Genomic DNA, 144,179 nt, shown 5'->3' with positions numbered 1-144,179 from the left:
GTGCATGTGCAGCAATTCCTGGTGCTACTCACATTTCAACTGTTTTTCCAGAAGAACTTGTCCTCACTATTAAGCCACACCAATTGTGGGGTGTATGTTATAATACTGTTGATACTGGGCTGATTTCACCGATTCAGTACACACGTACTATCTTTCCTGACAGAGGTTTGTGGTTAGAAGTGTACAGGGAGGGTACAAATGAGCAACATACTTTCAACTACATCAAGGTGGAGATTCATGAGCATTGATTAACTATAGCTGCCAGCCTTGGTGTTATGCAACTTTGTAATACAGTTTTGATATTAGCTATACATAAATGTATGTTTTTAGTAACCTGAGAATGTTTGCCTAAGGTAGTAAATATACATTTATATAAGAAAAATCTTGAAAATTGTGCATGGGAAATGAAATTACAATTACGTATACATTACATCAACATGCATCCTAATCTGAATACTACATGTGCACTTATTAGGAACTGATAGCACCACCATAATTGTGATCATAATACAATTATTTTTTTAATATACAAGTAGTCATATAGTGGCACTTAAAACACACTGTCCAGGATTGCAAATAAACTTTCATAGGTTTGTAGAATGGATATTATCAAGATGGCTGTAATTAGTAAGGAAGTAGCACAGTACGTAGTTTCCAATGTAAACTGTTCTGCTGGAAATTGCATTATTTGCCAGGATGGAAACCATAGCCCAGTGGAGGATCCAAGGGGGGCACAAGGGCATGTGACCCTCCCCAAAAATTTAAACATTCTAATAGAGCAGTCAGTCTAAAGTCAAGTACTTGAATGGAACCACTGCAAAATGGAATCTGTGGCAACATATTCCATGGGTACATTTAGCCACTAATAGCCTGCTGTAGATAAATGCACATGGTCCTTTGTATGACATTCTATATGACAATTGGCTCATAACTAAACTACTTGTGACTGTCGTCACTGATCCCTACAGGTACTAATCCAGAAATAAATCAAGGTGGGTGACTGGCCTGGATTTTAAGGTGAGAGACCTGACATCAGGGAAAGAGCTGACAATGTTATTGTCTGGTACAGTGAAGCACACAGTAACATGATATAGTCCTTCAGGTATTTTGTAATCCCAGTACAGCTAAGTTGATTATGAGTTGTCACCAGTGGTAAAAACAAATAAATCACATGTACACCTGTGTACATACTGCTCATTTATTTCTGCAGTATGTGATAGGAAGGAGTTGATAGTTTATATTAGGTTTGTTCTATTGGGTAAGTAAATGTGAACCACATACTCCACAAGAAGAAAGTTAAGAAACATTACCTTATAGGTTATAACTATACGTATAACATTTCCTGTATGTTTTCACTGAATAGCCAAATTTAAAATTCAACTTATCTTAATGCAGTATAACAATATGCCAAGGGCGACTTGCTGGCAAATAATGCACGGTATATGAAAGTAAACTTGATTCAGCCCTAAAGCAGACCCATATTTTCCTTCAAGAACTATACCGCCCATTATCTTAGATAATCCATTAATGCATAGTGCTACCAGCTACTGTTCTAAAGACCTGTTCAATGAATAAAGAATATTGATGTTTATTGACAGTAATACCAGTAATTTAACAGTAACAAAAAATAGTCAATTTAGTCCAATTTGTCTGTCTGTGAATGCTATCTCACTAGCTTATAGGGACCTGTGAGAAGGCTAAAGCCTGTGAATACAGGGAGTCAGAAACATGTTACTAAAACGTTGAAGAATGCAGAAAAAAATATCAGACCCATATCTTCAGCCTGGCTGTACTGAGTCCTATCCTTATAATCTCTATTCTGCAACAACAACAAAAGCCTTTTACTCAAAGTACTATTCAAACTACACTCTTACCACTGACTATTAGACTGACTGAATTCCTTTCCGAAAGGTTCTTTTATTCTATCTGTTGACCTGTCACATGACATCACTTTTGTAGATTCCAGGTTATTTTATAAGGTTTCAGCTGACTCAGTACCTATAAACAACTTTTAAATGATTAGCATGCAATGCAGCTACTTACATAGTTTGCTTTTGAGTGATGCAATTAAGATTTTCTTTTATTAAATTGAAATGTTGTATTGTGAAAATATGCAGCTACTTAGTTCATATATGCAAATAATTTGGTAACATTACGGTACTAACAAAAGAGATTTATGGTGGGTGGCCATCTATAAATTTTCAAATAGTGGTTCATGCATATAAACAAAAAGGAATCAAATGAATCTTCAAACCATACTCCCAGCTGCCCTAAACAGATTTTGTAACCATTTTGGCAACAGTTTGGTTTATATGTTTTGTCTAGTTAAGTGCAACCAAGTAATGATACTTTACTTAATAAAAAATGTACATAAAATGCTCTGTCTGCATGTACAATAACATTATGGTGAACACACTCTAACAAAAATACAGTCATCCTTAAGGAACTGACAAGTGGCAGTAATCTTACTGAGGTCTTGGTGGGAAACAAAACTACTGTGGCCAAGACAAGCTTCAGCCATGTCATTATGAAATACTCTATGAGTTACATTTCTGTCATGAACATAATCAATGAAGGGAAATCTTTGTGAATGGTGTTGATCATCACTAATCTGATTTAACAAGGTTACCTGAAGCTCAATTTTTAATGGCCAACTCAGGTCATTATCATGTCGACCTCGCATCAAACGTAAAAACATTGAACAATGAGTGCCTCCATGATTACCATGACCGCCAACATCAACACATAGCCGTATCCTGTATCCCGTGATGTCAGTATAAAAAGGGTTACTATACCAGTCTCTCTGAGTTTTCAACTTCTTTGCAACGCCCGTCATCTTAAAAGTCACTGGAATAATTTGGTTTCCACGCAATGATGCTTGGGTGGCTGAATGTAATTGCCTAGACCATGTCATTGGAGCAGGTTTAGCTGGCACCAAATTACTTGCACTAGCATCACTTGCAAAATTACTTGCACTAACATTACTTTGATGCAGGAGCAGTTCAAGAGTAGTGATTCTATTAGCAAACTGGCTCTTGACATCAGACAGTTCCCCTTTAGTCCTTGTTAGTTCTTTCAGTGCTTCATTCAGCTTGACATTAGTCGCATCCAACTCTAGTTTGGTTTCGTGTTTAGTTTTGCTCAACTCACCCCTGGTTTCATCCAGCTTATACTTGGTTAACTGTAAGTGATACTCCATCTTCTCCCTGTTGTGTTCCTTTTGTGCTTGACGTGTCATTCTCACCTCACATCCCATAGTATGATACTCACAATTGATCACTTCCAGTGGACATCCGCTCCTATGCTTGCTCATGTCTTTACGAGGAATACATATAGCCTCCTCACACTTATTAGGACAAGCCAGTGGATATTCATCACACTCTTCCTTATGTTTCCCCTCTATAAACTGATGTTCTCCTCTAAGTTGACAGTATGGGCAGTCCACCTTACGACATGGACACTCAGTCTCAACATGTTTGGTTAAATCTCGTCGTTGTATTATTCCACCACACCCACTAATACATAGCAAATCTTCATACTCACAACCTCCATCCTTCATAAGATGATTGTCAATGTAGTTAACTTCACCTTGCCACTCACAACCTTTCCCTCCGTTTGTACAGTACACGTGAAGACTTTTAACTTCTCTGTCTATTTGCTTGTTGGGAAATGTAACGAAGTCTTCACCACGACACACCGGACAGATGTTATTGACAATGCTTTTAGCTTCCTTCATACCGTCAAGACAAGACTTACAAAACACATGTCCACAACACATTGTGAGGTAAGGGTCTCTACTGGGAAGGTGACATATTTTGCACACGACTCTGTCTGGAGGTGAGCTGACAAACTGGTACTCGAAACCACCAGTACAAAGAACAATTGCCATGTTTGTGCCTCGGTAACTATGAATTTACGCGCCGTTCAATTCTGCAGTCCTCTCCCTCTTCTCGCCTAGATAAGCGCCCCATGGTCAACTAAAATTATTTATTTATGATGTGCACTTACCGTACGACAGGAAATTTTGACGAAAGGAAAATTTGACGAATTTGACGAATTTTTGGTGTCGTCAATATTAAATTCGTCAAACTTTTACTGAATAAGCGCCCCTATTTGTATAAATTTTTGTGTTGTGTGCGGGTTATGCGGCTGTGATCGAAGTGTGAAAGGACTCACTGACTTTCAAGCTAAGAATGTCAATTTTGCAGTACTATAAAGTCATCAAGAAGTCGAGAAGTAATGATCAAGTAGATTTTTTTTTTTTTTTTAAATTTATTTAAACAGGGAAGGTAGCATCAGCAAAGCTGTTTTTCAGCTACGCCCTGTATACAGCATACATGTATAAAACTACATACATTTACAAATTAATATTAACTACAATTATATTGTTCTAAATAGCTACTCCTGAATTGAAATAAAGTTGATGCGTGATACAAAGCAGCTGGCAGAGCGTTCCACAATATAGTACCTCTGTAATATAGGCTTCTTTTCCCATAATTAGTCCGTAGCTGTGGAACAAACAAGCGATGAGCATTTCTGCTGATACGTCCCGTAACATTAACAGCTTCATTGTCTGCGGCGATTTTACCAGATCCACGTGGTCCACTATCGGATGAAGTGCCAACAGATGCTATTACAGCTGCCAACGCTGCTGTCGCAAAGGCCATCACTAAGTGTGAAGCGTCACGAAATGAAAAGGGGCCGTATTTATACTTAACAGACGCGCAACGTTGTGAAAAAAGCTGCTGTCATTGGAACAACTGACACGTTGCGATACTACGCTCATCGATTTCCTGCACTTCGGTTGACAGAACCCACAGTTAGGCGACTGAAGAATGATTACAATGATTTTGTAAAAGATCTCCCTCAAGACAAGAGAAAGGAACTTAAAGAGTTGCCTCGCAAAAATAAGCAGGGCAGACCACTTCTGCTAGGCAACGAGTTGGACAAGCAGGTCCGAGACTACATTAAGTACCTTCGTATGCGTGGAACTGCTGTTAATACTGCAGTGGTAATGGCATCAGCAGAAGGTATTGTTAAAAGCAAGGATGCCAATTTACTCAAAGAGGATGGTGGATTTGGAGGGATTGAAATAACCAAAGGCTGGGCCCAAAGTTTGTTGAGCCGCATGGGGATGGTGAAACGTAAGGCTTGCAGTAAGAACAAGGTTGCACCTGAACAGTCAAAGAACAGTTTTTATTGGACATCAAACAACTTGTTGATTTAGAAGACATTCCACCTGCACTGATCATTAACTGGGACCAGACAGCTATAAACTATGTTCCGCCAGCATCATGGACGATGGAAGTTGAAGGGAGTAAAAGAGTAGACTTGGCCGGTAAAGACGACAAAAGGCAGATCACTGCTTGTTTTGCTGGCACGATGGAAGGCGATTTTTTACCACCCCAGTTAGTGTATGAAGGTAAAACGCCTCGTTGTCTTCCACAAGTCAATTTTCCCGATGACTGGCATGTAACTTATTCAAGTACTCACTGGTGCAATGAGACCACTATGCAAGACTACATTGATGAAATCATTTTACCTTACATTAGTATGAAGAGGAAGGAGATGAAGCTACCATCAAATCATCCTGCACTGCTGCTGTTCGATAATTTTAAAGCACAGTGTACAGAGGCACTGCTGACACACATTGATGCACATAACGTGTATGTGGTACTTATTCCTGCTAACTGCACAGATAGGTTACAGCCGTTGGACATAAGTGTCAATAAGCCAGCAAAAGACTTCTTGCATAAGCAATTTCAAGAGTGGTATTCAACCAAAATTTGTTGTCAATTCCAAGGAGTGGATCCTAAAGAGCCAGTTGATCTCAGATTAACTATTATGAAACCATTAGGAGCAAAGTGGATGATTTCTTTGCACAAGCATTTCAAAAGTAATCCTACGATTATTCAAAATGGATTCAACTTTATTATAAAGTACTTAAAGCAGTCTACCTAGTTTAATTCATTGCAATTTTGGTTTAATGGACTAAACATTTTGTTATATTATGCAGCACTGATCATAATAACTATAAATCAAACACACTAAAGAGCACCTGTACACATAGCTACATGCAGTATAACATTATAACTGCATGCACCTATACGTGTCATCTATACCACAGGAAACAGCAAAAACGATTCACTGGTGAAACATTTTACTAAGTGGACTCTCATTCCTTCCTGTCGGAAGTGAAGTTTACTTGGATTTAATCCAAAAGCAACTGCAACAGCAATGCCAATAGCAAAAACTCCACAGTCATTTGAGCCTTTCTGCTTCTGTGAAGGACTTAACCTTACCCTTGGCTTAGTGTTTCCAGAAGAAAACAGTTTCATAACAGTGCGCAGTGATTCCTTATCTAGGGAGCTAAAAATAGAGTCATAAACCTTTACTTCACCACTCTCACATCCAATGGTTGTGGCAAGTATCCAGTGGCTTCGATCTTTGCAGAAGACTATTTGAAGTTTATTATCGTTTATCTGGTCATCTGCAGTGCATGGCTTGCATTGAAATAATGTTGAATGAAGTCCATTGAGATTTGAAAATTGTAACTTCAGAATCCTTTGTGCTAAATTTATCTCAACATCTGTTAGCTTCTCTCCCATAATAATAGCTTCTTCATTGAATTTCTTCAGTCGCTTTTTAGGTGGAGAACAAACAACTTCTTCTACCACAATGTTATTATGAACCACAGATTGGGTTGAGGCTATGTTGGTCTGGCTTTCCTCATCACGAACAATACAACGTTTCTCATCATCATTGATAGTTGAGCAGGGTATTGGAGACTCAGATCCACTGTTACAGTAGCCCTTACAACTTTCTTCCATCTTAATTTCTACAGCCATAGCCTATTCTTTTTCAACCATAGATGATGTTGACTTCTCTAAAGAAAACATGGTAGATGTGGATAGTGCGGCACAAACCGAAATTTCAGTCTTTTTACAAATTCCTGGGATGAACTGATCATGAATCGCAACTTACAAGGCACTTCAAGTCCACCTTGGATCAAATCAATGTTGTACCTTCTACTACCAGTAACGGTGCATTGAATAATACCACGTCGCCGGATAAAAGCATTGCAAGAGGCAGATATTCTTCGGGAAACGTGTCCAACAATTGTGTCGAGCCCATCCATTTGTTTCACGACAGCCACAGCGAGAGGGTCATGTGAATTTCCTATTTCGCGCTGACATTTTTTATGATTTATGATTATGATTATATACTGGGTCGAGACAGCACAGCTGATAAAAAAACATTTAACATATACATGCATACATAAAATTATTTATTGTGTGATGACAAGGTGGTTGGTAAAAATTTCTGTGGATTGCTCTTCAATAAAGTTGTTAGGTAAAGTGTTCCATTCTCTCAAAGTATTCGGAAAGAAGCTTTTCTGATACGATACAGTGGAACTGACTATTTTAACTCTTCTCCAATGATTGGATTCTCCCAAATAACTTTATACACATGGTGTCCTTGAATAGCAGAACAGACGGTAAATTCGAACATCACCATAACCACGGGTACACACGTGCATAGATCGTATATTCTTCGTACCCGGGATTGGAATCTACCAGCTTTTCACACTTTACTCCGCACCCCGACCACAACTCGGACCACGAAGCAGCCTTACTAGTTTCTTACCACAATCGATTGTATCTTAGTGCACGTGTGGAGGTAAGACTCGAGTTTCTATGGCACGTTCTGTGGCTTTTGGCCCCTTTACCAGTTCGTGTGTACAGGAGCCGACACAGTACGTCCACATTTGTGTTTTGCACTGTATCTAGAGCTGTGTGTAATTGTTATTTTTTTGTTATTATTATTTTAGTAACCCCTTGATTGCTGCCAGTCACAGTGAAGTGCACAATGCTATTTCCAATATTATGAAAGACCCATTATTTTCCATACCAACTGCTGAAGCACGGGAATGTCTTGAAGCTGCGAGGTGTCTGGTGGTGTTTTTTGTTCAGCCAATTGAGCCTGCCAAAGGCTTTTGTCGGTGGTTAGTCACTTCCTTGATGGCAATTGTGGACAAGAGCAAGCATGCTACTACCAGAGTAGACAAAGAAAAGTTGTGGATTGGATATCATCAGCTTACAAGCTCACTCCCATTCAATGACAAATGGAAGCGTTTTTTAATGCAAGTTAAGGTGCAGGCCACACCTCTTTTGTACCAACATATTACGGATCAAGTTTTTGAATCTATCATAAAGAGATCTTTCACCGTACCAGTCACAGAGCCGACTGATGATGATAATGCAAGTGAGCTCACTCACCAAGATGAAAATGTTATACGTTATGTTGGTGGATACGTCATACATCACCTGAAGAAGGACCGCAATAATGCCACCCTTGTTCCCATACTTGAGAAGTTAGTTGACAAGCAGGGGCAATCTGGATTTGACCCTACACGAATGTGGATCAATGTTCTTAACCGAGGTGGGCTTACAAGGATTACTGATCTAGCATATCAATGTTTTCGTGACATAGAAATGGCTACTAGAAAATACCTTCGAGCTGACAAAACTAGAGATATGAATGAAACATTTAAGAAGAAGATCGCAACTTCTATTTTAAGTGATGAGGACCTACTGTTTGACTGGCAATTGGCTGTGGGATTGGTTGACCAAAGTAAATCTGACAAATGCCTAACTAAGATCATTGACAAATGGATCGTGATCCGCGGATTCTCTTTCGCTAAGTCAATGATGGAGATGTACAAACAGTCATCAAAAAAGGGAACAGACAAATCTAAACCTTTGCGAAGTAAACTTTTTACAGATGAGATGTAAATTTTAATGTAATTCAATAATGAGATGTAAATTTTAATGTAATTCAATAATGTGTTGAAAATGAAAGCAACCATGAAATATTTACAACAATAATAATTTTTTAAAGTAAAGTGTTCTGCATGTACAGTGTATTTAATCAGAATAATGACGGCGTCTTTTATTTAATCAGAATAATGACGACCTCCACCTGTGCTTTCAATAATGTCAACAGGTTCTGTTTGAGTTGAAGCTTCAGCTGTGAACACACCACTGGTAGATGACTCAAGTTCAGTTGCACAAATGTCTACAAGATCTGTCTGAGTGGATACTTCAGTTGTCAATGTACCACCATTCACAGTATGTTCAGCATCACTCAATAAAGCTGTGCAGGTGGCTTTTTCATTAAGATTACCAAAAGACATCTCCACCCTACTTGTACTAGTATTCTGTTTTGTTCTGCTGCCATCATCAAGATCATCCGTGGCCAAAGGTATTTCAACATCATCGGCACTCCCTGTTTGATCATTTGGGGGCAAATCAACAGTGCTTGTGGCTGTGTTCCGGTCTATACTGCTTTCAGCAATAACATCGTCATTCACCAAAGGTGCCGGAACGCTACTTCCAATGGAAGGCTGTATAGAACTTACAGACTCATAAGTGGTACCTGCAGGTATAGCAACTGGACTTTCTACTAGTTTAGCTTTCTTCCTGGGAGGCAACTCAACAGTGCTTGTGGCTGTATTCCAGTCTCTGCTGGTTTCATCGACATTGTCATCCAAAGGTGTCAGAACGCTACTTCCAGTTTCATCAATACAGCCAGCAGAAGGCTGTGTAGCTAATACGGACTCCTTAGTAGTACCTGCAGGTATAGCAGCTGGATTCTTTGATGGCTTAGTTGATGGTTTAGCCTTCTTCCTGGAATAATTCTTCCGCTGCACAAGATGAAACCTACGACCCATCTTCTTGAGCTCCAGGAATAAACATTTCTGTTTAAAAGCAAAAAAAAAGCATTAAAGTATATAAATCAGGCTGTGCACTAAAATACTGTTTATAAAAATCTTTGTAAAGCACAACACAATTGCAGTAAAGGGTACACAAACCACATGCTGTAAAACTACAAAATAGAGACCTAAAACAAGAATTCGGCATGTTTCGGTCTTTTTAATGGTACAGGGACGCACAACAATGTAAGATACACTAGCGGATATATTTTCATGATTCTACATGCCTCTAATGGCGAGCATTGGGTACACACTCTATTCCAAAAAAAGAAGCACTCATGACTCTTTCGCCACGGCGAAAATCCGACTTTTAAAGTATAGTAATATCATTATGAACACATTTCAACTCGATAACAACGACATATTACCGTAAAGATCACTGTAAGACAGCTCAAACTCCATGAAGAAATGGCATGGTTCCGCGACTAAATGGCGCCATACGTATATTCACGGATATTAATCGTGACACTTTGGTTAGCACGTTAAGGTGTTAAACACAACCGGGGTGAGGATTGTGCTACGCAAGCTATTGAAGTTTCCAATCCCGGGTACGAAGAATATACGATCTATGGTACGGTAGTGTTAGGCGCAATTTGTGAATTTGCGCAGTTTATAAATTGCGCTGCGCATTTTGTGAATTCATAAAATGCGCAACAATTTATAAATTGTTGCGCAGTTTGTGAACTACCGTAAGAGCTGCGCATTTTATGAACATCAACTGGATTCTGGTCCATTCAGCGTACCGCCGCTATGATTCAAGTGCATATCATAGCTGCTTTCAGGGAGGAATAACAGGCTTCTTTTACCCCCTTGCTATGTGATGTTACTGTATAAATTTTATAAGGCCTTCTGGTATACAGGCTCTGCCTTTACAAAGTACTTTAATCATAATAATAATAATATATTTACTAGCTGAAGGGACATGGATAAAGACACATTCTAGCTACATTGCAGATCTCTCCTGTAAGGTTCCTTTGCGTGTTTGCAGCGTGCCCAAGTTGCAGCTCAGGGGCGGATCTAGGATTTATAAAAGGGGGGGGCTAAGTCAAGGTACTAATCTCTTGGGTAGAGGTGTGTGAAGCACACTTCCCAGCATGCGAAGCATGCTGGAACTAGGGGGGTCTGGGGGCATGCCCCCCCAGGAAAATTTTGAAAAATTGATGCTAAAATACTGCAATTTGGAGACATTTCCACATAAAATCCCTAATATTTTCTGCCTGTAGATATTTTATATACTGCCTTTAGATTATAGGTATGGCTCTCTGAAGCATTTTGCTAATGGAAAAGTTTGGGTAGGTACGGACAACCAAGAATAGATGCATGTTAGAATAATAATGTTGAAAGTAGAAAATTTTGAAATTTGAACAATACAAGATTGAATTTGAGAGCATTTTCAATGGTAATTGTGTACCTGAATTAAGTATTGCCATACATATTAACTACACAAGTAGATGAATGAAGCCCTTTAAACATGCAGACCAATGCACTTCATTGTATGTAGCTATAGGTGCAGGCAGATTTGGAAAAATTCCATAACAGAACCAACTACATGTTTCCAGTGAATGTTCTATTAGAGTAGTTAGCTGACTGCTCTATTAGAGTATCTCGATCTTGTACGCCTCCAATGCTGATCCGGGTCCTTGTTGCATAAACTTTAGCATAAATCCACTGATAATACCTTGGAAAATGTTTATAAGGTGGTTTTATGAGTATTTGTATTATTAGTGATCATATAATTATGCTAAGACAAAATTTCATTATAATACTCAGCATATTGATCAAGTAAAGCCTAAATATGAAGGGGGGGGGGGGGGGCTTCAGCCCCCAAAGCCTCCCCCCCTGGATCCGCCCCTGCAGCTGGCCTGGATAAGGTGTATACTGTCTTTCTCAGTTTTGCCCTCTGCATACTACAGCATTTGTAGTAGCTAGCAGGTTCATCTCGTTTCGTTCAGCTGATATTGATGGGCGCATGTACAGTCCAGCCTGCATGTATGTTTTTCTATAGCATTTGTCCAGCACAAACACTGTATATGCATGTTCCACCAGCTATGAAATGTTTATCAGCACATAAGGTTTGGTGCATTGTAACTCGTGTCCCAACATTATATCTTTAATGTCCAGTTTACATGGTACACATACTTATAGTTTCACTCTCACATTATATATCCCATGCATGCAGATGTAACATGCAGTTACATATTATGTCACCTCATACAGCTATTAGTGCAAACATATAGTGTTTGGAATCAGGTATGCTGTGTTACACATGTAGCTAAGTATACTCCAATACATAAGTTACAAAGGCACAGCTCTATTTGATCAATTTTGATGAACAGCAAGACCTAGAAAAGTTATATCCACTTTCATCTTGCCTGGTGTAACCACATGTCTTCGTAGACACCATTCATGGTACCATACCCCTGATGAGCAACTATTGCACCTGACCTATGGAATCCACACACAAATACAAATTTGTTTGCATAACTAGACCTCACCATGTCAGTCATATCATCATCCAAACTAATCATTCCACAAGAATGACAATAGTAATCAAGTGATTCTAAATAAACAAACGTTATCTGTTAATAATCCATGTGCATGACACATCTTAACTCATCAGAATATACAACAGACTATGAAAAAATTCACTGATTCACTAAGAAATCCAACTATTCACCAAGAAGGTTAGAACAATATAGATATATACAAACGTGTATATGTTTACTTAATGGTACAATTGAGTACACAGAATGTGATGATGTATATTGAACTGTTTGCTGAAGCAATTTAATAGGTGAATAATTATAATAATTTTTGTGGCATAGTCTAACTTATTTCAATGCATTTCATTTTAAACAAAGGATAGTTGAGTTTCACTCAGTGGGTAGTCTGCACAAACAGAGTAAGTCAAATAGTCACAGTTAACTGAAACAGGTGCCATACTTCATGTATTCATCTGAACGTACCCCCAACAATAATTAGGCCACTACACTTTGTTTTCAGCCATGTTCAGCCAGTTACACAGCATTGCATGGGAATTAAGCTCCTCTGGAACCATTCCAGTCACTACAGTAACAGAAAATACAGATAACTTCTGTTACACGTGTAGGGAAGCCATTACGTGAAGCTATAGCTACCACAAATCAACATCTTCCACTGTCAGCAAAGATACATAAAAGAAGACTCAAGTAGGACCATGATGTTCGCATTATAAGTACTGCGGTATGCCAAATTAAGATACCAAGCAACGTTGAACAGTGAAGAAATCAGGGGGTCTGTTCCAGGTAGTTGTAAAGCGAAGTACCGTGTGAAAATACACACATAGCTAGGGGGTCTGGAGGCATGCCCCTACAGATTTCTTCTAAGATCACTTACTGACTGCTCTATTAGAACAAATGACTGTTCTATAAATCTTTTTCCCAAACTAATATATCAGAAAATTGATAGGCGGGCTCCATAAATTGATAGCACAAAGGTTTGGTCTCTTGCAAAAATATCAGCTAAAATCCAGCCTGATTTGTCCTTCACTACAGCTTGGCATTATTACAAACTTGGGAACTTGATTACCTGTTCAGTATTATATAATATTGCTATATAATTAACCACCCATCTCCACAATGTCCAGGTCTTATGACTAATGGCTATAAATTTTTGTGATGCTTGAGAATATGATAGCATACGTAATTCACTATACTTCCATACCTCTGTAAGTATTTTCTTGTAGTCTACATGTCCATTTTCAGTTGAATGCACATGCTCTATTACGCCATAAAAATTCTCAACTGTTGCAACTAAACGATGGTGGCCTAAGACAGTTTTGTCATTCTCATTCTGTAATTACAGAATTTTGTGAAGGGCAGGCACAAACAAAGCAGGTTTAGTTTCTTACCCTTTGCTTGGCAAGGCAAATATAGAACATCTTCCTGAAATTCACTGCATGAGCTCTGGGTTAACAAAACAAACCGGCTTCCAGTTTGTTTCAGCAATGAATATCACTTCTTTCCACTCCATTCAAAATGTCTGTTATCTTCTGCACCTTCTCCCGCTCCATTAAGTTACTGTAAATAATACCAAGGAAGATGCAGAATGGACATGATAATGGTGTATAAGATAGTTCAAGGCATAAGTGGATGTCCCTTTGAGAATTTCTTTGTCATCAATGTTATATCTACAAGAAACAATGGATGTAAACAGTATATAGTCATCTCAACACCAGGAAATGTTACAGTAGCTTTTCTCAAAGAGTGGTCAATGATTGGCCAGCCTCCCAAGACATGTATACAGTCATCCAATGTTTTTCTATTTAGAAAAAAAATTGGCAACGGTTTCGTCTTGACTTTTGGTAATAGGTTTATATTAGGAGTTGGTATATAAGACAATTGTCTTAACCATTAATATACAATGTACCAAAAATTATACCTATCACTGTTGAATATACTATACGCATTTAGATCAGAGTTGCTATCCAGTCAGAACTTATAATATATAGTGCTGACAATGGTTGACAATATGAAAGGTTATACCATATACAGTACATGCAAACATTACCTGCATGGCAAATAATCATGATGACTCAATATACTGTGTGTCAAAAACATATTTGTGAATATTATATAATAATAATATATATATGTGTACACTAGGCTGTTTTGTATGACAATTAGTTGATAGCTGCACAAGTGGTTGAGTCACCATAACTCAACCCATAACAACAAGTCACATGTTTCCTTTGTGTGGCTACATGGGAAGATTAAATTTTCAAGTTGGGGTTGCTCTTACGTACAGGTTTCAGTTAATCTGTTTCTGTAGTTCCTAATCCATAAAAGTATAATAACTGGATGTACTAGGACACAGTAGCATACAAACATTAATACTTAATGATAAGTTGCATACTGCATTCACAATGCCCTACTGCTTTATAAGTATAGCATATATATACCTATCATGCAAATTATATAATATAACCGCACTAGTTGTGGATGCATAATGAGCACATTATTAACAGTAACTACCTATAACACTTAAAACATGTACAATGTGAGTAGGTAATATTACACCAGATCTAATGTACTACATTTAGCAGCTTACAATTACTACTAGCTATATGAAATATGGTAGCTGTAACAGCTACTACCTACATATTATAATCAGTGGAATTTCTACACCTGCCCACAAATGTTGTTCCGGATTCATTGCACTAATATAAAGATGATGCCAAAATGTTTTCCTATCTTTGATGAATGTGCAGTCACATAATTAATTTTGATAGCAAAAAAAGCTGGAATACTTAATTAGCAGCTAGTAATATAAAGTTCCCTTGCTTAACTAGTGGTGCATTAGTGTCTGTCTAAAGTTTGCTATATGAGCTATGGAAAATAGAAAGGGACCAAAATACCTTCCTTATTACATTTTCATAAACATATAAACCTTAAACTTGAAGCCAAGGACAGCCTCTGTTTATGCTTCTATTGTAAATTATTAGTTTATAGCTACCTTATAGAGGAAGACTATGGAATGATGGAAACATGGTAACCTAATAGCCTATACAGTGTACCTGCACACTTGAGTGGTAACAGAAAGTACCCACCAATATTAATATTAAGACTAAATAGATACAAAGACAGGATATACCAGAATTGTGTAAGCAGTATAGTATAGCATCACTATAGTGTGATGATGCAGCAGCTTTGTTCATGCTGAAATGTAACATGCCACTTTACAAATTAAGATAATAGTTATGGTTCCTGACACAATGGGCATGCAGTTTTGCTTGACAGCAGGTTCTGGTGTCACTTGGGGAAGAGCACAATAATCCATGTTTATAAATATTGCCATAGTAACATTATGAGAACATCTTGATACATGCTACATATGTAGCCTTATTCTATAAACTCTAGTACAGTAAGTGAAGGACAATGTCAGTATGTAACTCAAATGTCTCATACAAGCCTCAAGGCCACTTAAAGTGTTAAGTTTATTGGAAACACAATACACATGCATGGATTTTGCATGCAAGCTTTTCTCAATATTGTGACCTTTCCTGTACTTGTTGTTTTTTATGATGAGATGCTTGGATGTGAGGCCTCGTCATTGAGATGTTTATAGCATCTGACTGACAAGCTGCCTTGGAGTTGATCAATATGCAGAATTGCTATCATGTATTTGAATGAAACTCGTCTTTGCAGTCCTTTGTGCCATCATCATTGCTTACCATAGTGAGGAGAAATAGAACTGGTCTTTCTATATACAGTATCACTATAGTTTCAACAATTTGATTCTTTTTATTGTTTTATATTGTAATCTCATTAAGTAAAGTAATTTTACTGATCATTATTATATTACTGAAATGTATTGCAATTGTGTCTTACAGCAAACAAAAAATATAGCCTACCTTGGTGTATGTATAGAATAATGACAAAAAAACTCATTGATCCTAGTCCATGGTTATCAAAACTAGTACTTCTCTAAAAGTTTATCAGTTCTTATGAAGATCCACTTTGATATAGTTGATGGTGTATCATTCACTGCCACCCTCCCTGTGTACTTCAATTGGAGAAATCAAGCCACTATTAATAGCAGTGTAGCATGATCCCCAACATCGATGTGGCTTAATATTTATGACAAATTAAATTCTTCTGGTAGAATGGTCGAAGTGTGGGTAACACCAGGAATTGTTCTGCTTGATGTAAACATACCTCCCATTGTTACGTGTATTCCTTGGCAACAATCTCGAACTCCTTGCTCTCTCATTTCAAATCCTATTCCATCCTCTCCATCGGATAGAAAGAATTTTGGTCACTGTCTACATTTCTCACTGTATTCTCTAATTCTATAGTGATGACTGCCACAATGTCAGCATTATTCTCTGACACATTGGCTGGTACAAGCAGTAACTTGAAAAGATGACCATTTGTACCAGCAGTAGTGTAGGTCAGTGCGGTTGTTGTAATTGAATCAGAAGTGACAGTTAAATTCTGCTCCAGCATGTATATCATTTGGAGTATATAGCCTGAAGAAGGGTATGTATGATGTCTTTGTTTGACCGGTCCTGATCAGCTGGAAAAATGATTTTGTGTAAATAACCTACATGAGTATATATATATTAGAATGATGATGTCAGTCTTACCTCTGACTGCATGAGCTTGAAGCAAAGAGCTAACTAATAGTAGTACAATCAAACATATTATTTTTTTAAATAGTTATAAAATCCATGAAAATGTGTAGATTTTAAAGCTCAAAATTTGACAGCAGCTGGGGGCTGGGACCCCGGACTTCTACATCTACACATGTGACTCACTACACCCCTGAAATCCGGAAAATACCTTAAAGAATCCTTGACATACCCTTCATTATTGAAGTGTAAGCACCCGAAACATTTTAAACTATCCGATACACTTCTGTAATTAGTTAGAAATTACTCTTTTGGATCATTGTACATACTTTTGAAATGTTTAATAGGTGGTTTTACCTTGGGCATTTAAAATCCACCGGTGGTTGGCCCTTGATGATGTATAATTTTACTACTAAAGGCAAAGCCAAATTTATGTTTTACTATTCTTGATGTGCATAATAATGGTAATATCACTGGTACATAAATTGCTTGGTAATAAAAATTATTTATTAATAGAACAGTATCAGCCACAGACTGTTAAGCTGTTCCTTGTTCAAACATTCAACAATATGTCCTGGCTGAACACCTATAGGCTAGGGTATAAAAGTAAAGTTTTCTCTCTAGCTTTAGTGCTTATTTGTGCCTTAGTGACAATCATGTACGTGTTATAGTACATATTACAGGAAAGAAGTCTATGCAGTTAGCTATGCATTCATTGTAGCTGTAGTAGCAAAATGTTGCAGTGAATCTGACAAGTCTTTTCATTCCTTAGTAGGTTTTCAAACACTTACAACATACAAACCCTAACATGAAGGATATTCCGGTAATTTCTGTTGATCCTGCTAGTTTAAATTAGTTAATTATTAAAGCTTATACAGAGAAACACTAGTACTTTAGAATGATGGAAACCCTGTTCACCCTAAAAACCACCTACATAGCTATGTAGCTACTTTAAATGGAGCAGCAACAGAAAAACACCTAGATACAAAGACCAGATAAATTGAAACTTGTGTAAACAGTACAAAATCATTAAAATGCATTGCTAGATGAGTAAATGTTCCCCTGTTTTTTTTGTTGCTGTTTTTTATGCTGTGAAACTGAAACTCATTACAATGTGTACACATGATATGCATATATTCATCAAAGCAAGAAACACAATGAAGACTCAGTGTTGTGGATCCTGCCACTTTCATATATACATGTCTAAAAATTTGTATAGAGCATTGCAAATCACTACAATACACATTATAGAGAATGACTACAGTGAATAGAATTTTGGAATTACACATCAGCAGCAAAGTCCATATATGTTTAATGGTCATCCACGTATACAGATATGCATATTTGTGCTTGCATATATATCATATGCACATGTATGTGATTTCAAGCTGTTTGGGTCTCAAGATGCCACTTGGACTTGTCTGCATTCAATAATCAAGTTCACACTCTCTACCATTTATGCAGGCTTGTGGCCTATACTTGCAGGTTTCTTGTGAGATATATACAGTTTACATTTTTTCTTTAAAACATTTTGTAATGGGAACCTACTCCACACAGGTTAGACAGGCAAGTGTATTAAATGGTTTGTTGAGTTTGTAAGCAAAAAGGAAGGAGTTAAAGTGTTGAAGATTATGTTACTTATGTATTCAATGATTTGTTTAACAATATAAGTCATTTGGTTACCAGAGATAGTAGCATTGCAGTTGAGAGAGTACACTAGTGTACTATACTGACTGCTCTACCTCCCCTCTAAAATAGATTCATACTACAGTATGTATATAGGGCTAAAAGCAATGATACGGTTTGTGTATTGCATATATATATAACATTATAGTATTTATTACATATGTATGTGCTTGATAGTCAATCCAAACTGCCTGGACGAGATGAGTTTCACCATTTGGCACAGTCATCATGTACAGGCTGTATATATGGTTATGTAAGAACACATTAGCATGTAAACTGAAGATGATTGTGGCATGTTTTATATTATAATGTATATATGAGAAGTATTTTAATGTAGTATAGCTTAGCATGTAATTAGCTGTGCACATCTAATGCTAGATCAGTTTATTAGCTTTAATAACTGCATTTGTGGCTTGTTCCTTTGTAATATACAAACTTCATTGCAGGGACATACCCATACAGGTGCTAATGCACAAGACTATTTACAAACTGTTATTAACAGCTATGTGTAATAAGAATCATGCAAACAATGGATCGTGTTGACACTTATGTGTAGTTTCAAAGTATCTCTTGGTACATAAACTGACTTCAAATTCAGGACACAATCAAGGCATGCCATAGCTAGTTCTAAGGTATCCATTCCACAGTACAGTGTACTATAGCATCTGGTAACTGGTGAGTTAATTTGTTATGTTCAACAGCAATACAGTACGTATATTATAGTGTATATTGGGTAAATATACAGCTGAAAAGTTTGTACTAGAATAATCCATACTATACATATGCATGTATGCAATTTGGTCCATGTTGATTTTAACTTGAATGAATAAAATAATCCTTATAATTGACGAACTCAATACAGTAAAATGGCATTTATTTCATGCTACGAGTACAGTATATGTGACATGTTTGTAGGGTTATTCTTATTATGCCATGTAGCACCATGCATTCTAACACCTCTCCAAGCTCCTTTTTCTTGTAATGCATGCGCAATGTTATTCTCCAATTATTGCCAACCCTTCTCATGTGTGTGCCTGCCTAATCTTCCCCCTAGTCTGGCGGAGCTTCGGGTTAGTCACTATCATAATACACTCATGCATGCTTGACTGCAACATTAACCTAGTTTAACTAGTTAAACTCCATGTAACATGTCAATTAATTATATTATTACTCCATGCAAGTGTTGTCATTTTTTCATATTCCCAGCACTCAGATACTCCGGATGATATCATCACACATGTTCATTTAATTGTCAAGTATTACATTGTCATTACCACCCTCAGGTTGGCTGTTTCTGATTAGATAATTTTTACCGGTAACTTTAGCTAATAGTACTATAGCTTCTTATGCAGTACCCCTTGAGTGCAGTGTTTTCATTATTAGCCTTTGTCAAAGCAGTATTTTAAGGATTTGTAACTAAAAGTTCCGCTCTCATTGATAATATGATTTTCTCATATACCATATATTGCAAAGGACACATTTGGCTTGGGAGGTGGCATGACTTGACAACTTGTACAGTTACCAACTAACTGTTAGCTATACTGTCTAAGGGTAAGGGTTTGATGTAGTCCATCGAAGCAACTGATACATAATTCAGTGTCAAACAACATGGAACAAAATGTCATGATTAGTCCTCATACAAAGAATTAGTTTCTGTAATGGAGAAATTGTTAACCCACAACTAAATCATGATCACACGTCCCAATAATTTTTAAGACTTTTGATTGGTTTCATTGTTTGTTATTCCTAGCTCTAGGGCAGATCTAAGGGTATTTCTGAGGTTATGTAAAACAACTGTCTTTTGAATCATGCATCCCACTACTCTAGTAGAGCAATAATTACCAGAACATTTGGTTGCCATTATGGTATACTATTACAATATTCACTACATTCAAGCAATTGAAGTCATTTGAATCTGCAAAAATTGGTTGGTACAACTGGCAGTATTTGCAGGAAACTCACTAAAAATAGCAGCAAACTCAATGCTTTATTCATGATGAAGTATTTCTTCATCCTAACTGTGAGAAGATAAGGATGAGGTTGACATACTTCCACTGATCTACAGTAGATTGCTTGTTGATCACATGTGGACATCTTCACTTTTATTTGCAAAATCGTTTTGGAATTCATCTTCATTCACCAACATGTACATGTTAAATTGTATAGGGATTTGGCTTTTCTTATAGATTGTGGGAATAGCTGCATTATATAGCTAGCTAGTACTATAGGTGACCGAATTTGTGAAAAGGTGTCTTCCACATGCATCCAATTTTATGAACTTGAAGGACCGTAACTTAAATTTCAGTAAACAGTCATGTATACAAGCTTAAAATTTCTCCACCATTTTAAACTATATTTTTGCTCACTGCTGACTAAATTTCATGTTGTTAGCATTTTCCAACCTGAAGTTATGAATCATCAAAGTTAATAAATTGGATGTGTGTGGAAGACCCCCTTTCACAAATTTGGTCACAGTATGATCTTCCATGTCTCTACTGAACATATAATGAGCTGTGATCTAATCTTACAATGTCTTTAGGGTCCACCCCCAGACCTTTCTGAAATACACTCCATATACATATCATTTTGCAGTTCCTCTTACACTTTATATTTGTATTCAGCTTACAATATCACTGTAATTTTTCTACAGTATGTAGAGGTTTGCTATTAGTATGCTTCACGTGATAAAAGTTGCATTCAGGGGAGTTGGAAACCAGTTACTGAAGTGTCTGGAACCACCCATGAGCTTGGGTATAAAGATTCAGGATGTTCATCATCCTGTTTACAACACAATGTGGAGTATAAAAGACAGAGTTACATCTAGTAGACTCACACAGCATTTCTTAGTGATTCAAGAGAAACAATGAAGATGATGATAGTGACCATGCTAATAGTGTGCTCTTTCCTTCAAGCTCAGTCTGAGGTAAGGAGCCAACCTGATGCATAGAGTTATGTAGATAAATATATAATCTTCCTTTCAGCTGATAAGGACTAGTGAAACAAAGATTTCATACATACCCTTCTTCAGGCTGTACACTCCAAATGATATACGTGCCGAAGCAGATTTCACTGTCACTCCTGATTCAGTTACAACAACAGAACTCCGTTACACTACTGCTGGTACAACGAATGGTCGCCTTTTCAAGTTACCACTTGTACCAGCCAATATCCTGCAAAGTAGTGCTGATGTTGTGGCAGTCATTACTATAGGATTAGAAAGTGGAGTGAGGAATCGAGACAGTGACCCAAAGTTCTTTCTATCTGATGGACGTAGAGGAATAGGATTTGAAATGAGAGAGGAAGGAGTTCGAGATCGTTGTCGTGGAATACAGGCAACAATGGGAGACACCTTCACATCAAGCCGCACATTTTCTGGTGTTACTCACACTTCAACCATTCTACCAGAGGAATTTGTCATAAGTATTAAGCCAAGTCGACGTTGGGGATCATGCTTCACTGCTATTGATAGTGGTTTGATTTCTCCAATTGGGTACACCAGCTCTATCTCACCTTGTCAAGGTCTGTGGCTTGAAGTATACAGGGAGAATACCAACGAGCAATACACCATCAACTATATCAAAGTGGATATTCATGAGAGCTTATGAACTTTACCAGTGATAGACTGATAACCATGCACTAGGCTTAAAGATTATTTTGTTTTTGTTATCATTACATGCACACACACTAGGCTATTTTGTTTCTGTACTTTATTTGCAAACAAAAATTGATTGAATTTCATTGGTTTGATTCTTAACTACTGTACGGTAAAACAACAACCACATAATCTACCCATGTACAGTGAAATACTGGAACATCATCAGCTGTACAAATATCCACACACATGGCATTGTATAGTGTATAGAGTACTGTACATTGTCATATGCACACAGACAGCCACACACACACTATACCGTATAGCCAAAATATTTCGAGGAGGAAAATTTTTGCTGATTTCACGGTTTTGGGGGTTATCAGTGAAAATTTTAGCCTAGAAATATTTAGACCTTCATATAGTCTAATACATTGTGGAAGTGTTTGAAAATCCTCAAAAATTTTATTTTTAGCAACATTGCTCACAACCTCGAAATATTTGCCCCTCGAAATATTTAGGCTATATGGTACTACACACAAAATTCATTACATAGTTGCATGCATACACCTACAGGCAGCCTCATACATATCAGCATACACACACTGTATGGGTATTATATATTTGGCTGCAATAATACAGTGTAGATGGCTAAACTAGTAACTTGAAAATATTGCTCTTCACTACTATAAACTCTATGGTTAGCACCTATCAGATAATCCCTGCATGGACGACTTTAAATTCTATAGACTCTTTTTGCACAGCAAAATGCTAGGCTTGAGCCAATTGTGCTCAAAACACTTTCCAAATCACAAAGAGCTGATTGTCTTATTAGGTATATCAGCATGTTCTCACTATATAGTGTTTTAGAATAAGCGAATGCTATTATAGTTACTAAGAGTATCTTATTTCTGTAACACTTGAATGATGTCAACAAACACATTACATCTGTTCAATGTGATATGTGGACAGTTAATAATGTGTCCATTGTTTGCTTATTTTTGGTGCATGTATTGCACACTTTAATTAAAAATCTTAAAATTTGTCCTAAATTATGCTGACATATTTGGTGCAAACCTACACAATGCATACAGTATGTATCTGATCAAACCACAGTAAATCAGTATGCTTCACTTTTTATTCACTAAAATTCCTGAGGGAGCATGCCTCCAGCCCCCCTGCATGCATGGAGTATGCTATATACACAAGCTGAGTGTACATATATACTCCACACAGGCACACACTAGTACATCTGCCTGCCTACTTACTGCACAAGTCCTCTCTTTGTTTGGACTTATTGTTAACTATAATATGCTTCAGATCAGAAAAGTTAACCTAAACCAATGAGGGTAGGCAGCTTGTTATTCATTTTTTTCTGAAGGATAATTTCAGCGTGATATCATTCTGAAGGGGGAGGGGGGGGCTAAATCCCCCCTCAACAGACTGAGGGGGCTTCAGCCCTCTAGCCCCTCCCCCCTTTCCACCACCTATGGGTTCAGCTACAAACAATTCATCCTGTATAGAGTTCAGCTACAAACAAGTCACCTTGTAGAGAATTCAGCTACAAACAAGCCAACCTGTAGGAGAAAGTTCATGTGATAATTTCATACAGTATTAATTTTAAAATAATTGCATATGAATTGAAAAGATAGCAAACAAAAATTCAGCCCTTGATCTCTTTCTCTTTTCTGCAGTAAAGAAAGACAACCAAAAGAAGCTCCAAAGCTGGACACAGGTCAGCTTTGGAGTATGCAATTACAAAAGGAAGTGATATCCATACCATGCAGCGACTGCAGGAGGTTTCCAAGATTTTGGATAACTGAGGTTCCACCGTACTTAGTCGTTTGCATGATAATTTTGAACAGATTGTAAGAGTGTGGTGAAATCCATACTAGACCAGGCCATATTATATGTATGCATAATGACAATCATAGTCATACTCAAATGATGTGCAATCAATTATACCATGCTTCAAACATTGTATTTAATCCGTCCTCACCTATACTATGCCTCAGTGATTTGGAACCCTTACCAGTTGGTTGATATACGTCTGTTAGAGCAGGTACAGAGACGAGCAACACGACCAGTTGTGCAACTCAAGAATGACCCATATAGTGAAAGGTTGAGCACCGTTAATCTACTAAGTTTGTTATATGGAAGACGTAGAATGGACATGATAACGATCCATACAAATTGTTCTCTAACTTGTCTTCAATTCTATCAGCGTAGAAAAGCACGGGGAACAAGCTAAGCGTTGTGTGCAACTTCTTTCTGACAACAATCGCGGACTCTATAGGGAGAAACACGAGAATACGTAAATTCACGAAGTTACCCCCAAGATAATTCGAGGCATAAGTGGATGTCCCTTTGAGAATTTCTTTGCCATCAATAACTGTACATCTACAAGAAATATTGGATATAAACAGTATAGTCATTTCAACACCAGGAAATATAGCTTTTCTCAAAGAGTGGTCAATGATTGGAACAGCCTCCCATGAGACATATACAGTCACCCAATGTTTTCTATTTAAGAAAAACATTGGCAACAGTTCATCTTGACTTTCAGTAATAGGTTTATATTAGGAGTTGGTATATAAGACAATTGTCTTAACTTTTAATGTACAATGTACCAAAATTAATTATATGTACCACTGTTGAATATACTGTATGCATTTAGATTAGAGTTGCTATCCAGTCAGATATAGTGCTGACAATGGTTGACAACATGAAAGGGTATACCATATACAGTACATGCAAACATTACTGTATGGTAAATAATCATGATGACTCAATACTGTGTGTCAAAAGCATATTTGTGAATATTATATATATGCATACACTAGGCTGATTTGTATGACAATTATGTGGTTGATAGCTGCACAAGTGGTCGAGTCACTGTAACTCACCCCATAACAACAAGTCACATGTTTCCTTTGTGTGGCTACATGGGAAAATTAAATTTTCAAGTTGGGGTTGCTCTTACATACAGGTTTCAGTTAATCTGTTTAAGTGAATCTGTAGTTCCTAATCCATAAATTTAAAGTAATAACTTGATGTACGAGGATACAATAGTATGCCTACATTGATACTTAATGATAAGTTGGATACTGCATTCACAATGCCCTACTGCTTTATATGTATAATACTTACCATGCAAATCATATTATATAATATATCTGAACTAGTTGTGGATGCATAATGAGCATATTATTAACAGTAACTACCTATAACACTTAAAACATGTACAATGTGAGTAGGCAATATTACACCAGATCTAATGTACTACATTTAGCAGTTCACAATTACTACTATATGAAATATGGTAGCTGTAACAGCTACTACCTACATATTATAATCAGTGAAATATCTACACCTGTCCATAAATGTTGTTCCAGATTCATTGTACTAATATAAAGATGATGCCAAAATGTTTTCTTATCTTTGATGAATGTGCAGCCACATAATTAAATTTGATTGCAAAAGAGCTGGAATACTTAATTAGTGGCTAGTAATATCAAACCTTCAGTGCTGGACACTGTAAAGTACTAGTAAGAATAAATACTTAGGTTTAAAGGAAGAAAATCCATCCCTCCTGGAGGAGACTGAGTGTGGCGCTCGACTAGACATTGGGTGGCCTGCAGTTCGAATCCTGGGGTAGGAGGGATTTTTTTCCTTTCTTTGGCCCTTTTCTGTTTCACCTTATTGTTAGTTAAGTTAAGTAATCATTACAAAAGGCTCCAGTTCCTGTTAGGTTAGGATAATCCAAAGGCTGCAGTACATGTTGCTGTCAAACCTTCAGTGCTGGACACTGTAAAGTACTAATAAGAATAAGTATGAAGTTCCTTTGTTAACTAGTAGTACTATTAATGCATTAGTGTCTGTCTAAAGTTTGCTATATGAGCTATGGAAAATAGAAAGGGACCTTACCATGAAAATACCTTCCTATTACATTTTCATAAACATATAAACCTTAAACTTGAAGCCAAGGACAGCCTCTGTTTATGTTGCTATTATAAATTATTAGTTTATACCTTAGAGAGGAAGACTATGGAATGATGGAAATATGGTAACCTAGTAACCTATACAGTGTACCTGCATCCTTGGAGTGGTAACAAAAAGTATTCACCAATTAATAGTAAGACTAATATAGATACAAAGACAGGATATACCAGAAGTACATAAGCAGTATAGCATCACTATAGTGTGATGATGCAGCAGCTTTGTTCATGCTGAAATGTAACATGCCATCATTTGATATGTGCCATTATCTGGTGTTCAGTACTTTACAAATTAAGACAACAGTTATGGTTCCTGACTCAATGGGCATGCAGTTTTGCTTGACAGCAGGTTCTAGTGTCACTTGGGGAAGAGCAAAATAATCCCCATGTGTGTTAATATTTCCATAGTAACATTATGAGAGCATTTTGATACATGCTACATATGCAGTCTTATTCTGTAAACTCTAATACAGTAAGTGAAGGACAATGTCAGTTTGTAACTCAAATGTCTCATACAAGCCTCAAGGTCACTTAAAGTGTTAAGTTTATTAGAAACACAATACACATGCATGTACTTCACATGCAAACTTTTTTCTTTATTGTGACCTCTCTTGTACCTGTTGTTTTTGATGATGAGACACTTAAATGTGAGGTCTTGTCATTGAGATGTTTATAACATCTGACAGACAAGCTACCTTGGAGTTGATCGATATGCAGAATTGTTATCATGCATTTGAATGAGACTCGTCTTTGCAGTCCTTTGTGCCATCATCATTGCTTACCATAGTGAGGAGAAATAGAACTGGTCTTTCTACGTATATACAGTATCACTATAGTTTCAACAATTTGATTCTTTTTATAGTTAGCATTTTATATTGTAATCTCATTAAGTAAAGTTATGATAAAGCTGTGACTTGACTGTGTAAAACATACATTTACTGATCATTATAATTATATTGCTGAAATCTATTGCAATTGTGTCTTACAACAAACAAAATATATAAATTATATAGCCTGGTGTGTGCATATACAACAAAGCTCTAGTCCATGGTTTTCAAAACTAGTACTGCTCTAAAAGTTCATCAGTTCTTATGAAGATCCACCTTAATATAGTTGACAGTGTCTATAGTTAGGATAGAGCGGGTGTACCCAATTGGAGAAATCAAGCCACTATTACATAATGGCAGTGAAGCATGATCCCCAATGTCGATGTGGCTTAATAATTATGACGAATTCTTCCGGTAGAATGGTTGAAGTGTTGGTAACACCAGGAATTGTTCTGCTTGATGTAATGTATCTCCCATTATTGCCTGTATTCCATGGCAATGATCTCGAACTCCTTTATTTATTTTAAAAACTATTCTATCCTGTCCATCAGATAGAAAGAACTTTGGATCACTGTCCATATTTCTCACTGCACTCTCTAATCCTATAGTATAATGACTGCCACAATGTCAGCATTATTCTCTAACACATTGGCTGATACAAACGGTAACTTGAAAAGATGATCATTAGTTGTACCAACAGTAGTATAGGTCAGTGCGATTGTTGTAACTGAATCAGGAGTGACTGCTTCAGCACGCATATCATTTGGAGTATACAGCCTGAAGAAGGGTATGTATATGTCTGTCAGCAGTTGGGGACTGGGCCCCCAGACTCCTATATCTATACACGTAACTCACTAGACCCCTGAAATCTGGAAACCACCTTAATAGAATCCTGGATATGTCCATGATTGTTGAAGTGTAATAAGAAGCAAATCTTAGAATGAAAAAAAGACATTATCCTTCAAACTTGTGTAGCACTCTTTCAGAAATGATACTCTATGCATGACCATGATTGAAATATACAAGTAGTTTGCAGAATCCCATGTTACTGAACTGTTATACACATCCAAAACATTTAAAACTATCCAACAGTCATGCACACTGAGTTGCATAAGTTTCCAGCTGTGAAAGGTATGGACATATTTTTGTGATTAACTGATTATTTAAAAATTATCTGTTGGATCATTATATGTGCTTTTAAATGCTTATTAGTTGGTTTCACCTTGGGCACTTAAAATCCACTAGTAATTCCTTAACTTTGTATACTTTTACTACTAAAAGCAAAGCCAAATTTATGTTTCACTATTTTTTATGTTTCACTATTTTTGATGTACATAATATCAATAGTACATAAATTGCTAAAAAAAACCTTTATAAAATTCCTCTAACATTGTCAGGAAAACAACAGCATCAACCAACGGGCTGTTACACTGTATCCTTGTTCAAACATTCAACAATATGTCCTGGTTATACAGCTATAGGCTGGAGCGGTAAAAGTAAAAGCTTTTCACTCAAGCTTTAGTCCTTATTTGTGCCTTAGCAACAGTCATGTACGTATTATAGTACATATAACGGGCATGATTGAAAAGAAGTCTATGAAGTTAGTTATGCATTCATTGCAGCTGTATAGTAGCAAAATGTTGCAGTGAATCTGACAAGTCTTTTCCTTCCTTAATAGGTTTTCACAAACTTGTAACATGCAAACCCTAACATGAAAGACAGTCAAGTAATTTCTGTTTATCCTGCTAGTTTAAATTAGTTACTTTTTATAACTTATATAGAGAAAAACTTTAGAATAATGGAAACCCTGTTCACCCTAAAAACCACTTACATAGCTACTTTATATGAAACAGCACCTAGATACAAAGACCAGATAAATCAAAACTTGTATAAGCAGTACAAAATCATTAAAATGCATTGCTAGATCAGTAAAATATTCCCCTGTTTTTTCTTTCATGCTGTTAACCATATATTATTAAGTCACTGGTTGTCAGAGATAGTAGCATTGCGGCTCAAGAGAGTGCACTAGGGTACTACAGTCACTCAGCCGTGGCTGTGACTACATCCTCTCTAAAATAGATCCATACTACGTACGTATGTATAGCTATATAGGGTTAAAAGTAATGATACAGTTTGTTTATTGTATATCTATACTAATATACAGTATGTAGTACATATGTGCTTGATAGTCAATCTAAACTGGCCAGAAGAGATGAGAGTTTCACCATTTGGCACAGTCATCAGCATGTACAGGCTGTATATATAGTTATGTAAGAACACATTAGCATGTAAACTGAAGATGATTGTGGCATGTTTTATATTATAATGTATATTTGAGAAGTATTTTAATATATTATAGCTTAGCATGTAATTAGCTGTACACATCTAATGCTAGATCAGTTTATTAGTTTAAATAACTGCATTTGTGGTTTGTTCCTTTTGTCATATACAAACTTCATTGCAGGGACATACCCATACAGGTGCTAATGCATAAGGCTTTGAAACATTTACAAACTGTTATTAACAGCTATAATATTATAGTAATAAGAATCATGCAAACAATGATCCTGTTGACACTTACATGAAGTTACATAGTTAGGTACCACAGTGTCTCTTGGTACATAAACTGACTTCAAAATCAGGACACCCTGATACATAATCAAGACATTCCATGGTTGAGACATGCCATGCTAAGGTATCCACTCCACAGTACAGATTTGTATATGTACTATAGCATCTGGTAACTGGTGAATTAATTTGTTATGTTCAACAGCAATACGGTACGTAACTATATTATAGTGTATATTGGGTAAATATACAGCTGAAAAATTTGTACTAGAATAATTCCAATACATATGTATATGCATGTATGCAATTTGGTCCATGTTGATTTTAACTTGAATGAATAAAATAATCCTTATAGTTGATATAGTTGACAAACTCCATGCAGTAAAATGGCAAAAATGCTAATTATTTCATACTTTGAGTACATGTTCTATGTCTGTAAGGTTATTCTTATATTTCTTATATTCGATTATTACTCCATGCAAGTGTTGTTTTTTAAAAACATTCCCAGCATTCAGATACTCCAGATGATGTTATCACACATGTTCACTTAATTGTCAAGTATTACATTATCATTACCACCCTCAGGTTGGCTGTTTCTGATTAGATAAATTTTACCGGTGACTTTAGCTAATAGTACTATAGCTTCTTATGCAGTACCCCTTGAGTGCAGTGTTTTCATTATTAGCCTTTGTTAAGGCAGTATTTTAAGGATTTGGAACTAAAGTTCCGCTCTCAATAGTATAATTTTCTTATATACCATAAATTGCAAACGACACATGTGGCTTGTTTGTGTGGGGAGAGGTGGCATGACTTGACAACTTGTACAGTTACCAACTAACTGTTAGCAATACTGTCTAAGGATTTGATGTAGTCCATCCAAGCAACCGACACATAATTCAGTGTCAAACAACACGAAACAAAATGTCATGATTAGTCCTCATACAAAGAATTAGTTTCTGTAATGGAGAAATCGTTAACCCACAACTAAATCATGATCACACGTCCCAATAAATTTTGAAACTTTTGATTGGTTTATTGCTTGCTATTCGTAACTCTAGGGCAGATCTAAGGGCATTTCTGAGGTTTTGTAAAGCAAGTGTCTTTTGAATCATGCATCCCACTACTCTAGTAGAGCAATAATTACTAGAACATTTGGTTGCCATTATGGTATACTATTACAATATTCACTACATTCAAGCAACTGAAGTCATTTGAATCTACCAAAAATGGTTGGTACGATTGCAGTATTGCAGGAAACTCACTAAAAATAGCAGCAAGCTCAATGCTTCATTCATGATGAAGTATTTCTTCATCCTAACTGTAAGAATACAAGGATGAGGTCGATGTACTTCCACTAATCTACAGTAGATTGCTTGTTGATCACATGTGGACATCTTCACTTTTATTCGCTAAATCATTTTGAATTCATTTTCATTCACCGATATGTACATGTTAAATTGTATAGGGATTTGGCTTTTCTTATAGATTGTGGGAATAGCTGCATTATATAACTATTTAGTACTATAGATGACTGGATTTGCAAAAAAAAAGGTGTCTTCCACACACATCCAATTGTAAGAACTTGAAGGACCATAACTTAAATTTCAGTAAGCATAATATACAAGCTTAAAATTTTCTCCACCTGTTAAGCTACGTATATTGTTGCTCACTGCTGACTAAATTTCATGTCGTTAGCATTTTCCAACCTGAAGTTATGAACCATCAAAGTTAACAAATTGGATGTGTGTGGAAGACCCCTTTTCGCAAATTTGGTCACAGCATGATCTTCCATGTCTCTACTGAACATATAATAAGCTGTTATCAAATCTTACAGAATGTTTAGGGTCCGCCCCCAGACCTCTCTGGAACACAGTCCATATACGTATTACTTTGTGGTTCCTCTTGCACTTTATATTTGTATACAGCTAACAATATCACTGCAACTTTTCTACAGTATGTAGAGGTTTGCTATTAATTATTATGCTTCACATCATAAAATTTGCATTGAGGGGAGTTGGAAACCAGTCACTGAAGTGTCTGGAACCACCCTGAGCTTAGGTATATTCATAAAGATTCAGGATGTTCATCATCCTGTTTACAACACAATGTGGAGTATAAAAGACAGAATTACATCTAGTAGACTCACACAGCATTTCTTAGTGATTCAAGAGAAACAATGAAGATGATGATAGTGACCATGCTAATAGTGTGCTCTTTCCTTCAAGCTCAGTCTGAGGTAAGGAGCCAACCTGATGCATAGAGTTATGTAGATAAATATATAATCTTCCTTTCAGCTGATAAGGACTAGTGAAACAAAGATTTCATACATACCCTTCTTCAGGCTGTATACTCCAAATGATATACGTGCCGAAGCAGATTTTACTGTCACTCCTGATTCAGTTACAACAACAGAACTCCGTTACACTACTGCTGGTACAACGAATGGTCGTCTTTTCAAGTTACCACTTGTACCAGCCAATATCCTGCAAAGTAGTGCTGATGTTGTGGCAGTCATTACTATAGGATTAGAAAGTGGAGTGAGGAATCGAGACAGTGACCCAAAGTTCTTTCTATCTGATGGACGTAGAGGAATAGGATTTGAAATGAGAGAGGAAGGAGTTCGAGATCGTTGTCGTGGAATACAGGCAACAATGGGAGACACCTTCACATCAAGCCGCACATTTTCTGGTGTTACTCATACTTCAACCATTCTACCAGAGGAATTTGTCATAAGTATTAAGCCACGTCGACGTTGGGGATCATGCTTCACTGCTATTGATAGTGGTTTGATTTCTCCAATTGGGTACACCAGCTCTATCTCACCTTGTCAAGGTCTGTGGCTTGAAGTATACAGGGAGAATACCAACGAGCAATACACCATCAACTATATCAAAGTAGATATTCATGAGAGCTTATGAACTTTACCAGTGATAGACTGATAACCATGCACTAGGCTTAAAGATTATTTTGTTTTTGTTATCATTACATGCACACACACTAGGCTATTTTGTTTCTGTACTTTATTTGCAAACAAAAATTGATTGAAGTTCATTGGTTTGATTCTTAACTACTGTACGGTAAAACAACAACCACATAATCTACCCATGTACAGTGAAATACTGGAACATCGACAGCTGTATGATATCCACACACACGTATAGTGTATAGAGTACATTGTCATATGTACACAGACACACTATACTACACACAAAATTCATTACATATAATGTACATATTACATATAATGTAATTCATTATAGTTGCATGCATACATCTACAGGCAGCCTCATACATATCAGCGTACACACACTGTATGGGTATTATATATTTGACTGCAATAATACAGTGTAGATGGCTAAACTAGTAACTTGAAAATATTGCTCTTCACTATAAACTCTATGGTTAGCACCTATCAGATAATCCCTGCATGGACGACTTTAAATTCTATAGACTCTTTTTGCATAGCAAAATGCTAGGCTTGAGCCAATTGTGCTTAAAGCACTTTCCAAATCACAGAGAGCTGATTGTTTTATTAGGTATATCAGCATGTTCACTATATACACAATAAGTGACTGCTCTTAGACTATTAGTTACTAAAAATATCTTATTTCTGTAACATTTGAATGATGTCAACAAACACATTACATGTGTATGTGATATGTGGACAGTTAATAATGTGTTCATTGTTTGCTTATTTTGGTAAGTGCATTACACACTTTAATTAAAAATCTTAATATCTGTCCTAAATTATGCCAGCATATTTGGTAAGCCTACATAATGCATATGTATCTGATCAAACCACAGTAAATCAGTATGCTTCACTTGTTATTCACTAAAAAATTCCTGAGGGAGCATGCCTCCAGCCCCCCTGCATGCATGGAGTATGCTATGTACACAAGCTTAGTATATATATATATATATACTCCACACAGGCACACACCAGTAAGTCAGCCTGCACTGACACTTACCACACAAGTCCTCTCTTTGTTTGGAATTATTGTTAACTTTATACTTCGGATCAGAAACGTTAACCTAAACCAATGAGGGCAGGAAGCTCATTATTCATTTTTTTTCTGTATTCAACAGAGTTTTAGTATCATGTTTCGGTCTCCTTGTTACACAGGCTTTCAGTATCCTTCTTTGCAGGTCCCTACTGGGATAGTGACTGATTAGTATAATTTCACATGCCTGACTATTTTATAGAGCTACGTAGTTGCTATATTAGAATATCTTGTTGTTGTCAGGGTGACTTCTAATGCAGCTGAATTATATATGTATTGCTCTACACTGTCTAAAGTCTCGTGTTTTACGTACAATCACTTATTGTTAATTTCAGTTATATGTGTTTCAGATCCCCTGCCTGCGTCACTATTGTCACAAACAAGTCTTTACCATTATATAGAGAGTTCATGATCAGCTACAAACAATTCATCCTGTATAGAGTTCAGCTACAACAACTCACCTATAGAGAGTTCAGTTACAAACAAGTCAACCTGTAGGAGAGAGTTCATGTAATAATTTGATACAGTATTAATTTTAAAATAATTGCATAATTCTAAGCAAAGTAGGTGAACTGAAAGATAGCAAACAAAAATTCAGCTCTTAATCTCTTCCTGGTTTCTGTAGAGACAAGCAAAGGAAGCTCCAAAGCCAGACACAGGTCAGCTTTGGAGTATACAAATACAAAAGGAAGTGATATCCATACCAAAACGGTCAATTGCAAGCTGAAAAAAGGGTGCTGCCTCCAAAAAAGCTAGGGTGAAAAAGGATGCAAATTCCAAGGTTTCAGCTAAGAAATGGTTGTGATGGTAGGTTAATGGCAAAAATTATTAATTCTAGTGAATTTAGAGCCAGATCCTAGTGAAATCACACAAATTCACCTAAATTGTAATTTTTTTTATTAACCTACCATCACAGCCATTTCTTGACCACCACCTTGGATTTCAGATCTTTGTTCACCCTGTTTTTTTGGGCCACACCCCTTTATACAGCTTGGCTGTTTTGGCATAGTTTCATACATAATAGATATCTCTTTGGTGTAATCATTGCAGATTATAGTAGCAGATGGTAGAATTAAATTAAAGGATGAGCTATTTAATATGTATAGTTCAAATTCATGTAAATATCATAGAACTTACCATGCAACCAAGCAGCCTATGATATCAGCTGTCAATAAGATGATCTTCCATACAGTTGGTGATACTAGTTGATGATACCAATAATTGGAGACACCATATCAAGCCATGCAGCCTTCTGGAAGCTTCACAAACCTCTATATCTTATCCTGACAATGCACTTTTGTGATTTTCAAACTCTCCTATTGAACAACTGTACTGATTTAATCACTTGTTTACTGAGGGACAGAGGGATAGCTATAATATAGTGACAAATCACCTTAATGGATTTTTGTCTCATAGGCATGCATGTAGCTATGCTATGCTAGGCATGCAGCCTATAGGAGTAAACATTATAATGTCAATTGAGATGTTGATACTGTACTTGTTGTTGTATATAGTGCATTTACTGACTACTCTAATAGAGCAGTCACTTCAATTTAAGCCACTGATCCCGCAAGGGTGACCTGCAATATCCACCATCCTGAGGCATCATACAATTACCAGTCACATGCACAGCTTTAAATGAAGTGTACAAAACACTCTAGTAGAGTAGTCAATGCATCTCTGAACGCCGTGCCTGCGGCGATCGATACACTAGTAGGCATTCCAGCCTGATTTTTAAATTTGGGCTTTTTATATGCTCACTAGATAGAGTATTGATTGCTGATCTCAGAAATATATAGTTTGTTGGGTTGGAATTAGCTACTTTGGCATGCACAGTGCTTAAAAACTGAAAAAAGGTACATTTTTTCTCCAGGGCTCTCCATACATTTTAAAGGGGAAAATGGCACAATTGAATCAGGAAGCCATCTAGCAATCTGGACTGTCTTGAAACTGCAGTTGCTTCTAGCTGCAAGTTTGTACATGTAATGAGAGTAACTTCAGATCGTATCAGATCTCAGTGATCTTTGTATGCTTTGTGGTGAGCAAATATGTTTCACCCACTGCACACTTCTCAATACAATGATGTACACCCATAGGCAAGTGGCTAAGTAAAAACGTCAAGTTAACAACTTATAAAGGTAAACAACTAAAGTGGAGGTACCACAATGATGCAACAATACTTAAGGTGGAGTTGTAGTTTCAATTATGGCATTGTTATGCCGACTTTGAAGTAGTTTATACTTTTGAGCTGATGACACAGCCATCAGAAAATTGCTCTGGAGCTGAAAATCGCTAACCAGAGCGAAGTAACTACACACTTTAAAGTAAGTACCAGTGACTACCTTCCACCCGACAGTACGTTTTTAAAAGTTTTAAAGTATTCTACATACATTGCATGGCTTGAAAAGATTACAAAACAACACAAAACTTACTTATATGTAACGCGCACGATAAAACTAAGATTTTCATGATGATCAGCGTGTGGACAAACCCCACAGCGATTTTCATCCTCATTGGAGCTCGTACGACGGAGCAATCCCAAGTTAAACACGAGTTGTTATTTTGTGCCAGGGTTCTATTGGGGAATATACGGAGAATTTTTTTATTAAAAAATCTCGGATACTGGAATGCCTAACACTAGATAGTCCGGCAGGCTGCGCTGTAGTCTGACGCGGGCCGAGATTAGAGATTAATTATAAGGGTCTGCAGTCTGTCTAGCATCATGTATACTTGTGTCAAATCACGATTAAATTTTTAGTAACAATAAAATATAAAGATCAGACAAAATAACGATCAGATGCAATCAATCAGACCGCTTGGTTGCGAATTAAACGCATATTAAGTAGAATTTTTCTCTTCAATTACAAATGTAGGGTGTTCTGCAGCAATGGTTCACCTTTTTCTCTATTTCTCGTCGGTTTTGTTTCCTATTTCCTCTTTCCTGGTTTGTACCAGAGTAACATGGTCTGGCTTAAAACCGCGACTATGACGTCAGGCACATCACGTGTTGAAAAATTCCCTTGTTGCGATCAAGTACTCGTGTGATCTCGTGTAACGGATCAAGACTCTTCGTCAATTACAGTGAGATTTGTATGTTATCTTACCTGCTATTAAAATATTATGTGGATTGTATGCTGTTGCGTGCATACAAAGGTGTTTTCTGTCAGTCTCGTATATACCAGTCATTCTGTGTGGGAGGGAATTCTTCCCCCACACAGGTCGTCTAGAATTCGGGTGTTTTTGCTGCTGCTGCTGCTGCTGCTGTTATTTTAGAAGCCATATATGCTAGCATACATGTGACTAAGCGAAAACCCGAAATTTTCCATTACAATTGAAACAGAAAATATACTATGAGTCTAAACTTGTTTAACTAGTCCCTGCCTGCACCACTCTTCTTATTGCTTGTTATTAACCACGTGTCCACATATTTTGATGCTGACTGGTTATTGTTTTGCACCACGTAAAGTTTATCCAAGCAGGCAGTAAAATGTGGATATAAATATAACTTCAATTTTAGAAGGCTGGAGGATGTAGCTAGTTTCCCATCCTCTTCACCCTCATCATGTCTGAGCACTTGCATAGAATGGTCATTATTCTCATGTATGGTGCTGTGTAAAAGTCTTCTGTTATATAGTGGAACTATGAAAGATTGGCTCCATAATGCCTTTTAACCAGTGGCGTAGCCAGCCCTTCAGGGAAGGGTGGGCACACTCACCCACACATTTCACCCCATGCAACTAACCAGCACAAAATGCAAGTCCATCCTTAGTGGACTCTACATACATTTGGTTTAAAAATTGTTTCAAAAGTGCATAAATGTATCTAGCTAGCTAATAATATGCTACGCTGCTGTTCCTGCAGCTTATTTCACTAGTCTAATGCATAAATGATATAGAAGCTAGAAATGAAAACTAACTTATTACACCTCCTTGTCTTGTTCTCTTTTAGCTCATCTGCACTTGTACACAACTCATTCTACTCCAGCCTGACTCTTAAGATAGTTGTATGGCTTAATTCAGTCACCACTGAATCTTTCAGCTTGACTTGTCTAACACGGAGGAATTTAATTTTTCATTTATCACTCAGGTCACTTATAACCTTGTCAACAACAGAATCCGTGCTGCTCCTCACAACTCAGTATTCCAGATGTGGATTCCCTCCTTCCTTGTGCTTTCCTTCCCCTGCCTAAAGTTTGGATCACGTGATGCTGTGCATTAAATAGAAAACACTGAAGCTACTTGGATCGCAGTGGCTAAAAAACCTTTTTTTTTACAACTAGCCAAACCTGAGACCGAGGGGGAAGTATTCTATATTGAAACAATTGTTGTGTAGCAAAATGTCAGTGAAGGGAATGATTGAAGGCAATTCAGGGGAGTGTGCAAGCATATTTACCTAGTTGAAACACATAATTGTGGCAAGATTGTGACTGAGACCTGGAACTAGGTAATAGCAAACAAACTTACAGTGACGTACAAGCCATTTCTTTAGATCAAACTATTGTTTTATACAATTTTAAGGCAATTATATTATATCAATAGTGGACTGTGAAAATGACCATAACTATAATTTAGAATTTTTAAGTAGTAGACCACAAGTGGAAATTTTTTGAAAATGGCAATCTCAAGATTGGATTTTGAGGTACTTTTAGTCAAATCCCTGTAAACATGCGCAGCACATGTATGTAATTTCTTTTCTGTGGTGCAGCTTGCTATTTAGTCTGACTTTTACAACTAGCCAAAAGTCATTTACAACTAGCTGTTTGGCCACAACTAGCCCCTTTTTTAGCCCCTGTAAATTAAATGGATCATGTGATGTAATCATTGAACTTGATTTACAATGAAACTATGGTACTGCCAAGGTACGCACTACTTGTTTCTGTTCATAATATTATTAGCGAGCAGGCGCTGCTGTCCCAGGGAAATTTGGATGAGCACGTGCCCACCCAGGCCCACCCTTGGCTATGCTACTGCTTTTAACTGATTGATCACTGTGGGAAACTGGTGGAAAGGTAAAGTAAATTTATCAATAGTTGAGGGAATGTCAATTTCTGCATGTATAGCTAGCTATGTATCTCATTAGCTGAGTAGTGAGGTATGCAGTAGCTATTTAAGGCTTATTTTATCTCCATAGATGTAGCTAATTTAAAAGCAAAGCTACGTAACTATTTATGACCAGTTATTATTTTTAATAGCCAAACATGGAGGACTTACCGGTAGTTATATATTAAATTTTGCTAGATGGTTAGACTGTTTACCCATTCAGTTGTTGGTGAAATACAAACAATTAAATCACAGTGTATCATTGTGATTATATAGTCTGCAATCTGTGCAAACTAACTGTCAAGTAGCTATGTAAGTACCTACTACATGAGAACACATCTGACCAGGGACTAGCAAAAGCTCCAGGAAATGCTTTCAAAATCATGGTGGTTGTTTCTAAGAATGCTGCTCAGCAGCCCTTTTAATACATGTTTTAAACAGCAACCATACAATATGTAATAACATATGCTCCATTTATTCAAGGAAGTAACAATAATGTAACTGTTACTTGCAAATGGTGCATGTCTAATGCACAGGAAGCATGCATGTCAGTTAAGGTCAAGAGAGAAAATGGTTTCTCTTCTTTGACTCTTTTTGTATGCTTTTCTTATAGTTTTTTATATAACCCTCTAAGTCAAGACAAACGTCGCTTTTACTCAAGAAAGAAAGTTGTAAAGATTGCATACTTGTATGTATATATATGCCTGGAGTCTACAATGCATGCATTGTAGTTGCTGCAGTTTGCATAGTAGAAACAATAGGGGTGCAAGCCAGCATAGTACACTAGAGAGAATTTGTGTTTAGTTAACACCACGTACTGTGGTTTACATTTTAGAAAGGAATTAATTGATATGCATAAAAAGCTGAAAGGTCACCTGACTATCTACGTACCGTTCCTGTAGTGCATAACAATTTTCTCACCAGCTGATGCACATAGTGAAGCAGTTTTAGCACCAAACAAAGTCAGTACTCATTATTTAAGAATTAACTTGCTACTTTGTTTATTGTATACAGTGCATTGAAAGCAAGGCTGTACAAAACGTGTTGGATTTCATAAAATAGATGTAAGAAACACGGGTGTGTAGTTGCAAGTGTTTATTCTGCAACTCCTTGACTTGTACAACTGAGGCTGGAAGAGTAGCCAGGGTAATGAGACACATATAGCACGATCAATCAAGTTTTCTGTGGTTGCTGCTTTTAGTTCAAACCAATTTCTCGTGCATTTCTCTGGCCAGAAATTAAAATAAAAATCATAGTAATTTTGTGGTCTTAAAGCTTTGGTACACACCAGCAGCCCTCCCATGCAAGGATCAATAATGCCAATCTTGAATTACAAGTGATGCTTTGAGATGGGTGTATCACCTATGCTGATGAAATGTAGAATAAGAATAAAGAATGCATGGATGTTGCTATAGGATCAGGCCAGCGTGTGTATCTCATCTACAAAATTAGAAGTTTCATGTGTGTTGTAGGTAAATAATTTTTCATTATTCATTATTGAAGAAAGTGCATTTGTTACTGTAAAGGTTAGAGGTTAAGCCACTCCAAATGAGAATGTAGTTTCCCATTCAAGCGGTTTAAAAATTCGAGAGAGGCTTATTATCACTATTCACTATAGCATCAATATCACTTTTAAGCCACAAAACTAATCATGAAATCAATGATTAATAATGCACAAACATATATTCACTTTAAAAAGTCCAAACACCCACTCCAACTCATAGTTTTGCATGCACAGTGCTGTTTTCAATCTTGTTTTATTTTCTTCTTTGTACCAGGTTTATCCTTATCTTCAAGTGCCCTAGTTGCACTGAGGACAATGCAGTATCTGCCTATGGGTTTACTAGACCAGAGCAGCTACACATACTGCTTCAAACTTAGCTGCTGAATAGTACAACTTTTCTATACCTTTGCCCTCCTTTGTGTCCTGTTTCCTTCTCTGCTGCCACACAGGTGTTGATTTGCAATTATTACCCACACACAAAAAAACTGCCCAAACAAGGCTTGTTTTGGGCATAAAAAACCCACACAGTGATAGCTAATAAATAGATAAATATTTGGTGCAAATTTTTTGTCACAGCTTTAGGCACTGTGAAATTACTACACAATGATCACTAATGAGGCTTTGTGCATAGAAGCAAGGTTTTGTCAAATTCAGTCACATATATCAGACAACTTGTGATCTAACTAATATAAAGTATGGGAAACTTGTGTGAAGTGTACTTCCTATAATGACCATGAATACGCTACAGTCATGAATACCTTATAGAAATTAAATTTTAATGACTCAATCCATATTGAGCGCCTTGTTATAGTGCCAGGTGTCTAGTAGGTACGTATGTAACTTTATTTCTATAGCTTAACTTTTATAAAGCTAAATCCCACAATTGATCTCATAAAGCATCACTAATAATAGTATAGTCTATACAGAGGAGATAGCAAAGTTTCAGCAGTTAGATAACAGCCTCAGAAGGCTAGCTACTTATGTACGTGTGGCTAGACTAATATTGCTAAGTTTAAATGCATTTTTATGCAGGTCAGCTTGAAACCAGCACTAGTCTACTGCACAATGGGATTGGTAGCAGCAATGTCTTAGCCAGTAATTAAGCTCTCTGTGATAAATAATTCACTTGTTTACATGTATATCTATCAAACAGTACAGTAGTACTGTTTAAGTAGGGATCCCCAAAAAATGATGGGTGCCACCCAGAATGCCATTTTTAAAAATCATTCTAGAAGCATCTTACACAATGAAAATCACCTTTACAGAATAATATAATTGTTCATCTAACATCAAATACAGCATTAAAGCATGAAAACACTTACAGGCAGTTGGATATAGAATTTTTTTTTAAATTGCCCACACTCGAATTTCCATCTGCCCACCTGACCACGATCACAAAGCTGGAGGCCAAATGAAGCAGCATATAGCCACCATTTTATGTCACAATAACAAACCAATGGGATGTGTTCCCTATGCACCTTGTCTTTCCTTTTATATATCTTCAATCAGGCTGGTCGTCTTCTTCATGCAATGAAACCATATCAAGGCATTAATTTTCCCTATCAACAGTTATTTGAAATGCTTACATTTGGTAGATACTTGTAACTTCATGATAGGTTAGAGACCACGTTCTTGGTTGATTAATAATTATGATTATGATGTGATTTGGGTTGAGGCTTACAAGCCTGTACATCCATTCAATTACATACATACACATACATAAATTAGATGCAATAAACAAAAATTAACTATGAATATAATTATTACATTAACATAAATCTAAAGTCATAAAAGTAATTATCTATAGAAGATTTAAAATTATTTAATGAAGAATTTCCTACAACATCACTTGTAAGATTATTCCAGTCATTAATTACTCTAGTACCAAAGTAGTTGACCCGACATGAATGGTGGGCAGGGGGCTTAAGTAATTTATATGCATGACCTCTAGTTTGTGTGTTGTGGGAAAGAGTGAAAAAGTTGGAGTAATCTAGATTGAAGTAACCATTCAACATCTTGAAAAGAAATATTAAGTCACCACATCTATGCCTGTACAAAAGAGATAGTAAATTCATTGATGTCAGTCGATCTATGTAAGACTTGTCTCTTAAAGATGGTACTAGTTTTGTAGCACGTTGTTGCACACCCTCAAGTTTACGTTGACCCAATACATAATGGGGTCCCCGAATTACTTTTCCGTATTCTAATATTGGTTGAACCATTGATTTGTACAATAGTGACAGTACAAATTTGTTCAAATCGATAAAGCTTCTTTTCATACAAGCCAATATCCTGTTCGCCTTCATAGCTACTTCAGAAGTGTGTTGGTGGAACTTTACATTCGCATCAAATATAATGCCCAAGTCCTTATGACAATTAACTGAGTCCAATGAGACACCATTAAGATAGTAGCCTCCAAAGCTATGTGTGGCTTGACCAAAGTGAATCACTTTACATTTAGTAACATTTAGATTCAGTTGCCACGCATCACACCATTTGGTTAGATCAGTTTGAAATTGTACAATGTAGAAATAGTTCGTATAAGCTTGGCATCGTCTGCAAATAAAAACACATGACTAATGATTGAGTACAGAGACCACACCTCTCAACAATCTATTTACTTGGACACGGTGACCACACACCCTTATTATTGGTCTAGCTGTATTCATAACGCTAGCAAAAACACTCCCCCAGTAGGTGAAAGGCTGACTCGAGATACTATCATACAGCAGTCACTCTAATAGAAGTCACATGTGTAGCTGTATGCTATAACATATAACCAAATTAGTATATTAAAATTATTTTTAAAATGAAGTAGGGATCCAAGTGACAAAAAGTAGTGAAACAAGACTGTTTCAAGAGATGAATGATGGTATTACAGTATAGCTCGGTGGGAAAATCCCTACTTTGGGAATTATTGTTATAGCATGCCAATGTAGGGATTTTTCCACCAAGCTGTGTTTCAACTTATCATAAACCATGGTAGGGGTTCATAATAGAGATCACCTATGCTTTTGCCAAAATCCTAATAGAACACTCACCTAAACACTACCTTAGTAAGTTTCCCCAACTGTTACTGGTAGATGTGCCAGTGACTTAGAAAGAGATCTGTTTGCTCTTCCAGCATGGATGGGTGGGCTCAGGTTGTGTAATCCTTTTGCCAATACTAATTTTGACTTTGACTCTTCAGGTTTCTTATCCCTAGTCCAGGAGAGCAGACTGGCTTCAGGGTAACAGTGGTTAGTGTCAGCGTCAAGCTAAGGCTAATGTTATGTCTTTAAAACTCCAGTGGTTGGTTTCTAGGCAATCAGAATTTACACAACTTATGCCAGCCAATTTGCATCATATTGTTTCTGTATCTAGTAAGAAAGGTGCCCCATCTTGGTTATTTGTGCTTCCAATTGAAGAACATGGTTTTGCACTCCATAAAGGTGCTTTGTGTTTACAATATGGATGGTTGCCCAGTGGCTTGCCTGCCAAGTGTGTGTATGTGGACATGGCTTTACTGTAGATCATGAAATGAATTGTACACCCTGGTGGTTCCCTACATTACATCATAATGAACTGTGGGACTTCACCACGGCTGCATTGTCTGGAGTTTGTCATGATGTGGTGATTGAGTCAGTGTTGCAACCCCTATCTGGTTAGTCTTTTCATTATGCCATGGCCTGTAACGAAAATTTTGGTCCGGGGCAAAAATCGGTCCGGCCGGACCATTTTCAGTCAACCAAATTTAGTCCGCCCGGACCATTTTTAGCATCCGAAATTGGTCCGACCTGACCAAAATTGGTCCGGCCCAAACCTAGTTGGCCACATGTACTTCTGGCCACTCAGACCAATATTGGTCGACCAAAGTGGGTCCGGGTGGGCCACTAACGCATGCAGCCAATGATGCATAGCTATAAGTTGTTTGTGACGGAACACTGCAGCCGACTTAGCTATAGCTATTCTCATTTGTCAATCTTGAACGCGAATAATGAGCATTGCAGGCATTATCACTACATGGATTTGTGCTTAAAAGGTTATCCAACAAGGGCACGGATCATTGCATGCATGGGATCAGCTATATAGCTACATTGGAGGTGCTTAAGATCGAGATACTCTAATAGAGCAGTCACCTATAACATTCATCACCAGGCACTGATCCAGAAATAAATAAAGGTGGGTGGCTACCCAGCCTAGCCCAGATTTTAAGTTGAGAGTCCTGAATGTCTTATTATTTACATCAGGGAAGAGCTGATACTGTTATTGTTTGGCTTGTACAGTGAAGCGCATGCACATGCACAGTAGCATGTGCACTGTGCTCTTATGCACATATAATGTCTGATCATGAGTTAACACTAATGGTTAGAACAATACATCTGTAACACCTGCATGTGTACATACTACACATTCCTCTCTTGTATGTGATATGTAGGAGTCACTAGGAGATGATAGCTTAGCTAGGTTTGCTCCATTAAATAGCTTAATGTGAACTATATCATCTCCTACTGATCACATGTTCCTAATGGTATAAACATTTCCTTTAAAGTTATAGCTATAATATTCAATCGATTCAGCTCAGTCACAGCTATGTTACAGCATCTTTCTTGGCCAAGCCTTCAGCTGAGACGTAAAATATCCAGATTACAAGCACTTTTTAAAATTATACATCAAGATTATTCACTGTCAATTCCTCCTCATTTTATTTCAATGACAAGATCCACCAGACTATATTACCCACATCGTTTTATTCTACCAAATTCATCTACCTATTCATACCAACAGAGCTTTTTCCCCAGATCAATTAAGGATTGGAACAACTTACCATCTTCCATCATTGAGAGCAACAATATTGACTCTTTTTCAGCGGAACTGCAAACATTGTATGGAACTCAATAACTGTAATCTTTGTAACTACGTAGCTAAATTCATTTTATGATTGCTTTTTTTCCTGAGCATATCAGCTGTGCTGTCTGCTCAGTAACAATAATAATAATGATAATAATTCCCTGTATGCTTTTCACTACTTAACAAACTTTAAAATTTTATTAATTTTCACCTGTGCACATATACCAGTAGGAGATGCAGACACTGATCCAGAAATAAACCAAGGTATAGGTGGCTGGCCCAGATTTTAAGATGAGAGTATTGAATGTCTTGGTAGTTACATCAGGGAGGAAGGGCTGACAATATTATCATCTATAGCTAGTACAGTGCAGCACATAGCTAATAGCATGCCCTTGTGAACATAATAAGGCCGGGCAAACTTGATTAATTGTTTCTCATCCCCACCCACATCCCTACCCCACTGCCTCTAATTTCATTATTGCTGTTATCAATCACGTGCACACGTATTTTGATGTTAGGAAGGCTGGTTATCATTTTACAGCACAGCAAATGTCACTTGCACCTCAGAAAAGGTGGTAGCTAATACGTAAGTAATAGTTCTTAAAAGGTTTTAGTTATATAACAGACAGCTTGATTTGGAGTATTTTCTTTACTAATGAATAATGAAAAATGATCTCCCACCCACATGGAAATCTGAACTGATTTTTGTGGATGAGAAACTAGTAATCAAGTTTGCCTGGCCTAATGTAATGTATGGTTAAGACAAAGTGTAATACATCTGTAACTCCTGTGCACATACTGCATGCACATTCCTCTGTCATATGTGATATGTAGGAGATGATAGTTTAGATTTACTCCATTGAATAACTAAATGTGAACTATCATCTCCTACTAATGACATGCCCCACAAGAAGAAACATCACCTTAAAGGTTACAGCTATAATATTCTCAGTATGTTTTTCACTATACTTAGCCAACTTAAAAGTTTGGGGCAGTCACATTATTCCACATCTTAGGGTGAATTGCTGCAGACATAAAAGTAAAATTGACTCAATCCTAAAGCAGACCCCATAATATTATTTCCTTCAAGAAGTCCTCTACCTGGTGATAGTTAATACTGCCCATGATCATAGATAAATGCATGTAGCTATACTGCTACCATCTACTGTAAGGTTATAGCCAGCTAGCATTGGAATCTGATGCAATGGAGGGATTTAGTTTATATTGATTATAACGAAAGAGTGTTCATGATCAGTAATATTTGGCATTATTAAATAATGCAAATCTGAGTGGCTGCAAGGCCATGCATGGTGGGTGGCTAGCCACCCCATCCACCCCCTCTGGATCAGTCCCTGAGATGATATGTGTAGCTGTTTATGACAATGTGCGCATGGGTATTCCCAGATTAATAAAGAACTGACCAAGGGTCAGAATTAACAAATTAAATTCTGAGCTATTTGCAGAAGTTGAAGATAAGACATGTTTTAATGACTGATAAATTTTATATATTGTCCACCATCAGTGATTTCCGCCATGTTGCTATAGTTGTTTGTCATAATCAACACTAACAGGCTGGATGAAAGATTCAATCAAACACTGCAGAGCCGATGATGCTTGTGAAGTTTATTGAGCATATAAAAACGTACTTAGGAAGAATGATGTGATTATGATTATGATGTGCTTATGATGTGATTTGGGTTGAGGCTTAGAAGCCTGTACACCCACCCACCCAACCACATACATATATATATATATATATATATATATATATACATAAATTAGATGCAATAAACAAAAATTAGCTATGAATATATAGTCATAAAAGAATATCTTGATACCTGTGTTTTTGCATGCAACATTGCACACCATGAGTCCATGCAGTATTGACCATGCATTTGAGTTGATGTATGCCGGAAGAAAACCTCTACTTCCCACTCGGACAGCTAGCTATTGACATGGAGAAGAAGAATGCAGGACTTTTATCATCTCATGCACACTGCTTTAAATTAAAACAGCATTAATTTTGCGACTGTGTGGTGTGTGTTCATCGCTGCATATATAGCTACGACATATAGCTAGAATAGTTTCTGTACTACTGTAATATGCATTAGTCGGGAAACGAAACTACGCTACTCATTATATAGTTTCCAGGCTAAGTCGGCTGCAGTGATCCGTCACAAAAAAACTTAGCATGGACCGACCTGTAACACTGATAGTACACACAGACTTATGCATGCACTACACATGATCTCCTGTACTTGAATTGACACATATAGGTAATGATTGTGGTTGTAAGGTTTCATGTACTTGTAATGGGAGATTAATAGTGAGATGTAACACGAGTGGTAGTGATTCCTAGAGTAGCCGTTTCACAGACCTGTCCACACAATGCCGGGTACACCCGCGGACTAACCAAAACTATAGTTGGTCCAAGCGGTCGGGGGTCCAGTGCATGTGGCCAACCTAGTTTGGGCCGGACCAATTTTAGTCAGGCCGGATCAATTTTAGATCCCAAAAATGGCCCGGCTGGACTAAACTTGGCTAACCAAATTTGGTCCAGCCTAACCAGTTTTGCATGGTATCCAAAATCGGTCCGGCCGGACCGAATTTACCCGGACCGATATTTCCGTGACAGGCCAATGTGGAGGATGAGGCATTAGTATGCAAGGATTCTGGGGAAATCATCATCAGAGGGCTTTCTTTGATGTAGGAGTCTTTAATCTGACTGCTCCTAGTTAATGCACCACAGCAGATACTTCTGTATAGATCAAAGGTTTGAGCATGACAAACAGTGAATGTATGAACAGCGTATTGAAATAGGCTCCTTCACCCCATTAGTGTTCTCTACTTTTGGGGCAATGGGCAGTGTGGCCACAACTGCTTACAAGCAGTTGACATCCCTGCTTGTTGTTCAGAGAAACCAGAGTTATAGCAATGTTGCCTTGAATTAGATGCTCCACCAGCTTTTCTTTACTCAGGTCAGCTGTGACCTGTTTGTGTGGAGCAAGGTCTCATTATGGCAGCCCAGTGACTATTGGTACACTTGAATATCTGAAGGTCAAGTGCTTCTATCCCACTGATCCTTTTATGATTACATCCTCAGCTTTACCATCTAGACGCATGTTATTTTTACTTGTCACAGTGACTGTTCTATTAGAGTATTTCGATTGTGCTTGTTTCACATGTTTGGTTTTTGCTTTATATCTCCTTAGCTAATACTCTCAGTGCTTTCAAACCACAAAAGGTTTGCACTACGATAATTACTTCATGTATATACTAATTTTCAACAAGCAAATTACCCTGTAGGTGTGACAACAAATTACTTTTGCAATTTTCAGAATCCTGCAACTCCCTTGTTCTTAATTTGTTCTGTACACAAATTGCACTGTAAATGTGCTGCATTATGTTCATGCTGCCTTCTAAATTTGAAGTCAATAAACTAAAGCATGTCTAAGTTATTGCCATTTTTCTAAAGTGTGCTAAAAGAAAAGAATTAAGAATACGCAGGGCCAGAGGAAGCGGTCCAGCCAGTCAGGCCATAGCCTGACCACTTTTTCAGCATTAATTTTAAAAATATATATCCGAGTCACTGATAGGCACTGGCCGATTATGCTAGCATGTTTTTGGGAATGATAGATGCCTAGAACATCATGCAAACATTGTGTGATATAATGTCAGTAGAGTACTTACATCATGCTGTTAAATCCTTCCCTGTGACAATCAATCATGGGAAAGATCGAAACACTCTAGTAGAACAGTCACCCTAATAGAGCACTCACGTATTTACTGATTTATTTGTCAACCGCTTTATGAAGCAAATACGAAATATATATAGCTTTGCATGGAAGTGTACATAATTGGATGAATATATGAGCACTGCAGCATAGCATGATAGGGTAAGATTAAACATATAACTTAGTGCATAGTTAGCTATTCATGCAATGAGTTGTGACTTCATCACATTAAAATTTAGTTATATAGCTATTTTTTCCTGGGCTAGATGTACTGCCCTTGCCTACCACCCCCAGTACCAAGGTGCAAGTGTGCTGGACAACTGAAAGGGGGACAACTAAAAGTCCCTAGGGCCAGCAATATGGCCCATCTCCGGGGAAGCATTGTTGGGACGATGAAGGATGGATAGTGTCCCCCGGATACACATTGTAGCAGAACGAAGCAATGGAAAGGACAATGTGCAGCGAATCCATGCCAGAGTGCCACTATAAGATGTTGAGCTGTGGCGAGAAAGCATGTCGGCCAGACGACGATAGAATGTTAGTGCTTCTCTTCCCATTCCACCGGTTGTGGAAAATACTAAAGGGGTAAAGGAAGCCTGTTCCACCTCCTGGACACGTTTGCCATACTCTTGCTTCTTCTGTAATTCATGACGATGATATACAGATGGTATGCTGGAGTTACGGTAACTTGGTGCATTAGGGTGGAACACCCTTACGTCAAGAAAAGCACTTTGTCTCCATCCCCAAAAACAGCGTGCATGAATATCCGCCCTGGCATCATCTGTTGGTTGGCAGACTTGGGAGTGATTACTTCACCACTGAGAGGCTATAAGGGAGGCTCAGTAGCAACATCTGAACACATCCTTGACAATAAACCTGCCGTGATGTCACGCAAGTCATTGTGTTGCAAAATGGTTAAGCCCCCATGTTGACAGACCATGGCATGGTCGATGGTAAACGGAGCCCCACAGACATAGTGACGTGACTGGGAACATTCAGCAACTTCCATCCATAGCGCAGATGGACAGCATCCCAGAACTCTTGTTCGTTAAGATGGAAGCCCTGCTCCTGTAATGGCAGGGCCAGTAACCAGGAAGATGTACCAGATTCACCATTCAAATCAACCGCCCTTTGAAGTTGGGAAGAAAGACGACCTCTTACATTCATTGCGAGTTCTTTGGAAGTTCTTCACCGATTAAGATATGTAGCTATCAGTTTCAAATGTTAGACTCATGCTGCATTTGTATAGTAGCTATAACAAAAGGGAACAGTACTGTATTTACATGTGTTTTAATGTGGACACATTATGGCAACATGCAGTGAGTTTAACACACACGTGTTATAGTCAATAATTTGCTAGGAAATCTACAGCTGAAAATAGTCCCAGATTTAATCTCAGAGCATGCAATTTTAAAAATTTTCCTAGTGAAGCATACCTCCAGATCCCCTATTGTATTCACACAGCAAAGTGCTCAGTATTTTTTTGTGGGTACATGTTGCCCACAGGCCATTAATGCAGGCTTACCCTGCATTAAAAAGCATTTAAAATAAAATAAAATTTCATACTGCCTACCCCTTGGCCTGACCACTTTAGAAGTGCTTCCTCTGGCCCTGATACATAAGAATAGAAATATGAAGAAAATACAATGAAGTTTGAAGGAACATATCTCCTCCGTGTTGGTTGGGAATATTTGACTCAAATTTGGAATAGGAGATACCCTACTCCAAGGGAGGTTTCATAGCAAACTGGTTGATTTACTTTCAGGCACTATCGAGCTACAGATGCATGAAAACAGCATTTTCTTGGTTTCTGTAAACACACATTTGTCTGTTGGGCATTGTACTTGGCTGCACGACACACACTATCATGTGTCCTGTTACATGTACAATGTACATACTCACTTGACATAAACTGTTGCACTTTTAAAATTGTATGATACATGTATGCAAACCTTCTATGCCTTTTCTCAAAAGGCATGATTGTAATGTACGTAACATTACAGGTTAATTTGAAATGACTATGGAAGACATAAAGTTATTACAGTTGGATAATGTGACTTGCACTGAGAGAGTGATAGGCCAGGGAGCTTATGGTCGTGTACTTGAAGTGTCTGTACTTTGTGCTGCTAAGGAAATACATCATGCACTAGTAGACTTTTCCAGCCCTAAAGGATTTACCACACTCAAGCAAAAATTTCTTCAAGAATGTGCTCAATGTAGCGTGTTGTGCCATCCCAATATAGTACATTTCCAAGGTATTTACCATCCCAGAAAAAGTACCAAACTACCATGGCTTGTGATGGAGAAAATGGATTGTCGCTTAAAGCAGTATTTACAGAGCCATGAACCAACTACTGTTTCGTTTCAGATCAAGATGTCTATATTACATGATGTTTCCCTTGGTTTACAATATCTCCATGCTCAAGATATCATACACCGAGACCTCTCCTCTAATAATGTTTTACTAAACAAACAGCTGGTAGCTAAAATTGCTGATCTTGGTGTAGCTAAGGTAATTGATCCGAACCATGCAAAGTCAGCTACCCAAGCTCCAGGGACAGTAATTTTTATGCCACCTGAAGCACTCTCAGTTAACCCACGTTATGGTAAACCAGTTGATGTGTTCTCCTTTGGGTGTGTAACAATACACACAATGAGCCATATATGGCCTGTTCCTAAAGATGAAACATATCTTGACGAAGTTACAGGGAAAAAGTTGGTACTTACTGAAGTAGAGCGACGAGAACATTATTTAGCAAATATTCAAGTGTCTGTCCAATTAAAAGAGCTTATTTTGCTGTGCTTACAAGATTTACCTAAACGTAGACCATCTGTCAATGATATTTGCAAGGCCATAAGAGAGATGCAACCAGATTTGAAGGTATCCAAAATACAGTCTATCTTGCTTGATTATGAGCCATTACTGGTGAGATAATAGTTACATATATACGTATATATAATGTCCTGTATGTATTTGTGTTACTTAGCAATCATGAGTGATATACGTAGGTGTGCTATGCACAATTGTAAAAGACACGAATACATGTAATTGGAATGACATGTAATTAGAATGACATATTTGTAGCTAAAGGTAAGAACTGCCAGTAGCTGGTTATAATTATTATATAAACTTGATCCCTTTGTCCTGCCAAATTAATTTCTGTTTCACAGTTCTAGTGAAGGTTTCTGAATAATGAATATGTTCTATTACTGGCATTATTTCCGTAGTTATGGCAGTTCCCTGATCAAATTAGTAATGCTCACTAAATCATGTTGCTGTGACTGGAATAGCAAGATGAACCTGGCCAATTTCTAATTCATTTAGAGACCCACTTGTGGATACATATTATTATTATTTATTCATTGGTAGCAAAACTTCAAAGCATACTATGTGTGACATGTAAAGAAATATCACAACAGTTTCTTTGTTGCTAATACCATAGGTGGTGGAGACGGGGGAGCCAGGGGGGCCATGGCCCCCCCACTTTTTTGGGACACTGTTTGCAAGAAAAGATCGAGATACTCTAATAGAACAGTCAGGATCTGGATACTCTAATACAGCAGTCACAGTATTCAGTGTAGCAAATTACTAGCTATACGTATGTGTAGTCATAAATAAGGAGATATAATTGGTGGAGCAGCTATTGTCAGCTAGCAGACTGTGACCTTTGTTTTTGTTTTTTTTGGTCTTCAACTTACATCTAGCCTGGCCCCCTCACTCTTTGACCCGCTCCACCGCCCCTGGCTAATACTGTTATGTAAATCTCAGAACTGTACACAAATAGGGCCTGTGTGTAAAGTGTGGATATATTATTTGCTTGTATGGAATTCATCCCTGTCAAATTTTGTTACTTTAACTTAACATGTTAGGGAGAAAAGGAAAGGCTTACCAAAGAACTTGACAGACTTGATGATAAGCTTGCTGCTGCTAATAAAAGCATTGATCATTATAAACACCTTCATCAAATGGCAAAACAACAAGCTGACAGCTACCAAAGTGACCTGTGCAAGGCAAAAGAAGCACTAAAAAACAAGGAAACTATGGTAAAGTTTTAATTGTAATACTTTCAAAAGAAAATATTAGCTTTTAAAAGTTTCATATGTGACCATCATTTAGTCTATGTGTACTGTTGTTCTATATAGTATCTTGATCAAGCGCTTGTTTGATTTTTCAACTCCATGGCCTTTGCTCAGATCTATTTTAAACTGAAAAAAAGCATTTCTACAATGGTTAATTTATCTACAGGCTAATTTTTAACTGTGCACGTTCCTACAGCTGACTGCAGGCCGGCTGTGGGCACGTTGAACTTGTTTTCCAAAAATGTGCATGTGTGTTGTTTATGCGCAGTATGTTATGTTTGTCTTTCTGCACCCATGTGAGCAAACTTTGTACGCTAAAAGCAACCTGTGTGCAAGAAAAGAAGGCTGCATAGAGCCTGTAATACATTTCCATGCTTTGATTTAAGGTGGTTAATTTGTGCCGATTTGAAATATGGGTGCAGTGAGTTTATTAGGACTGAGGGGTCTTCAGCTACAGGGATTTTGATTGACGTGATTCGGAATCCTACCAATTCTGTGATTCCACACAGGATTCCTGTGATTCTAAGTGATTCCTGGTACAACTATCATTACAATAAGGATACAAGCATAGAAATACAGAGAAACACAACGAATTACTAATGATCTTTTGATTCCTGATTCCAGGATCATGTCCAAATCATTGGTGTGATTCCTAGAGTTTGATGAGAAAGCTTTTATTAGTAAGCTGTGTGGGTGTCAAACAGCTGAAAACTATGTAGCTGGCATCCTAGGCTACCAGGAACAATAAGACTTTTAAAAGTAATGTTCTCAATATTATGTAAAATAAAACCACAGATCTCCAGAAATTTTTGATTTTTGAGGGTTAGAAGCTTTGAGATTGAATTTTAGGCTATTTTTAGTTAAAATTGCAGTAATCCAATGCTTTAAGCTATTTAATAATCAAACTTGAAAACATTGTGACTGTAAGCTATTGCCTCTGTTACAGTAGTTACTTGACTGCTCTATTAGAGTATTTTGATCATTTTTAATGTTTAATGCAGTGGAAGGTGAAAGGTAAAGTGTTGTTGAGAGTTGTAGCTACAGTGGATGTTAATTAAATGCAATTGCATGCCACTGAAATACAGTGGTTTTACTATAAATATCCATATTGCAATAATAAAGACTACCTCTAAGCTAACTGTCGAAACCACAAAATCCCACATAGATCTCCCACTGAGGAAAAAGAAATCCTTCAAGTCAAAGGGGGGTGTGTCCCTTACTAACACAAACAAAAATTAAAAGGCTTTTCCAAGATAATTTGTATAAGAAAATACTATAAACAAAATATAAGAAGATACTTCTGTGTATTATTAGTGGTTTTAAGCGCTTTGTTCCTTTGCAGTGTACTGCAATGTAATTACAGAATTATATGAATTAGTAAATATAAGATTACAATAACTTATTACTTGATAACTCTGAAAGTGTTATACAACAAAACAAAACTGAATAATTATATCATGATGTATTTTCAGCTTGCTGCATGGTACTTGGTTTATTTAGAAGTAGTACAACATCAATTTGTTAACATTCTCCCCAAGTGGTTCACCCCATACGCATGACAACAAATTGATTTTACTATCTTGATCATTCAGTTGTTACATGTGTGTCTTGGTGTTACATTATAACTCCATAGCTGTGTATTCCTTCAATTTCTTTCAGGGTTGCTCCAAAAGGTACTTGAGTCCTCAAAAATCACTATCACTAAAGATATGAATCATTACTTTAAGGTTACGGTATAGTCACAGGCTATCATTCAAAATTTTGAATGCCTATTGATACTTTTTGAGAAGCCCATAAAACCAGTCTAGCAGTGTGAAAAGTTTAAAATGAAGGTGAAGCCCTTCATATTTACTGTTTTTATGCAGCTACAGTGTAGTTAGAGGTAGGTAGAACACTACAAGTTGTTGTAGCAAGACAAGTAAGCCAACCCATACATCACTCAGCTCCAGCTGTCACTACCATGTTTTTCTGCCGCCAAATACAGCAAAAGCTGTAGGCTCTATTGGCATTTCCGGGGCATAGAGATACTGTATATTGAAATTATTACGTCCTGTGGAAGCGTTTTTGGCGTGTTTCTTCCCAGTGACAGAGATACAAGCCTCAAAATGCTTGGTTTACTCGAAAAATCTACTAAAAGTTCAATAAAACATCTATATGACCAGTAACTTAAAAAATCGCTTCCACAGGACCTAGATATTCTAGTTGTTTAGTTACTTGTGTTGAAATTATAAGGATTCAGTAATCTGTTTGTCTGGTTTTTGGTGGCGCGTTTTTATAAAACATCGCTCTATTGTGGACCACACACTCAAGAACAGTCTTTGTTCTACAGTTAAAACAAACAAGCACAATTAGTTGTATTGCTACCACAACACAGCTGTTGAAATTATTTATTTCTGCTTGGTTTAAAGTAGGGATGTCAAACGGATTTTTAAAAGTTTAACAAATGCATGTTTTAGTCACAGCATCTTGTAGAGTTTGAAAAATGTTGCAAATTGATATATAGGTTTGCCACATTTACTTTTGTGGTAGCCAGTAATTGTTAAATAAACAAATAGGTGGTTCTCCAGACTTCTCTATTGAGCACCATTGGTAGCCATGGCACAAAACAAAAACAAGTGACGTATGGGTGATTATGTCACTTTGTATTATCAATTGCGTAGCATTGACAGGAAACTAATACAGGTGTTCAAGTTGCATCTTGCACTGACTGAAAACCAACCTATTGATTAACTGAAACACTGTTGTGCATGGCGATCGACAAAACTAGCCTGCTGTCATCTTCCATACATTTTTTAGGCAGGGATCTAACATTGGGGCTTATACACGCACCTAGCTACTCTAATCACGAGGAAACTCACCAGAAGAGCACTACTTTGACCAGTTCATTACTATGAAACGAAAAAATCTAGTGTCTAAACTGTCTGCAAGACGCACAATTCATTGTGCTACTTTTAAATGAAATTTACGGGAGAAGAAATTCCGTAATTTTGCAGGATTTTGACATCCCTATTTAAAGCAGGTTTTGTAATATGTTCTGCCCATGCATTTTGTAATATTCCGTAACCTTAAGCTTGAACTTATAAACGTCAAGGAGCGTAATACTAGTGGTTCCAACCATTGTCCGATTAACTTTAAACATCAAGTCCATATAGAGCATGCGCATACTCAGTGGTTTGTTGCATCATCATCTTCAAGCTACTCAATATACGATACTGGTTCTTAAAAGCAAGCCATAATGAGTCAAAGTACTTGTGTGCTTAATTAAAGAGTCTGAACAGCTCTTACAATAATACTATTGTAACTGTGAACTCAGTAGCCATTTTGAGATCTCTCTCTACTGTAGGAGACAATTTATATGGCTACTCATAAATTAACTGCTAACATAACCAGGCAATTACGTAAAGGATTGTGCATGCAAAGGAATTTCACAATGGTTAAAACACAGCTATAGTTTGAGTGTTATGTTCCTTTGTGCCTTGTTGCACTTATATATGAGCCCCATAAATTGGGACACACAAAAGTCCAACCACTGTGTTCTTGGACTGTTGTACAATGATTAACCAATCTACAGACTAATTTTCAACTTCTTCTCACATGCAATTTACTCTGCGTTTGCAAGAACAATTTTTTTACATCAATCCATCAATAATATTATTATTCATGTACAGCGGTAACTCTATCAATGTGTATATTATACTGGATTTCAATCACGGTTACTACTAAAATTTGTCTTTAACCCTGTGCCATATTTCAAAGTGAACACTTCACACATTTGAATTTAACTCATACAAAAACTAAAAACTAACACGAACTTTGTGGACTTATATCTCAGGAATTCATGAAATGATATCAATCAAATTTTGTGTGTAACCTTCCAAAGCTGGAGGTAAATTGAAGCACAGCTTTGTGTTTGTATCAAATTCATGTTGATGGTAAAAAGTTTTGTATATAAGAGTATTTTTGTATGATTAACACTGAGTAAAATGTTTATATACATGACCGATCTATTTTTTGCAGTCTACAGTGGTAAAAAAAGCCACATTCTTTGATGCTTGATGTGTGAACCACACAGTTAGCCAATGTCTGGAATCTTTGAACCTCAAATTAAACAAAGTTCTGGCACATGGCTAGTAGCCTAGCTAGTAGCCACCCTATATACTCAAAAATTAAGACTTTTTTGTGTGATTTTTGCTTACCAAATTTATTTTGCAACCATAAAGCAAATTATGGTATGTACACACAGCATAATGGGTGAGTTTAATGGGCTTTTAGTTTGAGGAGTCCCTTTTGATGCAAAAGTAAATTGATTCTGAAATCTGTTAATCTTTAAATATAAATACTTTACTTGTGATCCAGTAAATGCAAAGATTGAGAATGGCTATAATATATTTTCTACTATACCACTAATTGAGATAAGAGTTGCTAGTGATATAACATGCTTATACCTCAACTCCCCTTGCTGGTGACTCTAAAATGGCTTACGTGGTGGATTAAGTTTGTCACATCATGTTCGAGAGATTTACATGTATACCGTAAATTGCTGTATAATAAAGTTCTGCCTTTCAAAATCTTGGAAATGTGTCCTTTTTTTAAGGATTTAACCTTTCAAAATTCATAATTTGGTTTCTGCTATAATGTAAAAATTTACACTATATATATATATATATAAGTATATATATAATAAGGTTGAATAGTACTCTATTAATTTTTTATGTTTATTCATATCATCACACTGATCACTTACTTGTCTTTGCACATATTAAAACAAATTCTCATAATTATATTTGTATTATCTAATATGTGTGTTTTATTGTTAAAGCTTAGTACATGTAAGAAAGAACGTAAAGATTATGAAGGTCAACTCCAAATAATGAGAAATGAAATACGGCAGCTTAAAGAACAATGTCAGGAAAAATTTAATAGTGCTCCTAAAGCAATGGAAAATCAAAATCAGATTGCAATGCAGGTGAATAGACGGTAGCCACACACACACACACACACACACACACACACACACACACACACACACACACACACACACACACACACACACACACACACACACACACACACACACACACACACACACACACACACACACACACACACACACACACACACACACACACACACACACAAACACACACACACACACGCGCGCGCGTACGCACATGCACACGCACATGCACACACACACACACACACACACACACACATGCATGCGCACACATATTACAATAAAAGGTGTGAAGATCATCACTTGAAGTAAAAATTTAAGGATTCCTAATTTGGAAATCTTGAAGTCTCAGTTACTTAGTGTTCCGAAAATGTGAAATCCAGATGAGTTTCCTACCCATGGAAACCTCTCTGGATATGCCCCTGATGAATATATAATCATGCTCCTGCTGTTTATTTGCATTTCATGTTTGTGATAGACACCTGATACTCAAAAGGTCAAGGAAGCTTGTTCTGAGAGGAGGATGCAATCTGATAATCCAGTTATTCAAAGACTTGGAGTATGTACACATTGTTATGTTGAGCTCAATATATAATAGCCACAACTCTATCTTCCTAGTACTACTTGTTTACCTATAGCTATATACAAGTAAAAGTATTGTAGAGGGTATTGTAGAGGGTAATGTTTTCTTCCACACCTACTTCCTTGCCAAATATGTGACCCACTGAGCAAAAACTCAACTAGTCTTTACTTTTAAAGTTTGTAGAGATAATGGCGTAAAGTTGAGTGACTCTAATTTGCCACAGACTTTTTCACCTTGCATAGAGCTATAATATATAATAGTATATACTACCTATCTAACCATACTGTATACAAAATTCTCACCTTGTGTCCCATCATTTGATTGGATTCGCTATACCTCAAAAGGGTGGAGGGCCCAAAGGAGGCATGACAGAGAAGACAATGGCAAGCCAGCAGCCAGCATATATACGGTCTCATAAGAGATCCACAGGTGTGATTAAATTGAGCTAAATACAATGCTACACAATCACAGACTGTTTTGTATCTGTGCCAACCCACTTGACTGATCAATAGCCATGCACAGTCATCAGATCGTCACTGCCATCACCAGTGGCTTGTACAAACTACCAGAAAAGAAGCTACGGTAAATATGGAGAATAAAACTTTAGAAATAAGTAGTGACGATCAAGTAGTGGAAGTAAATAGTGGAAGTAGCTATCGTTTTGTGCCATTATCCTTGTATCAGTTGTGTTGCAAACCAGTCAGTTTTTGCTTAGCCAGTCACATATGTCAGTGTTCACATGTCATGCTTTAGCAAAGTTTAATTATTTAATAGTGTTTAGTTAATAGTTAGATAGATGGTGTTGATGTTCCTTAGATGTATGCAACCTTGCCAAAAAGGAAAAATTACTCTCCATATAATTCAGTTGATAGTGACATATTCATGGAACCACAAGGTATAGCTTATCGTGTTGTGTGGATATGTGTGTGTGGGTTTAATTGTGTGTGTCTGTGATATGTTACATAAGTCCTAGAGCTCTGTGATGACTGCACAGTGTACGGCTAACTGCTATAAAGTTCAAGGCGGTAGTAGTGTGAGTGTATGCAATGTGGTGGTCTATTTGATCATGCCTTGCAATTATGAATTATGCTTTCTTTCCCAACAGTATCAGCCTCACCTTTGCTTTATAACAGCTTGGCAGTATTGGTTAGGCATAGCCAAGCCCATAAATGTCTTCAGAGCAACCCCAAACCCTTCCAACAAATTTCTATGAATTAAAAAAAAATCTATTTTATGCTGATGACAGACCAACTGACTAACTAATGCCTCCAGCTATGCATGACTCAACAATGGATAAGGCCATGGGCTTGAATTGATTGCAGAGACGCTTCTCATACTGTACTTTGTTTGTAACACTGTGTAACAGGTGGAATGTAGCTGAAAACAAAGCATAATGGCCACTTCAATTTTCGGTAGTTAATTGTTGGGGGTGCGTTCAGATGCAAAATACATTTAATGCATGTCTGGAACCATTTTTTGTTTTGGTGTGGTATGCGCAGGTTCAGTGGCAAGAGAATAGCTAAAATGTAGTGCAACAAGAGAGGTTGTCTATACCTGCAGATATACTAATGGACATTTAATCCCTACTAGTATATCTGCAGGTATAGACAATTGCTTCACTACTTTTTAGCTATTCCTTGTTTCACTACTTTGTTTTCTTTCTTTGATCCCTAATCCAGCTTAAAATTTCTAATTTTCATTCTACATACTTGTGTAATTAATCAGGGCTGTCAAAAGAATTTAGGGGTCTGGGGAAAATTATACCCTCTTAGATTGAATATGATAGTGATTTTGATAGTTTATCACAGTATAATTTTTAATGTTCATCTGACTGTTATAATTAAAGTGACTACTTTATTAGGGTATCTCAAGCTTCAATTGTATAGCAAACCTTCTGCCAAATAGCTACAGAGCTACCACTCAGGAAAGTTTTAAACACCATACTCTCCAAAATTAAATGTGAGGCTGAATTTAATAGCTTGTTAGAGTAGCTAATGTAACCGAATATTTTCCTGATTGCTGTATTAGGGTGACTGTTCTATTAGAGTACCTCAATCTATTTGGTGGAAAAAGTCACATTGTTACAGTGTTCATTATAAGCGCCTTATAAGAGCATGTTGCTCCTGGAAATATATGCTACGAATTTGCTGGCTGATAGATGGTATCTCTTACTGAGGTTTCCTGTGTCCTCGAGTCTTGAGGGAATATTTGCACTGCTGTATGTTTATTGTATGTGTGGATATAGCTGTTGTGTAGCTATGAAGCCCCTGGAAGTCCTCTTGGGTCCCCCTACAAAGTAGAACCCAGGGAAAATGCCTGGTCCCCCCCAGCCCTGGTAATTATGCGCATGTAAAGTAATCAATGAGTAGGGTGAGCATTTTATTATGTAAGTAGTAAACAAATCGGTAAAAATCTAACTTATTCCAACAGTTTTTAAAACAATTATTACAGACCTGACAACTACCTCTTCCCTAATACTTGTACTAGCCAGCCTGCTGATAAACATGATTTATTTTATTAGAGTTGCCAAATGCAAGGTTAAGTAAGCATGCAAGTATTATGATCCCTACTCAATATAAGTTTTCTACTTTTTCCTTATATTTAATTGTTCACTTTTTTGTAATATAATTTATTGACTGGTGAACCAACACATACCACATCAAAGGAAAGAATGGTGCTGGCCAGACATATTATAAAAATACTTAACACACGTGCTTGACTACAAGGTACTGGAAAGTGATGTGGCCATTCTGCTTTGTTTTCAGCTTTGTTCCACCCATTACAAAAGAAGAAAAGTATGAGAAATACCTCTGCAATCAATCCAGTCACTCTAGAAATTGTGACTAAACATGTGCCCTGACTATAAATCAGTAATAAGTGAATCAGTTGTTCTGCTTCGTTATATAACTGGTACACAGCATTACAAATGAAGAGCAGCACGAGAAACACCTCTGCAATCAATCCAGCCACTACAGAATTATAGATAAATCTCATGACAGCCAGCTGTACTGAGGCCATCAAATATTACTGCGAATTAATACCTATGTGGTAGTGAAGAAACAGATAGGACACAAAGGAGACAAAAGCACTGTAGCTGCTGCAGTTATTGAAATGGAACGTTTCGGGTCAAAGCAACATCAAACATCAACCTCTTTAATATTAACTTTACACTTGGATGGAGGCATCAGTTACATAATTAGTCAGTCACTTAGCTAGCAGAAAGCTCAGTTATAAAGAGTAATTTTTTACAATTCCATGGAAGCTTGTAGGAAGGGTTGGGAGGTCACGCTGAAGGAATTTTTGGGCTTGTTCATGCCTAACCAATACTGCCAGCTGTACATGTTATGAAGGAAAACTAAGGCTGGTTTTTGGATGGTATTTTTGGGCAGGAATGCCCAAACCCTCCATGGACCCTACTATAGAGTACCACTTACTGTACGATTAGGATTATTGATGCACTACCATGCATCTCTTTCAGCCTCATGCCTAGCATTTGTCCAACCATCATAGTTCTTGACTGACCATCATCAAGTTTTCCCAACTATCAAAAGTAGTTAGCTTGGAGCTTATGCTCTGAAAGTTGAGCATTATGCTTCTTGAGCAGTGCTTAAAAATTATTTTATCTATTATGCTTTTGAGAAATGCCCAGAGTTATGCCACCATCTATGGCCAATAATGCCAGTATTAGACTGTTTACATTGATGTTTTTCAAATGTGACCGGATCTGCGAAAACAGGACATAATCGCATATTTTTGAATTCCTGGTTATTAAATATTTATAATCTACTTAGCCAAGTGTATCCACTGGCACAGTTTCAGCTTCATACGCCAATAACATTGGGAATTACAGCCCTACAAAGTAGCAACAACAGAAAAATTAATTTGTACAGCAAGTATAGAGAAAATACATTACAGGCACTTACAAAAATGGTTGTAACTTACTGACAGATTGAGGTACGGAGCTAAACATTTCACCATCATGTTTGCCATGAACAGGGGAATCAATTACTGGGTAAGTTTGTCCTTTATTCATCCTTCTTCACTGCACACAAAGGCTAAATCCGTGAAGAAAAACCAATCGCGTATGATCGCTTCGACATGATGTAAACAAACGCTCATAACTTACGTATTCTTGGGTCTACTGCAACGAAACAAAGATTTTCCACCTCCTCTTGAGCAGGTGAATACGACGATATCCTGGGTTTTATTGTTAGTCCCTTCCTTCACTAAGAAACAGGGGTAACAAAATAGCAGAAGTTTTTCAATAATACGCAAGTATTTCACCCAATGTATTCAATACTTTATACTGTAAATTTAGGCTTGTGCGATTATGTCCCTTTTCGCAGATCCGATCACAAATAGTTTTCTATTCTTTTAGCTGGTTGCTGTATTTATGTATGTGACTGCTTTATTAGAACAATATTCAGTGACTGTTCTATTAGAATTTCTGATTGCTCTATTAGAGTATCTTGATCTTTTTTAATGGAATTACAGATTTGGTGGATTAACTGAAAAATACATAACAATTGTGCATTTAGTGATAAAAGCACCAAATTTGGCACAGAGGTAGAGGATCACCTTACTAACAAATATGGATATTGGACCAATGCAGACCACACACCCTTTGATAAGTCCTGCCCACTCAACCGCACTAACAAAAAAATTATGTTTAATTATGCAATAACCAAAGAAAATGACAAATTGAACATGAACTCTCTACCATATGATATAGAATTACACTAATTTACCTATTTTGGTATAACAGAGATGCCAAAATGCACTTTGTGTATAGTATTTCTACTGAGAACACTGTTGCGACAGTATAACTATGAGTGATTACATTATTAGACTTGTGAACTCTCATTTAATGTTAAGCAATCATGTAGATGCTCTCGTATATTTTAAAAATATTAACAGTAAGAACATATACTATACATCCAAGGAAATATTTGACCAAATTTGCAAAACATACCTTTTTCACACACAAAATTTGACCTTTTTTTGAACTTTGAAGCTTCATAACTTTTCTATTATTGCATATAATTGCCCGAAGTTTTCCATGAGTGCAGTTAAAGTATCCTGCTGCATTTTGAAGCTGAGAAGAAGTTAATCAGTACAAGGAATCAAGTGGCACATCATTTTGTTTGCTGGCATGTAAAATTTGTGAAAAGGTACCTTTTTGCAAATCTGGATGCATATCTATTCAACCATCCCCTATATAATGTCCTGTATTATTTACATGTACTGTACATATGGTCAAGGTAAACATTGCTGTAGTGGGTTAGATTATAAGAAAACCACTGCATGCATATGTACATAGATTCAGTGATAAACAAAGCTATCTAGTTTATAAGGCCAATGGAAGCCCCACCCACTTTAAGATATACCACCAAAACCATGAAAAGACAACCATTAGAGTAATACTATGAGTATTATGAATAATACTATAAGTAGTATTGAACCTTGTATTATTACGTACTGAAGTCAAATTATTCTATAATTTGTAATGACCTACATATATAGACTCTGCGGTTAATACATGAACTCAGTAGCTAGTTTACAAAAATTTAACTAGGTACACGTGTACACTTGGCTATTATGTTTTTTATTTATTTATTTATTTAGTAACGCTTTACAGCACAAGTGCTGAAGGTCTGTAGGACACCTGGTCCTACAGCCTGCTCAAAGACTGTTATCTTCAGACTTCAGTTTGTGTAGTTTGTGATCAAACACAATGTTGTGCATCCTTCTTGTACATAGCAGACTTGGGTAGACCACATTGACAAAACCTGACAAAAAAATTTTTCACAAAGGAAGCTACAGATCTTACCAATCAAGGCCACACACAGAGAGTCAGGGAGGCCATATATGAAGGCGGCCACTGTTAGCAGTTCCTGAACCACCAACTGAGGCTGGATATGGACAGAAGCTGACCTATATGAACCATAATCCGCTGGTCCTGTCATACAGCAGGATGACAAACCTCTGAATAATGTGTGCAACATGTTCCGTTGGCTCATTTGGTGTATAATAAAATATTATTAACAGTGCAGTTGTGAGCTCTGGCAGTGCATTTTCAGGTATTCCATGCTTTCTTCTTACTATATCCAACAAAGCTGGAAACAATCCGAAACATCACAGCCTGAATTTTAATATGTATAGCAGGGCAATGGATAGCATTTGTTTCTTCACATTAGTCCTTAAGGTTGGACTTTCAAGTATCATGTTTACTAAGGCTAGCACAGGCCCATAACCAGGATTCTTAGCAGGACCCTTTTCTGTTCGGTGTATAGCATATGTTTCTGAAACACATTTTTCATGGGAAGCATGCAAAAGCTAGCAAGTGTGGGGAAATACTCTATAGAAAAATTTTTGCACTTGAATGGCTAAATACTTTAATATGGTGATATTTCAGCAATTTTTGTTGAATTGTTTTAATTAAAATTGAGAATAACTGACTGTAATATCAAATATTTGATTGCTCTGTTATAGTACCTCAATTTTTAGTGTAAGGTACTAGTAAATTTTAACAGAGGGCAGTTTGTCTGAGGTCACCAAATCCCTTCTAAATATTGGCCTGTAGCAGTAAGGGGTAAGAAGATCAACCCACTGGAAACCCCCCAAAAAGGTTTACCTTTCCCAAGCATTCGTGCAAGGTTGATGGTATCATTGTCACTATCCAACTCACAGGCTTTGTCATGGGCCTTTTCCAGGGTCAATATTTTCCTCAAATGCCATTAAAATATTTCTCCTTTCTTCTGAGCTCTTACATCAGTAAATAGATCTGAAGACACTATAGCTACTATGGCAGTGAATTACATTATATAAGGGACCAAAATATTAATAAATTTTACTTGGTCAGAACTGTTTCCTTGTATACATTATGTTCGCCAGATATACCTGTTTTACATCAAATGTAGCAAGTTACCAGCCAAAACAATGATGTCATCCACCATGCATGTGCAGCCAAAATTGATCATAACTGGCCATATATTTTGGAAAGCTAAATCTTTTTTGGGAGCTTCCAGTGAGTTGTCAGAAAGACACATGTAAAGTCACAAACCCTGCGGCATTACCCATTGTCCAGCTGTTCAAATTCAGGTTGTGACACCGATTTTGGGTGTGGTCAGCATGGAATACCTGAAATGCACTCACAGCTGCACTGTTACTATAGTATCATACACCAAATGATCCAATGGAACATGGTACACACATTATTCAGAGTTTGTCATCCTGCTGTATGACAGGACTAGTAAATGTGCAGACATTGACAAAGCCTGATGAAAATTTTTCACAAAGGGAACTGCATATCTCACCAACCAAGGCTGTCCTTAGAGAGAGTTACTTGTCAGAGAGGCCATTTATATAATTTATAATTTATGGAGTGGTCACTGTTAGAGGAACTTTTGTATGGCAGTGAAACTGGTATGGTATTAGTATTTAAACCACAGAATCTATGTAAGTAATTGTAAACTATAGAAATCATGTATGTAATAAGACGATTAGGTTCACCATATTTTTGTATTGCTTTTTCATGGTTTTAGTAGTATATCTAAAAATAGGTGGGGCTTCCAATGGCCTTATTAATCAGATAGCCACTAAATGTATAGCTATATACATACACGTACACACAATGGTTTTCTTATAGTCTAACGCACTACTGAAATTTACCTTAATCATATGTACAGTACATGTACATAATACAGGATGTTATATTATGGTTGAATAGATACTAGTACGTACAGTATGTTTTCCTACCTTTAACACTTCTTAAATGAATTAAAGTATATGAGAGCATCTACATGATTGCACAAAACATCAAATGAGTTCACAGCTGATGAGAATCTAATAATGTAGTTGTTCATACCATAGATAGTATACATATAGAATACTTTATCTATGTTCATACTAAGTTAGCAGCGTATAGAGGGAAATTTTGGTGGGGAAAAACTTTGGCGAATTTGGCGATTTGCTACAAATCCGCCAAAGTGTAACCCGTCAATTACTCATAACACCTGAGGTTAGCATCTTAGTTAGAGATTGAGATCAAATTCGCCAAGTTTATTTTGCCAAATGCAATTTAGCTGGCTATTCGCCAAAGTTTACCCTCACCAAAGTTTCCCTCTATACAGTATACTGTTGAAACAATGTTCTCGGTAGAAATACTACACACAGAGTGCATTTTAGCCATGTCTGCTATACCAAAATAGGTAAATTAGTGTAATTCTATGTCAGTTCATGTTCAGTTTGTCATTTTCTTAGTTTATTGTGTAATTAAACATTATTTTTTTGTTAGTGTGGTTGTGTGGGCGGGACCTATCAAAGGGGGCGTGGTGTGCATTGACTCAATATCCAGATTTGTTGTAAGGTGATCCTCTACCTCTGTGCCAAATTTGGTGCTTTTATCACTAAAATGCACAACTTTATAGCTAATCCACTTCACTATAACCACCTCAAAATGCCAGCATAATTCCTGATTCCCACACATACCTATTATGGTCGAAATTATAATTGTCCATGCCCACCCTGGCTATGTCTATAGTGCTACTCTAAGTGTAGATGTGTATTCCTCAACACAACTGATGTATTATTCTTTATAATTATCTTTAACTTCTTGAGTATTGTTGTTCAATGTGTTTCAGGTATTGTTCAGGCTAGTGACTTGATTGACACTGAAAACAAAGATCCGATGTCTAGAGATAATCTGACCACCAAGAGTCATTGGGACTCAATGGAAGCTCTTGATGATGTGGATGATCCAGACATGTTTATAGCAAAACATGACTTTGCTCCCATTGGTCCTGGCCAGTTATCCCTAAACGAAGGTGATAAAATTCACGTCAAGAGATATAATGATGTTGGGGATTGGTGTGAGGGAGAAACAGACAGTGGAGCTATAGGATGGATACCTACTTCGTATGTTGACAAACTGGACAGCTTAAAAAAACACTCATGGTACCATGGTTCAGTGTCCAGAGAAGAAGCAGAACACCGACTCTGTAGTGGCGTAAATGGCAGTTTTTTGATTCGTGAAAGTGTGAGCAGAGCAGGCCAATACTCATTGAGTTTGAGATACAATGGACGCACACACCATTACAAAATTTCTAGTGGTAAAGATCGCTACTACATATATCCAGAAGCAAAGTTCACTACACTGCGATTGTTAGTGCACCATCACTCAATTCTTTCAAATAAATTGTTCACAACGCTAGATTACCCTGCAGTAAACCCAACTAAACTGCCAGTAAACAGTCTCTCCCATGAAGCAGACAAATGGGAAATGGAGAGAAATGATTTAGTGATTGGTGTCAAGATAGGCACTGGCCGTTATAGTGAAGTATACCAGGCAGAATTCAAGGAAAAGACAGTTGCTGTAAAGGCCTTCAAGGTATTCCAAAGAATCAGCTTTAAACTTCAATCAGTATAATCCATAATTGAACTTAAAATTCCTAATTTTTTCTTTTACTATGACTGGTGAATCAGTGCATACCACATCAAAGAAAAGGATGGCACCAGAGTTAATGTTTTCATCTGAACACACTCCCCAGTTACACACTTTGCTTTCAGCTATGTTCACACTCCCCAGTTAATACACTTTGCTTTCAGCTATGTTCAGCCTGTTACACAGTACTACAAATGACGAACAGTATCACAAACACCTCTGCAATCACAATCCAGTCACCATGGAAAATATGGACAATTCCCATTTACAAACAGGAAGCCGCTACTGCGAATGAACACCTTGGTCAGTCAGCAGAAAGAAATGGGACACAAAGGTAAGTCCATGATGCGTGCATTGTACGTGCTGCGGTATGTCAAAAGGCACGTCTCGGGATGAAGCGACATTGAACAGTGAAACAATCAAGCCTGTAGCCTTAGCCATTATCGAATTACGCTTGCCTGAAGGCATCAGGCAGGCAGGCAGGCAGGCAGGCAGGCAGGCAGGCAGGCAGGCAGGCAGGCAGGCAGGCAGGCAGGCAGGCAGGCAGGCAGGCAGGCAGGCAGGCAGGCAGGCAGGCAGGCAGGCAGGCAGGCAGGCAGGCAGGCAGGCAGGCAGGCAGGCAGGCAGGCAGGCAGGCAGGCAGGCAGGCAGGCAGGCAGGCAGGCAGGCAGGCAGGCAGGCAGGCAGGCAGGCAGGCAGGCAGGCAGGCAGGCAGGCAGGCAGGCAGGCAGGCAGGCAGGCAGGCAGGCAGGCAGGCAGGCAGGCAGGCAGGCAGGCAGGCAGGCAGGCAGGCAGGCAGGCAGGCAGGCAGGCAGGCAGGCAGGCAGGCAGGCAGGCAGGCAGGCAGGCAGGCAGGCAGGCAGGCAGGCAGGCAGGCAGGCAGGCAGGCAGGCAGGCAGGCAGGCAGGCAGGCAGGCAGGCAGGCAGGCAGGCAGGCAGGCAGGCAGGCAGGCAGGCAGGCAGGCAGGCAGGCAGGCAGGCAGGCAGGCAGGCAGGCAGGCAGGCAGGCAGGCAGGCAGGCAGGCAGGCAGGCAGGCAGGCAGGCAGGCAGGCAGGCAGGCAGGCAGGCAGGCAGGCAGGCAGGCAGGCAGGCAGGCAGGCAGGCAGGCAGGCAGGCAGGCAGGCAGGCAGGCAGGCAGGCAGGCAGGCAGGCAGGCAGGCAGGCAGGCAGGCAGGCAGGCAGGCAGGCAGGCAGGCAGGCAGGCAGGCAGGCAGGCAGGCAGGCAGGCAGGCAGGCAGGCAGGCAGGCAGGCAGGCAGGCAGGCAGGCAGGCAGGCAGGCAGGCAGGCAGGCAGGCAGGCAGGCAGGCAGGCAGGCAGGCAGGCAGGCAGGCAGGCAGGCAGGCAGGCAGGCAGGCAGGCAGGCAGGCAGGCAGTTAGGCAGTAGAAAATTTGCGAAAATAATTTTTTTTTAAAATTTCGTAGCACCTAATCGAAAATGCTTCTGGTCATTCTGAAGGCATGTTTGGGCTTGGTTATACCTGACCAATACTGTCAAGTGGCCGTGAAGGGTTTGCAAAGATGATTTTGGCTTGATTTATCTTCGTAGACCACACCCACATCTTCGTCCATGATTGGAATAGTCAAATAACTATCTAAAGCTGTTAACACTATTAAGTGTAAAATGCATATACAAAACTTCTAATTCAATGTATGAATAATAATGTATTAAGTGCATAATCTCATAGAAACCTTGCATATTATATTTTGTCACAATTCCTTGTCAGTTGTCAGTCGCTCCAGCAGCATCGTCCTTATGTGCAACAATTACTTCTTGTGTTCCACCATATTCCCACTACAATGATCAATGTGTACTGTATAGCTAACCTATGACAGGTACAAAGAAAGCATAGCTTATTTGGTAACATCATTGTTAACAAAGTTATAGCTAACGAATGTGTAAAAGGTAGAGTAGGGCTTATCATACAGTACGATAGTAACTGTATAGTAGGGACCACAAAGGAGTAGGCGTGGCCCACAAAATAATATCACCCAAATATCAGCCTCAATTTTCCCTTACAACAATGAGGCAGTATTGGTGAGGTAAAACTAAACCCAAACAAGCTTTCAGATCGATCCGAAATGCTTTCAACAAGTTCTTGATTAAAATGCTGTGTAACGGGTTGAACATAGCTGACAACGAAGTGTAATGGTAACTTCACTTTTCACACAATAATTGATATAGCTGGGGCACGCAGTGCCTTTTCAGATGCGGTATGCGTGGGGTCACCAGCTATAATAAAATTATTTACAAAAAAAGTTTACAAACAAGTACACGAAAAAATTTGGAATTTTCAACTAGAGTAGGGACGACAGTACATTGATAAAAATTACTGAAACAAGTGCATAGGGGTAGTGAACAATACTAAAATACAGTTAAATAATAAGACGTGTTATATCCCTACTGTGCATTTCCATTATGGCATCTTAAGCACAGTAGGGATATAACACGTCTTATTATTTAACTGTATTTTAGTATTGTTCACTACCCCTATGCACTTGTTTCAGTACTTTTTATCAATGTACTGTCGTCCCTACTCTAGTTGAAAATTCCGTGTACTTGTATATATATGATATGGAGTTTTTCTATGTGTGACTGGATTTTGGAAAATCACCTTGTGGGTTCATTGTTGATTCAGAGAAAAATGTATTTTAATAGTTTAATGCATTGTTACTCACCAGCCTCGGAAACTACACGTATGGATTTTTCACCAAAGATGGAGCAATTCATAACATTTAAGAACACCTGGTGGCCAAGATAATTCTTGCAGAGTTTCCCACAATTTTATATAGATTTTTCACCAGTGTTGCTATATCATGAGTCCTCAAAAAGGGGCTGAGTGTGGGGGTGGCAGGGTGGGTAAGAGATATACTACAAAATGTACGAGGATGGTAATTGAAGGCACCAGACCACAAAACAGCCCATCTGAGGCAGGAATAGACAGAATCAAAGGCCTTTCTAAGATCTAAAAAGGCAGTACACACAAACTGGTGAGCATCCAGAGCCTGAATAATTGTATCAACAGAAAATGAAAGAATTTGCTCAGTGGATCTTCCATTACGGTAAGCTCCCTGATAAGGATTGAGCAGCTGTGACTGTTCAAAATAAATGCTAAGCTGAGATGCAACCAATTTCTCTACTATCTTGGCTATTATAGGAACAACAGATATTGGTCTGAAATTTGAAGGGTCATCCCTAGATCGACTTATGAACTGCTGTTACATTGCTTTGCTTCCAATCACTAGGAATAGATGCAGATTGTAATGAAGCATTATATAACTTTGTTAGAGGTTCGGCGATCACACCTGCAACTTCCCGTAAAAAGTGTGCAGAAAGACCATCTGGACCAGTATATTTTCGAACATCTAGATGCTGAAGCATACAGAACACATGCAGTATCAGGAGAGATATGTGAAACTGAAATGAGGTGGGAGTAGATGAAGATGTTCAAAACGATTGTGCAAATTTCCTGAAGAAACAGAAAGTGTAGTATCGTTTCTTTGCTGTTGTTTACACTGCTTGTAGCAGGTAGAGTGTAGTAGGCTAGCTAGATATTCACTGCTTCGCTGTATATTTCCACTGCTTCAATAAAACGCCAGAAAACAGGCACCATATCAAAACTTGTGTAAGATATTTCGGATTTCCGAATGGGTTACGCCCGTTTCGTATAACACCGTCCTCTAAACAAGGCGCCATAACTTCCGCGTACTTTGGTTGATGGACACGAAGTTTGGTTTATCAGATTCCTTGATGAAAGGCGATTCGATTCATGTGTAAGTTCTTTGTGTAGTAACGAAGGGGAAGCTAGAAAGGAGCTTTGTACCGCAAAATTTACGTGTTCAGAATGCCCGTAAAAACACGTGTTTTTAAACATATTTCTATAACCTAACCTGTTTAACAATTTGTACAGTCGGAGTCTTATTAAGCATCCTTCGCTGCGTAGAGTGATACCAAATTTAGCGAGTTTGGTTGAGGATAACAACTTGTAAATTGGGATTTTCCCGATGAGATAATTTAATTTTCCAATAGGTTAATGTATGGAGCGCGTATTATGTCATCATCAGCAGTAAATAACTGTCGCTATGGCGACATTTTCCCATTTGTACGGTCGGAATTAGATAGAGAAATTCAAGGGCTTTCTTTTATTGTATGGTGTGCTGTAGAAATTTTGTGAATTAAAGGTTGTAAATTAGTGTTTTTGCGTGTAGTGTAAAATACATTTATTTTGTATAGAGGTTTTGCAAACAAGGGTGTGTCCTGGTTACTGTTGCTATACGCCATCTTCGAAGGCAAAGAGGCACGTGTAATGCTATAAATACCCGTAGTTGTAGGTTTATACCTATAGTAATTGCGATACAGACGAGTCTCAGTGGTAATCTCAGTGATAATGGTGAATTCTTGCTGCGTTGTAGGTTGTAAAAGACGTGGTACGGAAGGTTTCTACTTGATACCTGCTATCCGCACAACCCAGGGAGTACAAACGGAACAGCTATCAAGGAAGTGGCGTGAGGCATGGATTGCCAGTATACATAGGGAAGGTTGGACACCCACAACATCTTCTCGTGTGTGCTCTATACACTTCAGGTCAGGTTAGCTAGACATGCTTATATACTTGTTATCAGTAATTAACTAACTAGCTATATTTGTAGGCAAGCCAGCACAACTGTATGAAACAACTGATCCTGAATGGGTGCCCACTTTATATGAAATTTCTGTTCCTGACCCAGAAAGGCACAATAGGGCTGAACAACGTGCTAAAAGGAAGAGAGTTGTTTCTGATTCTGAGGATGTTGGCAGTGCTAGTTCTGTAGCAGCAGCTAGTACAACCACCAAAACAACCGCGAATGATGGATGTCAGACAGATGATGCTTTCATGCTGGAGTACATACAGTTACAGAGGGATAATGACAGGCTAAGAAAAGAGAATGATGAGCTTAAAATGAAAGTATCATACTTAGAAAGAACTCACATATCCAGTGAGCACTTGCAACAGAGCGATCACTTACTGAAATTTTACACAGGTAGTTTACATATATTTTTGCCATAATGTAGATTATGACTTTAGTCTTTACAGGTATTGCTGAGTGGTGTGTTTTTAAGGCTTTGTTTGACCTTGTATCATCAGCCTTACCTGATAACACAAGGTTATCAAAAATGTCTATCTTAATCATGTTCTTCATGAAACTTCGCCTAAATTTAATGGATGAAGACCTTGCATTCCGATTTGGGGTGCATTGTAGCACTGTATCTAGATATTTTCACCAGGTATTGGATGTAATGGCTGTGAAGACTGCTCCTTTTATCAAATGGCCTGACAGAGATACTCTACGTCAAACAATGCCCACAGCATTTAGAAAGTTTTTTAAGAAGTGTGCAGTTATAATAGACTGCACTGAAATTTTCATAGAGAGACCATCAGATTTACTGGCACGCAGGGGCGGATACAGGGGGGGGGGGGGGGGGTCAAAGGGGGCTCTTGACCTCCCTCCAAAAATTTTTAGTATATATACCAAGATCGAAATACTCTAATAGAGCAGTCACTCTAATAAAGCAGTCAGAGTATTAGAACAGTGTGTAGTGAGCTATGTAAGGATTTTTATGTACTTTATTAGCTATAAATGCGTGGTTGGTGAGGTGGGCAGCTATTGTCAGCTGGCTGTGACCTTTTTTTTTTTTTTTGGTCTCACCCTATCAAACCAGAGACAATGTAGTGCCTCAGTTCATTTTTGACCCCCCCTTTCCATAAGTCTGGATCCGCCCCTGCTGGCACGTACACAAGTTTGGAGTAATTACAAGCATCACTCCACTATTAAATTCTTGATTGGAATTACTCCACAAGGAACAATTTCTCATATATCAAAATGTGTTGGTGGGTGGATGTCAGATAAAGAAATTACTGAACAATCTGGCTTAATTCAACATTTGCTTCCAGGTAAGATGTATTACCATCATTGTGCATTTTACAACACTGTTAATTATTTAGGTGATGTGATATTAGCTGACAGAGGCTTTACATGTGATGACTATGCAAGAATGGCTATGGCTGAAGTGAAGATTCCTCCTTTCACAAAGGGAAAGAAGCAGCTAGAGAAAGTAGAAGTTGACTGGAGCCGAGAATTGTCTGTAGTTCGAATACATGTAGAGAGGGTGATAGGTGTTCTTAAACAAAAGTACACTATATTACAAGGAACATTACCAATTAGACTAATTGTTGGTGATGAAAATGACAGTACCATTGATAAAATTGTAAGTGTATGCTGTGCATGTGTAAACTTGTGTCCATCAGTTGTTAGTCAAGATTAAAATTTAGGATTTATAGCTGAGTCTTTATTGAGATTCTTTTTGGAGCCTTCACCTTTGGTAAATTGTGGCAGCTTTCGACAAGATGGACAATACCAACGATTTTTAGGGGGGCATCTGATTCGTAGACAGTCAAAATGGAACCACTTTATAGGGCACTCTTCATTGTCACATAATACCATGCCACCAAAGCTTGGTTCTTGACAGTATCACCATAATCTTGTGATGTCTTCATCTTCGCAATCCAGGTGGTCTTCAGTTGATACTGTTCTTGGTACAACATTTGCTGTGTCAGCCACTGGTCTCCTTGTGTACCACTTCCCAATGATTTCTGGGAGAATTCCATAGACAAAAAAGTCATATAGTGATTCCAGCTTTTGTTCAAAAAAATCATTGTCTGCCTTAATCCTTTCGAATGTTTCGATAATAAACCCACTTTCGCTCCACACAACAAAATCACAATATGTTACTTTACAGATAGCCATTTGCATTTGAACTTGATAAAAATACACATGTTCTCTTTTTAATTTCCATTTTCCATCATCATTTTTCTCCATATAATAGTTTGTATCAGCTGATGTATCATCTGATGTATCATCTGGTAATGCATCCTTAAAACAAAATGGGCATTTGATCTCTAGCACTCCGTGTCCGTCTTTGCAACATGAACAATTTACCAAACCATCAGGTGACGCACCCAAATATGGCCGGTCAGCATCAATAAACAAGCCAGCTTCAGAACACTGAAATTTTTTTGTGTTTTGTAATGGCTTGTTGCTTGTAAGCATCAAAGGCAACCTTTTCATGATCACAACCCCACCTATTGTGTATGTATAAATGCACATATAACTCATGATCAGATGACAAATTATTATAAATTTAGCTACTCACTTTGTTGCTTTTGTTGTGAACTTATGAGCTTCTGGATAGCACAATCTTTTGATTAAACTTTGGGAAGGTGAAAGTAAGCTCGTTGCAGTCACTGCCTTAAAGTTTGAGGCAGTGATCCTTCCTGCCCTGTGTATAAACCAACTCTTAGTTGATGACTGGCCCCTGGTCACTTCCTCTAATTTTGCAACTTGTTCAGCAGTCACCTACAGCATACAGTAATGACAGAATTACTATGAAAAATGGTAGCCATGCATGACAAACCTTGATGGTAGCAATGGTTCTCTCACATTCATTTAGAAGGTCATGATATTGAAGAGTCAGTGCCTCTGGATTGTACAGCTCCATCATTGCTGTAGGGTAGATTGATTGACTCAAAATAGGAATAAAATTGTCACTATATGGAGGCAAAATCTTTAGTATTCCAAGCTTTCTTTTTGTGTAATTGTTAATTACATCATAAAAAGTGTTCAATTCAGCATCTGATGGATCAGATATCTCTGCAGTGGAGGTCTTATTTTGTGGTGATGTAGCATCTGTACTACCACTATCACATCTCTGCCTTTTACCAATTGAGGATCGAAACTTTATTTCACAAATTGTTGCTGGAGTAACCTATAATTGGAGATACAAAATGTTATACGTATAAGCAGCTAGTTATATGAATCATTTTATGCAATGTGGGCAGTACACTTTCAAAACTTTTATCTATATTTACTTACACTCTTTGCAGGTGGAAGCCACATGCATCTTTGTGATGTAACTGATGCTGATCTCTGTCGTATACTGTTAGCAGCCACAAGACTGGAAATAATGGCAGCAATATAGGAACAGGCTTCTCCTAATCTATACAATTTCATAGATAACATCCTATTACATGATCCCATCATGTTTTGCAAACATACATACCCTGCCATGCAATTACAGTGTGCTGCTAATATCTCTCCATCCTCTTCTAGTACAACCCATGGTATAAGTGGTGTGCCAGAAGTCCTTTGTGAATGCATAACCTATATAATATGTGATGGTTTGAAACAGCGTAACTGGCCCATGATAACTAACCTTTCCCTTTATCAAAAATCTCTTTTGTTGAGGTCCAGTATAGCTGTGTAATTTCAGCCCATGTACCCATCCAGCCCTTAGAAAACTTTCACCATCAAGCATTCCTTTCCATGCCTGCAGGTGTGCATGTTATTGTTTATTTAACCCAGGCTATAGCTGTATCAATAATTAAGTTCTCTTGAAATGAAGTGTATAGCTATAGCTATACAGCACTAATAGAAGCCTACTATCAAGGTCAACTGGCTTTCATTACACTGCTGAACTCATTTATCGGCATTGAACTTATTTACACACCCTATAATGTTGTTGTACAATATACCTAGCTCATCAATTAACACGTCTTCACCTTTTGTGTTGTGTGGCAACCATTGTACTATCTGGATATAGCTATCACTCTTTGTGCTATGACTTGAAACTTGCTTGCTATAGCTTTATCTGTAGCAGTGCCTATTTAGCTCAGCTTTTCTATGCACTAGCTATAGCTAACCAACATTAACAGCAAGCCATTATGACCAATTCATGTAGCTGATTAAAGTCAATTACCTTTAGTCATACAAAATTACAGCCTTCATAAACAACTCAGCTGGTAATTTAAAAGATCTGTTTAAATAATCTAATCCAAAACAGCCAAGCTGTAAAAAAACAGTGCGGCCCTCAAAAAGGCTATGGTGAAAAAAGATGTGAAATCCAAGGTGGCGGCCAAGAAATGGCTGTGATGGTAGGTTAATGGTAAAAATTTTAATAACGACAATTCAAGTGAATTTTTGTGCCACTTGGTCTTGGCAAAAAAATTCACCTAAATTGCCGTTATTAAAATTTTTACCATTAACCTACCATCACAGCCATTTCTTGGCCGCCACCTTGGATTTCACATCTTTTTTCACCATAGCCTTTTTGAGGGTCGCACTGTTTTTTTACAGCTTTGCTGTTTTGATTAGATTTCATTTCTTTTTGTATTTGTATACCCCAAAGCCGGCCTATGGCCAGCTTTGGGACTTTTTTAACCTGTCTTTTTTTCTTTACTACAGGAAGAAGAAAAGTTGAAGCAGATGTACTTTAAATATTTCTGATTTTATCAGTAAATGTACAAATTATATATATATAATACATATATTTATCATAGAACTCTCCATGGTGGTTTCTTTGTAACTGAACACTCTACAAGGTGACTTCTTGCTGCTCTCTCTACAGGGTGAATGTTTGTAGCTGAATAATCTACAAGGTAACTTCTTCTAGCTGATCTATCTACAGGGTGATTTGTTTGTAGCTGAACTATCTACAAGGTAACTTCTTTTAGCTGATCTCTCTACAGGGTGATTTGTTTGTAGCTGAATTCTGTGCAGGTGATTTGTTTGCAGCTGAGCTCTTTACAGAATGGTTGCTTTGTAGCTGAACTCTCTACAAGGTAACTTCTTCTAACTGATCTTTCTACAGGGCAATTTGTTTGTGGCTGAATTTTCTACAGGGTGATTTCTTTGCAGCTGAACTCTCTACATGGTGGTTTCTTTGTAACTGAACTCTCTACAAGGTAATTTCTTCTAGCTGATCTCTCTACAGGGAGATTTGTTTGTAGCTGAACTCTCTACTGGTGATATGTTTGCAGCTGAACTCTCTACATGATGGTTTCTTTATAGCTGAACTCTCCACAAGGTAACTTCTTCTAGCTGATCTTTCTACAGGGTGATTTGTTTGTAGCTGAACTCTCTACAAGGAAACTTCTTCTAGCTGATCTTTCTACAGGGAGATTTGTTTGTAGCTGAACGCTCTACAGGTGATTTCTTTGCAGCTGATCTCTCTACATGATGGTTCTTTGTAGCTTAACTCTCTACAAGGTGACTTCTTCTAGCTGATCTTTCTACAGGGAGATTTGTTTGTAGCTGAACTCTCTACATAATGGTTTCTTTGTAACTGAACTCTCTACAAGGTAATTTCTTCTAGCTGATCTCTCTACAGGGAGATTTGTTTGTAGCTGAACTCTCTACAGGTGATTTGTTTGCAGCTGAACTCTCTACATGATGCTTTCTTTGTAGCTGAACTCTCTACAAGGTGACTTCTTCTAGCTGATCTTTCTACAGGGAGATTTGTTTGTAGCTGAACTCTCTACATGATGGTTTCTTTGTAACTGAACTCTCTACAAGGTAATTTCTTCTAGCTGATCTCTCTACAGGGAGATTTGTTTGTAGCTGAACTCTCTACAGGTGATTTGTTTGCAGCTGAACTCTCTACATGATGGTTTCTTTGTAGCTGAACTCTCCACAAGGTAACTTCTTCTAGCTGATCTTTCTACAGGGTGATTTGTTTGTAGCTGAACTCTATACAAGGAAACTTCTTCTAGCTGATCTCTCTACAGGGAGATTTGTTTGCAGCTGAACTCTCTACATGATGGTTTCTTTGTAACTGAACTCTCTACAAGGTGACTCCTTCTAGCTGATCTTTCTACAGGGTGATTTGTTTGTAGATGAACTCTTTACAAGATAATTTCTTCTAGCTGATCTCTCTACAAGGAGATTTGTTTGTAATTGAACTCTCTACAGGTGATTTTTTGCAGCTGATTTCTCTACATGATGGTTTCTTTGTAGCTGAACTATCTACAAGGTAACTTCTTCTATTGATCTCTCTACAGGGCGATTTGTTTGTAGTTGAACTCTCTACATGGTAGTTTCTTTGTAGCTGAACTCTACAAGGTGATTTCTTCTAGCTGAACCATCTCTTTCCATAGTTGCATGAACTCCCTTCAAGGTAACTTCTTCTAGCTGATCTCTCTACAGGGTGAATTGTTTGTAGCTGATCACTCTACAGGGTGAATTGTTTGTAGCTGATCTCTATACAGGTTACCTGTTTCTTGCTGATCTCTTGAATTCTCTTCAGGGTGACTGCTCTATTAGAGTATCTCGATCTCGCACTTGCTGCACCAAGTTGGATTTCGTGTTATAACTCCGTGGCTTTAAGTCTGATTCTTCTACACCATTGAAGAGCTTTTCTAAGATGATTACTCCATCTATACAGCGATTTTCAAAGCATTACCCCAAGTGGTTTATCTGGTAGGCGTGGCAAGTAATAGTTTTTTATTAGCTAATCTCGATTGCGTAATTGTTACACACTGTTGGTGTTTTCGTTGTATCTTCCTGGTTTTTAGCTTGATTTCTTTCAAACCACAAAAGGTTTGAGGTTCAATAGTTAACCTATTCACCCACCGATTTTCAGCTTCTTCCCATACGCGGTTTACCCTGTAGGCGTGACAACATATTGGTGTTATTTTTCGTGAATAATCGATCATAACTCTTTTCCTGTTTATCGTATCCTAGCCAACGTTGGTACAGAGATGCTCCTTTATACCCCCCTTCAGTGTGCCAAATTTCAAGGCAACCGGATATGGCGTTCGCGTTTTATAGCAGTTTTTGTAAGTGTGCGAAAAGAGGAAGAAAAAAAAGAAGAAAAAAAACGAAGAAACTAAGCCAATTTTTGAAGTCGCATATCTCGGGAACGCTTGAAGCGATTTCGCTCAAATTTGGAATGTGGAGTGCTGAAGGTGGAGGGAGTGTCCACAGCAAAAATCGTCTTGTTTCATCAAGGCAGCACAGAGCTACGGAGGTGCGAAAATTGTGTTTTCTTCCTTCCTGTCAATATACTCACGGGTGTTGCGCGCCGGCTTCTTGGGCCGCACGACACACTACCGTGTGTCTTGATATGCAGCTATATATTATGCATCTATAGTAGTAGCTATATACATGACCACTAGCTGAACAATACAGCTACCTTAAGTTCCTCCCTTGTATATGGACTGGGTGTGTTAGTCATGTAATAAACCATGTCGCTCCATGTCACACTTGGAATGTCCTGTGGATCCTCTTCTCACTCGGAGATGGAATAGGGATAAATAGCAAGGCCTGCAGAAACGACTTAACTTCCATATCTCTCCCGTGTTTCACTAGAAAGTGACATAAAGTACTCTGACTTAACTTCCATTATGCGTACGGTATCTTCGAGAATGGCGTCTAGTAGCAATAGCTTTAAAATCACCGAGATGTATTACTAAGACTCATCAGTGTCACAATCACTATAGGTAAAACCGATAACTACGTGTATTTTAGCTATTACGCATGCCTCTTTTGCCTTCGAAGATGGCGTATAGCAACAGTAACCAGGAGACACCCTCGTTTGCAAAACCTCTATTGGACAAAAAATGACAAGGAATGATGAGATTTTATGATCAGCCTGTTTTACCAAGTTGAGGTTTCAAAAAGGATATTAAACAGATATTAGATTTATTTAATGCATAATTCTTAATTTTTAACCAGTGTTTGAAAACTTTTAATGTTGACCACCTGAAAATGCTTGATTTGACAAATCCCATACATATGTTTTGATATGCTACTTTGTGCTATTGTTTAGCTCAAGCTGAGCAGTACTGTAGCATAAAATTTATTTCAATGTATCGCACATTTCTTTGGTTGTGTAAATGCGGTGACGAGAAGTTGGCTAATAGCACTGCTGCTGAATTATTAGCTGGTGGGTACCTGCCATTGTCACCTGTTGCAAACAATATTTCTCCCAGTGCCCACAGACACGCTGTGTTCTTGTTCAGTACACAACGCAACACAATAAACAATGTAAAGGAATGTCCATGCCTTCAAACTGGCCTTCAAACAAGCCATTACCAGAAATTTAGTACATTTTTTGGTCGTGTGCATTAGTGTAGACAACCTGTGTAAAATATTCATATAATACAATCACTTTTGAATGCGATGTTTTTAAAGCTATGCATATGTTGGAATAAATGTCTAATGATTGAAACCAACACATTCCAAAGGGTTTGAAGCCATTTAGTCCCTAACCACAATATTATCTTGCACTAACCTCAAAATTTGCTTCCACTTAGTACACTTCAAAGCCATACTGTGTATGTAGTGTGTGTCTGTGTCTGCATTGTTTAATCATGGCACATTTATACCTCATAAATTAGAGTGTTAACCACATCAAAGGGATACTCGAAATAACTGTTTGTGTGCTTTAACTTTCTCAGTTAAGGAACATTGTGTGAGATATAAACTGTTTGTTTCTTATTTTTTTTCAATTTCTGTTGTAATTTACAAGTACATGTTCCTTTATAGCCTGCAGCTCGTCTATACAAAACCATTCATCCGGAAGCCACAAGTCACCGACTAAACTGATGATTGTTTCTAATGTGCATGCATGTGTGCATGTTATTGCATTTTTAAATTAATTGAGTTGATTGGCTATAATGTAGTCTGTATCACAACGCGTATACGCCATAAGTGTCTTGTCCTGGAGGAAGCTGGTCTATCACATCATACTTCAGTCGTTTTGCTTTGTTATTATCGCTAGCATAACTAGTCGAGTAATTTTTGGTCCAAATTTACACCAGATTTAACCTTAGGCCACACCAAGTCAAACCTTAGTTTCTGGTCACCCGCCCGCATGGTAAACCTGGAATCCTAGTTTATGAGGACTATTATTAATATTACAGGTGCTTAAGTGCACGTGACCCAGCAAGACACTTATTTTTTACTGCAAAAGATCGATATACTCTAATAGAGCAGTCAGGGATTCCAATAGAGCAGTCACACTACTCTTAACTCTAATATTAGGTATATATGCCACACTAATAAAATGTTTCTAACTATAGCTAGTTTTGTCCTTGATTATATAGCTGTTCAGATTATGACTGTTACTAATGCTTCTGTAACCAAAGTAATTTCAGTAGCATTAACTACTAGTCCATGCAGATGGGCCATAGCTTTAACTTTATAATTCAAATGTAGCCCTCTAATGATTAGTCTAGTAACTTCAAATTCCTTATCACTGAACACTACAGGGGTATGGAAAGCCGGCAACATTCGGTGAGCTTAAACTTAAACTTTTCCATAACTAAAATTAGATTGGCAAGTAGAAACCCTTATAGTTTAAACATTCCCAGATGATCACTAAAAAACACTAGTTTGGAGCACTCAATGACTCAAAACTTTGACAGTTACTTTTCTCAAAGTTACTGAATAGAAGGCTGGAAACACATAGCTAGTGGGTTAAGACTTCACATTTGAATGAAAAGAATTTCTGATGTGAAAATAGAAGTTAAATTTCATTTTGGATCATGATCATTTGAGCAACTTAGCTATAAGTCATAGTAATACTTTCCTGACATAGCTAATGAGACATTTATTTCACTTGGAAAGCATAAGCTACATGAGCAAAACATTTCCTATAGTATATTCTAAATAAATAAATAAATATACTTAAATGCTATACATCAGTGTATAGCTAGCCATGATCAATCAACAACTTTCTTAGTGCATTTTTTGCCGAAGCACAACTACTTATGTTGTTGGTTAAGTTTGACTAAAAACAAAATCAACATGAATTTGCTAAATTGAGCAAATAATAATACCATACAGTATATTGTCAATGTAGAGTCTATAGTCCTGAAGTCCTGATCATCCGCCCGCCCGCATCCATTTGTAGGCTTGGAAGTGACCAGAAACTAAGGTATGACTTGGAGTGGCCTTAGATGGGTAAATTCTCAAAAAATCTTCTGTGGGGGCATGCCCCCAGACCCCCCTAGACGAGAGCATGCTCTAGGTTTTGCACTGTGTACGTGCATATATGCTCAAAGCTCCTTACTTTAAAACAGCACCCATCATAATCTGCTGATTTTATTACAAGCATTTTCTAGTTCGATGTACGTGATTTTAATATACCCTGAAAAGTAGACTATCTCATTTGGCGCCAGTTTCAGCTAGCTACTACTTTCGTAGTTTACTTACTGGAGAAAACAGAACACCTATAATTAGTTGGATTGAGCTTTCTAAGTAAGGTCAGTGCTGGATTTGCCTATTAATGACGAATGACGTAGGCAATACGTCATAGACTGAAGCAGTTTCTAATTTGTTGGAGCACCGCTGGACATTTATGGACGGCCTGGAACCACAAGTAAATGGCTGTATTTAGCGAAGGTTTTAGCCTACGCGTTAATAATAAGGTGAAAATGATTGGTTACATACAGATTCAACTGACTTCGTAGGGTGAGTGAGCTTATTGTATGTTAAACCCATACATTTGGGCCTACCGAACCATAGTCTGTATTAGCACATTTGTCGAATCACGTTTTGTGGTTGTCGATGTTGGTGGCATCAACATTTATATATTTTTGGCAGGTGGTCAGGTTGTTTCATCACGTGATCCGGTGTCACGTGATCCCCTCTCAGCGCAGGTCGGTGACAGGCGCGTAGCTGCTTTTCGAGCCTTTATTGTAATCTGTATGACTCGATGTTGGATTTTTGGCCCCTGCAGCTAACTCGAGCCTATCTGGGCGAGAGTTCCATAGCCCAAAGAAAGCCCATAATGGGGTAGTACGGGTTATAACTAAATGGCTAGTTGAAGTGTTGTTTGATCTTAGTTTTCTTGTTGCCCAGATGAGGTCTTGTCACCTTTGATAGGCGCTGTTAAGTGTTAGCACGTGTGTCTACCTATTCGTGGTTGACCTGGCCGCCTCGATGCAAACCATGCCAGCAGCGCCGTTAGGAGTTGCAATTAGGTAATGGTTGTTGATACTGACCAGCATAAAAAGGCCAGATGTTTCTGCCACCTTTATTGCAATTGATATGTCTGATGCCACCTCCTCTGTAATTGATATAGTCGGATGCTAACAGTGTAGACTGTATGATGTTACTGGTCTAGCTGTCTTGTTCACTGCAGCTGATCATGGTGCAGTCTGGTGATGACATAGCTGAGGTATGGTTGCTGTGCTGATGTTTCTGTCACCTCGTTGTGACCTGGTCCCGTGCTAACGATATAGCTGATATGTGGCTGTAGTTACAGTGTATGGTAATAATGTATAGCTGTCCCAATTTTTTGCCACCGATGTAGACGGACGTTGACTGTATAGTGTTGCTGATGTAGCAGTCACCTCAACCGCAGCTGATGCCTGCAATATAGCTGCCTTGTAGATGTGTGATGACAGGTCACATTTGTGATTGATAATTGGGTAGCTGATGTGTGACTGTACTGTGATATCCACGTTAATTTTACTGGGATTGATGCACCCAGGTACTAATGTCGTAGCGAACATGACTGAAGAGCACTACCAGCAGTGTCACATTTATTGGAGTCAGCTGCAGGTGTTACCAGCATTGCTGAAGTGTGAGTGTACCGGCTGAGTTACCAAAGTAGCTGTCATATATTTATTGCAATTGATGCAATCAGACACACGTAGTAGATGTGTGATTGCAATGTAGTTGTCCCATTTAATGCGGCAGGTGCTGCCGATCGACATTGCTGATGTGTGACTATGAGCTCCCAACTTGCATGTCTGTGGTTGATGCAGTCAGGTGCTACTCATCTTACAAGTGCTACTGATGTAGCTCATGTTACAAGTACTACCGAGGTAGCTTATGACCATGTTTGTGTGTAGTAGGGCTGGGCGGTTTCTCGGTATTATAGTAATACCGCGGTATTGCAATGAAACGATATCTGTATCGCGTAGATTCGGTGAAACGATAATATCACGATATCGATATTATTACGATTTTTAGTGTTTGTGACAGCTTTTTAAGCCCTTAAGGTTGTTATAATGCACACGTGATACTACTGCAAACAAGGACCTAGTACTAGCTAGTCAATTTTTTTTTACAAAGATCGGGATACTCTAATAGAACAGTCAGCTAGGATCGAGATACCCTAATAAAGCAGTCAGCTACTCTAATATAGCAGTCATCTTTAATAACCGCGATAAATAGTAATATCGTGATATATTTCTGCACGATATATCATGAAGCAAAACTCCAATACCGCCCAGCCCTAGTGTGTAGCTCATATTTGCGTGCTACTGACATAACTCATGTTACAACTTACAAGTACTACCGAGGTAGCTCATGTGTAGATAGTTCATGTTTGAGTGCTACCAGTGTAGCCCTTGTTTGAACGCTGATGTAGCCCCCGTTTACCAATGTCGCTCATGTTTGAGTGCTACTGAGATAGCTCATGTGTGAGTGCTATTGACATCACTCATAATTGAGTGCTGCCAACTTCCATCATCTGAGTGCTACCGACATAGCTCATGTATGGGAGCTACCAACGTAGCTCATATCTGGGTAATACCAATGTAGCTCATGTTTGAGTGCAACTGACGTAGCTCGTGTTTGAATGCTACTGATGTAGCCCGTGTTTGAGTGCTACGGACATAGCTTGTGTTTGAATACTGCCAGCGTAGCTCAAATCTGAGTGCTACTGATGTAGCACATGTGAGTGCTACCAACATAGCTCACATTGTGAGATGTAGCTCATGTTTGAGTATCAACTTACCAACATAGCTCATGTCTGGCTACTACTGATGTAGCTCATGTCTGAGTGTTACTGACATATTGAGTGCTACCGACATAGCTCGGGTTTGAGTACTACTGGCATAGCTCATGTGAGTGCTACCGACGTAGCTCATGTGTGAGTGCTACCGACATAGCTCATATTTAAATGATGCTGGCGTAGCTGATTTTTATTTTTTTTATTTTTTAGTGCTACCGACGTAGCTCATGTTTGAATACTACCGATATAGCTCATGTGAGTGCTACTGACGCTGCTCATGTGTAAGTGCTGCCGGTGTAGCTGATGTTTGAGCGCTCCCGACGTAGCTCATGTTTGAGTGCTACTGACATAGCTCATGTGTGAGTACTACCAACATAGCTCGCGTTGTGATATGTAGCTCGTGTACGAGTACCAACTTACCTCATTTCAGTACTACCAACATAGCTCATGTTTGAGTGCTACTGACGTAGCTTGTGTTTGAGTGCTATCGGCATAGCTCATTTTGAGTTCTACCGACGTAGCTCCTGTGTGAGTGCTACCAACGTAGCTCACATTGTGATGTGTAGTTCCTGTTTGAGTCCAAACTTACCTCATTTTACTACCACCCGCATAGCTCATGTTTGGCTACTACCGATTTATCTCATGTCTGAGTGTTACTGACAGCTTGTATCTGGGTGTTACTGACCTGTTGAGTGCTACTGATGTAGCTCAGGTTTGAGTACTATTGACATAGCTTGTGTGAGTGCTACCGACATACGTAGCCCATGTGTGAGTGCTACCGACGTAGCTTATGTTTGAGTGCTAATGGCGTAGCTGATGTTTGAGTGCTACCGACGTAGCTCATGTTTGGGTGCTACCGACGTAACTCATGTTTGGGTGCTACCGACGTAGCTCATGTTTGAGTGCTACCGACGTAGCACATGTGTGAGTGCTACCAACGTAGCTAACCTTGTGATATGTGGCTCATGTCTGAGTACTAACTTACCTCATTTCAGCCAACATATATAGCTCATGTTTGAGTGCTACCGACATAGCTTATGTTGACATAGATCCTGTGTGGGTGCTACCAACGTAGCTCGCATTGTGATATATAACTCATGTTTGGGTACCAACTTACCTTGTTTCAGTACTACCAGCATAGCTGATGTCTGGCTACTACTGATGTAGTTTATGACTGAGTGTTACTGACAGCTCATGTCTGGGTATTACTGACATATTGAGTGCTACCGATGTAGCTCAGGTTTGTGTACTAGTGAATGTGGGTGCTACTGACGTAGCTCATGTGTGAGTGCTACCGATGCAGCTCGTGTTTGAGTGCTACCAACGTAGCTCTTGTTTGAGTGGTACCAGTGCATATATCTCATTCACTCAAGATATTGCACAGTTAGGTGTGCGAATTTCGTAGTTATAACATGGGCACGAGTGATCTGCCAGGCACGAGTGATCTGCCAGAAATGTATACCCAAGTCCTCGGTGCAAGAGTGCTACTGATGTAGCTCATGTTTGAGTGCTACCGATGTAGCTCATGTCTGAGTGCTACCAGTGTAGCTCATGTCTGAGTGCTACCGACATAGCTCATCACATTGTGACATGCAGCCCATGTCTGAGTACCAACTTACCTCATCTCAGGACTACAAACGCAGCTTCTGTTTGAGTACTACTGACACAGCTCATGCTTGAGTACTACTGACATAGTTCATGTGAGTGCTACTGATGTAGCTGATGTGTGAGTGCCACCAATGTAGCTCATGTTTGAATGCCACCAATGCAGCTCGTGCGACCAGCATAGTCTGCACCGCAAGATGCAGCTCATGTTAAGTATCATTTGAGTGTTGCCAACATAGCTCCCATTGTGATATGTAGCTTACGTTTGAGCACCAACTTGCCTCCTTTCATCAGTATTACCAACATAGCTCGTGTCCGGCTACCACTGATGTAGCTCATGTCTGAGCGTTACTGATGTATTGAGAGCTACCGGCATAGCTCAGGTGTGAGTACTACTGGCATAGCTCATGTGTGAGTGCTACTGACGTAGCTCATGTTTGAGTGCTACCAGCCTAACTGATGTGTGATGAGTGCTACCAACGTAGCTCATGTTTGAGTGGTACTAACATAGCTCATGTTTGAGTGCTACGAGGTAGCTCATGTTTGAGTGCTACCAATGTAGCTCATGTGTGAGTGCTACCAACGTAGCTCACATTGTGATATGTAACTCATGTTCGAGTACCGACTTACCTCATTTCAGTAGTACCAACGTAGCTCATGTTTGAGTACTACTGACACAGCTCATGTTTGAGTACTACTGACATAGCTCATGTGAGTGCTACCAACGTAGCTCATGTGTGGGTGCTACTGACGTGGCTCATGTTTGAGTGCCACCGATGTAACTCACATTGTGATATATAGCTCATGTCTGAGTACCAACTTACCTCGTTTCAGTACTACCAACATAGTTCATGTTAGAGTACTACTGACACATGTTTGAGTAATACCAACTGAGTGATACCGATGTAGCTCATGTATGAGTGCTACTGATGTAGCTCATGTTTGAGTGCTACCAACGTAGCTCACATTGTGATATATAACTCATGTTTGAGTACCAACTTACCTCATTTCGGTACTACCACCATAGCTCATGTTGGCTACTACTGATGTAGCTCATGACTGAGTGTTGCTGACAGCTCATGTCTGGGTGTTACTGGCAGATTGAGTGCTACCGATGTAGCTCAACTACTGATATAGCTCATGTGAGTGCTACCGACGTAGCTCATGTGCGTGCTACCGAAGTAGCTCATGTATGAGTGCTACCGATGTAGCTCATGTTTGAGTGCTACCGACGTAGCTCATGTTTGAGTGCTCCAGGCATAGTTCATGTTTGAGTGCTACCAACGTAGCTCATGTTTGAGTGCTACTGATGTAGCTCGTGTTAGAGTGCTACCGACGTAGCTCATGTTTGAGTGCTACCGACGTAGCTCATGTTTGAGTGCTACTGATGTAGCTCGTGTTAGAGTGCTACCGACGTTGCTCGTGTTAGAGTGCTACCGACGTAGCTCATGTTTGAGTGCTACCGACGTAGCTCATGTTTGAGTGCTCCAGGCATAGCTAATGTTTGAGTGCTACCGACGTAGTTCATATGAGTGCTACCAACGTAGCTCATATGAGTGCTACCGACGTAGCTCATGTGTGTGCTACCGATGTAGCTCATGTTTGAGTGCTACCGATGTAGCTCATGTTTGGGTGCTACCGACATAGCTCATGTTTGAGTGCTCCAGGCATAGCTCATGTTTGAGTGCTACCGACGTAGCTCATGTTTGAGTACTATCGTCGTAACTAATGCATAAGTGCTACCGACGTAGCTCACATTGTGAGATGTAGCCCATGTTTAAGTACCAACTTACCCCATTTGAGTGTTTCCAATATTGCTCACATTGTGATATGTATTGATACAGCTTATGCATGAGATGTAGCTCATGTGTGAGTGCTACCAATGTAGCTCATGTCTGTGAATGCTACCACCGACATAGCTCATGTCAGTGAGTACTACCGGCGTAGCTCATGTCTGTAAGTGCCACTGACGTAGCTCATGTTTGAGTGCTACCGATGTAGCTAATGTTTGAGTACTATCGGTGTAATTGTTGATGCGTGAGTGCTACCGACGTAGCTCACATTGTGAGACGTAGCCCATGTTTAAGTACCAACTTTCTCCATTTGAGTGTTTCCAACATTGCTCACATTGTGATATGTAGTGATACAGCTCATGTGTGAGTGCTACCAATGTAGCTCATGTCTGTGAGTGCTACCACTGATGTAGCTCATGTCTGTGAGTGCTACCACTGATGTAGCTCATGTCTGAGTGCTACCGATGTAGCTCACATTGTGAGATGTGGTTCATGTTTAAATACCAACTTACCCCATTTGAGTGTTTCCAACAGTGCTCACATCGTGATATGTAGTGATACAGCTTATGCATGAGATGTAGCTCATGTGTGAGTGCTACCAACGTAGCTCATGTCTGTGAGTGCTACCACCAACGTAGTTCGTGTCTGTAAGTGCTACCGACGTAGCTCATGTCTGTGACTGCTACCAACATAGCTCGTATCTGTGAGTGCTACCGACGTAGCTCATGTCTGTGAGTGCTACCAACGTAGTTGATGCATGAGTGCTACCGATGTAGCTCACATTGTGAGATGTAGCCCATGTTTAAGTACCAACTTACCCCATTTGAGTGTTTCCAACATTGCTCACATCGTGATATGTAGTGATACAGCTTATGCATGAGATGTAGCTCATGTGTGAGTGCTACCACCAACGTAGCTCATGTCTGTAAGTGCTACCGACGTAGCTGATGCCTGTGAGTGCTACCGACGTAGTTCATGTCTGTGAGTGCTACCGACGTAGCTCATGTCTGTGAGTGCTACCGAAGTAGCTCATGTCTGTGAGTGCTACCGACGTAGCTCATGTCTGTGAGTGCTACCGATGTAGCTCATGTCTGTGAGTGCTACCGACGTAGCTCATGTCTGTGAGTGCTACCGACGTAGCTCATGTCTGTGAGTGCTACCGACGTAGCTCATGTCTGTGAGTGCTACCAACGTAGCTCATGTCTGTGAGTGCTATTGACGTAGCTCATGTCTGTGAGTGCTACCGACGTAGCTCATGTCTGTGAGTGCTACCGACATAGCTCATGTCTGTGAGTGCTACCGACGTAGCTCATGTCTGTGAGTACTACCGACTTAGCTCATGTCTGTGAGTGCTACTGATGTAGCTGCCAATCCACCTGTCCCTCACTGAACCAAGCCTAGCTAACATCCCCTTTATTTTATTCCCCTCCTAAGGGCTAAAAACACAAGAAATGTGGAATCCAATTTAATTTGTGGTCAGCTCATGCCTAAATTCCTTTAGAAGAAAATTCCAACAACCTTACCCTAACAGGCCAGGTACCCTCTACACCTATCCCCAGGATTTACTATATTTCACTCCCTTCCTGTGTGAAGGTCGGGAGGAGGCACGGTATTCAAACCGGTGACTGGTTTGTGGGGACTTCCGGTGGTAGGTGACAACTCACCCGGCGAGATGATACTGGGGGATCGATTGAAAGAATCAGTTGTTGATCTGTTTGTGTGTATCGGTGCCACCACGGCCAGAGCACTATCGATCAACTAGTGAAACTTGCTTGAACATCTTTATGGTCACAATCTGACGGCTGTCGCAGTGGTTCAGGGGAGACAAAAACCTACTGTAGGATATCGTTCCGCTTCAGTGAGGTAGAAATGCCATTGTTCTCCGTCTCACACTTTTACGCATGACAAGTTGAAGTTCGATCACACGAGTCAACAAATGGCGCATTCTGCATCACGTGCGTGATTGGCTGGAGGCATGCGTGATTCTTTGTGTGCTAATCACGGTTAAGCTATTAACCTTCATTTGCCACATGTAGACGGACTTCAATCCTACCAAATGGGTCATTTAGCCTCTATTAAGTATTATACATATTTCATTACCTTCACTACAGAGTGGACATTGTACACTGCTATTTGAGATGTATTGCTATCCAACACTGTATGTCAATTTAATTTTTAATCAGTAGGCCCATGACCTCAAATTTCTGGTATTGTGAGAGAAAGCCAAACAGTCACTCAACAAATTTCCCAATGTATTGGCACACCGTAACTAGGATAGGAGAATAATTTAACGGGAATTTCCAATCCATTAGGAACGCATACATTATCTATGCTGCCACATTAAAGCCAATCGTACACTGGGATTCCTTAAACGTAATATGTACAACCTTCCTAGACATCTTCGTGAGCGTAGCTATAAACAACTGGTTTTACCAATACTTCATTACTGCTCCTCCATCTGGGACCCTTACCATCATAATGCAATCAACCAATTTGAAATGATCCAACACAGAGCTGCATGATTATTATTATTATTATTATTATTATTATTACTAGGCCCGGGGCACATACAACCAAGTACAACTACCAATGGGGCAATCTACAAATGGGGCATGTACTGTCAAGAACTAGACACTATAGCATAATTGTATTTAGGATATTATTTAGGCTACTTTGTGTGTATTTAGGTTTTGTCATGCGCATGCATGTAGGTTGATGCAATAATTCAATATGGCGTGTATGTGGTGCCACGAGGCGAGTCTCTAGTCTGGTGCTCCGACGTCGCGGACCCTTCGAACCACGCTACAACCCCAGACATTAATGGTGCTGTGACTCGACAAGCATTCCGCGACCAGCAGATTACGTGTGTACGACCTGTTTACCGATCTGAGATAGCCCCTCTACTCCTAAACGCAAACGTCGTGGTACCGTGGCATTCCTAATAACAGTACCCGATAAGGCAAGCATTCTTACCGTGTAGAACTGTTGTTGCTGTCTTCCTTTCATACACAGTGCGCGTCAATTGAAATCACCGGAACCACTCAGTCAATGGAGCAAATCACTCGTCTACAAAAGTCCAGAAACGCCTACAAGAGCCGCCAGCTTAAGAAAGTGGAGGAATTAATGGCCAGTGAAACTGTTGATGAGTTTCTGCTCTCCTCCTTAAAGACCACTCAAGAACTTCTAATCAAAAAACGAGAGACCATTCACCAGCTGGACACACAAATCACTGAACTCATACAAGATGCAGATGCTCTTGAAGAGGCAATCCTAGAGACAGAAGACACACAGGACAGAATTTTAGAAAAGGTGAACCTTATAGACACATTTATAAACATACATTCAAGACCTCACCCCCAAAGCTCAGTAGCAGCTTCCTCATCGGCACCTCCTTCCACAATTCAATCTAGTGGAGTAGTCTCCTCACTCCCACCAGTTGACCCACAACCTCCTACATCAGCTAGTAAGGAATCCACAACTGCGGTTGAACCTCTATCACATGACACTACAACGATTTCTAGTGTGACAGAATCTACGACAGTCACCACACATACTACCACACCAATAGTGAGTCCTCAACTATACAACTCCAGTCGTCTCCCCAAGCTAGAGTTACCAACATTTTCAGGAGACCCTCTTAACTGGCAGTCATTTTGGGACTCCTTTGAGGCTGCAGTTAACTCCAATCCAACCTTGAGCCCCATACACAAGTTCAATTACCTCAAAGCTCAGCTACAAGGTGATGCAGCACGAGCGATATCTGACCTTCCTTTGACCGAGCTGAATTATACAGTCAATAACTCTCCTGAAACAGCGTTTTGGTCAGCCGGAGAAACTTATTAATGCTCACACCCATTCACTTATAGAATTACCTGGACCAACTAATGACCTATCGAGTTTACAACTGTTCCACGACATCACAGAAAACCACATCAGAGGTCTTGCATCACTTGGGGTATCCAAGGAATCATACAGCACACTACTGGTTCCAATAATCCTTGGAAAGCTTCCTGTACCTGTACGGAAAAATTTAGCAAGGGACCATGATCAAACTAGATGGACACTTGATGATTTACAGGCTGCCATGCTGAAGGAGATCAGAGTATTAGAGTGTGGATTATATTCCACTGACACCCCACCCAGTCTATCGACAGCTAGAACACATGCTACAGCATCTTTCCATGCTGCTATTAAGGGAGGACGCCAACCAATTGGTGCTGCCAAGAAGAAGGCACAATGTGTGTATTGCAAAGATGAACATTCACCTACTATCTGCTCAGAAGTTACCGACCACCAGAAACGACTAGAAATAGTTCGTAAGTCTAACCTATGCTTCAACTGTTTGGGGAATCACAAAATATCACAGTGTAACTCCAAGTTTCGATGCAAACATTGCAGACACAAACACCATACCAGCTTGTGTAAACCAATTGACAGTGACTCCCCCAAACCTAGTACTCAAGGCACTCTTACACAAGTACAACCAGCTAGTCAATCTTCACAGGTTGCACCAACTACTCAATCTTCACAAGTAGCTGCTAATGCCGCTTCAATTCTTCATGACGCTCATAGTAACAAGAGCAATTCTTCCTCTTCCCTTGTGACTGTTAGTCTGCTGAAGACGGCTATTGCCCCTGTTGTTGGCAAAGGAATGCGGATGCATGGTAACATTCTCTTTGATGAGGGTTCACAACGCTCTTTTAAGACAACAGCCCAACTCAAATTAACACGAGTTAAGACTGAGAATATTGCCATAGCACCCTTTGGTGCTAAACACTCCCCACCCCAACCAATATCAGTGGGACAAGTCCTTATTGAAACCAACACAGGAGACAGAGTGCCGGTATCTGTGCTAATAGTGCCATTTATCGCTGCACCATTGAAGAACTCTCTACGGCAATCTATTGAGAACTTTCCTCACTTGCGTGGATTAAGGCTGGCACATCCCATCACTAATGAGCACAACTTTCAGATATCGATTTTGATAGGAGCGGACTACTATTGGACATTTGTGGAAGATAAGATCATTCGAGGTAATGGCCCTACCGCCCAACAGTCCAAACTGGGATACCTCCTTTCTGGTCCCATGTCTTCCCCAACCTTACAATTAAATGTTGCCACCCTGCACGTAGCCACCTGTGAAGAACCTAACCTTTAAAGATTCTGGTCTATAGAAGAAGCTGGCACTACTCCAACTAAATCTGAACAGATAGACACCACCTTTATTCACCGTTATCAGACCACTTGTATCAGCCAAGCAACTGATGGCACTTACACAGCTCAGTTTCCATGGAAATCAGTTCATCAACCGCTTCCCTCCAATTTTACAACCTGTGAGAGAAGAACCAGGCAGTTAATATCTCGTCTAACACAGACTCCATCTCTCCTACAACTGTACCACAGTATCATCACTGAACAGGAAGCACGTGGTTTTTCATAGAGAAGGTGCAATCCACTGACCAACCAGCTAATGTTCACTATCTCCCACACCACCCAGTTAAGAAAGAGTCGACGACCACACCAATAAGGATAGTCTACGACTGTAGCTCTCGTCAGAGTAAGGAACATGCAAGTCTGAACGATTGTTTACTGGTAGGTCCACCATTCCTTAATGATCTGTGTTCCATCATAATAAGATTCCGTCATCACAAATTTGCCTTTGCCACTGATATAGAGAAGGCATTCTTACATGTCCGACTCCACGATTCAGACAGAGATTCAACCCGTTTTCTGTGGGTTTCAGATATCAGTAATCCGTTTGGGACTCTGACTACCTACCGTTTCAAGGTGGTGCCATTTGGAACGTCCAGCTCACCGTTTATGTTGAACGCTACGCTTGACTTACATCTGAGGAAGTTCTCCTCATCAGTGGCTAAGGATATGCAATCCAATCTCTACGTTGATAACCTCATTTCAGGATGTGATTCAGAACAACAACTCATGGACTACTATGCCCAATCTAGATCTACAATGAACCAGGCAAACTTCAACCTACGCTCATGGTCATCAAACAGCCACAAACTCAGAGCTACAACTGAAAGTGAGAAAACCAACGACTCCAACACATGTGTTAGTCTACTAGGCTTACGTTGGAACACATTACATGATACAATCGGATTTATAACTAAGTCATTCTCTTCACTCACATCCTCACCACTAGTAACCAAAAGGCAGATACTACATGATTCAGCCCAGATTTATGATCCACTGGGTCTTATCACTCCGATCACAGTCAAGGCCAAACTGTTACTACAAGCACTATGGAAAAAGAAAGTGGACTGGGATGAACCGGTTGATCAAGGAACTCATGACAAATGGCAGCACATAGCCACTGACATTCAAGAGGTAACAACTAGTGTGTATCCAAGATGTTATTTCACTCAACACATCTACCCTGTTTCTTCCAAGCAAATCCATGTTTTTGCAGATGCTAGTTTATGTGCATATGGTGCAGTGGCCTACCTCCAGCACAATGACCAAGCTGCATTGGTGATGTCCAGATCCCGAGTTGCACCAGTAAGGTCTATTACACTCCCTAAACTGGAATTAATGGCAGCTGTCATTGCCACCCGACTAACCCAGTTCCTCATTCAGTCTCTATACCTGGCACCTGATACCACTGTACATTTGTGGAGTGATAGCCAGATCACTCTACACTGGATGTATGACATCAAAGAGACATCTGCAACCAAGCCATTTATTGCTAACCGTGTAGCAGAGATCACACAGTCGTTCCCTGCTTCTGTTTGGACCTATGTACCCACCGATGACAATCCAGCGGATCTCTTGACAAGGGGTATTTCAGCAAAGCAGCTGAAGTCATCTCAACTCTGGCTTCACGGCCCTTCCTGGTTAACCTCTGCAGATCAGTGGCCCACATGGTCACCAGCCAATGTGCTTCACTTACAGAACATTGATATGGATGACACTCAAGAAGTTAGCAACAAACCTACTAACCCTGCTGAGACTTGTGGAATTCATCTAGTGATTGATGCCTCCCGTTACAGCCGACTTACGAAATTGCTATCTGTTACTATACTTGTCCTTTGTTTTGGTCACAATCTAAAGCATTCCCAAGATAAGCTGACTGGTCCCATAACTGCTAAAGAACTTTCAGATGCCACCATGATTTGGATCAAAACCTCCCAAGAACTGGAATACTTTGAAGAGATCACCAATATGACATCAAATTCTCACAAGCGTACTCTACTTGTACAGCAACTCAGATTGTTTTTAGATAGCAGAGGATATCTACGCTGTGGGGGGAGGATCCATAATGCACCTGTTAGTGAGTTGGCAAAGTTCCCCTATTTGCTGTCGCCCAGACACCACATCACTAAGCTTATTGTGTATGCCACTCATGAGAGAATTCATCATTCAGGAGTTAGCAGTACAGTAACAGCAATCCATCAATTGTACTGGATTCCAGCCATTAGAGTATATGTGAGGAAGTTATTGAGGAGATGTGTAACATGTGCAAGATTGACAGGGAAACCCTACAGGCTACCTGATCCACCACCACTTCTGAAGACTCGAATAGAAGATCCGATCCCGTTCTCTGTTTGTGGTGTAGACTTCACTGGAGCCATGTACGTTCGTGAAGGAGAGGGTGAGAGGAAAGTGATATTTGCCTCTTTACATGCGCCACCACAAGAGCAGTACATCTTGAAGTGGTACTGGATATGACAGTGGAGAGCTTTATGTTGGCCTTTCGGAAGTTTGTGGGTAGAAGATCATTACCTAGAACTATGATGTCTGACAACGCCTCGACATACTTGGCAGCAGCTGACGAGTTGGAACAGCTTCTCAATTCCACCTCTCTCAAGCAAGCTCTAGAAGGCCACGGTGTTACCTGGCAGTTTATTCCTAAAAGAGCACCCTGGCATGGTGGATTTTGGGAACGATTAGTGGGATTAACCAAACAGGCACTTAAGAAGACCTTGGGCAGAAGCTTTGTCACCTTGCAGATTCTTGAAACCATTGTTGTGGAAGTAGAGGCCACCCTTAATGATCGTCCCTTAACTTATGTGTCCTCAGATGTTACCGATGTTGAGCCTCTAACTCCAGCGCACTTGTTGTATGGTAAACGTATGACGTCTTTGCCCCATTCATATGAGGATGATCTAGAGGACCCAGACTATGTTGTATCAGAGTCACGAGTGAGGAAACGGCTAACCAATCATGCCAGATTGCTACAACATTTCCAGACAAGGTGGAAGAAGGAATATCTTACTAGTTTAAGAGAGTTCCACAAGGAATCAGGCCTGAACATGCAGAATGTGAAAGTTGGAGAAGTAGTTTCGATTCATGATGATGGACCTAGACTACACTGGAGACTTGGCATTATAGACAGCTTCATACAAGGAAATGATGGTTTGGTTCGAGCAGTGAACGTACGAACTAGTAACCGTGTAACATCCAGACCAATCAGCAGACTATATCCTCTGGAAGTCTTGCTCCCTCCTGATGATCAATCAAAACACAGCAGTCCAACAGAACCAATAACCCAAAATAGTCAAGATACAGTAAGAGATCGCCCACAACGAGCAGCAGCAAGGAAGGCAAGAACCCGTCTGTTGGAATGGACAGCTAGATTAGGCTGCCCCCCGGAGGATGTCGAGAACTAGACACTATAGCATAATTGTATTTAGGATATTATTTAGGCTACTTTGTGTGTATTTAGGTTTTGTCATGTGCATGCGTGTAGGTTGATGCAATAATTCAATATGGCGTGTATGTGGTGCCACGAGGTGAGTCTCTAGTCCGGTGCTCCGACGTCGCGGACCCTTCGAACCATGCTACAACCCCAGACATGTACAACAGTGCATAACCAGCACAGTGAATAGTGATAGTCACAGGTTTAACGATAAAATAATTATTTTGCTTAAACTACATTATAGAGTAGGGACAATGTACATGTATATGTGTATATGCAAGTAGTCAGCAATTTTTTACCAATTAGTTAAAAGTATAACGCACCACATATTGTTAAACTGCATGTACTCACTTAGAAGTTTATCAAGTTATCTAGCTTAACACAAGGTTCACTCACTAACTATGTTTACGTGGTATTACATGTATAGCTATATTATGTGGTTTGCTTGACACATCATGTGAAGAAACACAAAGAAAGTCATGAAGGAAAGAATGCTACCAGTCTGGATATGATGAAGTAAACAAGAGAAGTGTGCTTCACTCATGTCGTTATGAAGAAAAATTGAGGCAAGTTTTGGGGTGATGTTTTATAACCAGCCACGCCCACACTGTCATCATCCTTACTATGCAGTACTATTGTACTGCATGATAAACGTTCCCTTGGGTTGGTGCTACTGATGCAAGTTTTCATACTCAATGGAGGATTTTAATAGTGTTACATATGGTGACTGTTTTACTAGAGTATTTGACAAAGACTACAAAATCTTGTGTACAGAATTAGTGTGTGTCTGTCTGTCTGTGGGAAGGGGGGGGGAGGGGATGGAGACTGTCGGTTAAATGGTTTCCACAGCCTCAGCCTGTGCATGGAGCTAAGGTCTGTTGGAGATACAAGGTGAGGCAGGAGCCATAGGACCTGATTCAAGAGATTCAGTACTGCCTTGCCAAAGACAGAAACATGTAGAAAGATGTACCAGGAAAAACTGAAGAAGGTGCAGAACACTACTCTTTCTACACAGGAACTTGTCACCATGAATTTCAAAGTAGACAGGGCATTGCCAGACAAGTATTAAACGACATGTCCACAAGGGAGGAAGAGATAGCCATGGTTTGGTCCACTACCAATAGTGAGGCATCATCCAGTGGATGGCTTCACTTTAATGGTCAATGGTGTGTGCATATGTGTGTGTGAAAGGGAAGTGGCATGTGCCCTGTACCCCCTCCCACCACTGTCAATAGCATTGTACACTTTCGCTTTTGATACATGCACTGTATATATGTGGAAATTTGATGTTTAATAACATCTAATCCAAAACAGCCAAGCTGTAAAAAAAGAGTGCGGCCCTGAGAAAGGCTATGGTGAAAAAAGATGTGAAATCCAAGGTGGCGGCCAAGAAATGGCTGTGATGGTAGGTTAATGGTAAAAATTTTAATAACGACAATTCAGGTGAATTTTGTGCCAAGACCAAGCGGCGCCAAATTCACTGAATTGTCATTATTAAAATTTTTACCATTAACCTACCATCACAGTCATTTCTTGGCCGCCACCTTGGATTTCACATCTTTTTTCACCATAGCCTTTCTCAGGGCCGCACTCTTTTTTTACAGTTTGGCTGTTTTGGATTAGATTTCACTTCTTTTTGTATTTGTATACCCCAAAGTCGGCCCATGGCCAGCTTTAGGGCTTTTTAACCTGTCATTTTTTTCTTTACTACAGGAAGAAGAAAAGATGAAGCAGGGTGATTTCTTTGTAGCTGACCTCTCTGCAAAGTGATCCTTCTAGCTGATCTCTCTACCGGATGACTTGTTTGCAGCTGAACTCTCTACAGGGTGATTTGTTTGTAGCTGAACTCTCTACCAGGTAACTTCTTCTAGCTGATCTTTCTACAGGGTGATTTTTTTGTAGCTGAATTCTCTACAGGGCAATTTGTTTGCAGCTAAACTGCTGAACTCTCTACAATGTAACTTCTTCTAGCTGAACTCTCTATGGGTGGCTTGTTTCTAGCTGATCTCTCTGCAGGGTGACTTGTTTCTAGCTGAACTCTCTACAGGGTGATTTGTTTATAGCTGAACTCTCTACAAGGTAACTTCTTCTAGCTGATCTTTCTACAGGGTAATTTGTTTGTAGCTGAATTCTCTACAGGGAGATTTGTTTGCAGCTGAACTCTCTACATGGTAGTTTCTTTGTAGCTGAACTCTCTACAATGTAACTTCTTCTAGCTGAACTCTCTACAGGTGGCTTGTTTCTAGCTGATCTCTCTACAGGGTGACTTGTTTGTAGCTGAAGTCTCTACAGGGTGATTTGTTTGTAGCTGAACTCTCTACAAGGTAACGTCTAGCTGATCTTTCTACAGGGTAATTTGTTTGTAGCTGAATTCTCTACAGGGTGATTTGTTTGCAGCTGAACTCTCTACATGGTAGTTTCTTTGTAGCTGAACTCTCTATAGTGTAACTTCTTCTAGCTGAACTCTCTACGGGTGGCTTGTTTCTAGCTGATCTCTCTACAGGGTGACTTGTTTGTAGCTGAACCCTCTACAAGGTAACTTCTTCTAGCTGATCTTTCTACAGGGTGATTTGTTTGTAGCTGAATTCTCTACAGGGCGATTTGTTCGCAGCTAAACTGCTGAACTCTCTACAATGTAACTTCGTCTAGCTGAACTCTCTATGGGTGGCTTGTTTCTAGCTGATCTCTCTACAGGGTGACTTGTTTCTAGCTGAACTCTCTACAGGGTAATTTGTTTCTAGCTGAACTCTCTACAAGGTAACTTCTTCTAGCTGATCTTTCTACAGGGTGATTTGTTTGTAGCTGAATTCTCTACAGGGCAATTTGTTTGCAGCTGAACTCTCTGCATGGTAGTTTCTTTTAGCTGAACTCTCTACAATGTGACTTCTTCTAGCTGAACTCTCTACAGGGTGACTTGTTTCTAGCTGATCTCTCTACAGTGTAACTTGTTTCTAGCTGAACTCTCTACAGGGTGATTTGTTTGTAGCTGAATTCTCTACAAGGTAACTTCTTCTGGCTGATCTTTCTACAGGGTGATTTGTTTGTAGCTGAATTCTCTACAGGGCAATTTGTTTGCAGCTGAACTCTCTACATGGTAGTTTCTTTGTAGCTGAACTCTCTACAATGTAACTTCTTCTAACTGAACTCTCTACAGGGTGACTTGTTTGTAGTTGAACCCTCTACAGGGTGATTTGTTTGTAGCTGAACTCTCTACAAGGTAACTTCTTCTAGCTGATCTTTCTACAGGGTGATGTGTTTGTCTCTACAGGGCAATTTGTTTGCAGCTGAACTCTCTACATGGTAGTTTCTTTGTAGCTGAACTCTCTACAATGTAACTTCTTCTAGCTGAACTCTCTACAGCGTGACTTGTTTCTAGCTGATCTCTCTACAGGGTGACTTGTTTCTAGTTGAACTCTCTACAGGGTGATTTGTTTGTAGCTGAACTCTCTACAAGGTAACTTCTTCTAGCTGATCTTTCTACAAGGTGATTTGTCTGTAGCTGAATTCTTTACAGGGAAATTTGTTTGCTGCTGAACTCTCTACATGGTAGTTTCTTTGTAGCTGAACTCTCTACAATGTAACTTCTTCTAGCTGAACTCTCTACAGGGTGACTTGTTTGTAGCTGAATCCTCTACAGGGTGATTTGCTTGTAGCTGAATCCTCTACAGGGTGATTTGCTTGTAGCTGAACTCTCTACAAGGTAACTTCTTCTAGCTGATCTTTCTAAAGGGTGATTTGTTTGTAGCTGAATTCTCTACAGGGCGATTTGTTTGCAGCTGAACTCTCTACATGGTAGTTTCTTTGTAGCTGAACTCTCTACAATGTAACTTCTTCTAGCTGAACTCTCTACAGGATGACTTGTTTCTAGCTGATCTCTGTACAGGGTGATTTGTTCCTAGCTGAACTCTCTACAGGTGATTTGTTTGCAGCTGAACTCTCTTACATGGTGGTTTCTTTGTAACTGAACTCTCTACAATGTAACTTCTTCTAGCTGAACTCTCTACAGGATGACTTGTTTCTAGCTGATCTCTCTACAGGGTAATCTGTTCGTAGCTGAACTCTGTACAGAGTGGTTTGTTTGCAGCTGAACTCTCTTACATGGTGGTTTCTTTGTAGCTGAACTCTCTACAAAGTGACTTCTTCTAGCTGATCTATCTATAGGATGACTTGTTTCTAACTGAACTCTTTACAGTGTGATCTGTTCATAGCGGAACTTTCTACTGGGTGATTTGTTTGCAGCTAAACTCTTTGCATGATTATTTCTTTGTAACTGAACTCTCTACAAGGTAACTTCTTCTAGCTGATCTCTCTACAGGATGACTTGTTTCTAACTGAACTCTCTACAGTGTGATCTGTTCATAACGGAACTTTCTATTGGGTGATTTGTTTGCAGCTAAACTCTTTGCATGATTGTTTCTTTGTAACTGAACTCTCTACAATGTGACTTCTTCTAGCTGATCTCTCTACAGGATGACTTGTTTCTAACTGAACTCTCTATAGTGTGATCTGTTCATAGCAGAACTTTCTACTGGGTGATTTGTTTGCAGCTAAACTCTTTGCATGATTGTTTCTTTGTAACTGAACTCTCTACAAGGTAACTTCTTCTAGCTGATCTCTCTACAGGGCAATTTGTTTGTAGCTGAATTTTCTACAGATTGATTTATTTGAGCTGAACTCTCTACATGATGGCTTCTTTGTAGCTGAACTCTCTATTAGGTACCTTCTTCTAGCTGATCTGACTACAGGGTGACATGTTTGTAGCTGAATTCCCTACAGAATAACTTGCAATGTATACATGCAGCTGAATGCTTTATTAGGGTGACTGTTCTATTAGAGTATCTCGATCTCGCATTTGCTGCACGTAGTTGCCTTTCGAATCATAACTCAGTGATTTGTAATCCGATTCTTCTGTACTACTGCAAGAACTTTCTATGATGATCATTCCAGCTACATACTGATTTTCAGCTGGTTGCTCTAAGCGGTTTGCCTGGTAGACACGAAAACTAATAGTTTTTTTATTCATAAAAATCGATCGCGTAATTTTGACACAGGTTGGGTTTTGTGTCATATCTCCATGGTCTTTATCTCGATTCCTTTCAAACCACAAAAAGGCACTCCTACGATGGTTGCTCCATCTACATATCAATTTTCAACTGATTCCTCCAAGGGGTTTACCCTGTAGGCGTGACAGACCTTCGACCTTATTTTACGCAAATAATCCGTCATAACTCCGTGAATGTTCATCGGATTCCTACCAAAGTTGGTAAGGAGATCCGCCTTAATGAGCCCTTTAAGTGTGCCAAATTTTAGCCCAATCCAAGCACGCATTCGTGTTTTATGGCGAATTTTGCGAAGTGTGCGAAATGAAGAAGATGAAGTAGAAAAAAATGAAGAAATTAAAACGAACTTTTGTTCGCTCGTATCTCGGAAATGGCTGGAGCGATTTTCTTCAAATTTGGTATGTAGACTCCTCTAACTGGGCGGCACGTCTCTAGCAAATTTGGTTCCAATCGGATTAGGGATCACAGAGCTACATAGGTGTGAAAATTTCGTTTTCTTTCTTCTTTTTAATATACTCACGGTGTGGCGCGCCGGCTTCTTGGGCCGCACGACACACTATCGTGTGTCTTGATATAAAATATTATAGTATTGTCAAGACAGTACGTGATGATTTTAGATGAATCTTTATTATATGGCAGTAGGTTGGCTCCAAGACATCAGGATAAAAACCAGTTACTGATGAGGAAGTTTAAACATTGTAATTGAGTGGACATCAGAGATACCCTTTCCACAGCAGTGTGAAAATGACAATCACAAAGTTCACACAATGTACTTATTCCTAATAGAGCAATCACCAATATGTTGTCAGCATAATTTATTGTTTCACACTATCAGAGAGTAGCTGGGAAAGAAATAACACTTATTTTGCTTAAATTATAGTACAGTTGCCATTACAGTATTTCCACCGGTCATGAGAGCTGTGTGAAAAATCGAACACAATGACCATTAACATGAAGGGACACATGCACTTAGCAGGCGGACATTCAAAAGAGATCAATCTAAGAATTAGTTGATGTGACTCAACATTACTGCAAATGACAGTCAAAACCCTTCACCTTATGATGTGTGGTGATAAACAAAAGCTAAATAGAGCCTACATTATTGAGGTAACTTTCAACTGCTCTATTAGCGTATCATGATGTGCTTGACATTAGTGCTGCCACGATATGTGACTAGATATAGCAAAATCAACCATATGGGTGCAAGAGCCAAAAATTAGATAACACCAACATGAAGTTGCTGCACTATCAGGCTAACAATTTCCATATCAAACTCCCCTTCAACTTGTCAGGTCTGCTTGTGGTAGACTGTTTTCTGGCGGCCTGTATAACCGTCTGTACGGGTTTGTGAACAGCAGGGAAGTGCTTTTGGAGGTTCATGTATACACTCTGGACAGACGATCAGTGAGCTGAATGTGTGATGTATGTTTGTTTTGTGAGATTTCAGTCTATTCCTGTGATTCTCTTGACCACGTTATACTGCTGGAAAGATTAAATGTATTGGGTGTTCATGGGACAGCAGTGTCTTGGTTCACAAACTACCTGTCTCATCGTATACAACGTGTTAAGTTTAAAGAATCAATCTCATCATGGTGTCCTGTAAAGGTGGAATACCCCAGGGTAGTGCACTGGGCCCATTACTATTCCTTGTGTATGTTAATGAGATGCCTTTTCTTGTGGAGCATAGTAGACTACTACAATTTGCCGATGATACAACAGTGATATGTTCTGGTGAAAATCATGATGTGGTGAGGCAAAAATTAAACTCTGATTTACAAAGAATCCAAACCTGGATTACTCACAGGTAAAATGAGATTGAATGTACAGAAATCCAGTGTCATGTGGTTTTGTCCAAAGAAAGCATCAGGTAGTGCTTGTCCTCCAGTTCCAGTTAGTGGCAATCCACTTCAAGAAGTAGGAACACAGAAATACTTGGGAATTATATTTGAAAAAGAATTAAAGTGGGGAGCACAGGTGAGTAATGTATGCAAGAAGATATCGTATTACCTGTATATGCTAAGTGTTAACCGGAAGTCACTAACATTTGAAGTCCTGAAGATGCTAACTGAATCCCTGATTCTTTCCAGAATTGACTATGCTTTGCCTGTGTGGGGGCCACCTCTCAACAAATCACAAGTGGCACGTCTACAACGTCTACAAAACAAAGCAATTCGAATAACCATGTGCTTGAGAACATATGATCATGTCTCTTTACATCGTTGCTTATTAAACTGGCTACCGATCTCGCATCAGGTTATGCTTAAGTCATCCTGTGCCATGTATCACCACTACCATCATGATAGACAGCCTTGTTTGCTTCTCGATCCTCCTATTGTGTTCGGAGCACAGCATAGTTACAACACACGGTGTAAAGACTGTTTTGCCAACCAACCTAGTTACCATTTATCAACCACTAAAAAATATTTCCGTTCCTCTGCTACAACATGGTGGAATTCTCTTCTAAAATATATTCCAATTGATTGTAATTACAATTCCTTTGTATTCTCTGTCAAGGACTTTTATCTCAACACTCAAAGCAATTAATTGTGATTATATAGTTAGTTTCTTGTGTTTGTATTGTTTGAGTAGTTAGTTTCTTGTGTCTGTATTGTTTGAGTAGTTAGTTTCTTGTGTCTGTATGTTTTTGTTTTTGTACTCTGCTGTATGTATGTGTGCTCCAGTAGGGAAGAACGGCTCTGCCGACTACTGTGAGGATAAACAATAAATCAATCAATCATCAATCAATTGAAGCACTATATTTCACCTTTGAACCTGAATTTTCTTACGCTGTTGTTTACTACTCTCCAGCGACCCTACCCAGTCCAGCCTCCAATTAGTGTGGGTGGCAGCTGTAAACAACAAACACTAATTTGCTGGTTATAAACTATACAAATCCCTAGTGCGCCCACTGCTCGAGTATAATAATGCAATTTGGGGGCCATATTACTCATGGATAAACATAAGATAGAAGCTATACAGCAAAGAGCCACTAGAATGATTACCACCTGTCATGATTTGTCTTATTATGATCGATTGCACTATCTAAATTTACCATCTTTGCAGTACCGAAGGCTCAGAGGAGATCTGCTACTTTTGTACCAACTTATCAACAATTTCTATAACATAAATACAGAGAACTTATTGTCATTCTCCATAATCACAACAACAAGAGGACACAACATGAAATTATTCAAGCCACATTAATTGTTTATCAAGATCATCCTTCTTTTCAATTAGAGTGATTAACGATTGGAATTCTTTACCCAAATCAGTGATTGACTCCAACTCCCCTAATCAATTTAAGAATCTGCTGGACAGACACTATAGTAATATAATGTATGATTTTTAATGGGTATAACTACTTTATTGTGTGTATGATTTGGTTGTACAGGCTATGCCTCTATCCAAAATTTACAATTACAATTAATTACAAGAACAGCGAAATCTTCCACCTGTCGAGGCCATAAAGTTTACGTGCAGCGAAACGAGGATAGCCCATGACGTCACTATGTAAATAATACGGGCGTTTCCAATCCATGTGACATACATTATCTATGGTGGCAGAGTGTTTCAATGTGAGGATGCCAGGATAGTTGTGATCTAGTGTTACACCTAAATATGGATGTTGAGAAACAATATTTAGTGTGGTGCCATTCATGGTGTATTCATAAGTACTTATGTGTTGTTTTGTAGTCACTCGAAGAAGGCTACACTTGGAGACAGTGAATTCCATATGCCAGTCTCTAGCCCAAGCTGTTAGATTACTGAGATCTTGCTGAAGAATATCATGGTCCTATATGGTGTGTGTATCACTCTATAAACTAGGCAATCATCAGCAAAGAGATGTATCTGGCTCTGGATGTTATCATTGATATCATTTATGTATAAGAGAAAAGAATTGATCCCAGCACGGATCCTTGAGGCACACCTGGGGTGACTTTACAAGGTGTTGAATGCATACCTTCAACCACATCTTCCTGGGAACAATTATGTAAAAAAAAACTTGTTTCTTGTCAGCTTCTCAGTCTCTTATAGAATCACACATGCGGGCGGACGGGTTATCTTATTATTTTTAAAAGTCATATAAATTGCAGAAGTTCAATGTAGCTACTAACTATAGCTACACTAGAGAATCTATGACAAAACTAATAATAATGATCTACCTTTATATTTTAGAATGGACTACATGTAGCCAAGAAATACAAAATTGCCACAACTAGCTACTACACAAAGTTGTGGCCTCAGTGCTACCCTTCTTCCACCATTGCATAGTGTACATGGCGGCAATATTAGGATACAGACTCACCCATGTAGTTCTACGCTATTAAAGTTACTATGCTTAAATTGAAAAAGTAATGTAAATCAACTTTAACTGCACCTAAAAATTATACACAAAATCTACATGTCCTAAAATGTGTGTAGGTACAGTAGCCACTAGTGGGGAATGTTATCAGTTCTCATGGATCTCCACCATGATGTAGTTGAAAACATACTGTTCACTTGTGTCCTCCCTATATACTTCCAAGTACAGGCCTTTGTTAAGCGAGATACTTCGAGTGTAACTGACAGGCGAAATCACTCCACTGTCAATGGCGTCATAGCATGATCCCCAACGTTGAGATGGTTTCATGGTCATAACAAACTGTTCTGGTAAAAAGTTTGACTCATGATTAGCACCGTCTATTGGTGCGTATGAAGTATAAGTATCACCCATGATTGCCTGTATTCCACGACAGCGATCTGCACTTGACTCTTCTCGCATTTCAAACCCAATTCCATATGTCCCATCAGATAAAAAGAATTTAGGATCACTGTCTCCACTTCGGATTGTGTTATCAATCCCCACAGTAACCACAACAACAATGTCTGCCCTGGAACTTAGTAGATCAGGAGGCAGCAGATTTAACTTGAAGAGTCGACCACTAAAGGTGCCACCGGCATTGTATATTATTGCTGTTGTTGTAAATGAGTCATAAAACTCAGTGAATTCAGCTTTGAGACGTATATCAATTGGAGTGTACAGTTGGTAGAGAGGCATGTACAGACTCCTTGTATCACTGGTCCTGGTCAGCTGAAACAAGAGGTAGATATATAGATAATGTGCTTACATTTTGTGCTTACAGACATACCTCAGAATTGGCCTGCAAGAGAAAACACAGTAAGAGCACAGCAGCAGCTTGTTGGAGCATCCTGATAAGTTCGTATATTCCAAAAACTGAAGTATGTAGCTAGGAACTAGTTGATTGAACAGTTACTGTAAGGAGTTTGCTTTTATACTGCAAGAAATTGACTAAAAATCACACAAGATGAACTCATAAGAGTTCATAGTACTATGATCTAGTAATTCTCTAACCACAGTAAACTGCTGTGGGTAGTGGTTATTTTATTGTAAATATAATTTTTATGTGGTACTTCTGTGGTCTCTTCAGCTGCATGTTGATATCTATAATGTACGTATGTGCATGCATGTGTATATTTGTTACAAATTGAACCTGTTTACTACTAAAATTGCATGTAGGAGTAATATACGTATATATATATATATATATATATATATAAGTTTACTGTTTGACTGATTAGGAAAACTTTGCATATAATTGTTTTGAGAAACTTTTATACCTAGCATTGAGTCCCTTAATAAAAATTTTAACTACATGCGGTGTATACTCTTAAAGGTAAAGTGCAAGTCAAACCTTAAAATAGTTTTAAAATGCATTACTATTAGCATCTCATGACTATATGTAGCTATACTTTTCACACATACAGCATAGGTTGATTTTGCTGTAGCAAAATACTATATATGTAAGTAGTGCATGGACAGTAAAAATTATTTAGAATTAAATCTTGTGCTGACCACCACCTATGAACTGTGACCTTCTGTGACTAATTATAATACAAACTTGACCCCTGATCTTTATTTCACTGTCACTGATTTTTTTTATAACTGTGAACTGTTTGTATGACTCACCAGCACTGCTATACAACTTAAGCTATTGATATAGACAAAAACTGTATAGACAAAAAATTGATATAGACAAAAAATTGATATAATTATTATAATATATATTATATTATAATATTATTATAATATATATTATTATTATTATTATTGTATATATTATATATTTATATATATATATATATATATACCACACCTGTGGTTGAGATCAAAAGCGCCGCGCTGTGGTATATAACACGCTTTGTGGCTACGCTACCATATATGGTGTAACTTCACACATTCCGCGAAATCCTTATCTAAACGGTAAACAAGTCTCTAATAACAAACGTCTAAATCAACCAACAATTATTCACTTGAGCAATTTTCGATGAACTTTTGTCTCCTTCACTAACTCTTGTCTCCTTCACTAACTCTTGTCTCCTTCACTAACTTCAATAATCGCCAGTAGGTGGGCGTGGCACCACTATAGAGTCTAAAATGCCTGATCCATCAAGCATTTCAAGTCTCTAATACTGACAAGAGCCTAGAATCATTCACCTGAGCAAGGAAGATTTTCGATGAACCCTTGTCTCCTTCACTAACTCTTGTCTCTTTCACTAATCACGAGTAGGTGGGCGTGGCACTGCGAAAGAATCTAAAACGTCTGATCCATCAAGGATGTCTACTGAACAGGTGCTGTTTCACTATACCTTGCTATCTATAATCATTTCATCTACTGGGGTGTAGAATATAACAGTTATAACACGATTACTCGGGATATGACAAAAATATACCTTCGAGCTCCACAGGCGCTCGTGTGTATATTTTTGTCATATCCCTTGTAAGCGTGTTATAACTATAAAAAATATATTATATATATATGACCCGATCTTGGAAAACCTACCTTTTTGGCACATTGGCCAATTTTCTGTTTTGTAGATTAAATGAGGTACTGGGTGCTCATCTATCTTGTGTTAAAATTTCAGCTTATATCTTTAAGCATTCCTGAAATATGGCCAATTTTCTGTCCTGTACATTACAAACTAACTTATAGTAATCTATTGAGTTCTGTGAGTGATTAAGGGTGACAAATGGTGACAAATCACTTTGTTTACCAATAATTCCATACTTATCATCTAAAATACTTTAAAAGACATTTAATGAATTATTCTTGGTACTTTTCTACAATTTATTACCATGTATCACTGTCTAAGAGGAAGTTTTAGCCATTCCAGCACCTGAATAAATCACCCAATTTGTAATTATAAGTTAATTGTTGTCCCACGCATGTGAAATTACTACATGGTCTGATATAATCATCCATATCTCCTAGGAAAAAGAAGCTATGGGTGTGAAACTTCACACCAAGAAGGTTTAATAGTTGCTTTATCCGAATATGCAAAAAAAAATTCATTTGAGTTTCCCAAAAAGTTTGCTTGTGCCGAAAAAGTAGGTTTTCCAAGATCTGGTCACATATATATTATATTATTATGTATTTTATACAAGTTTAAGGAAAAATTAGAAATTTTAGGGATCATAGAAAAAATGTAGGGAAACAAGGGAGGTTGCCTACACCTCCAGATATACTAGTGAACATTTAATCCCTAATCCAGTCTATACCCAAGACCAAGACTGAATTAGGGATTAAATGTTCACTAGTATATCTGGAGGTGTAGGCGACCTCCCTTGTTTTCCTACTTTTTTTCTATGATCCCTAATCGAACTTAAAATTTCTAATTTTTCCTTTTCACTTGTTTGTTTACTTTTTTGTAACATTATTATGACTGGTGAAAACATGCATACCGCATCAAAAGAAAGGATGGCACCAGAATTAATGGTTTCGTCTGAACGCGTGCCCAGCTATCACAGACTGCTTCGAAAGTACAGTGGCCATTACGCTTCGATTTCAGCTATGTTCAGCCTGTTACACAGCATTACAAAGAAAGAACAGTGTTAGAATCATCTCTGCAATCAGTCCAGTCACCACGGAAAATATGGACGATTCCCGTTTACAAATGTACTGTAGGGAAGCCATGCATCGTGCTACCGTGAATCGACACCTTTGGCTGTAAGCAAAAAGAAATGGGAGACAAAGGTAAGTCCATGATGCGTGCATTGTACGTGCTGCGGTATGCCAAAAGGCACATCTTTGGATGAATCGACGTCGAACAGTGAAAAAATCAAGCCCGTAGCCTTAGCCGTTATCGAGTTATGCTTGCCTGAAGGCATCAGGCAGGCAAGGCAGGCAAGGCAGGCAGGCAAGGCAGGCAGGCAAGGCAGGCAGGCAGGCAAGGCAGGCAGGCAGGCAGGCAAGGCAGGCAGGCAGGCAGGCAGGCAAGGCAGGCAGGCAAGGCAGGCAGGCAAGGTAGGCAGGCCAGGCAGGCAAGGCAGGCAAGGCAGGCAGGCAAGGCAGGCAGGCAAGGCAGGCAGGCCAGGCAGGCAAGGCAGGCAAGGCAGGCCAGGCAGGCAAGGCAGGCAGGCAGGCAGGCAAGGCAGGCAAGGCAAGGCAAGGCAAGGCAGGCAGGCAAGGCAGGCAAGCAGGCAGGCAAGGCAAGCAGGCAGGCAGGCAGTAGAAAACTCCATTGTATAAATTAAAAAAAAAAAAATTGTAACCATTTATTGGAAGCCTTTAGGATCACACTTTTGGGCTTGGTTATACCTAATCAATACTGCCAAGGTGCCAGGATGGAGTTGTGAAGCTGGTTTTTGGGTGAATTTTTTGACTAGGAAAATCTCGATGATCTTTAATATACAGTACTACCGTACTGTATGATATATTTTATATATATATTATATTATATATATTTTATATATATATATATTACATATATATTTTTATATATATTATATATATATTATATATATTTTATATATATTACATATATATTATATTTAAATTCCAGTGCGTGGGAGTATCAAAGCACTGCCCTGGGTTATAACTACCATACAGCTAGACAGAGCGGCGCTGCTACTGTGCGCTGCTACTGTACGATATATTAGTTATCACCCAGTGATAACTAACTTATCACCCGAAGGAATTTCCTCCAACAACTGTCTGTTGCCTTATGGACTTACAATGCAAGGATGATCCTTAGATATTGGGCTCTACAGGGGTCTGATGATGACAATCCCTTTTAGTAGTAGTAGTAGTTGTAGTGGTACTGTAATTGTAGTAGTAGATTTAATTTTGTATTTAGTTACCATTTTACTTGTAATTTCTACTGTTACTATAGCTATCATAAAATTAAAAAAAAAAAAACTTATCACCCTGTTGCGGAGCCACTCAGTTTCGTTCGTGACATCATACAGTACTGTATAGTAGGGACCACAAAGGAGTAGGCGTGGCCCACGAAATAAAATCACCCAAAATCCAGCCTCAATTTCCCACATGGCGATGAGGCAGTATTCGTTAGGCAAAACTAAGCCCAAAAAAGCTTTCAGATCGACCCGAAATGCTTTCAACAAGTTGCTACGGAATTTTAAAAATAGTTTATTTACCGGAATTTTCTACTAGTAAGTAACTGACTGGTGCCTTCAGACAAGCGTAACTCGATAACGGCTAAGGCTACGGGCTTGATTTTTTCACTGTTCGACGTCGCTTTGTCTCAAGAGGTGCCTTTTGGCATACCGCAGTACGTACAATCCATTCTTCATGGAGTTACCAGTGTCCTTTGTGTCCCATTCATCTTTGCTGACAGCGAAAGGTGTCGATTTGGCGGTAGCTAGCACGTGAAGGCTTCCCTTCGAAACAGAAATCGTCCATATTTTTCATAGTGGCTATTTTGATTGCAGAGGTGCTTTTCGAACAGTTCTTGATTCGTACTACTGTGTAACAGGTTGAACATAGCCGACAGCGAAGCGTAATGGATACTTCACTGTTCAGACGAGAATTAATATGGTTGGGGCGCGCGGCACGATTTCTTTTGGTATGCGTGAATTGCAGAGGTGCTTTACGAACAGTTCTTGATTCGAAATGCTGTGCAATGGGTCAGGGCTGGAGCCCACGGTCCGGTCAAGCTACTTGATTTTAGTGAAAAGATCGAGATACTCTAATAGAGCAGTCATCAAAATATACTCTAATAGAACAGTCATTGTGATACTCTAATAACGCACTCAGTATAGAGTATAGCTTATAGTCTAAGCCATTACATCTGTGTTAACTGTCTTAAAATTACCCAGTGAATCATCTGCATGACACACTGCATCGAGCTAATTGATCATGCATGTCATGTATTAGCATACAGTTACAATCTAAAACTAAACTTTCATGTTGAGTATATACAACATGAAAATAAATTAGCTACTAGCTATAATAGTCAAATATGAAACTCAATTAATTGGTAATATAGCACAGAATTACCATTGATGTTAACAAAAAGAAGAGACTTTGCATGTAAAATAGTCTCCAGGTGCCATTTCAGAGCATCTGTTTTAAATTTCTCTGGGGGAGCATGTCCCCTGACCCTTCTAGCTTAACATGCTGTGTGTGCTTATATAGCACATGCAGTTAAATAACACACCAAAGCAGATAATCTCTGATTTACAAATCATATTAGATCAATAAAAACTGAGTAGCGTGCATGACTATTACCTTCATTGCAGTCCATGTCTGGCCGGACCACTCAAAAGCTCTGGGCCCGGCCCTGCAATGGGTTGAACATAGATGACAATGAAATATAATGGATAGTCCACTTTTCAGATGATAAGAGGCTGGGGTGCGCTGCGCCATTTCAGATGCAGTATGCATTAGTTCACCAGTCATGGTAAAATTATTTACAGAAAAAGTTAACAAACAAGCACACAAAAAAATTAGAATTTTCAACTAGAGTAGGGACCATAGCACATTGATAAAAAGTACTGAAACAAGTTGGAGTAGTCCATGATATTAAATCACAGCAAAACAATAAGAAGTGTTATGTCCCTACTGTGCATTTCTGTTATGGTATCTTGAGCACAGTAGGGATGTAACACTTTTTATTGTTTTACTGTGATTTAATATCATGGACTACTCCAACTTGTTTCAGTACTTTTTATCAATGTGCTATGGTCCCTACTCTAGTTGAAAATTCCAAATTTTTCGTGTACTTGTCATAATAACCGTGAATGGTATTCTTTACCAATGGAACAAAGAGCCAAATAAGGAAATATTGATACAAAACACACCAATACAGCACTAAAACCAACTAAATCTTACAAGAAAACTGTTAATCTTTTACACAGTAACACTACAAGTTACCGATATGAGTTTAACAAATGTCAAGAACAGTCTGTGACGATTTTCACTCCAGCAATCGCTCCCAACGGTCACTACGGTGAAGAACTAACTTCCTCTAACTTCATCGTTCTATCCCGGACTACGGTAGCCACTTGTTGGTCTTTTTTTCTCTTGCACACCACCATACCAACTTCTGACGAAGGCGAATCGTACCTGGAACCGCTGCTTTGTAACACCGCCCTTCGCTACAGTTTGTAGGCAGTATGCGAGGTCTCTCTTGTAGCTATGAAGCGGAATCTCCACACAATTTGGACGAAATCTTGAGCACAACGACAGGAACTCAACCGGAACTTAATTTACTATCCGTAAACTTCTGCGCACTCCCGTGCAATGGGATATAAAATAGTTATATCCCATATGCTCGGATGATATCATTGTTATTACACTCGTCCTCGGCTTCACCTCGGACTCGTGCAATAACAATGATATCACCCTCGTAACGGGATATAACTATAACATATATTATATATATTTTACATATATATTATATGTAATAGTTGTGACACACCCATGAGGTTTGTATCTGATTTGTAAACACAACACCCGAGGACCGCAGGCCCAAGGGTGGAGTTGTTTACAAATCAGATACAAACCGAATGGGTGTGTTCTAACTGATTTGTGGTATGGGGCGTGCACAGATCAAAGGTGCCCATTTGTAACACGGAAGGAACAAGAACGCAAGGCTAATATTGGCTACCGCTGAGCACTGTGTACAAGGAACAATTTACTTACTAATTACTGTATTGATGGTTAGTTATTCATTGTTAGCTAGTTTATTCATTGGTTGCGTGTTTGTTATGCACGAGTGCGAGGTGCCAACATTGATACCAATCACTCCAGCCATTGTATTGCTTCGCATCATTTAGATGGGTGTAGCTGAAGTGTTTAATATTCATTGTTGAGTGGTGCAGCACTATAATAACCTTGGCTAGCTTAATTTATTAGCGAACGAGCATGTGGTATAGATACCGACTCAGCCCAGCGGTTGTACTGCTTCCCATTCGTACAGACGAGTGCAGTGTTGTGTGTTCATTTGTTCCAGAGCGATTTACTTCCTTGTCAGTCCTTGATATTATTAGCTTTGCATTGTGACTTCCTGTGTTGGTCTGGTGTTTGGTTTCGCTTGAAGTCTTTGAACTAATTAGTGGTCAGACTGTGTGGCTAAAAAGAGGTACTTAGCCATGCTACAATTATTTGTAAACCAGTTTACAACTGATTTGTAACACTGGCGGCAGCCTTTGATCTGCCCACACACCATACTACAATATATATTTTACCACTTCTACACCTCAGATCAAAGGAAAGCCAGTGCATATATGTCACATATTGCACTGACTCAAAATGTTAACGAGATATATGCTACAGTGCGTATATCTCGTGACATTGCACACCTAATAGGAGTGCACACTATATCCTGAAATCATTAATGTTATACTTTATCTCTCTTCTCATATATAGGGAAGCAAGCAAGCTGTGATTGTGGGATTGAATTTTTCCAAACAAGCTGTGATTGTGGGATTCAATTTTAATACATCAACAGTAGTTTGTTTTTTGCTTTTGTAAATAAAGTAACATAATTAACACTAGTCTCTTAAAATTGCTATATTAGCAAAAGTAAAATCAAACTACTGTTTGATGTATTAAAATTGAATCCCACAATCACAGCTTACTTGGTTTCCTATATAAGAGAAGGGTATAGCAACTAAAGATTTTGCCAATTAGGCAAGTCTGCATGCTAAAGTAAAACATATTAGTTATACCACGGGCACTCATGCTTTGCCTGTATATACACACTCGTGCCTGTGGTATAACTACTACATATATTATATATATTATTATTACTAGGACCTGGTCACATACAACCAAGTACATACACCAACATTGCAACCTACCCATTGGGCATGTATAAACAGTGCCATAGCCAGCACTCAGAGCAGTGTGTGTGCCGGTGGAAATGATGCACATGCACACACAGGCAAGGAAATCACAATACTAAAATGCAACTTACACACAAAAAAACAAAGTTAGCTATTGTGATATTAATTGATTTGTTTATATTGTAGGTGTGAGATGTCTCTGAAGGTGACTCAGTTAAGAAGTACGACAAGGTGGTGAAGGCTAGGCACAATCAACATTATAGTCCCAAATAAAGGAAACATGTTGTGTATAGCGTATAGACAACAATGTGACATTGCCACACTACTGATGTATACCGGCATTTAGCTAGCAGTTGCCTTTAGTCTGTGCCAACATACTGAGCCATAGATGACATTCTGGAGATTCACATTAAAGCAGTAGTACATGCAGCAATGTATTATTGGCTGGAAGATCACTCACTGTGCCACCCGGAAGCAAGACTGGACACTAAGGAGACACCAGTCATAAACAATCTGTAGTCTGAATCAAAATCAGTGTTTTTCTTAATTACCTACTTTGCACTGACATGTCTCTGAAGTCATGAAGTGAGGCTATGTGCAGCAAGGTGATGAAGTCATATACAACTGGCGAATGATCCCAACTGGAACAATAGACTCTAAATCTTGTTGTATCTAGAGGCCACTGGTATGTGCCAGTAAATCAGTGGTGTGGCATTGACACTATGATCACAGTCTATAATGTTATGCATACACAACATACGGGAGATAGTTAGCTATACATTGTTAGATGGTCTTCTTGATGATTGAAGATTATTGGCAACAGCTAAAGATAGAAAATAATTCCAGCTATCAAGCCAGGTGAAGGATAAAGATGTACAATGCAGCAAAACATTGCAACATACTCTTTGCCTTGTTGTTCACGAGCAAATTATTATTATTAATGCTTTACAGTGACTAACACTGAAGGTATGACAGTAACATGTGCTGCAGCCTTAGGATTACCTAACCTAACTATGATTACAAGGGCTGAGACTTTAATGACATATAGCTAATAACAGCAAAACATTGCAACATACTCTTTGCCTTGTTGTTCACAAGCGGATCAGCTGGTTCAGTGTTCGTATTGAAGCCTCAGTGGAGTGCATATGCCTGATACAAAATAAACAGGTACAAACATTAAAACATACTTGTAATCTTGTTGTTTACATGTAAAGTGGCCCTGGCTCTCCTGCATGCAATCACTCCGCTGACAGTTGCTAATCTTTTCTTTTGCGATCAGCATGGGTATGGTACTGGGCGTTATTTAGAATTACACATATGTTAAAGTCATCAGCATGAACAGGCGTATAGTTATTATACGGTTGTGCCTTTGTTTACAGGCAAATCTATCCCCAGTTAGTTTATGTCTCTAGGCCTTGTAGTTTTCGAGAACTTTAATTATTTATTCATGATGTAATTTTAACTGCATTTTGGATTATCTTTAGTACTTGGTTGTATAATTATATTATACACTAGCTATTAAAAATTTTAAAAGGAATTAGGGGTTGATACTATACACGCTACAAAAAGTAAGCAAACAAGTTCAAAAATGTTACACTGAGCTGAAATGAGAAATGATCCAACAGTAAAAAGTAAGGAAACAAGATTAGACGACTAGTACTACTTGCTACAATGAGACACACTTTAATGCCTACTTTTGGCTAGTATCTGAGACCATCAAATTAGCTAAAAGTAGGGATTAAAGTGTGTCTCATTTTAGCAAGTAGTCGTCTAATCTTGTTTCCTTACTTTTTACTGCTGGATCATTTCTCATTTCAACTGTAACATTTTTGAGCTTGTTTCCTTACTTTTTGAAGCGTGTATAGTATCAACCCCTACTTCCTTTTAAAATTTTTAATTTTCTAGTTTGTTTACCTTTTTATCTAGCTAGCTATATTGTACTCTTTTTGTTATCCACATAGTATAAATATCACTTGAAGCAGTTACCGTATAACCTAAATATTTCGAGGGGCAAACTTTTTGAGGTTGAGCAACGTTGCTAAAAATAAATTTTCCTTGGATTTGTACACTCCCAAAATGTATTAGACTATATGGAAGTCAAAATATTTCAAGGGTAAAATTTTCACTGATTGCACCCAAAAACCGCAAAATTAGTGAAAATTCCCCCCCCCTCTCGAAATATTTAGGCTATGTGGTATCTTTTACCTTCGTACACAATAAGCGCCTTTAATAAAAATAATTATCTTTTTGTCTATTACAGCAACTGTTTAAGGCTTCAGCTACATTTATAATGGCTTTAATGTTGATGATTTTACAGTAAAACATCGCTGGAGAGTCCACCATTATAAGAGTGGAACCCTCGCTTTTAGAAGTCTGGATTCTGAGGTGGATTCTCCCCTCAAAGATATTATTAGCTAGCTAGCTACCTCACAAAAAAGCTAAACTGGTAATTAAGACTATAAAACGATTACCCAGCATTAATAAATGCTAGAGACAACTCCTTGGGTACTACATACACCTTTTCAGCTATATATAAGTTACTAAGTTTAAGTCCTTATAGGTAATCCTAAGGCTGCAGCACATGTTGCTGTCAGACCTTCAGTGCTGGTCACTGTAATGTGTTAATAACAATAAATACTTTAGGTTTAAGGAAGAAAATCCATCCCTCCTGGAGGAGACTGAGTGTGGCCCCAACTAGACATTGGATGACCTGCAGTTCGAATCCTGGGGTTGGAGGGATTTTTTTCCTTACTTTGCATGGCCCCTTTTCTGTTACACCTTTTCAGCTATAAGTCGCTAAGTCTAAATACTTGAAATTAGGTTAGGTAATCCTAAGGCTGCAGCACATGTTGCTATCAGACCTTCAGTGCTGGTCACTGTAAAGTGTTAATAACAGTAACACCCGTTTACCCTCATCTTACGCACACGTATTCACGCTTCGTTAAAATCAGGTGTTTGGGTTGTGGTGCACCACAAATATTAAGCGATGCAACTATTAATTATCCTTCAAGAAGAACAAAGAAGTAAATGAATGATGAAAGCAAACAACATGGTGCAGTGGACAGAACATCATCGAAACAATAGATTCGTGAATCCGCCGTCATTACCTTGGCTGTCTGAAATTTCTGGAATCGTACACCTAGCACCATAACTGCCTAGCACTACCGGGTCTTACAGCAGGCAGGTTGGCAGACAGAATGTAGGTGAATTTTGAAATTTTTAAAACTCGCTGTACATCGAAACATTTGACTTTTTGCTGTTTACCCAAGGTACAGCATCATTATAACAGTATACTAAAACATTCCAGGCGGGTTTTTTTGGGTAAAACTTAGCTGTTTTTTAAGGTACGAAAATCCACGAAACCATATGATTTCTTACCAACCCCTACTATACAGTACTATCATTCTGTTTGATATAGTTATTATGATATATTAGGCCACTACAATGAGATAACTTGTTTCTCATCAACCGCCCACACCAAAATTTTCTTATTCCCATGCATGTGCATTCATTATTGCACGAGATTGCAGCATGGCTTTTTCGAGTGCTGTGGCAGTGGGTTTATCATGTAGAAAAGCACTATTTCCATGGAAAACTGCAATCCCATTGAGATACAGACACCATTTATGAGTGTTTTTTTTATTTCTGTGTTGATTAGAGTGCTTTTTGGAGCATCAACACCACCAAGGCATCAACAGTGAGTGCTGCAGTGTACATTAGACTATACACTAGCATTGGTACCGTGACCTAGCTGCATGGCCTATGTGCAGGGCCATCATATCTAAGAGTCATAGTAGCTTTAGTGTTCCTACTTCTGCCACAAGCTTGCACAGCTCCTCCCCCTAATAAGACTGACCAGCCTACACATGCTAACACCGCTGCTGCTGCTGCTGCTGCTGCTGCTGCTGCTGCTGCTGCTGCTGTGCATGCTGTACTGGGGTATGGTACATGATCCCAAGACTGGTGGAACTCTCGTAAAGGGCTTGGAAGCATTGTTACTGAAGTTGAAGTTTATGTGCACTCTGAGTTTTACCCTCAGCGTGCACTAGTGCTTGGTGTGCACCCTGCCAATAACCTAAAATGTGACCCGGTCTGCGAAAAGGGCTCTTATAGCCTTTCCAATTATCCATGTTTGGCTAATCGTAACTCCTAATCTACTAACGCTATCACCATGTAATTACACCCACAGCTACTGCCAGGTTAGGGTTGTTGAGTGACCAAATTGTAGGCTTGTACCATATTCACCAGTCAAGTTATGGGTTATCATATATATGCAATTGGAAAGGCTATAAGAGCCCTTTTCGCAGACCGGGTCACAAATAAAGAATTATTATACTGGTTTTGTACAAATATGCTATGGCTTGTGCAATAATGAGATAACCTGCCCACCAAATGTGTTACTCTATGGGAAGTTGATGAGAAACAAGTTATCTCATTGTAGTGGCCTTATGATAATATTATCTAATCCAAAACAGCCAAGCTGTAAAAAAAAGTGCGGCCCTCAAAAAGGCTATGGTGAAAAAAGATGTGAAATCCAAGGTGGTGGCCAAGAAATGGCTGTGATGGTAGGTTAAGGGTAAAAATTTTAACAACGACAATTCAGGTGAATTTGGCGCCACTTGGTCTTGGCAATAAATTCACCTGAATTGTCATTATTAAAATTTTTACCATTAACCTACCATCACAGCCATTTCTTGGCCACCATCTTGGATTTCACATCTTTTTTCATCATAGCCTTTTTGAGGGCTGCACTCTTTTTTTATAGCTTGGCCATTTTGGATTAGATTTCACTCCTTTTTGTATTTGTATACCCCAAATCCAGCCTATGGCCAGTCTTGGGGCTTTATTAACCTATTTTTTTTCTTTACCACAGGAAGAAGAAAAAGATGAAGAAGATTTTAAATACTTTAACTAATTCTGATTTTATCAGTAAATGTACAAATTATATAATCCATATATTTATTATTCCCTACGGATAACTTGTTTGCAACTGATCTCTACTGGGTGACTTGAAATGTAGCTGAACTCTCTACAGGGTGATTTGTTTGTAGATGAACTCTCTACAGGATGATTTGTTTCTAGCTGAACTCTTTACAGGGTGATCTATTCGTAGCTAAACTTTCCACTGGGTGATTTTGCTTGCACCTGATCTCTGTACATGATGGTTTCTTTGTAGCTGAACTCTCTGCAAAGTAATTTCTTCTAGCTGATCTCTCTACAGGGTGACTTGTTTCTAGCTGATCTCTCTAGTTGGTGACTTGTTTCTAGCTGAACTCACTACAGGATGATTTGTTTGTAGCTGAACTCTCAAAAGGATGGTTTCTTTGTAGCTAAACTCTCTGCAAGGTGATTTCTTCTAGCTGATCGCTCTACGGGGTGACTTTTTCTAGATGATCTGAGTGACTTTTGTCTAGTTGAACTCTCTACAAGGTGATTTGTTTGTAGCTGAACACACTACAGGGTGATTGTTTTTGTAGCTGAACTCTCTACAGGATGGCTTCTTTGTAGCTGAACTCCGTACAGGTTGATTTGTTTCTAACTGAACTCTCTACAGGGTGATCAGTTCCAGCTGAACCCTCTACAAGGTTGCTTCTTCTAGCTGATCTCTCTACAGTGTGATTTGTTTGTAGCTAAACTCTCTGCAGGGTGATTTGTTTGTAGCTGAACTCTCTACAAGGTGACGTTTTCTAGCTGTGCCCACTCTTGTTTCTAGCTGATCTCTCTAAAGAGTAACTTGTTATAATTAGTAAAGCTGAACACTTTACAGGGTGGATTTTGGTTTTAACTCTCTGCATGAAGACTTATTTGTAGCAGAATTCTCTAGAGAGTGAATTGTTTGTAGCTGAACTCTCTACAGGGTGCATGACTTGTTGATAGCTGAACTCTCTTCAGTGTGACTTGTAATGATTATGTATGTATATGTATGTAATTGAATGGGTGTACAGGCTTCTAAGCCTCAACCCAAATCACATCATAATCATGCATCATAATCATAATCAATTATACAACGATATATTTGTAGCTGAACTCTCTACAGGGTGACTTGCTTGTAGCTGAACTGTCTACAATATTAACTGGTTGCTGCTGAACTCTCTACAGCATAACTTGCAATGTAATAGAAATCTGTAATGGAGTAAGTCATGAACTAGCTGAATGCTCTATTAGGATGACTGTTCTATTAGAGTATCTCGATCTCGCATTTGCTACATGGAGTTGGCTTTGGAATCATAACTCAGTGGTTTGTAATCCGATTGTTCTGTACTACTGCAAGGACTTTCTACGATGACTATTCCAGCTACATACCCATTTTCAGCTCACTGCTCTAAGCGGTTTGCCTGGTAGGCGTGGAAATTATTGGTATTTTTATTCACGAATCTCGATCGCGCAATTGTTACACACCTTCGGTTTCGTGTCATATCTCCATGATCTTTATTTCGATTGCTTTCAAACCACCAAAAGGCACTCCTACAATGGTTGATCTATCTACAAAACGATTTTCAACTCATTCCATGAAGCGGTTTACCCTGTAGGAGTGACAACAAATCAATCTTGTTTTACGCGAATAATTGATCATAGATCCTTAACTGTTCATCGGATTTGCACCAATTTTGATACTATAGGATTCGCCTTTGGACTGCCTTTCTGTGTGCCAAATTTCAAGGCGATCGGAGTACGCGTTTGCGTTTGCGTTTTATAGCAATTCTTGCACGTGTACGAAAAGACGAAGAAAGAAAAAAAAAACGAAACTTTGGCTGCTCGTAACTCGGAAATGGCTTGCGCGATTTCCTTCAAATTTGGAATGTGGGCTCCCCTAGCTAGCGGGAAACTCTGCAACAAATTTAATTCCAATCAGATAAGGTATCACCAAGATACAAAGGTGTGAAAATGACGTTTTCTTTCTTCCTGTCAATATACCCACGGTGTGGCGCGCCGGCTTCTTGGGCCGCACGACACACTGCAGTGTGTCTTGATATTATGATGTAATACTATGATACAATTGATATAGACACAAAAAATTGTGTAAATAACAGGTGACAATTACAGCACTATAGCAATTAAATTGCTACAGAAATATCTGCAAAATAAAATTAATTGGAATGTGGTCCTAGTATATACAAAGGGGGATCTCTACTAATTGAATTTGATGAATGCAATAATATGTAACTATTGTAATCAGTATGTAACTTTGTATACATATAAGTAAAAAACTGCCTCTCCAGTTATAAATTCAATTACTCCGCCATATGATTAGTGTATTACACTAATACTATAATCAATAGTTCAGTGCAGCCATCACATGCAGGCTCCTGCAAGTTTAGTTTTTCCTTTGTCCAATCCACACCATTATAATCAAATTGTTTATGTGTGTGACTGTCTCAGCAAACCCACCTACAGTAGTTCACACAAGTTCTGTGAACTCTCCAGACCGCATTCCTGTCAAGTGCTACAGACTGGCCTTATGCATACCATATGGTCACTTTAATCACTGGTAGGCTTGAACCAAATATGCTTTGAAAATTGCCTATTATGCTTTTGAGCAGTGCTCAAAAATCCAGCCTATTATGCTCAAAATTATACTCTCACAATCAAGATTATGCTCTAGAGCTGACTTTTTCCTAGGAGCTACCAGCAATAGCTCTGGTATGCTTTCTACTGACTCTCACCTTGATACCAGCTCCAGTTGTACCGTGGCTGACAAAGAAGTTTCACCAGTGCTAATGGATCAAAGTGTATTGACATGCAGCAGCAATTTAGAGCAAGAAACTGACGTCATCTGCTTATCATCAGATGAAGAACAAGTAGACCATCCACCAGAAGGTGAAGTATTTAAGTGTCCTAGCCATCTGCTGCAGACAATGTGAGTTCTGAAATACCTAGTGATATTGGTTCCATCATTACTCCATCAAAGTCCATTGATGATGTCTATCAGTCAATGAAAACTATGGACAATGCTGAAAAATATTCTTTACTATTCAATCATGTTAGACCACCAGATAACCTTCCAACAACATATTTTCATGGATGTAATAGAAAGTTCAAAGTTGGCTGGCTTGAAAAGTACCCATGGCTAAAAGGGTGTAACTAATCACTGGACTGGACTACTGGACTGACATATTTTTGGTTATTACACATTCTGAGGTTGGTTTTATTGAGTCCTGCTAGCCAAGGGCCTTCAGAAAACTTGCAGTCTGCTACTAAAGTGATGAGTGTGAGGAGTGGAGTAAGAAAAAACTGACTTTTAGTGATTTCACCTCGATTTATTATGTTCTTCTACAGTACATATACCTATACTCCTTATCAGTGTGCTGCAGAGAATGTGCTAGTTATAGTTAACCAATAATAACATCTTGGAGGTAGTAGCAATCTTGTACAATGCTAATAAATTTTGTTACATATTATAGTATGCCAACCAGCACATGTAAGTACTAATCATGATAGTAGAAAAACTCTACAGTTGTGCAATGAGTTTGTATATTGCATGTAGGAACAAATTTAGCTACAATAGATTGTCTTAGGAAGGATGGGTTGTGTCCCAGGGGTCTGAGCTATTTAGTTCAAGGATACAGTGTATTATAGGTAGCACAAATATAGTAAAATGCATGATTTTTGGTTAGCTATTGCTAGATATAACAATCTCCAAAACACAATACTAAGAAGTATATAAATGCTGTAGAGCATAACAAGTCAGTTTTTGCTTACTCCACTCCTCACAGTCATCATTTTAGTAACAGGCTGCAAGTTTTCTGAAGGCCCTTGACTAGCAAGACTCATAAAAGCAACCTCAGAATGTGTAAAAACCAAAAATATGTCAGTCCAGTAGTCCAGTCCAGTGTTCCAGTTCAGTAGTCCAGTCCAGTGATTAGTTACGCCCTGGCTAAAATATAGTCCAAAATTAGATGCTGTATTTTGTGGGCCTTGTGCAGTTCTCCTGGGTGATAATCGAAAAGACAAAGGTATTCTTGTCAATCGTCCTTTTTCAAGTTGGGTTAAATTGAGTGAAACATTGAGCAAACATGCAAAACTTGCATACCATCATGATTCCCTTCAAGCAGCAGATATCCTGAAAACATCAGTAGCTAAAGTCTAAGTAGCTAAAGTCTTTGAGCAGGCTGTAGGACCAGGTGTCCTACAGACCTTCAGCACTTGTGCTGTAAAGCATTAATAAAATAAATAAATAAACATCTGTAGAAAATCCTAACTCACTGATTTATGTGATGATAAACCAAGCTGTGCAGTCAAAAATTGCTGAAAATAAGCATGTTGTCTTTCAGATTGTGCATGCTATCACCTTTTTATGTAAACAGGGTCTCCCATTGCAAGGTGATATCGAAACTGTTGCTCCACATAATAATCCAGGTAATTTTTTGGCACTTTTAAAGGTATTTGCTGAAAATAATTCAGTGTTACATGCACATTTGCACTGGCCAAGGGCTAGGAATGCTACTTACTTATCTCCAAAGTTGCAGAATGACATTATTGAAGTTATTGACTTTGATGTAATTCGTACCAGCATTGTAACTGAAGTAAGAAATGCTGTGTTTTATTCTATTTTGGCTGATGAAGTTTAGCCATAATGTTGAGTAGTGATGCACCAATTAATCGGTAAATAATTGGAAATCGGTTTATCGGCCACATTTCAGCAATATCGGCATCGGTGATTATTAGTAGATTATTTAGCCGATTAATTTTACTGACCCTGATGGTATTGTTTTCATAAAAATAAGACAAAAATGAAGTTAAAAGTGGAAAGTTTACATAATATGTGTGAAATTTTGGTAAAATTAAACATCGGATCGGTTATCGGTATCAGCCGTTACATGATTTTCAATATCGGCTAATCGGATAATCAGCAAAATCTCTTATCGGTGCATCACTAATGTTGAGCATATGGCACTGTGCCTTCGCTTTGTTGATGAAAACTGTGATGTTCAGGAGACATTTATTGGCTTTGTAAAGCTCCAAAGAGTAAGAGCAAATGACATAGCTAATGCTATTATTACAACTTTGGAAGACCTTGAGTTGTCACTTGTGCACTTACGAGGCCAAGGATATGATGGGGCAGCCAACATGAGTGCGCAAAAATCAGGTGTTCAAAAGTTAATTCGTGACCAGCAGCCTAAAGCCATGTATACTCATTGTGCAGGACATAGTCTTAACTTGGCTATTGTGACATCATGCTCAATCCTACCAATATAACATTGCATAAGCCAAGTAAAGAGTATGACCCATTGGATAAAGGCTTCACCAAAGCGAGAAGGGTTTTTAAAAACAATTGTTCGTGAAGGCATACAAAGTGGTGTTGGTGCATCACGTACCCCAATTTTAAATGTTTGCATTACTAGGTGGGTTGAAAATATGATGGCTGGGAGTGATTTTGTCTTTGTCATCCTTTTCTGGTTCAACTTTGTGAAGCAATCATCTATGGTACATCAGAAGAGAATTTTAGAGAGTATAGTAGTGGTGGACACAAGAAGACAAAAACAATGCTCTTGCACATCTCAAGACTATTGAAAGTTTTGAGTTCATATATGTATACTTGTGACCTTGCAACGTTCTCTTCTTTATCTCAAGGAGGCTTCAGTAAAACTGCAAGGCATAAATCAGGGTATAGTTTCTGGTCTTAATTTAATTGATCGGTGCTGTTCTGAGTTAAAATCTTTAAGGAGAAATGTGTTGGACTATTCAGCTCGCATTTATACACACAGTTCCACTTTAGCTGAGAAATCCAACATTTCAATTTCTGCACCTTGTGTCAGCAAAAGACAACAATATCATTCCAATCAGCCCTCTGAATCTATTGAGGAATGTTTTAGACACTCAGTTACAATTCCTTTTCTTGACCATTTGATCACTGAACTCTCATTTAGGTTCGATGAACACACTAAAAAGGCTGCATTAGTTCAGCATTTGTTGCCAGCCAGAATCAAATCAGCTTTATCTGCTAAGATATTATGCAGGCAATGACAGTTTATGGTGATGATTTTGCCAAATAAAGACATGGTTGATGAAGAATATGCACGTTGGAAGGCAAAATGGATTGAAGTACCTTTAAAACATAGACCTCACACTTTCAGTGATTCTTTAAAACATTGCTGCCAGCAAAGTCTGCCTAATATTTTCACTCTTCTTAAAACTCTTCACTACTTTGCCTCTAAGCTCTTGTTCTTGTGAGTGTTCTGCTTCTGCAATGACAATTACCTAAGGTGTAGTCAAACAGAAGAGAGGCTGAGTGCTTTAGCAATTATCCATAGCAACTATGACTATGATATAGACATGATAGAGGTTTGTCGGCTATTCATGAATAAGCATCCACGCCGTATGGAGAGTGCGAACATGTTATTTAATGACTAATAACCTGAGTGCATATTAATAATTGCTATCATTACTAAGGTGCATACAATATTATGCATTCAGTATTAATTTTATCTAAGAGTGACTCATACATTGATTCTGTCTGTAGCTAACTACGTATTAAGATGTGATATTATATGTAATATGTTAGACTGAAAGTTTATCGTCTTTGTATGACATGAATAGTAATAAGCTAGCTATTTTTATATCATGTTTTCAATGAAGGAAACAATATTACTCTTATAGCCTAACTAATGTCCACCAGTTTTACTATGTATGTAGCACAAAGCATATATATGTTTCAATAGCTATATTATTGATTTTAGGCCATTTATAGACTATGAAATTGTTGAGCGTCTGGGGGCACAGCCCCCAGACCCCCACGCCCCCAGACCCCCACTCTGTGAGCCACCTACTACGTCCAGTGGAACCCCCCTCAGGAAATCCTAGTTATGGGCCTGCACACCGAATGGTGTACAAAAATGTATTCAAACACCAAGTTTGATTCTCTAATCTGATAAGTACTCATATAAAAGGAGCTAATTTTCTGTCACAGCTTTTAGGATAAACCACTTATGGACATAAACTCAAGCAAAAACCAAACTAGTGTAGAATTATGGGGCCAAGATGCATGCAGTCACCAAGAGGTAAAAAGTACAGAAAAAGTTGAAAAAGTTCTCCAGAGTTGGAACCAGGGAAATCCACATCTCACACCCAAACCCTTTACCATGCACTAAGCCACTATTGTCATGGTTTCTCAGCTCACTTTATTTCTATATATACCTTATAAATGTTGAAAACTGTAGTGTTAAATATACTTGATAGTACTTTTGTAGATCTATCAGTGGAAATTCTAGGAAATTCTAGGAAATTCCATGAGCATTGTATTAAAAGTCCTCAAAACCCATTAGAGTACATATTACAAAACATTAACAAAAATATGCAATACAATAGCAAACATCACCTTGTCTGTACATAAGAAAAAGTATGGATAAAACAAACCCTAAAACCTGCCAATGGGGTGAAATATATATAAAATCCAATCAAAAACAGCTAAACTGTGAAAAACAGTCGCAGCAAAAATAGTGTTCCAATACTACCTATTCTATAACCCTGTCTTGAACAACTATTTTAAAATTTCCCCATAACAAGACAAAACAAACCTCAAATCTATAAATGACTCTAATGTTATTGACTGTTGGGGGCTGTGGTCTGTTTTTGTTTGAGTCAAGGTAGAATTTTTGGACTATTAGTTCCAACGCCTAAACATAGATGGAATAAATACAGCCAGTATTTGTGTATGAATTATGCTGTGAGTATGCTTTCAAAAGACCTGCTGGCCATGGGTTAAAAAGTTGTGAAATCAAAAATGGGGGCCAAGAAATGGCAGTCAAGAAATAACTGCAATGATGTTAATGCTAGTAAAATTTAATAATGGCCATGCATTATTGTAAGATAACTACACAGATGTATCCCTGTACTCCAAATGCCAAAACATGCAGCCAAGATAGAATCAGCAATAAACATCTTGATCTTTTGTTACAGGCATTGACTAATAAAAGTGGGGTAGAGCATTTCTACCCTAAGTATTGACATAGTATTACATAGTGGTAAAGTTGTTGTAAACATGAACTGTTAAAGTTCAGTACACAGAGCACAGTTCACTACAGAGTTCAACAACTTCCCTGTAGGGGAGAGCTAAGTTCAAAGGTATATACTATCTAATCCAAAACAACCAAGCTGTAAAAAAAGAGTGCAGCCCTCAAAAAGGCTATGGTGAAAAAAGATGTGAAATCCAAGGTGGCAGCCAAGAAATGGCTGTGATGGTAGGTTAATGGTAAAAATTTTAATAACGACAATTCAGGTGAATTTTTGTGCTGCTTGGCTTTTTTTACAGCTTGGCTGTTTTGGATTAGATTTCACTTCTTTTTGTATTTGTATATCCCAAACCTATCTTTTTTTCTTTACCACAGGAAGAAGAAAAGATGAAGCAGATGTAAATATTTCTGATTTTATCAGTAAATGTACAAATTATATATATATAATACATATATTTATTACAGAGCTCTCCATGGTGGCTTCTTTGTAATTGAACACTCTACAAGGTGACTTCTTCTAGCTGCACTCTCTACAGGGTGAATTGTTTGTAGCTGAACTCTCTACAAGGTAATTTCTTCTAGCTGATGTCTCTACAGGGTCACTAATTTGTAGCTGAATTCTCTACGTGGTGGTTTCTTTGTGACTGAACTCTCTACAAGGTAACTTCTTCTAGCTGATCTTTCTACAGGATGATATGTTTGTAGCTGAACTCTCTACAAGAAAACTTCTTCTAACTGATCTCTGAACAGGGTGAATTGTTTGTAGCTGAACTCTCTACAAGATAACTTCTTCTAGCTGATGTCTCTACAAGGTCACTAGTTTGTAGCTGAACTCTCTACATGGTGGTTTCTTTGTAACTGAACTCTCTACAAGGTGACTTCTTCTAGCTGATTTTTCTACAGGATGATTTGTTTGTAGCTGAACTCTCTCTACAAGAAAACTTCTTCTAACTGATCTCTGAACAGGGTGAATTGTTTGTAGCTGAACTCTCTACAAGGTAACTTCTTCTAGCTGATGTCTCTACAAGGTCACTAATTTGTAACTGAACTCTCTACATGGTGGTTTTTTTGTAACTGAACTCTCTACAAGGTGACTTCTTCTAGCTGATCTTTCTACAGGGTGATTTGTTTGTATAGTTGAACTCTCTACAGGTGATTTGTTTGCAGCTGAACTCTCTACATGATGGTTTCTTTGTAGCTGAACTCTCTACAAGGTAACTTCTTCTGGCTGATCCCTCTACAGGGCGACTTGTTTGTAGCTGAACTCTCTACATGGTGGTTTCTTTGTAGCTGAGCTCTCTACAAGGAAACTTCTTCTAACTGATCTCTCTACAGGGAGCTGAACTCTCTACATGATGGGTTCTTTGTAGCTGAACTCTCTACAGGTGATTTTTTTGCAGCTGAACTCTCTACCTGATGGTTTCTTTGTAGCTGAACTCTCTACAAGGTAACTTCTTCTAGCTGATCTCTCTACAGGGCGATTTGTTTGTAGCTGGACTCTCTACATGGTTGTTTCTTTGTAGCTGAACTCTACAAGGTGATTTCTTCTACAGTAGCTGAACTATCTCTTTCCGTAATTGAACTCCCTACAAGGTAACTTCTTCTAGCTGATCTCTCTACAGAGTGAATTGTTTGTAGCTGATCTCTCTACAGGATGACTTGTTTCTAGCTGATCTCTTGAATTCTCTTCAGGGTGACTGCTGTATTAGGATGACTGCTCTATTAGAGTATCTCGATCTCGCACTTAATTTAATTTGTTTAATGCACATACCTCATAATTGAGTGTTGTGTGCATGTGAAAAGATGTAAACTTAAAATTACTGTTGTCCATAAAGATGAAGTGCATGACAAAATGTGTTTAAGTCAGGTACAATAGTTAAGTTAGTAGGTAGTGAGTTCGAAAGTCGAATTGAATGTGGGAGAAATAAATGATAATATGAGTTAACTCTAGCAGGTAAACTGTTGAATCTTTTAAGATAGCCCCGACAATACTGGTTGGAGATCTTGTGAGAAGTCAATACAAATAAGGTTGTTGATAACTTTGTAAAACATGATGATGATGGCATTAGTTCTTCTTACTTCAAGTGATTACCAGTTTAATTGAGACAACATAGAGGTCACACTGGAGTATGCCGAGAATCTGTTGAAGACAAAACGAGCAGCCTTACGATGGACCATTTCTAGTCTTGCAATATCAGTTCAGACATAAGGGGACCATACAGTAGAGGCATACTCCAAAATTGGTCATATGTAAGTGAGGTAAGCAAGTGATTTAATAGTAGGAGAGCATTGTCTGAGATTTCTTTGCAAAAATGCACATGTAGAGTTTGCTTTATTACAAATGGCAACAACATGACCATGCCAAGACAAGTTGTGAGTAAAAATGACTCCTACGTATTTGGCAGAATTGACCTTAGAGAGGAAATGACTGTTGATATTGTACGTTGAATTTATAGGGTTTTTCTTATTATAGACACTTCGTCAAATTGAATTTCATTAGCCACGTGTGGGCCCACTGAGCAATGATTTCCAAGTCTTTCTGTAGTCTAATAATATCTTTTGCACTATGAATCTCTCTATACAAAATTACATCATCAGCGTAGAGTCTGATTTTAGAGGTAACATTACTAGGGAGATCGTTTATATAAAGAAGGAAGAGCAAAGGACCTAATACTGAGCCTTGCGGCACCCCTGATAAAACATTACAAAACTGACTTCTATCGTTATATAATAATACTTGTTGCACTCTATCTTTTAAAAAGTCACTTATCCAATTGAGTAAAGGACCTGTAATTCCATAGTAGGACAGTTTGTGCAGTAAATGTGGATGAGACACTTTATCAAAAGCTTTCGAGAAGTGTAATAAAAGAAGATCAATTTGATTGCTTGAGTTTAGAGATGCAGATAAGTCATTAACAGTTTCGAGTAGTTGAGTCTCGCATGAGCGATTTTTACGAAAGCCATGTTGTTCGTTACAAATTATGTTGTGATTGCTAGCATGTTGAGAAATTGAGGATACTATTATATGTTCAAATATTTTGCAACAGATGCAGGTTAAAGATATAGGCCTATAATTAGAGGGATCTGTGCGTGAACCCTTCTTGAAAACTGGCACCACAAAGGCTTTTTTCCAATCTATTGGAAGCTTTCCCTGTTGAATAGAAGCATTAAATATTAAAGTTAATGCTGGAGCAATATGATTGGAGGTTTCCTTAAGAAATCTTGCTGGTATGCCATCTGGACCCTGTGCTTTATGGGAGTCAAGATTTTGTAAAAGAAATCTAACACCGTTTTCCTCTATTAGAAGTGGAGTAATATCAGGATAATGACTATTCTCAAGTGAAGGGATTTGATCTGATGGAATACTGGATTTTGTGAAGACTGATGAAAAATTGTCATTTAATAAGTTAGCTTTGTTGGCATTCTGAGTATAAATCTGATTATTTTTCTCAAGTGAGGGAATCTCACACTGGTCATTTCTCTTAAACTTAATATAGGACCAGATACGCTTATTACTGGATGAGCCATTGCTGTCAATTAATTTGGATACATAGGCATTGTGAGCTTTACGACATTCTCTTTGAACTTGTTTTTTCAGGTCTCTATAAGCTTTCCAATCTGATTCAAGGCAGGAAATACGAGCCTTATTGTACAAACATTTCTTTTTGTTGGAAAGGCACTTTATTTGGTTATTGATCCAGGGATGTCTTGGAAATTTAGAGAGTTTTCTTTGAGGTATCAGTTCCAAACAGCTGTGACATTCCTGCTTAAAAGCGTTTCATAATCTTGGATTGGGGTGACAGCAGAATAATTGGATACAAAGTTATTTGAGAAGTGGGAAAGTTTTTCACTAAGTGCTTGCCAGTTAGCTTGATGCCATAAGTACACCGTGCGAGGTTGAGATTCAGTTAAGGTTGCAACGAGAGAGGACTCAATAACAATTAGTTCATGTTCACTAATACCAGGAGAAACCTTAACTTCCTGGATCAATCCGGGTCTGTTTGTAACAAATAAATCAAGTATATTGCTTCCCCTCGTAGGTGAGTCAACCAATTGTGTAAACCCAAAGGTGCTAAAAGTGTCAAGTAACATATTGCATAACTCTAATGGATAGGCATTGGATACGACAGAGTTAAGGTCCCAGTTGATATTGGGCAAATTGAAATCACCTGTAATCCACATTACAGCATTCTCATACTCACAGCGCAAGCGTTCAATTAGATTACAAATGTTTTGCATATACTGTATATCTCTATTTGGTGGTCTGTATATAACTAACACTATTAAGTTGAATAACATGCGACTGTCTGATAACTTAATTTTACAGGCTACAGCTTCACAATCTATTATGATTTGGATTTGGGTACAGTTTATAGTGTTGTGACAAGCGAAAAATACTCCTCCTCCATCCCCCTCTTCTCGATCTGCACAAAATGCTTGATAATTTGAGGGGAAAATTTCACTGGTGTATACAGTAGAGTTCAACCAGGTTTCAGTACCTGCTATAAAGTGTGGCATTTCTGCATTAATCGTATATATAAAAGATTCTTGTTTGGAATGCAAACCTCTTAAGTTAGTTGAAATCATCTTAAAAGATTTATGATCATTAAAGTAATGTTTACAATTAGTAGTTGAATCATCATTGTTAGGATTACAGATAGAAGAGTTCTTATTTAAGTGGGAGGGAGGGGCACCTCCCTCCTTACAATTTGACCGTTTTTTATACGGTAGGATCTTGGGACTGTTTTATTAAGCTCTGCAAGTTTCTCTCTTAAAATCTTGTTTTATAATGCAAGATAATGGTGGAACCCTGCACTTTATATTATTCTAAGGCAACTACTGTAGCTACCTACTAGATAACACTGGACAGTGTATAGTTGCCGCCCATTATTAAACTCCACCATCAGGCTAGAAACTTTGTCTATAAGATTAAGCTGGGTTCAGGACAAGGTTTGAATGACAGCCAGTGACAGTGCATGCATTATTTTAGTTAGTTCTTGGCCAATAGCCTACTAGTAACTCCATCCATCTGTCACAATAGTTCTCTTATACGTATGGCTACCAGTCACCACTTGAGAATTTTTATAATTGCTTATCTTTATCCCACTCTACTATAGGACTTGTAAAGCCTATGAATATATACATGTATAGGTCTTGAATGGAAACTCTTTGAAATGCAGAATGATGTGTCTGATCATGTAATTACTGTTTAATCTACAATGAGTACTATTCATAGTGCCAGTTTCAATATTCCCCCCACCCCTTCCTATTTTTAAAGTCATTTAAAATCACCTCTTTGTGCTTAAAAACCTGTGGAGGCTTAAAATCCATGGTCCTTAATTGTGCATGGTTTGTCTCTAACTACAACTTTTCTATCCCAAGATTTGGTTGCAGTATGAAAGCTAGGACAAACTTATGTTGCAATCGTATGAATGCCTTAGAAATCCCTGCAGCTCAAAATTAAGTTGAAGATGAGTAAGTAAACAATTATACAAATACTCTTACACACATCAGATAGCCATTGTTCTACACCCATTAATATAGATATGGCTATCAACTGCTTTATATAGTTGGCAGTGAAACTATATAGGTAGACAAATGAAAGACTGCACTGCTCTGTATATAAAAAGTCAGCAAAACACATGCTGACTGCAGGCTGATTACACCATACATATATAGTTTATTTTTTACAAAACCATCTAGGTTACCTATAAGCTCCCTTGTCAACTACTATCTAATCAGGAAAGTAGCTTGTTTTATGATAACACTATAGGACTAAACTGTGTCTCTTTTGATAGCATGTGACTTGGGGTAAGACATTCATCATTATGTTCTGCATGACAGCTCATAATTACTGTATGTATGTATTGCTGTTAGACTATAAGTATTACAAATACAAACTAATCAGGTATATACCAGTACTTATTTTTCATAGCAAGCCATGCAGAGAATTATAGCCTACCATAGGTACAATACTTATCCATAAGGATTCCATGTTTGACTTTCTACTAGTTAGTGTACATGATATGTATGTACAAAGAACAGTTTTCAACAACTTTATACACTAAGCATAAATTATACAAATCCTGTTATGACATACGTATGACTAGGTATAGTTGTAAAACTACAAATCTCTCAAGGATGTGTTCAGGTCACAGAGCACTAGGTTTTGCTATATTCCTGTCAAAATAGTGTTGGGTTTAGCATGAGCATTTGTTAGATCAGCTATCTGGTATGGTACTCTGTATCATGTATTAAAACACAAAGAGCTCAAGAAGACTGTCAGTATTAGCTGTATAAACCATGTGCTATAATTACTACACACTATGCAATATAAACTGTACATTCTGGTACCACCAGCATCTAACTGTACCTTCAGTAGTAATGTACAAAACACGCAACAGAGAATTTCAAAATCTATGGTATCTGATGTGTAACTTGCCATGAATAATTTCACCAGACATTACTAACTTTGCTTTGTGATAGCACACACTGTACTGTGTTATAACATATTATATGTATATAGATAGGCACATGCACACGTTCAGTGTAGTTAGGTACATGCAATACTACCGTGTCCACATGCATACAATGAATAGGGATCACACTGCTGAGCTCTGTTTGTAGAACTGCAAAATGGTGTAATATATTGCCATTGTGGAATGTCAAACATATGTATTAAATCCCAAAGCATATACACCTCTTAACTGGAACATCCACTACATACGCAACAGTGCACATTCTTTTTCAGAAAGCAATTTCAGAAAACCACTAAAGTGTGCACCCATGCATGCACAGCCCTCCATAGCCAAATTGTGATAATTGACCATGTAACAAACAAAAGTAAAATATGTGTATATTTGAAACTATATATGTAGTAGAGTCTTTTACAAAGTTGGTGAAAGCATACAATACATATACACACATAGCAACATCATCAGTTTTCTACATGAAGTTCCACCTTAATGTAGTTGAAAGTATACGTCTCGCTTGTGTGCTCTCTATACACTTCTAGCCACAAGCCTCTATTAGGAAAGACGGTACGTGTATACTGAACTGGAGAAATTGCACCACTATCAACAGAATTGTAGCATGAACCCCACAATCGACGTAACTTAATGGTAAGAATGAATTCTTCTGGTAGAATCGATGAGATATGAGGTGCACCAGAAATCACCCCTAATGCAGTTAGGGTATCACCCATAGTTGCTTGCACTCCACGACAACGATTGCCTATTCCTTCTTGCATCTGAAATCCTATACCGGTGGTCCCATCAGACAGAAAGAACCGAGGATCATTATCTCCAGTTCGTGATTCTTTGTCTAACCCTACAGTGATGACTGCCACAATGTCAGCACTGCTTTCCAGTAGATCAGCAGGCATCAATGGTAGACGAAACAGCCTACCATTGACTACTCCACCTGCATTATATGTCAGTGCCACTGTTGTAGCTGAACTAAATGGAGCAGTAAAAGTTGCTTCATTACTTATAGTAGTTGCAGTGTATAATTTAAAGAAGGGTAAGTGCAAGCGTAGTCCTTCACTTGGTCTTGTCACCTTAAAGAAAATATGTGCAGTTTGAGATAAAACAGTTGTACGTATATCATGTCATGTACATGTTATATACGCATATCGTAAAATGACTTACATACCTCAGGCAATGAATGGACCTGAATAACCAAGCAGATCAGTGACACAATCACCTGTATCATCTTAGAACTTTAAGCATGGTTGCTCTTATAATCAGTATCTTTTATAGCGTAAACTTTTGGTGATGCACATCCTTAACTGATTAGAGTGAGAAGTGTCAACCAATAGGAAATCAGTCAAGAACACTATAATTATGGGTGCTTCACTGTATCATGAACCTCCCCCTCCATTATAGTTTTATAGGTTGTGTGGTATCTATATATTCCCCTGTAAAAATTGCACGGATAGTGTGCTGTTGAAGACATGATGACATCAGCATTCACTAACATCCATATACAGTGTTAATACATACAATTTACAAACCAATCATAGCAATTTCTGTTAAGATTCCATTAAGGCCATGTCATATATGCAATAATTTACTAATAACCTTACAAGTGGCTGACTTTTATCTAAGGTTTTTCCTTGAGGGGAAAATATGCTTCACCATAAGCAGAACTTGCATCCATAACACCTCTTGATGGAATTAACAAAATAAATTTGTCCATTGTAGCCATAATACTGTTAGTGTATTATCAACTTATATAGCTACGTATACTAAACCCAGGTTGTTTATATATGCATGTGCATTTGTAAAATAGCTAATAATACTAATAGTTAGAGTAATAATTTCATGGATGTCAGTTTTTATTTTTGTTGCTATTAGCTTGCTATCTGATGAATTATTCTTGCAGATCTTCATTGTCACAAGGTTGGCAGCATGAGCAAATGTTTAAGCCTGTTATCATTGATCTAACATTATGATACAGCAACATAATAATTATTATGTACTTTGACTATTATACATGGTTATAGTGGAAATGATCCTCTTTAGCTAACTCTTTAGCACTACACTTTGTAGAAAACGTTATTTATAATGAATTCACCAAAATTGGCTTAACAACTGTCACAAGTTGATTACTCATCAGTCATTTACTAGTAATGGTTGCTTTAGGCTGTAGATATTTATCAATAGCATGCCATTAAACAAGAATTCTGTAATCCTATATACAGAACTTACCAGAACAGCCACTATCATTGCATGGTTGGCAAGATGTAAGAGGTAAATGACATTCACTAGTAATTTCATAAGGTTTATTCTTAACAATTCAAAATACAAACAGCCAAGCTACAATGGTTTCGACTTCGTATAGCATCACTGAGGATTTGGCTGTTACCATTGATTTATAGCTGAGAACTGCATCCTTTTTCAGCTCGATCATTGTGTATAGATCACTTTTTGGAGGCTTATTTATCTATAAGAATGACAAACTATTTGATATTTGTATTACTTTTAGACCAATCTCTTTAATTTTGTTGAACCTTCTACTAAATCATGACTGTTCTACTGTATTAACATTGATCTAGAATATCAATATGCATTGTCACTCCATAGCTGCAATTGATCATGAGTTATGATCTGATGGCTATATCCAGATGACATATTCCTGTATCTCTTATAAAGCTATATTGCACATGCATGCACTCTTGGATACACATGTTGCTTTATGTGTCACAACTTTGTGCTTTTTGCTCTGATCTCTTTAAACAGCAAAAACTTCAAACTACACTGGGTAAGCTACATATATCAACAGACTGATTATCAGCTTAATAAAAATATCTTTGTTCATTTCCATCAACATTCTGATCTGAATACTATATGTGCAGAACATATTGTTCAGTCAAAACACGGAAGGGATAATTATGGCTATTAGTTCTTCTTATGGTATAGTATAGTTCCCCCTACATTGAGGTCCAAGGCAAACTATAAAAAAATTGGATCATAATGAATTAGTACTTGTAAGGTTAAATAGCAATGGTTTCCTAACTATATGGAGTCTTAACAGTTAGCGTTATCTATATACATCCAAGTGTAGTCAAGAATCACAGTAATGATAGATAACTCTAACTATATACATCCAAGTGTAGTCAAGAATCACAGTAATGATAGATAACGCTAACTGTTAAGACTCCAACATTCTTATACACACATATATATAAGAATGTTGATATCATCCTGCACAATGTTGATGTGATTTTAGAGGGGAATATAGCTATAGGCATCACACAACATGCAAAGTCTTTATCACAATTGAGGGGAAGTTTATGATAGTGTTCTTGTCTGACTTCCTATGTCTCATTCTAAACCACTTAAGGACATGTATCATCAAAATTCATGCTATAAAACATACCAATCATAGTAAGAGAGCACAATGAATTATTTGTTACAACAGCTGCAATGCTGGTGATGCATGTGATAGTGCTATTGATCTGTTCTGTACTTCAAGTTCATTCTGAGGTGAGCAAGTCATAACCGTGGACATGCATATTGTTATTTGTAGTTACATAATGGGTAGTCTTTATCTATGTGTATACTTGTTCTTAGATAACAAGAGCCAGTGTATAGGACAGCACTTGTATGTCCCCTTTTCCAAAGTGTTTACTCCAGTTGATATCCAAGCTGAAGCGTTCTTTTCAACTCCATACAGTTCAGTTACAGGAGTATCATTGACCTTTGGTACAAGTAGTTTATCTAATAGCAGGTTATTCAGGATACTATTAATACCTCCTAATGTATTAGAAAGTAATTCTGACATTGTGGCAGTCATCACTGTGGGATTAGATAACGGAGCATGAAGTGGAGATAGTGATCCTCGGTTCTTTATATCTGATAGTAATAGTGGACTAGGATTTCAGATGCAGGAAGAATCTACTGGAAATCGTTGTCAAGGGGCACAAGCAACTATGGGTAATACTCTTGCTTCAAATGTATTAATTACAGGTGCTACCCACACTTCATCTATTCTGCCAGAAGCATTTGTCCTCACTTTTAAGCCACGTGAAAAGTTTGGTTCATGCTACACTTTAATTGATAGTGAAGTGATTTCTCCAGTTCAGTATACTCGTACCCTCTTTCTTAACAGGGGCTTGTGGCTAGAAGTGTATAGAGAGAACCCATGGGAACAATATACTTTTAACTACATTAAGGTGGGGATTCATGAGCAGTGATTTCTTCACTGTTACTTATATCACTGTTGCTATATAAATACAGTCCATACAAAAATATGTAACATTGCTATATTGTATATCTTCAGATTATTTTTTATGCACACATAATTAATATATATACAGATTGTAGATATATTTGTAATTAACTGTCCTTTCATTAATCTGTGATTATATTATATTGTGTACTGTGCAGGAATCATTATATGATTATAATGCAAAGGTGTAATCATATAAATCTCTAAATTATTACAAAACTCATTGTATATACCAGCGTTGAAACCGGGTCGGGTCATCCGGGTCACATTTTCTCCGGGTCATCCGGGTCTGACCCGGTTTACAATTTATCCGGGTCTGACCCGGATTGGATCACGTGAGAAACGAAATTGTTCGTTTGACGACGTGGAAACTTATAAACGCTATCGCGTAACTCTTTCGTGAGCCACGCCCACTTATCGCAATACCAACATACGTTCAGCCACGCTCATTTGTTAGTAAGTGTAGTATGTAGCACGAAATTGAGGGTATCTATGGTGAGGGGTAGCTATTGTCAGTAGGTGAAGATCTTTTTTTTTTTTTTTTTTTTTTTTTGGTCTTCAACCTACAGCTAGGCTGAAGTTGCAATATTTACTCAACACAAATCGAACGCTCAAAATGTAGACTCGTTCGCTCGCTCGAGACTAGCCGAAACACGTCTCGGCTTTAATTAATCCGGGTCAATCCGGGTCACATCCGGGTCAAATCCGGGTCAGTGGGTCATCCGTGTCAGCAGTAGTGACCCGGTTTCAACGTTGGTATATACGTGGGAACATGCTCAGTCAGTTACTTATAAATAATGAAAACATGGGGCTAGGAGGACACTCTCACTTATATTGGTTAATGCTTAGTATGTACAGCAAATTTAGATACAATGAGTTGACATTTGACAACTCTGTTAAGTACAGTTAGCATTAAAACAAGTAAGTACAGTTATAACTACTTTGATTTATGCATACCAGTAACAACACAGTTAAAATTATGCTATCTCAAAAATTCTCCTGGGGAGTTGTACAACAGAATATTAAAAAAAGACTGTTGACTGAGAAATGCAGTTTCTGAAGTACTGATATGTAGTCTCTGCTATGACAGCAACATGTCACGTGCTTCAGCCTATATGCGAAAAGTCACAAGTGGACAAACAGTTTCAGGATTCAAACCACAGGCCACCTGGTTTCCAGTTGACATACTTGCAATGATGTAAAGGCATATAATAACTTTGTGAAGTTATTAGACATGGACCATAATGTGTATTAGAAGCCATTGTTCAAATGATGATAAAATGACACAGATTTTAAGTCTGCATGCAGTGTGCATAATTTGTGATGTATATGGCTAGTCTTCAATTTCAGGTTGCAAACACTTCAGTTCACTTTACCTTTTCATTGAAACAATTTTAGATTATAAATGTATATTTTCCTGAACACATGCTTGTTATGTATCAAATGTTGCTACTTCATAATTCATAAATATAACCCTGTGTACCTCACTGATAGCAAATTGGTCGAGGTTTGATCATTAAAATTTGTGGTAGAAGTGGCAGAAAAGGCCAAGGTGTGGAGAAAGCTTTGGAGATGAAAGTTGATTACACAGTGGAATATGAATCTATATGATACAACAGAACTTAAATGTCATTTTGGGGCCTGGGGGCACTGTACTAGCTGTAATACTATAGCTCTATCAGCTATTTCATAGCCCCACTGTATACTACATGCTTAGCACCCCTTGGGAATCCTAGATCTTCCCCTGCACACACACATAGTACACACACAGAGCACAGAACAGCAAAGCAAATAGTAAACTCAGCATCACTTTTTATCCCCTGATAAATACATTCTTTCAATGCCTTTAATACCATTAAATTACTATTGATCAGATCAGTGACACTGCAGTTGATGGTGGGCTGACTGTTACAGTTAGTGATGAGCAAAGTGTCTGGAAGGTCTGTTTATAGGGAAGGCAGAGATGAACACCTTTATATTAACTACGTCGCCATGGAGATTCATTAGAACTAAAAAAATTATTATGCATATTATGTATGTAGTTATATACAATGCTGTACAAAATTACATTACACTCATAAAAAATTATAGTGAGTGTATCTCATGCATTAGTGTACCCCGGCCATTCTCAATGCCTTAAATTGTAAGAATATTTTAAAACTGTGCCTAAACATGAAAATTCTAATTATTTCATGCACACCTTTATTGGTGATTTTCCAAAATTTGGTCACAGTTATTGTAGAAGTACTTAGTACATTCACAGTTTCTGGATATCTTAATATAGTTTGGTGAATAGGTGTATTGAAGTTGTGGATGGGGTAAATAATTTAGCTTTGTGAGGCAAAAGCTGATACAAGTCAAGCTGATCAAGGGATAGTGTACCAGTTACTAACACAGCTAGATATATAGCTAAATATAATTGTGCACATTTACTGAGTTTATTAAGTTTCATTAGATTATAGCCTTTTCACAAATTTAAATTTTCAGCATAGTGCCCAGATAGTATACTGCATTTGATAGATGATTTGAATAGTTGCAACTGTCAGATTTTCAGTCACCATCATTATGAAAAGATAAGCATACAAACAACAATGATATATCATTAGAGATGTGACAATTTTCAGGTGTGTCAGATATTAAAATGTCATAGTGGCCTGGATAAATTTATAAACTACAAACTGGTTAGCCATAATTATATAACTATGTACATGTATACTTGGGGAACTTGATTACAATAGCCATGGGCAGTGGTGGATCTAGGATTTTAAAAGGGGGTTTCTGAAAGTTGGTGTAGCTAAATAAGGCATTTCTCCGGAAATTTTGAGACTTTAGAAGTTCTGAGATAGGATTTTAGGCTATTTTTAGTTACCAATTGTAATAAATCCAATGCTTTAAATAAATGCTATATAGCTAACTATAGGACAAAGATGGTGACTACAAGCTGTAGCTTTGATTGCTCTATTAGAGTAGTTACATGACTGCTCTATTAGAGTATCTCGATTGTTTTTAATGCAGTGAGAGATGAAAAGTGAAGTGTTGCTGAGGGTTTAATAGCTATAAATGGTGTCAGTTAAGTGTAACTGCATGCATGCTACTGAAACACAGTGGTGTTATAGTTATTTGCTATGACAAATTGTCAGTGCAATAATGTTTATATATTTAAACTGCCACTGAGCTAAATTTAAAAGGGGGTTTCTGTCGAAACCAAACCCCTCTAGATCCGCCACTGATGGGGGCATAAATATGAGCATTATTTATGTCACAATTAATTTCAAAATGATTGCAAATATAAAGTTTGTGATTTTCTTCTTGATTATAGCTAGATAAAATATAATACTAGTGCATACACATTCTAGATGTGTGCATGGTTTGACAAAAATTCTGGGTATGTAAATTCTGGGTATGTAAAAGCTGTGAACCAAGGATCTGGGATCCAAGGATTCTACTGAGATATATGTACTTCATGACATTGTACGTGCATTCTTTACTTTGTATTTAGGTAACTCTGCAGGTTATGGTAGACCAATTGTCTGTCATAACACCAGGCATAACACTAAGAAATTATGTAGACACCTACTACCAAAACTTCTTCACACTAATCCATCACGTTGTTTGCCAAGAAAGTTTGCTAATTCCGTAATTCCCCTGTTGCCCCTGTAACTGCGGTAACTTGTTTAAACAGCAGCCAATGATAGTACAGGCTCTTAGGGTCACTGACTGATTTTGTAGGAATATAGCTGATTCAGTGAAGCAGCATGGCCCTATGGAGCATGAAACTGGTAAGTTCAGTGATCAGATGTGTTCAAGGACTCCGCATCACTAGACCTGAGTGATTGAAGTTGTGAAGAACAAGTGGCCATTCAGAGTAGGTGCTTATTAAACAATAAGCACCATGTAGAGCTTAGCTACTGTATACAATAGTTAGTGATTGTGATGTACAGAGTAGGATAGTACAAGGTAAAAATGTATATGAAGTTGCTTAAATAATTATTATCAAAACTCCAGGGGTTTTTGGTTTCCAGGCCTACTGTTTTAACCTACATACTTCCATGTGGGTCTTCTATTGTGCTGTAACTTGTAGGCATGTGTTTACGTACTTCCATTCAACATCTATATCACCATGGCTGATTTGCAGGAGGGGGTTTCTAGAACTCCATGGAAATACGTATTCTTCCTTATATATACTCTGTAACCAAGTCAAGTAAATACATTTGAAACTATATTAATAGTATCTATGTGTACACTTTACTAATTTGAACAGTACTAATACAAAATATTGAAACCTAAATGAGTATATAGAATCTTTAGGCAGTCAGAAAAAATTTCCCCAGCCTGCATTTTGTTCATATTTGTGCATGGGAGGGAATGGTATGTTCAACATATTGACACTCCAGTTATTAATTGTATTTCCTGTTCAGCCAATGATGTCAAATTTGGCCATATGCCAATAGCCATGCATGCATTTCTGCAGAGTTTAGTATTGATATTTCTCATGACTCCCTGCTTCACAGGCTGTAGCGTTATTATGGGTCCCTATATAACAGGATGAATAGCTAGTAGGATATGTAGTTTGTGGAACTGCTACTGTATAATGCCAATACATTAAACACTTTTAACTTTGTGTATATATCTGTATACGTAGTGGCTTATATAATAAATTCCCACCGACATAAAAAAGCTACATATGTGACTGGATTTTGGAAAAACGATCCAAATCGCACATTAGAAGTTCCGAGATAAACGGTTTTAAAGAATTCAAGCCAGCATAACTCTCCAAGGATAGCAAGCACGCGTATGAAATTTACACAAAAGATGCATCAATCTGTTACCTTTCAAGCCACTTCCAGTACTTGTAGCTGCTTGTACAGTTTCCCGCCAAATAAGATAGAAAATCTGAGCAGTTGGACGAGCGAAGTAGTATCACGAGTGCTCACAAAGGGGTGGAGGCTGGGGGGTGGCGGGGAGGGAAAAAGATAGGCCTCAAAATGGAGTCAGACCACGA

At 38.4% G+C, this 144,179-nt stretch overlaps 7 protein-coding genes and 3 long non-coding RNA genes across 10 annotated transcripts; 6 read left to right on the top strand and 4 right to left on the bottom strand.

The window, feature by feature from the left end:
• Window positions 1-2,335: 2,335 nt before the first annotated feature.
• Window positions 2,336-3,978, bottom strand: LOC136266466 (TNF receptor-associated factor 5-like). Its single transcript, XM_066061480.1, has one exon. It carries the CDS (start codon window positions 3,887-3,889, stop codon window positions 2,402-2,404), a length of 1,488 nt encoding a protein of 495 aa, XP_065917552.1. The 5' UTR covers window positions 3,890-3,978; the 3' UTR covers window positions 2,336-2,401.
• Window positions 3,979-7,542: 3,564 nt separating this feature from the next.
• On the top strand, window positions 7,543-8,899 carry LOC136266279 (uncharacterized). Its single transcript, XR_010706020.1, has 3 exons — window positions 7,543-7,680; window positions 7,832-8,442; window positions 8,494-8,899. It is a non-coding gene; the product is annotated as an uncharacterized lncRNA (long non-coding RNA).
• A 3,083-nt stretch (window positions 8,900-11,982) lies between these two features.
• LOC136265499 (uncharacterized) lies at window positions 11,983-13,539 on the bottom strand. Its single transcript, XR_010705560.1, has 3 exons — window positions 13,478-13,539; window positions 12,271-12,335; window positions 11,983-12,220 (listed from the first exon to the last, which is right to left on the bottom strand). It is a non-coding gene; the product is annotated as an uncharacterized lncRNA (long non-coding RNA).
• Window positions 13,540-31,327: 17,788 nt separating this feature from the next.
• LOC136267559 (uncharacterized) lies at window positions 31,328-32,472 on the top strand. Its single transcript, XM_066062721.1, has 2 exons — window positions 31,328-31,790; window positions 31,849-32,472. The coding sequence occupies exons 1-2, from the start codon at window positions 31,731-31,733 to the stop codon at window positions 32,470-32,472; spliced, it is 684 nt and encodes a 227-aa protein (XP_065918793.1). The 5' UTR covers window positions 31,328-31,730.
• A 4,084-nt stretch (window positions 32,473-36,556) lies between these two features.
• On the top strand, window positions 36,557-67,709 carry LOC136267558 (uncharacterized). The gene is made up of 7 exons (XM_066062720.1): window positions 36,557-36,645; window positions 50,666-51,588; window positions 52,533-52,706; window positions 57,562-57,708; window positions 58,178-58,258; window positions 59,099-59,177; window positions 66,925-67,709. Exons 2-7 carry the CDS (start codon window positions 50,677-50,679, stop codon window positions 67,707-67,709), a joined length of 2,178 nt encoding a protein of 725 aa, XP_065918792.1. The 5' UTR covers window positions 36,557-36,645; window positions 50,666-50,676.
• Window positions 67,710-72,082: 4,373 nt separating this feature from the next.
• On the top strand, window positions 72,083-74,111 carry LOC136265917 (uncharacterized). Its single transcript, XM_066060868.1, has 5 exons — window positions 72,083-72,313; window positions 72,374-72,745; window positions 72,790-73,144; window positions 73,484-73,656; window positions 73,708-74,111. Exons 1-5 carry the CDS (start codon window positions 72,112-72,114, stop codon window positions 74,025-74,027), a joined length of 1,422 nt encoding a protein of 473 aa, XP_065916940.1. The 5' UTR covers window positions 72,083-72,111; the 3' UTR covers window positions 74,028-74,111.
• A 61-nt stretch (window positions 74,112-74,172) lies between these two features.
• On the bottom strand, window positions 74,173-79,838 carry LOC136267557 (uncharacterized). Its single transcript, XM_066062719.1, has 8 exons — window positions 79,731-79,838; window positions 75,975-76,088; window positions 75,822-75,922; window positions 75,635-75,758; window positions 75,177-75,527; window positions 74,916-75,118; window positions 74,769-74,844; window positions 74,173-74,355 (listed from the first exon to the last, which is right to left on the bottom strand). Exons 1-8 carry the CDS (start codon window positions 79,782-79,784, stop codon window positions 74,173-74,175), a joined length of 1,206 nt encoding a protein of 401 aa, XP_065918791.1. The 5' UTR covers window positions 79,785-79,838.
• A 1,076-nt stretch (window positions 79,839-80,914) lies between these two features.
• Window positions 80,915-81,215, top strand: LOC136266768 (uncharacterized). The gene is made up of 2 exons (XR_010706277.1): window positions 80,915-81,011; window positions 81,086-81,215. It is a non-coding gene; the product is annotated as an uncharacterized lncRNA (long non-coding RNA).
• A 12,736-nt stretch (window positions 81,216-93,951) lies between these two features.
• LOC136267556 (uncharacterized) lies at window positions 93,952-96,373 on the top strand. Its single transcript, XM_066062718.1, has 2 exons — window positions 93,952-94,039; window positions 94,107-96,373. The coding sequence occupies exons 1-2, from the start codon at window positions 93,952-93,954 to the stop codon at window positions 96,371-96,373; spliced, it is 2,355 nt and encodes a 784-aa protein (XP_065918790.1).
• A 10,354-nt stretch (window positions 96,374-106,727) lies between these two features.
• LOC136266324 (uncharacterized) lies at window positions 106,728-107,657 on the bottom strand. The gene is made up of 2 exons (XM_066061339.1): window positions 107,533-107,657; window positions 106,728-107,474 (listed from the first exon to the last, which is right to left on the bottom strand). The coding sequence occupies exons 1-2, from the start codon at window positions 107,590-107,592 to the stop codon at window positions 106,854-106,856; spliced, it is 681 nt and encodes a 226-aa protein (XP_065917411.1). The 5' UTR covers window positions 107,593-107,657; the 3' UTR covers window positions 106,728-106,853.
• Between the last annotated feature and the right edge of the window lie 36,522 nt (window positions 107,658-144,179).

Source organism: Dysidea avara, chromosome 9 (assembly GCF_963678975.1).
Source record: "Dysidea avara chromosome 9, odDysAvar1.4, whole genome shotgun sequence".
NCBI classification, from domain to species: domain Eukaryota; kingdom Metazoa; phylum Porifera; class Demospongiae; order Dictyoceratida; family Dysideidae; genus Dysidea; species Dysidea avara.
Note: the sequence above shows the minus strand (reverse complement) of the source record. Positions and strands in the feature narration are given on the sequence as shown.

What these genes read in the sequence shown, in the direction of transcription:
- LOC136267558 (XM_066062720.1), top strand. Translation starts at nt 50,677, where the DNA reads ATGACTATGGAAGACATAAAGTTATTACAGTTGGATAATGTGACTTGC. An exon ending in AAAATCAGATTGCAATGCAG is followed by an intron (nt 57,709 to 58,177) that starts GTGAATAGACGG and finishes TGTTTGTGATAG; the next exon opens with ACACCTGATACTCAAAAGGT. An exon ending in CAGTTATTCAAAGACTTGGA is followed by an intron (nt 58,259 to 59,098) that starts GTATGTACACAT and finishes GATGTTCCTTAG; the next exon opens with ATGTATGCAACCTTGCCAAA.
- LOC136266324 (XM_066061339.1), bottom strand. Translation starts at nt 107,592, where the DNA reads ATGCTCCAACAAGCTGCTGCTGTGCTCTTACTGTGTTTTCTCTTGCAG. An exon ending in TCTTGCAGGCCAATTCTGAG is followed by an intron (nt 107,475 to 107,532) that starts GTATGTCTGTAA and finishes CTCTTGTTTCAG; the next exon opens with CTGACCAGGACCAGTGATAC.
- LOC136267557 (XM_066062719.1), bottom strand. Translation starts at nt 79,784, where the DNA reads ATGGTTTATTACATGACTAACACACCCAGTCCATATACAAGGGAGGAA. An exon ending in ATACAAGGGAGGAACTTAAG is followed by an intron (nt 76,089 to 79,730) that starts GTAGCTGTATTG and finishes GCACACCTGCAG; the next exon opens with GCATGGAAAGGAATGCTTGA. An exon ending in TTCACAACAAAAGCAACAAA is followed by an intron (nt 74,845 to 74,915) that starts GTGAGTAGCTAA and finishes CATACACAATAG; the next exon opens with GTGGGGTTGTGATCATGAAA.
- LOC136267559 (XM_066062721.1), top strand. Translation starts at nt 31,731, where the DNA reads ATGAAGATGATGATAGTGACCATGCTAATAGTGTGCTCTTTCCTTCAA. An exon ending in TCCTTCAAGCTCAGTCTGAG is followed by an intron (nt 31,791 to 31,848) that starts GTAAGGAGCCAA and finishes TCTTCCTTTCAG; the next exon opens with CTGATAAGGACTAGTGAAAC.
- LOC136267556 (XM_066062718.1), top strand. Translation starts at nt 93,952, where the DNA reads ATGGCACTTACACAGCTCAGTTTCCATGGAAATCAGTTCATCAACCGC. An exon ending in TGTGAGAGAAGAACCAGGCA is followed by an intron (nt 94,040 to 94,106) that starts GTTAATATCTCG and finishes ATCACTGAACAG; the next exon opens with GAAGCACGTGGTTTTTCATA.
- LOC136265917 (XM_066060868.1), top strand. Translation starts at nt 72,112, where the DNA reads ATGGTGAATTCTTGCTGCGTTGTAGGTTGTAAAAGACGTGGTACGGAA. An exon ending in CTCTATACACTTCAGGTCAG is followed by an intron (nt 72,314 to 72,373) that starts GTTAGCTAGACA and finishes CTATATTTGTAG; the next exon opens with GCAAGCCAGCACAACTGTAT. An exon ending in AATTCAACATTTGCTTCCAG is followed by an intron (nt 73,657 to 73,707) that starts GTAAGATGTATT and finishes TTAATTATTTAG; the next exon opens with GTGATGTGATATTAGCTGAC.
- LOC136266466 (XM_066061480.1), bottom strand. Translation starts at nt 3,889, where the DNA reads ATGGCAATTGTTCTTTGTACTGGTGGTTTCGAGTACCAGTTTGTCAGC.